General features: G+C 40.3%; 2 protein-coding genes, 1 long non-coding RNA gene and 1 other non-coding gene across 7 annotated transcripts; 1 reads left to right on the top strand and 3 right to left on the bottom strand.

The window, feature by feature from the left end:
* Positions 1-2,863: 2,863 nt before the first annotated feature.
* LOC119657960 lies at positions 2,864-3,357 on the bottom strand. Its single transcript, XR_005250185.1, has 2 exons — positions 3,089-3,357; positions 2,864-3,030 (listed from the first exon to the last, which is right to left on the bottom strand). It is a non-coding gene; the product is annotated as an uncharacterized LOC119657960 (long non-coding RNA).
* Positions 3,358-36,936: 33,579 nt separating this feature from the next.
* LOC119657848 (FHA domain-containing protein DDL) lies at positions 36,937-38,682 on the top strand. Of its 2 annotated transcripts, none has more exons than XM_038064970.1 (2): positions 36,937-37,066; positions 37,124-38,682. In XM_038064970.1, exon 2 carries the CDS (start codon positions 37,146-37,148, stop codon positions 38,544-38,546), a length of 1,401 nt encoding a protein of 466 aa, XP_037920898.1. In that variant the 5' UTR covers positions 36,937-37,066; positions 37,124-37,145; the 3' UTR covers positions 38,547-38,682. The 2 variants fall into 2 exon arrangements, with proteins under 2 accessions (XP_037920898.1, XP_037920900.1); XM_038064972.1 differs by having other exon boundaries at positions 36,948-37,072.
* A 7,066-nt stretch (positions 38,683-45,748) lies between these two features.
* LOC119656784 (protein sevenless) lies at positions 45,749-143,342 on the bottom strand. 3 transcript variants are annotated; one of them, XM_038063370.1, is made up of 16 exons: positions 142,526-143,342; positions 95,927-95,986; positions 79,116-79,175; positions 72,149-72,493; positions 71,818-72,063; positions 65,606-65,943; positions 60,827-60,959; positions 59,625-60,764; positions 56,038-59,509; positions 55,786-55,976; positions 53,504-53,605; positions 53,251-53,445; positions 52,764-53,194; positions 47,252-47,397; positions 47,029-47,085; positions 45,749-46,916 (listed from the first exon to the last, which is right to left on the bottom strand). In XM_038063370.1, exons 1-16 carry the CDS (start codon positions 142,751-142,753, stop codon positions 46,480-46,482), a joined length of 7,581 nt encoding a protein of 2,526 aa, XP_037919298.1. In that variant the 5' UTR covers positions 142,754-143,342; the 3' UTR covers positions 45,749-46,479. The 3 variants fall into 3 exon arrangements, with proteins under 3 accessions (XP_037919298.1, XP_037919300.1, XP_037919299.1); XM_038063372.1 differs by having other exon boundaries at positions 71,953-72,063; XM_038063371.1 differs by lacking the exon at positions 47,029-47,085 and having other exon boundaries at positions 142,526-143,341.
* Trnar-ucg lies at positions 101,943-102,015 on the bottom strand. Its single transcript has one exon. It is a non-coding gene; the product is annotated as a tRNA-Arg (tRNA).
* Positions 143,343-144,179: the final 837 nt, after the last annotated feature.

Below are 144,179 nucleotides of genomic sequence, written 5' to 3'. Positions count from 1 at the left end.
CCCAGTCACTCAAACCAATAACACGAAAGCGAATCTTCTGACCCGCACGGTCTGACAGCCGCCGCTGCACCACAATTCAGAATTGACTGTAGTTGCAACAGCGACATATCAGCACACAGTCGAGATACAATCTCATCCTTGATTTGAGATAGAATTCCCGAAGTTGCTAGAGATGCATAGAGCCTGGGAATACTAATATTACAAAGGATCCATGTCCGAGAATTCTATACACGCTCTTTGGAATTCGTCCCGAACCTCAGCGGAAACCTCAGCTTGACGGTGGAGAAGAGTGCTTCGGCGAGTACTGAAACTGTTACCTGCAGTGCGGCGTGGTTTTGTTGATGCCGCCGCCTCTGCCCCCATCGACTCTCGGTCACCAGTTTCCCCGATGACTTTAAGTCGAACACGCTCCCTGATGGTGGCTGGGATTGTGTCGCTGCGAGTAATAAAGCGGTACTGGTTTGCGACTCGCTGCACAGTCACGTGAGCGAATTGCGGGAAACGCTCGACGAATCTCTGGTGCAACAAGGGGCGGTAAGATGTTGTACCTACCCCCGCCGTTATTTCGTGGTAGGAGCGGATGATGAAGAGGTTCATTTCTTCAGTCCATTTCATCCGCTTCCTACGCGAACCTGCTGAAGTGGTCGCCACAGATTGTGGCGAAACAGCTGCAGCAGGCGGAGCTGTGCTCCTGGTCGTCGTGGCGCCTAGACGTCGAACCGCCCCACGACTGGCGGTTTCGACGCCGCGCTGTCCATTACGGGAGCTCGACCCAGTCACCAAGTCAGACAACTCCCGCCGGTTATCCGTACCGGACCTTAAATTTCTCCTTCTTCTCATTTTTGGTAGTGCATTTTATCCCTAGCTGGCAGGTGCTGAGATAGCTTCCTTAGGGAGTAATCTGCAAGACTGCAACGTTCCTGCACTTTCCTCACCTACCCCCTGAGACGCTGCGGAGGCCTACAGTCATTCAGACTGGAGGTATCCATTCCTCCTCCTCCTTTCACAACCGCGCTTGGGAACGGCTACGGTGAAGTTGTTATTATTATCATTATCAGCCTCCCGCTTTGCCTGTTTCGTCATTAATTGATACCACGATATGACTAATGGCACGGAACAGGGCCCTGAATTCATATTTTTCGGCAAGACAAAATATTTGAGTTTATACTTTATACAGTTAAAAATGATTCCTTCTTCCTTTGTTAAATCCCTTTTACCAGTAACAGTAAAAGAACAGATAAAAGATGTAGCAAATAAGCTACCTTTTTCCATTCGTTTGTGTTTCTATTATACTTTTGAACTCCTGTATAACCGTTAAATAATGCTTAATTCTCGTTATGAAAGTAGCTACTAACGCAGGCTTACTATTCCCCATGCAATACTCCCCAGAATCAACCCGACGTATATATATATAGTATCTTGTATTTTCTATTCCATCCACCAGTGGTTCTTACATAAGAAAACTGCAAAAAAGCGAGGTCAAAAAGCTGACTGAGCACTGAACCTTATTTAGTTCAAAGTGCCTGGAATATTGCACAAGTTATAATGCATAAAGAAGTTAGTGATCTTCATGACACCATACACATGACCAATATTGTTTCTAAATAAATCCTTTTACCAATATAGAGCAATAAATTAAGGACGGACATTGTCTAATCCGTCTCTTCAGAAACTAATAGCATCGGTCACCACATCCATTATCATGTTAAAATCCAGTTGAAATAACTTGTTTGGCACCCCAACACGATGCTGGCTACATACGTAGATTATAAATAAACCGATAATTTAAAGCAGCGGATTAACTGCAAATCAGCGGTACATTTTGCGTAACCTGTGTGATTGCATACATGCTTTTCGCCGTGTAATTTTACATTTAATTTCCTAGCAAATTCCCTCGTGTGGTTTTTAACCTTTGTATTCTCGTATTCAGTTTGCCATTTGGTAATTCCATCGGGGACATTCATGTTACGGACCGGTGGAACTTACATTTCTAACTACCGACAATCCACACTTGATAGGAGAACATGGGCCAAGGAAATCGAATCAAGGTTTCAAAAAGTTGTTCACCGTTCCTGGAGACTGTACGCGGTATATTTAATAACTCCCTTCGCAAATCCCAACTGTTCCAGAGCAAAGAACTGGATAAGCAACGAATATTGCTTCCCCTGAATAATCGATTTTATGCATGTATATTATCGGAAAGTTTTCCCTTTCGTTCTTACTGTTTACGCTTTGTTGAAAGGATAATTAAATAAAATTGAAATCATCTCAACTTCCCGTACATTTGTAGTTCAATGGTAGAATCAGGTCCTCATACTTTAATTTCATCAGCTCAAATTTGTAATGGTACATCACAGAGCCTTGACATCCTCGAATCAAAAGCCAGAGTCAACCGGAAAACCAAACCAATGATTTGGACATTACTTAGCAGGGTCGAATGGAGAAAAGGACATAGCTCGCATTCATGGACGCATCCCAATCGCAACAAAACGGGAGATGCATGCCTTGTTCGAAAATATTTTCAAAATATTTGCTCTATTCTCTCTCTGTTGGCGTCCGATAACAACAAATTCACCAGTTGCAATTCATCCAAGGGCCTTTTCACGTTCCAATAAATTTAATTGAAATTCGGCGTAAACGGGAAATGAAAATTGGTAAAGTTGGAAAATTGAATTTTTATTTCATATAAATATAATGAAGGCTAATGAGAATGGCTTTTTGAACAATTTACCAGTCCCCACATATATATTTTATGTAGGTGAGACCAATCAACAAACCCGCAGCCGAGGGAGTTCCAGGCCGTATCAAGCGCATTCCATTCCCGAATAGCATTGTTGTGAACACCCAGTTTAAAAAATATTCAAACACTTCTTGAACTTTATTGTAAATGAGGTTCCATTGTAGAAGAACAATAGCATTTTTAACTAAAAATATTTGCTTTTACACACACATCCACTAGTGAAATGATAATGGTAAAGTTATGCAATGAATTTGTCCTATAGATCCTTTCTGTATATTCACAGGAAAGTTCTGCTTTGAAAAAATATAACAATTAGAGCTCAGTTTATGTGAAAAATATGCCTCATACCAAGCAATATCAAAACAACCCTTATTGACACCACTTTCTCTAATCTCGTGCGGATTACAGTTGCCATCAATTCCATACGTTTGTAATTTTGTCGCACATTCTGCCACACTACTCTCATTCCTAGTTTTCATGAAAAGTACAAATGCCTAGACACTATCCATTGTAGCCGAAGCAGCATATTATCAATTTATTTAGTTTATTACTAAATAAATTGGTCGTAATTACGATGCAATAAGTTTGACAGACTCCGTTTGTATTTCAAAATTCTTTGGAAATCTATTTTTGTGCAGCATGCTTAGTTTTACTTTCTAAATGAAGTTTTGATTATTAGCCTTTCCAAACTGCCCCCCTTGAACAGAATACGCTATATATTGCAAAGGATACAACCAATTTTTGAAAAATAAAAATTAGAAAAATAATTTTGCAGAATTATTCTTCCCCCTAAGCATAATTGAGAAAGCATTTAAAAAAAAATATCAATCAGCATGGCGCAGCCCGCAACGCAATTGACGCCCCTACTTAAACTGTGACCTATCCCCTGCCGCTTCCGTCTTCCGATCACAGTTTGAACGAGTACCAGACATATGCGTCGACCAAGTTGAGTGTTTGAGGCAGTGTCAGGTGTGCTTACTCCGATCAAACGATGCACACAGGTATTGCTGAAAGTTTGCAACTTTTGAGTAACACTGCAGTTTACTTTCCCTGTGCTACTCCCATATAGTAACCCAGAAGGAAGACTAACACAGGTCAGACTCAACTTGATCTTGGATCTTGAGAAAATTGCATTTCCAGATTTTAGACAGGGCAGCGAAAAATTTTCTTGCCTCTCTACCACCCGATAAAAGAACAAACAAATGTCATCAGCGTAGTCGAGATGTTCGAGGAAAGATGTCCATTGAACTCCTCGACGTCCTCCGTCACCAATTACAAAAAGAAATAATATCGGTAACAGGATGCAACCCTGGCGGGCTCCATTTTTGGACCTCGAAATCCCCCGAGATTTTACCTCGGTGCAGCTCGTGACATTTTACGCCATCATATGTCGCTCTGATACTAACTATAAGTTTCCCCAGAATACCCCTTTTGCGTAGAGTACTCCAAATACACTTCCTCTTCACGCTATCGAAAGCTTTTTCGAAATCGATGAAGATTTAAACACTGCGCACTGTTCCAAAATGATCCGTAGAGTGTTGATGTAGTCAATGCAGGAGAATCCCGAGTGGAAACCGACCTGCTCTCTGTCGATCAAGCTTTCGAAATGTTCTTTAATGCGTTCCAATATCATTTTAGCTATTATACATATTTACAACGCCAGGGAACACGCAGATACCACTCCAATTGTCACACTCAGAACGGGTCTCCTTCTTTGGGATCTTGACGATCATCCCCTCCTTCCATTCTCTGCTAAAGGCCTCGGATTCCCAAGATTTCTGTACGAGGAAAAGTAACTGCAAGTGTAGAGATAAATAGCTCTGCAGAGAGACTGTCAAGCCCAGCAGCTTTATTCCGTTTGAATGCATTGATGACGGAAATGATTTCTCTTCTGCTTGGGGGAACAGTCCGTATCCGCATGTTATGATGAGTAACCATTTCATTCACAAGAGGAGTAATTCCACTGGATGTGATAAGGTTAAGAACTGTGGCGATGGATGCCCCACGTTAGAAAATAACAATATGTTTTTTACGCCGAAAAGTTGAAAAAACCAACTCGGGGCGCTCCTTTATTAATTATAATGGCTTAAAAATTGAATTCTCACAAGGCGGAAAAGAAAACCCGATGATTAGCTGACACTTCCGTGTGATGTCAGGGAGCGAGGAATTTCAATCTTATTTATGTGAAGACGTACGGGTTAGTGTTTGTTTCTTGTTACTTTTGAAGTAATCAATCAATTTTTACCAAGTGGAAAATTATTGCCCGAAAAAACAATCCTTCAATTACCTTACGTTTCGGCGGTAATGGTAACAACCTGTAACAGATTCTGGCAAATGCAACTCATATCTTCCATTTTACAAGTGAGAGAAATGAAATTAATGCAAATCTTCAAATTAAATTAATATGAATATTGTTACATAATTGATTTACATGTGCCAGCGTAAAAGTTATAGAGACAATGCAGAAGAGGGACTGCAGTTAATCTACAAGGATAATGTTTACACAGATTTGGCGAAAATAATGCCCCAACACAGTTGCACAAGAAATTTTAGTTGCATCTTTACCTGGGCAGCGATAAAAGATACAAATTTGCACTGAGCGAGATTATTCTGCGGAATCTCTTGCATATAATTCTTAAGATATCCCTTCAACTGAAACATGAAAAATGAATAATAGTAACACAAAATTCTAGCCCAGTTATATATTATCAATTAAGATTGGAGTTCAAGTTTAAAAAATGTTAACTAATAAAAAAAGTCAAGCGACGACGGCTTTACGGTTTCTTACCAGGGTAGAGGCAAATGGTCAGACGCTGCCTCACCTCTGCCCTGGGAGCAGCGTGACCGTAGCGGCTCGCAGATGTTGAATGCTCCTTTATATAATTCGTAGAACACGACATGCCTACGAATTATATTGAGCGCAAATCCGCCTTATTGACCAGAGCTTGGCCAGAGCTGAAATATTCGTTTTGAGAATGATGGGGTCCTAAGTCCGCATCAACTTAATGCAGGTGGTAAGAAACCGTAAAGCCGTCGTCGCTTGACTTTTTTTAAAAGTTTGGGTGCAAGCCCTAAGCGAGGGGTCCGTGGACCAGGAAAGAGGGAGTAAGTTGCTCCCCATTTGGTCCGGTTCTGCATTAAGTTGATGCGGACTTAGGGCCCCATCATTCTCAAAACGAATGTTAACTAATATTAAAATGATCCTCAAAATTTAAACCCGAATCCAAAGAAACTGAATATAGTCGGATGATGACGCTCCATTTCTTACGAATATTTCATTTTGGGACAGCAAAAAACGGCACGAAACAATATTTTACCGTCCTTCTTGACATTTCATACGCGAAGTTAATTTTCACATTTTGAGGTATTGATGAGCAATTGCCAGATGCCGGTCTACTGAAGTTTCTTGCGGCGACTTATTATCATATATCACACAAAATAACGCGAGCTTTCAGTGCGTTTGAACTTGGTTGAAATTCAAAATGCTAATAATTTAGAAAATACAGTTTTTTTTCAAAAACGGTTTTTGACAGTTTTGTTAGATCGCACCATAAAAATGAGATCCGCCATTAGTAAGAATAAGGCGGGGAGGCTATGTATACTCGGTTTCTGCTCGTAAAGTGGACCTGGCTGCCCATGCATGACGCGGCATCTTCTTTTAATATCGTAATGCATTTGAAAGGGCTTTTCTGTGAATTGCGTACAATGCGTTATTTTCGAACTGCCAGCTTCCAAATTATACGCATCTTAGTGGTTTATTTTACACCTTTTATGATGCAGAGTACAGTAATCATCGAATCCGCTACTTTGTTCTTTCGATTTCATAGAAATTTTGACCTATTTCACAAAGAGACAACAGACATTACCAGTTAAAATTTTTGGTTATCTGGTCATTCAGCTACAGCAGTGGAATGTTCGAATTACCATAAAGAGTTCTAAACACTTTCTTGACAACCGTATTAGCAAAATCGTTCAAATAACCATGAACTAAGTTAGGTTTTTCAACAACTGCGGAGCTACTGACACAATATAGGCTGAATCATTGCCCTTTCTACACTACATTTCTGGATCTAGAGAAGGCATTTGAACGTGCGCCACACGAACTCATCTAGTATGCTTTACGACAACAATTTGTACTAGAAGAATTCGTGCGCTGGGTTAAATTTCTCTAGCACAATCCAAAAAGTAAAGTTCGAAGTGTGGGAGCACGTCAAAACCGCTTCTTGTTTCTGTCGGTGTTCATCATGGGAGCCCCCTCCTGCCATGCCGTTATGTGGACATTTTACCCACTAAAACCACCTCCTTCTCCTTCTACTCTCCCCAAGCTGCTCCCATATGGTATTAGGTCGCGGGGCTGGATCAGAATTTATCCTGCAATCATGCCATTCGTGTTTCTCTTTCGTTCATTTTTCCAGTTGGCTTCTTCCTGCCATCACCCTTTCGACTTCGGTCCATTTTCCCTTTGATTTCAACATATGTTCCAGTACATTTTCGGGTGTAAAGTGCTCCCAGGTTGTAGTTTTCGATACAGTCCTCTGAGTTACAAATTTCGAGCAATGAAATAAAACGTGCCCGATTATTACAGAGGACGCAGACCTCTGCACTAATCGGGCACTTTGGGCAATATGGCGAATCATCATCTCGATGCAGATATGCTCGATAACCTGTTCGCTCAAGAACTGGCTTAGTTCGAAACCTACCTCACCCTGGGATCAATCGAACCATTTCCGTATATCCCATTTGATTTTGTGGGTCCAACGGCCTTTTCCTGACTCATCCCATTTCTCTTGCCATTCCGCGATAGTTTTACTTCGTGTGAACTGCCGCTGACGGGCAGGAGATTCTCCGGCAAGATACACTCAATCGTAAAGTCGTTTATCTTCTGTCGCCAGAATATCAATGGGGATCATTTCTGCTATCACGCAAGCATCTTCATTGGATACTGTTCTGTAAGCGCAACATGTTCGGAGTGCACTTACGTGAAACGCAGCTCCTATCTTTCTGTTATTTGTTGTATTTTTCAGTGAATCTACCCACACTGGGGCTGCATACAATTGGATCGAACTGACCACCCTCGAAAGAAAGAGTCGACCGCTTGGTCTTAGGCAACCTCTATTTGGTAGCATTCTCGCAATCAGTACTCCAATGTTATATGCCTTGGCTGCTGCACACTCCACATGTGATTTGAAGTTTAGCCTCTGATCCACAATTACTACTAAGTACTTGAGCGCAGGCTTGAAATGTTTGATCTGCATGAACGTGCACTCTCTTCGTTTGGTAATAAGTACTACTTCTGCCTTATGATCTGCGGGAAATAGACCAACTTTCTCTAACCAGAACTTAATGACATAAGCTGCTTTATTAGCATAAAGCTCGACTTCTTCGAGGAGACGTCTCCCTATCGATCTCCCCTTTCGAAAACCGAACTGATTCTCAGAGGACCGCCTTGCTTTTCGGCAATTGGAAGTAATCTGTTAGAGATTATTTGTTTACTGTCTATCTGTTTTTTTTTTCGTTGTTGTATAGGTGGAAATCTTCAAAAGACACTGTGGGATGTGGGATTCTTACCCGCTAAATCCACCCCGACTCTCCTCAAGTTCTGCGAAACCACCATAAGGTACTACATCCCGAGGCGGAGTCACCGCATTTTAGCATAGTCATCCTTCGTGTCGACATATGTAACCGCACTTTTCTCGTCTCCTTGGCCATTCGCAGTTTGCTGTGGATAGGTGCGACCATGGAGTTGATCGCATCCTAGTCTTCCGGGCATGCTAATATTCTTCGCATCAGATTTTCCGGTACGAGCAGCTCTCCTAGAGTTTCCTCTAAGTTCTTTCTTTCTTCCGCAAATCTTGGACAGTGGAAGAATACGTGCTCAGGGTCCTCTGGAACTCCATTGCAGTTTGAACAATCGGATGATGTATCTAGTTTTAACTTGTACAGGTACCGGCGATATCCTCCATGCCCCGTGAGAAACCGGATAAGATTATAATTCTGTCTATCACACCTTATTACTCGCATTGAATTCGATAGAATCGTGGGATATGTGAATCCCAATAGTAATAGTATATAACCATATTTATTATAAGTATATTTTTTAAAAGTCGCCTAGGAACCCGCCCCCCCCCCTAAGTTTATTCTAGAACTACCAACTTTTGGAGTAATTTAGGCTACTATGCTACAGAGTATGATACTGCGAAATTTGGGTGGAATCGCTTCTTGTTATGGTCACTGTCACACGGTACATCCAACGTCCAGCGTCCTATGCACTACTCTATGCAGACGATGTTTCCTTAACTTCTCATAACAAACCTAATCTCAAGCAACTTGTAAAAAAATGGAATGACCGCCTAATGCAACTCCCTCTGAGGTTCTTGAATCTGATCAAAAGAGAATTTTGAAATAGGCACTATTACCGCGAGTGCCAAAAACTGAGCTATTTACAAATTTGAGATGAACGCTATCAACCAACGATGATTTGCATTATAAAATTGCATCACACATCACTAAAATTTAGTTCCAATTTTCAATGACGTGATCAAGCATTCCAGTAGTACTTGATCAATGAGACAGAGATGATAGCCACACATCGTTTTAATTGTAAAGGTTTTGTTCAAATCCTCATGAAATTTCAACAGAGTACTTATGTTATACATGTATATACTTTCCAAAAATGCAAGCAAAACAAAACGACTTTTGGAAGTTCTAGGGTGGGAAGACTGCTTAGTATTTTTAACCCAAAAGACAGCAACTCCATTTAGTGTGACGAATAAGCACTTTTCCCCCTAGAGTGTAAAACGAATTTGGCAGCTATTGTCTAATCACGCTGTCAGCTTAGGTGAATATCTGTTAAGCACAGACTCGGAATTATCATTTTTTTGACGAATTCCGAGGCTATTAGGCTACAATTTGTAGACAGATCTAAAATACAGTATAGGACACAGTACCCTACCTTGAGGAATTCTTAACACTATAAGGTGATCTCCACACATTATTATTTCAAATCCACGTTACTCCGCTTATTATACAACAAAGATAGGAAGAAAGGTAAGTATGAGGATGCTGCTGTTTACAGAATATCGCCAAACATGATGCATTTTCGGCAATGCTCTTATTTGCAGCTACTTTTCCTCCATAAATACTTCTATACGCTACTTTTCTAAACCCAGATGAAGCCCTAATGGTATAAATTATGACAAAAAAAAGTTGTTCACTTACTAATGGTTTCAATTACAAGGCCGAGGCAATTTGATCAGGCGGAAGCTGGCGGCCTCAGAACCACTCTATCCTCAAACAAAAAATGGCTAGGCTCAGACCAGCAAAGGCTTCAAACCGACGGTTTCGGTCAACACATTATAATTAATACCACCAAGCCAATAACATACGTAGCCGCTTTCAGTTGCTCTGCTCCGCGGGACATAGGTGGAGCAACATCTGACGAGATTGCCTCTGCCTTGAGATCGAAACCGTCAACTGGCAAAAACATTTTTTTTAAATATTGGGTGTTCGCCCAAGAAGTAGACGACGAGCTCAGGAACAATTTATCCTGAAACAAAGCATACAGTAAATAATGAACAAAGAGCAAAATTGGTTTTTACAAATACTCTATGTAAACTATGCAATACACACGTTCAACAGGCTGCTCTTTGTGAGCCAAACTTTCATGCAGTTCAATTTTATTTTATTTTTTATACAAGACGGGTATGGTCTCCCAGGTTTCGCCAATGTATTCCAGGTGGAAGTACTGGCGATATTAGAAGTCTGTCGATGGCTGGAGCGGGATTCGAGCCCCAGGTGCAACATAGCTATTCTGATCGACAGCCAAGCGGCCATCAAGGGCTTGTACTCAGCGACGACATCTTCCAGGCTAGTGGGGCAGTGCAGAGACGCGCTGAACCGTCTGGGCGGCACGCTCAAGGTCACCCTCCTCTGGGTTCCCGGGCATAGGAACACAGAGGGGAATGAGCGGGGCTGACGGATTGGCGAGGCAAGGCTTTGCTCTTGGCAGTCCTTCGGCCAATACAGTCGGTGTTCCGCTAGCAGCTGTCGGGGGCCGAGTCTAAACGCAGTGCCTAGCAGCCGCTTACAAGGCTTACAAGCTGTGCAAAGTCAAGGAGAATTTGACCCGCTTATAACGTAAGCCGATCACGAGAGCTTCTGTGCTAGACGCGTGCAAATGCACTCAAGATTACGGCGGTCTGCACGGGCCACTGGCCCATAGGGAACCATGCCGCTAGGTTCGGCATACCCTTCAACTCGCATTGCCGAAGTTGCGGAGAAGGAAGGGAAACCTTCATGCACTTTCTCTGCGATTGCCCAACTCTAGCTATAGTCAGGCTACGAACACTGGATAAACCATTCTTTGGGGACCTCAGAGAGATTTCTAGCTGCAGGGTAGGAGAGCTGCTTTGAAGATCCAAGCCGACTGGACTCTGCCTCCCTGCTCCCATAACAACAGTCACGGTCTTAGGTGTTTGTGGCATCAAAACGGCGCACCAAAGCACTAATTGGGCTCCTCGAAGCGGCCACTGATACCTACCTACCTACTCCATCCAACACGGGTTCCCTTCTTCGGAAGCTTAACAATCATCGGCTTCTTCCACTTCTTTTTATATTTATTATTTTAAAATAAGTAGGTACAAGTTCTACAGGGGCTGGTGTATGCAAAAAGCCACTCCCCAGAAAACCATCAAGCCGGCAACTTTACGTGGCTTCAGAACTTGTTTGGTCAAAATAATGTCCTCGCTATTTAGACGAAAACAATATCCACGTATTACGGTGACTAACCACGCATTCGCCATTCCTTTACTCATTCCTCCATCATGCATGAGAAATCTGTCGTCAACATTCTCTGCTGAAGTTTGGAAAATTTACGATCGACCAAAATTTTGTGACGTTTACAATGCCAAAATTATTCTTATTTATGATAACTTCTGCTTCTGCTCCTGAATTGCTGCTGCTTACACTATATTATATTTAATTGATCTGGTTAGATGGTCATTGCGGAACACTGGAGATCCAACTGGCCTTATGGCAGACTTTGTGCAAAGATATACAAATCTCTAGAGCATTAAATTTCTACCAAAATTCCTCCTCCTAATCTGCATCAAACTACATGACGCTTCTAAGGCTGGACCAAAATCTCAACCGAAACCTTGGCTGAAACTATGATAGTTCCTAGAATAACATACGAGGCCGGCGGAAGCTGTTAGCATCACACACATAATTTTAATTTAGCACCGTATGACTCACCAGCCTACAAAGCATTGTGACACAGGAAACTCTTACTTTACTTAATGCCAGAACCGATATCGAAGAAATACTCGTTCGAGTTGGAAAAAGTGAGCATGCTGGTGACCCTCAGTACCATTGTCGGATGAATGACAATCACTAAGAAGATTGCACACATTATGGAAACCAATTCCACTTCGGGTACTATGGGTGAAAGACAAGTGAAATGAAAAGGAATCATTTTGAGATACCCACCCTTGCCTGAAATATCTGGGTGTGTCTCTTATCTATTCGTTTGTCAAAGGAGGTGAAGGTGTCTGTAGCCGAGATCAATTGATCTGGATATATCGAAGCATATGCGTACAGACCAAGCGCTGTGTAAATCATCCTAAGGCTGCTAATCAATAATAATCAATCCAGTTCTCTTCGAAGATGTTGACACATTATATTTATCCTAAAATAACAGAATGATCCATAGTTGACACAAAGGGTGTTTTAAATTGTGGCACTTTTTTCGCAGTAAGTAGAACACATTCCACTGAGAGAAAATATACTTCTACCTTATAATGCCCCCAACTGGTGGTCTCCAAGTCAAAGTGAGAATTTGATTTGTTGACTGAAGTGATTGAATCAAACCCAAATACTCACATACGTACCTTTCCTGCTCATGTAATCTACCCTTTTCCAAGTCAAGCAAATGGTAACCTTTCGGCACCTTGCGTGAACTTGACATTTTAAAAATCTTGCCTGAATACAAAATTATTCCACGAAGTGAACTGGGAGTCCGTCTTGGTGAATTCAATAAAATGTTCGAAACCTTTAAACTATCCTCACACTTAAAAACGAGAGAAAACGGCTACCTACACGTCTGCTCGTTTGTCAGTCCCCTGTCAGCCCAAATTCAGAAGCGACTAAACTCTTTCAAAAGCCGCACATACCAATTGCACCTTCACACCCTCTACGGATTTCCCATCGGAACATCCTTCTTGCAAGCAGCCCGCATATTCGGAGTGCTTACATATTCGCCGAACATGTCCGTAACCATAATCCTAAACGTTTGTTACCCGGACCTGGGAAATCCTGACCGCACGTAGGGCCGCTTAGTCATGGATATTCAATTGGTCGACTTCTACAGCGGATGATATTGCTCCACACTTTCCACGACTGCTCCAACTCGCCTACAACTCGATTTAATTTAACGATGTCTGAGTGGGAAATAAAAGCCTAACAAGATAAATTGCCAAGATAAATCAATGACCTAGAACTGTACTGAAACCCATGACCTTTCGCCCATTTATTGTGTTTTTTCTCGGACGTCCTGTCTTCCTCGCCGGGTTGCTCCCTTTAATCTTTCCCTTCGCAGTATTTGCATGGCGTTCGGCCGTTCCACTTGAAAGCCGACGCCTAATGATCTTAAGTTTATTAGTGAAAAAAGCTCCATTTAATCTGCGAGGGTACGAGGGTGAAGTGTAAAACTGGCGGCAAAGAAGATTACTTAATACAGCAAGGAGCTGTGGAAATAGCGGGCTTGATAGATGTTGCTGCTTGCCGGGACTCAATCGTGCAAAGTTATCGATAATAATATCCTGCGAAACGCTGTATACGTGAAGGGAAGCGAGTTTATCGGTCGTTACTGAAATGCTGCGAGATTTTATTAAATGCACAATATTTTATACGATGGCATATTAAATTTTAATCAGCAATAACTACCCTCAATCCAATTGTGTCCAATGGGTGGAAATGATAGGCCCAAGCGATTTCATTAAATCAGAAGATAGGAATGTTCTTATATTCGCACCGCCATTCCTTATTGATAGCGGTTTCAATTCTGATTTTTGTTGTTGAAATAGATTCCAAATTTTATTGAACTTCTAATCGCCCACATTCTACGTTAGAACCTGGAAATCCACTTCCGAATCATGAATCATTCAGCAGAACCCAAAGGCTCCAATTCGATTGTCGCCCTGGACCGGTCACTAGCATGAAGATTATGAATTCGTGAGATAAAAAGCAGATGATATCCAAAACAATTGTCACCATCTACTGAAATTTTCCACATCCTCTAGTGGAATTAATTGCAAACAAATGATTTGCCTCTACTCACCAACTCGCGTTTAACCCAAGAAAGGAAATAAGTTACTTCTTAAGTAGTCCGGTCCATTATCAAGTCGATGCGAACTCAGGACTTCCGCAATCCTCAAACAAAAAATCGACTTCGACCTAGTTTGGAACTGAACACGTCAATAAAATTCCCATTCATGTCGTGTTGGCAATTATACATAAATGGAGGGATTAATGGCGTTCCCACCTTACGGGTCGTCAACGATCCTTAATGGGTCGTTTACGATACGGCGAGTGACACCTTAGCTGCCATAATACCTACATCCTAGGTGGTAGCCTCGAGAAAGTTTCTCGGTGAAGAGCGAATTGCGAATGATCGACACATGCTGGAGCACACTGGAAGTCCCCGGAACCGTGGAAAACTCATTGTCGACGCCGGTGGAGTGATGTGAACCAAGCTCTGCCCCTCCGGGACCCTGATCAGGTAGTTTGCATTGAACCGGTGTTAGTAGACCGTGTTACCCTGAGCGAGCACTGATCCGTCCATGGGTTCCGGGATCAACTAAGCATAGGTCGGGCCTCAGGGCCCGTTCCTGGCTATTGCAACTCGCTCCCTTGCACACGATGTGCTAATAAAAACTTAAATGGCGAATAAAGAAAATATAAATGAGGAGATAGTTAGAATGGAGATTGAGTTGCCTGCATTTGTACGCAGCACAAAAGTGCGACGCTGACCCAGCGAAGGATACAGCAAGGGCGACGGGTCATCGGGAGGCGCAAACAGAGAAAAAGAAATGCGCGGCATTTCTGAAACGCATTCCTCCAAAAAAACGTCAGCAAAGGGGTGAAAAATGGGTTGACGGAGTTAGATTAGCTCGTATTTCGTATTACAGGCGGATATGGAGTGAAACAGAAGATGCGTGAAAAGCAGAAACACCGTAAGCGCCAAACGGGTCGCAAACGTTGCAGAACGAACTAGCAAAAAAAACGAAAGAAGAACAGGCATATGGAGGAGACTTCACTTAGGTACTCTCCAGGGCTCAAAAAACAAGGTGAAGAGGGACAAGAGACAGAAAAACCTCAGCCTAAAATTAAAGCGAGCACGAAAGGTGAAGCACCAAAAGAAAAGGCGAAGAGGCGAAGGAAGACTAGACCGCCAGCTCTGCTTATTAAGACGACGGAAGGCAAGACCTTTGCGGAAGTCCTCAGCGAAATCGTCGAATTACGTACATTCTGTGAAGTGATCAAAGGGTTACTGGGAGAGGTTTCTAGCCTAGAACCCACGTGCTCTCTAGAAATCTGAGACCTTGACTGCTTGACGGAAAAAATAAGGTAGAAGAAGCCAACAAACGCGAATGTCTGGAGGTAACCAATGTCCGAATTGGTATCACCTCTGCGAACTCTCGAGGTCAAAAACTGGCTCTTGTGGAAGTTGCGGAGCAATACGCAAAGAAGCTTCTTAACAGCAGGAAAATCAGACATGGTTGGGTGATATGTAGGATACGAATCCGGGCAGCCCGAACCAAATGTTACAGATGTTTGGATTATGGGCACACAGCGCAGATGCGGTTAGGCATAAGGCGAATATCCGCAACGAAGGAAGATGAATATTCTTTCTAGGCGGTATCCCGAATTACTGATACCAAGGGATAACATGACAACGAGGTTTCACTTCCATAAGAAGTTTGAAACACGTTGGAGTAACAAGGCAAACTGGGAGAGCGTGGTTACGACATACGGCTTAACCAGCAACTGATTACTTGGTACACTGACGGATCCCTCCCCGCAGAGGGAGCGGGTGCCGGTGTCATTGGTGCAAGGAAAATGTGCTTTGAGCCAATGGGCAGGTACACTAGCATATTCCAGGCGGAAATATACGCCATAGACAGATATGCCTCCTTTAACCTGCAAAGGAACTACAGGCGGCAAAACGTAACTATTCTCACCGATAGCCAAGCAGCGATCAAGCCAAGAAGGGAACAGGGACACCTTTACACGGGCCAGAAACCTTCTGTGGAATCGGAAACGGTTTCATGGCTATGAATCTAAGAAATGAAGAGGAACGGTTGAGGGAACTGTACTGGGCGGGCCTACGAGGGATGGAGCAGTCCAGGGTGCTTATTGGGGGATACGAACCCATGCACACAAAGGATTGCTTAAACCTCACCAAAAAGAATCTCCGAATCATAGTGGGAATTCTCAGTGGTCATTGTCGGCTGAACTATCACCTAGGGAAGCTAAGGATATCTACGGGCACTGCCTGAAGGTTTTGTGAGGAGGAGAACGAAACCTCTATACACGTCCTGGGACAGTGTCCGCACTTGTGCCAAGTAGGTCGAGGCATCTGGAAGAACACTTAATACCAGATGCGAAGCTGAAAGATCTGGAAGTAGGGAACATACTAAAGTTCCTAGCGGTTATAGGCGGAATTATACATGAGATACTATGATCAATAGGTACACTATAACCAGTAAAAGAGGCACAATAGTTCTTCAAGGACGCGGTGCGACTTTCCCTTAACAGAAATAATAATAATAATAATGCAGGGATTGTGGCGAGAGCCTTGCGGACTCGGGGCTTTATCTAGTCTTCATAGTAGAACTGGAAAGAGCTAGGACGCAATCAACATGATCCGCATCCTGCAGATAAATATGCATCGCAGTGCAACTGTTCACGAATGACTAGCGCAGTTCGCTACGGAAACCAAAGCTGATCTAGTACTCATCAGTATCATGGCACCCTGACATATCAGGTACCGCTGCCTGGGTTCGGGACGGCACCCGCCTTAAGGTCCTTGCCCAGAGTAAGGGGGATGGTTTTATCTATGTTACGTGTTTGGGGGTAACGTTTTTCAGTGTCTATCTAACGCAGAACGACGCATACTTGATGCTCTGGTCGACACAATCTTGGCCGCAGAGGGGCGGCATGCCTCACCCAGACTCCAGAGGAAAATAAATTCTCGAATTGGTAACGAGGACAGGACTTGTCTTAAACACCAGATCCACCCCAACGTTGCAGCGCTCAAACTACGAGCGAAACATTTCAGACGTAACCTTCGCGTCGGAATCACTGATGTAGCTGGTAGACGGGTGACGATTTCTGGGCGACTTTTCGGTAAGCGACCATCAATATTTTGCCTTTGAAGTCATTGATACAAATTCTCGGTGTACGCCAACCCAGCGCTCTTTCTGTGGAACGTCGCGCAGGTGAACACCGGAAGGTTTTCCAAGCTCTTGGAACAGGTAGGGCCGCACTAGAGGGCACTCCTGGGAATGTAGTCACTGCAGCTGACACTGTCCTAAATTCAGGAGGGCATTGAGGCGTGGCAAGCCTTCTATATATTGGTGGACGGCGAAAACTGCAGAGCTCCGGAAGTAGTGTCACAAACTCCGCCGCTTGACGCAACATCCAAACGTCCCGATCTCGGAGACATATACCATAATTACAAAGTGGAGCAAAGTTCGCTGCCGGCAGGGGTTGGTCGACGAGGTGAATGGGTATCCGTGGGGGCTCGCTTAGAAACTAGTAACTCGAAAAATCGGGGCCTTGTGAAAACCCTGTCCATTTAAGGCCGAACCGCATTGTACGGGCACTATTCACTACGCACCCCATTCAGGATCATGACAGCAGGGTGGAAAGTGCTGAGGATTGTTCACTTTTCTCTCTATGGAGGAGGTAGTCCTCTCTATCAAAAACAAGAAGGCGCCAGAACCCGATGCATCCCAGCAGTATACAAACTGGTGCTGCAATATCGACCAGATCTGCTGCTCGACGCATTCAACGCTCGCCTGAAAGATGGTATTTTCTCTTCCCGTTGGAAGGTAGCGAGGATTGCGCTGATCAGCAAAAGGAAAGGCGATCATGAGTTGCCGTCTTCATACCGACCACTTTATAAACTTGAAGCTGCTGGAAAATTCCTCGAAAAGCTCATCAGAAGTAGACTCGCTGAAACGATACGTGCTGCCGGAGACTTATCTCCATGACAATTCGGTTTTATAGCGCGGAGATGCACAGTCCTGGTCAGTTATGCAGATAACGTCGCGAGGTTTGTTGTTGACGGACTCTCGAACAGGCGCAGAGCCATATTGATGCGACGGGTAAGCGGATGGAGGACTGCTCATGGTTTCAACCTTGCACTAGACAAAACGGAAGTAATTATCCCGACTAAAAATGGAATTCCGACCCTGCGTCCCATATCGATCGGCGAGTCGATAATCGAGTCAAAACCACTGATGAGCTTTTTCGAGCAAGTCAAAACAGCAGCGGGCAAGGCTGCAGCTGGAATTTCGGTCTTAAGTCGGCTAATGACAAATATTGGGGGCCCTACGTCTAGCACGTCCCCTGGTGAGTTCATCGCAAGTCTGTTCTACGGCGCAGAGATATAAGCTGACGCTCTTGGCAAGGACGTATATCGTAACAGTCTTGCACAAGTACAGAGACGGGGAGCTTTGCGGGTGGCATCTGTGTACCATAATGTCTATGAACCGCCCGTGATGGTGACCGCGGGAGTGATCCCCGTTGCCTTTCTTGCAAGCGCATATGGAAAAATGAGGCTAGAGAGATTAGCAGCTTAAAAGTGTGGCTGAATTGGAAACATGGTGAGACTATTTCCTTACCCAGCTCCTAAGTGGGCATAGAGGATTTCAGTCTTACCTGCATAAGATTAGAAAGGCACGATCTCCTGATTGTGTGTTTTGCCATGGGTTGTAGACGTCGCCCATCACACCTTTTTTCTGGGGGAAGGTGATATGGGATTCGTCAGCAGCTCTATTTGAACATAGGGGATCTCCCTCCGCGCTGACAGGTGGAGTCGTGCTTCGCATTACGCTTGGGTTATTCTGTTTGCAAAGACAATAGAGCTCGACCAATGGAGGCACCAGATGGCAGGGGGTTCCTTGATCTAACATTTTGGTTCCTCCTCTCCGTTCCCGTAGGTGAAAGGAATTCCTTGATTTGATGGTTCTGCAAGGCGGGAGAGCTCGGGAACTAGCCGCAAATAATGTGACAAACAATTCTTCTATGCCTCCTTATCACTCAAAACGTGGATCTATATACGCGGTTATGAAGAGCTTTTAGAAACAAGGAGGAAGGCAAAAGCAAACTACTCATGATCGGAGGAAATTAAATAATTAACTCCCTCATCAATTACAGATTTGTTAGCATACCTGTGCGCATACACGTGTGAGGGAGAAACCAACGAAAGATACTTAGGAGCACAGATCGGGTGATAAGTCTACCGAGGTCCTCGAACGAATCGCGAAAGTCATAGAGGCTGAAAAGGCAGAACCGAGCAGGGAAGTGGACATGCTGCCCACAGAAGAGAAGAAACTGGACAACCTTGATTTAGGCCTTCTTGCCTTCATGTCGGAGAAGGAAGTAATGCTCCGACATTGACGAAGAGCTCCAAACACTGACGGAACCGATGTCCAGCACTAAAATAGCCCAGGTAAATCTCCAGCATGCAAAAGCTGCATCTGCAGTAATTGCAATGCCAAATTCCAGGGATTCAGGGATTCCAGGATGTAGTAGTGCTGGCTCAAGAACCCTGGGTGTACCGCGGACAGATTACGTGGTCTGCAAAGAAGAAGCATGCAGGTAATTTAGGATTCCTCTTGTGAAAAACAAAGAGCTTGCATCATTCTCAAAAGAAATTAAAGATACATATCTTTTTCAGAGTTTGTAACTGGAGACCCCGAGACCTCGAAAGGCATTCGTGGTATGAGGATACTTCTTAGGAGACCATAGGAATTAGTCGTAAGGCTGGCGAAGTTCTGCGAGAGGAAAGCGCTACCACTTCTTCTCGGCCACGATGCCAACGCCTACCGTGAGGTCTAGACAAACAGCGACATTAATCGAAGTATCTTCTAAAATTCATTCTCAGTTAAAAATTAGAAATACATAATGGAGGGAACCCACCAATATTTCTGACTAGCACCAGACAAGAGGTACTAGACACAACCTTAGGGAACACTCTGATTTGCGGTTTAGCCAAGAATTGAAAGACGTCGGATTAGCGTTTTATATCGGATCACAGAGACTCCTACACAAGACACCTGAGTGACAACATGACTCATCTACAGATGAACGGTGACATCAAAAGCAAAATATAGCTGGAAACAATAGTGGAACTCCTTAACGGAGTCGTCATTGATACATATGGGGTTAGGTGGCCGGCTAAGGCAGTCAAGTCAACAAGGGACGTACCCTGATGAAGCCAGAACTTTGCCAGAATTAGAAAGGAGATGCGAAAACCCTTCAACCCGGCAAAACAAACCGGGGACTGGCGGAGGTACAAAAAGACACGAACGACGTATAGCAACGCAATCGGGGAAGCAAAACGAAAAAGCTTCAAGGAATTCTGTGAAGGATTAGAACAAGCAACAGAAGCTTCCAGGCATATTTTGCCTGTCGAAAGAAAGAAAATGGGGCATTTACCGAGAATGTGGAGAGGATCCATCTGCTTCTCACAAATCGTTTCCCGGGGTCCTACCCCACGACGGAAGGTACTAGCATTCTGCCTGACACCACAAAACCACACGAATGATGAACAACGGTGAATTAGAAACTAGCAAAAGGTCGAGTAAGAAAAGCAATGTGAACCTTTAAATTATTATATTAAAATCATTAAATGGCATTTTCCAAAAACTACTCCAGAGAGGCCTAGAAATCATCGATCTCTCCTAAGAGTGGTAAGGGGCAGCATTGCCTTGCGATATATACCAAGCGTATGGTCTTTATTCCGAATGCAGGTAAGAAGGAGGAAGAGAAGGTCCTAGACAACTATATTTGAACTAAAATCCCCTGCATCCTTGTCACCACGCTTACCGGACGATCAAACGAAACTGCTCTGTATCAGCTGACGGATGTATTACGGGATGTCATAGAAACGAAGGAAATAGTACTGTGTGCATTTTTGGATATCGAAGGAGCGTTCGTTAAAACATCGCACACAGAAATACGAGATGCTCTAATCCACAAGGGAGTGGGAACCGCCCTGGCCTTCTGGATGCCCAGAATGTTAGAAGGTAAGCAAATAGAAGTACCTACAGGTACAAGTTCTATTGTCATGAATTCTACTCAATGTTGTCCATAAGGTGAGGTATTATCACAATTAATGTGGTGCATGTTAGTTGATGAACGCCTAGAATAGCTAACAAACACTGGTCCAGGGTTACGCTGACAAACACTGGTCCAGGGTTACGCTGACGATTTGCTTTAACCAGTAGATGCAAATATGAGGATACCTACTAGTATATGACAGAATTCAAACCGGACCTCGATTCACTAGCAACTGGCTGCTCAACGACATCCCTAGAGATTGTTCTTGGATTGACTCTTCTCCATCTGCACGTCGAAATGCAGGGAAGGAGGGCGATCTCCAAAATATGTGGAAGTACCAACGAGGCGGTGAGCTGCCTAAATCGAAGAAAAATTGATATTCTTCCTAGTTAATTTCCTTTTTTCTTCTCTCCTCGTTGAGCGATGTTGTCACAATCCTGTGGATCATCAAGTTATATGCCGTCATCGTGTAGTGAAAATCATGGTTTGAGATGTTTGTGATGGTTCGTTGTGTGTGTATCAGTTTCCTGTAAATGTCGAATTCAAAGTCCCCTCTTTCCCAGAGTATTTTTAAATCCAGTAACCTGCCTTTTCGATCTCCATGGTGAATTCGATGTTTCTGTGCAGTACCGGTTGACTTTCTCGAGGATAGTTCCTGTTTTTTCCCTTTTGATGATTGCTAGTACATCGTCCACATATCTGACCCAGAATCTCGGGAGTGTCCCAGCCTGCACGAGTTCGTTCCCCAGATTCTCCATAAATACCATGCACAGCAGCGGTAAGACGAGGTTGCCCATTGCTGCCCCGGAGTTTGATTTATAAAACTCATTTCTGAATGTGAAATAGGACTCACTCATGCAGGTGTTCCTCCCATAATGTCAATATCATTAGCGTAAGCCAGTAGTTGGGTGGACTTGAAAAGGATTGTGCCTCTCTCATTTACATCTGCATCGCGAACTACTTTCTGCAGGGCCAGATTAAAGATAATGGTCTTAGACCGTTGTTGATGTTCAATGATCTCGAGAGTGGCTGTGTACATAAGTGGCTTTAAATTCGATGAAAAGATGGTGCAACTGATGGCCATATTCTAGCAGTTTTTCTACCGCTTGCCGCAGAGAGATAATCTGATCTGTTGCTGATTTGCCTGGAGTGAAGCATATGGGGCTATCCGCCCTAGCAAGGTAGCAGAAAATATCATATAGATGGTATGTGTGTATATGGTGGGGGAGAAGCTACCGCTTCTGAGGACTAAGGCGGTGTTGGCCCATTGTACGCGCCACGCCCATCTAACAGAATATTTCGGATTCGTTAACGTATCGCAGGATTTCCGTTAGTGGATGTGATGCTACCCGTCGCAACTGGAAAACGTCGGCGCCAAAGATTTTATGTCTGATGCGTTCACCCCCGGGGCATTCACATCGGAAATGCTCCATGGATTCCGCTTCCTCATTACAGGAGGGACACTATCATTTTGAATAATTCCTATCCTGAACATAGCCCAGCTAGTGAATTATGGCCTGTCAGAATGCTCACAATACTCCTGCAAGTCCTCCTGCTTTTCGATAGAATATACTTTGCGGTACGCATGTTCGGTTCGGTTATTGATGGTACTCATATTGCTGCACTGCGTGATATCCCTCTTTTTATGTATGGAACAGATAACGCCTCGTTGCCAGTCGTCAGGCATTGATTCGCTGTCCCATACTTCGAGCATCAGTGGATGAACCGCTTGGTATAATTGATCATCAGGTTTTTAAGCCGGTGGATTGCACGGACTGTTTCTTCCATGCTTAGTGGTGGCAGCATTTGTCCGTCGTGTTCAGCTGGCGGGACCTAATTCGCCTGAGGGTGGGAATATCAGACGTCACGTCAGGTAGGCCTCAGTGGCGCAGATGCTAGATGCTACACTATCTAAAGGAAGGTCTGGTTCTAAGAAGTCCCTAAGAAGGTTCAGAATAGGTCCAGGCTTTCAATAACGGAACCATGAAGAGAGGAGCAGCGGGCATTAGCCAGCAAGAGAGGAGTGTTCCCAAGAATCCCAAATCCGAACCCAAACAAGTCGGAATACCGGAAGCTCGCGCTTCGGGTATAAAGGTTTTGTGTTCATCTTATGTGAGAAACTTCAACGCACATTTTTCTGTCCGTATATAGTTACAAATCCAACATAATCCTTCATATTTTTCCAAACTACGAGACATACGTACATATTACAGCCATAGATATCACTCCCACCCTAAACAAACAAACTGCCTATTTCCGAATACTGTACACATATATGCACGTATATAAATTGATCGTACCCATATTTCCGATTTACTTCTTATATCTATTTGAATTAGGCACTACCCGCAAAGTTCATTAGCACGCATCTATTATATACCTACATACACACATGTCTGGTTGACAAATAACTAAAAAACTAAAACAAAATAATTCTCTGCGACCCAATTCATAAGAACTCATTTCGTTGTGGTATTGATGAATTGATATGTGATGATGACGTCATGCAGGTTGTAGAGTGCACGAAATTCACAAAAAATTGTAAAGTTTCACCCCCTATAACTTTGTTAATAATAGTTGGATTTTTTTCAAACTTGACCGAGTTGTGCACCATGTTCTTCGTTATACGCATGACAAATTTTGTACTTCTGGGATGAACATAAGGGGGGGTGCCGGGTAAATTTCTAAAATGTGGAAATATACTATTATTAACTTTATTTGTGCAGATATCGGAACCGGATATATTTTGAGGCCTAGATTTCGTAGAGATGCACCACTGTGATTTTTTTCAGATTTTTCGGTTGGATAGGTTCTGAGAACGAGACCTGTTACACTTTTTGTGGGTCATATTTTGAATCTTCACTCCCCTATGTTTCATCTAATATCAAATATTGAACCAGATTCGAAAAGTACTAATTGAGGCCTTTCATTTGATACCCTACATGGCTACATTCTGTGAAAAAAAATTTGCACCCTCCATTCACATGTATGGGGAGCCCCCCTTAAACTTAACACAAGATGGCGCCACTTACTGCATGTAAAGGGATCACCAGATTACATACTCTCACCAATTTTCGTGACAATCGGTCCAGTCGTTTCCGAATAAATCGGGTGTGACAGACAGACAGACAGACAGACAGACAGACAGACGGACAGACGGACAGACAGACACCGTCTCGATTCTAATAAGGTTTTGTTTCACACAAAACCTTAAAAAGAAGAAATCCGGAGTAAATCAAGGGTGAAAGTAGGACCCAACAGACTCGCCGTTAGCTATGTTAGGGCATTCAAGGCCATGACTTATCATACTGCTCAAAATATTTCCGCAGCAAATACTCACTCGTAAGGAGGAAGAAATTATCGAAGACCCTTTTTGTCAAGCAGATGTCCAAGCGATAGTGTGGAGTTCGTGTTCGCCGACAAACGCTTCCGATCAAGATTTACGTGTTCAATCAAGCATTAAATGAAATTAAATCATTTAATGTTCCCACTGTCTTTATTCACTCGATCGGAGGGGATCCGATCTTCAAACCATTTAGTTTAAATTAAGTTAAACATTTATTAAAGTAAAAATACTTCGTTTTATTCACAATATTTTGACTTAGGCTTTTCAATTATTATATCATCATTTAAGGGTTATTTCTATGCGAGACGCGAGTCGACAATTAAGTCGGCTAACAGTCTCCTTAGGCAGATGCAAGGCGAGTTTTTAGTCGGCTGATAAGGTTCTCCTTAGGCGGATGCGAGGCGAGTTTCTAATTAGTGTTGCATCCGCTTTTGTCTCTGGGGCATTGGTCGGATCGTATGAATGAATGAGATCAAATTTACAGAAACGGATGGGAAAGTTTCCGTTACCAATACTAGAAGATAAAATCTCGTAAGCGAAAAACTGTGTAAGTTCTACTGGGGAGTAGCATGATGGAGTTTGAAACCTGCCTTTAGCGGAATTCTTGCAATTGCGAAAAGTGTGTAATCATTTATTGATTTATTGAAAATTTCATAGAGTTGTAATTTCAGTATGGTAGCCTGTTGTAGGTTAATATCTACGGACTCTAATTGACAATCTATAGCTAATAGGTAGACTGCAACCAGGAAATGGATACAATAGTTCCCCCAGGACGCCGTAAAACTTCCATGAATAGTATTATATTTGGTATGAACTCTCGCCATTAGTTGCCGCCTTCGCGACGCGTAGGGACACATGAAGAGTTGCACATAGCGAATAATGGAGAACTTTTTGAACAGCACAATTCCTATTGGTTTGCCTGGTTCATGAATTCCATAGTTAGTCAAAATTCCAATCTACGCGTTTGAACCATCACCCAATTCCCTAATCAACCCGCGTTTAAGCCGTAATTCATATACGCCATCATCTGGGGTTGAAATGATTCCTCTTCCTTCGTTAACTCTCCGTCCAAATCTCACATCTCGGTGTCCATTCTAATTGCGGTGCTGGTCGATCAGCTACGATTTCGATTACTTCCGCGCTCTCGATTACAAACCTCTCTGTTTTTCCCTGAAGCCTCATCCCTTCGAATACAAAAAGCTCAAAGTTTCCTTGCCCAACGATGTACTCTTCTGAATTTCGTTCAATAATAAACTAAACTGAAATGAAACCCTTCCGTACGCATCACCCATAACCCTAGCCGTTACGTTAAAAACTACTAAACAAGGCCACGCGCCAAAAATCAAGACAAACCTTCCAGTCGTTCCAGGTGTTTCCAGTGTCAGTATTTCATATGCATTTGCTGACCGCATAGGCGCAATAATAAGGTCATTGTAGTAACGAGCGAAAGATGGCGCTAATTTATTAAGTTATTCCCAGCTGTCCGTACTTCTTGGTTGCGCTATTTTAGCTATACAGGAATCCCTCGGAAACACGGTGCTTGAAGGACTCGAATTCCGAAGTACACAGAGTACTCATCCTGCAAACTGCAAAACGCCATTGCTGTAACGATTTGATGATTGAAAGCAGAGTTCTTTGAAACAGTCTCCTTGCTTCGTTGTACACCAAGCTTGAAAAAAGTCAAGCGATGACGGCTTTACGGTTTCTTACCAGGGCAAGTTTGGGTGCAAGTCCTAAGCGAGGGGTCCGTGGACCAGGAAAGAAGGAGTAAGTTGCTCCCCATTTGGTCCGGTCCAGCATTAGGTTGATGCGGACTGATGACCCCATCATTCTCAAAACGAATACCAAGCTTGAAGTTTCTTCGATTTTACTTATAGATAACAATATATGATTGCAACGTCAGCACCGAAAACGAATCAACCAACAACATCAAACCGCACTGCTCAAACAGGAAGAATAAGGACACGAGAATACAACTTTGAGACTAGGGTCGAAAATCACAACCGATAACAGCTTCGATGATGAAATCCGCACACGGTTGTTGTCAGCCAACAGAGCCTATTTCAGCTTACAAAACTGTTCCGCTCGAAACGTCTCACCATAGGGTCAAAGCTCTTACTGAACAAGACAATAATCTTGCCAGTCCTCATGTATTCCTCGGAAACTTGGGTTCTTAACAAGAAGAATTGCGAACTCTTGGCCGCGTTCGAGAGAAGAATCCTACGAAGAATTTTTGGCCCCCTACATGACGATGGACGATTTCGTAGCCTACATAACGACGAAATCTATGAGCGAAACCATGACCGTCCGGTTGTGGATAAAATCCGGCTCAATAGGTTACGGTGGGCGGGTCACTTAATCCGTATGGATGAGGATGATCCCACCCGGAAAGTCTATAAGGGCAATATCTATGGTAGAAAAAGAAGACGAGGCAAACCGTGCCTAAGATGGAGCGATGGCGTAGGTCAGGACGCCAAACAGCTTTTAGGGATATCGAATTGGTGGACCTCGGTGCAAAACCGGGATGTCTGGAGTTCCTTATTAAGGCAAGCCTAGACCGGATACCGGTTGTTGCGCCGTTGATGATGATGATGATAAATGTTTGCTCCTTAAGTGCCTTTCCAGACAAACCTGACGTTCTTCTCATTCTTGGATGCACAGATGCCCAACCGCTTCGTTTGCCAAAGACGGTTGCATGGTGATCAATGAGGGTGTAGTATTCACTGATGATCCAATACTTCTACCCCTCAGACAGAATTTTGTTAGTTAATAATGGACATTATAAATTTTTAGAGGAGTAGTAAGCAAGTAACCAGTTCTGTATGTATATAAGGTTGGTAATCCGTGCAGTGGAAGGGTGGAAATTCCTTTGGTCAATGAACTTTTTGTACCAAAAATTCTGTACCCGATCCAGAACAGGACCCTTCAAATTTTTCGAAATGTTTATGGCACCTCAAACCTCCTGTAACTTCCGCAAAATTAATGATACTGGATGTCTTCAGCGGAAATCCAATCATCATGCTCAGTGTGGTGTACGAATAACCCCCAAAGCCCAACCCAATATTCCTATGTTTCTGTTGACAAAGATGTATCTGGACTGTCTTGATCTAAAAAAACTCGTCTGGTTCCTCGTATACTTTGCATTCGGGGTAAATCTGGAGTGACTTTCGGTATATCGTCACATACGACAGAGAGCTTCTGCTTGAGTGTGTCCAAAATTTCAACTACGGGTGTTTTGGTAAACCCTTTGCACTTTATGTTTCACCCGCCTGCTAGCATTACCAGTGCTGATTTGAGTCAGCCTTGCCATGTCCCTCAATGAGTTGCGCCGATAGTCCAGACAAATTTTCCATGGTGGATCTCTTCGGTCACTCAAGCCAATAATACGAAAGCGAATTTTCTGCCCCTGCAACCTGACAGCCGCAAATGCGCCACGATACACAAGTGATTGTAGTTGTAGGAGCGCCATATCAGAACGCAGTCGAGATGCATTCTCATCATCGAATTCAGATAAAATTTTCGGATTCTCTCTGTTGGAGATGCATAGAGTCTAGGAATACTTAGTCTGTGCAAAGGACCCATTTCCGAAAATTCTATACACGCTGTTTAGAATTTGTTCCGTACCTCAGCAAAGACTTCAGCCCAACGGTGAAGAAGAGTAACCACTCTGAGCACTGAAACTGTTGCGCACATTGTAACATGGTATTGTTGATGTCGCTACCTCTGTCCTAATTGACGCTTGGTAACCAGTTTCCGATGACCTTAAATCGAACAAGTATTGAAAGAAACGCTCACTCGCTTAATCCGGCACGTGGCGGTAACATGTACCTACCCCCGCCGTTAATACTTCTTAGTAATAATAATGAACGGGACAAAGGCTGAAGAAAAAGAAGAAGAATAATAATAATAATCATTGGCGCAACAATCCATGTTGAACCAGGGCCTTGAAGTGTGTTAGAGCACTTCATTCAAGACCGTAACCGTAACTAGGAGGCAATGTGGTCAGCATTGCGCTCGCCCGAGATTATTACCCTGATTTGACTCAGGTACTCATTCACAGCTGAGTCGAGTGGTATCCTACGTTAAATCACGATACAAATTCCACTGCCACCAGTGAGATTTGAACCACGACCTTCCGTACGATAGCCTTGTGCTCTAACCACTCAGCTATCCGGACAAACTTTTACTTACCATATACCCAACTGCCAAATATGGCGATAGCTTCCTCAGTGAGTAATCTTCAAAACCACAAATTCTTGCTCTTTCCTCACCTACACCCTGTGACGCTGCGGTAGCCTACAGCCTTTCCTTGTACAATTTCATTATTTTCATTCATTTATTTTTTTTTTAATTTTTTTGTTTTTTTATTTTTCCTGTCTCTTAGTTCCTTCCTTCTCATTTTTTTCGGTGGGGTAGATGAATTATAAATAATAACAATAACCGTTGTCGCAACAATCCATATTGGATCAAGGCAATGTGGTCAGCCTTGCGCTCGCCCGAGATTATTACCCTGATTTGACTCAGCTAAGTCGGCTGGTATCCGACGTCAAATCACGAAACAAATTCCACTGCCATCAGTGAGATTTGAACCGCGACCTTCCGTACGACCTTCTGCTCTAACTACTCAGCTATCCCGAGATGAAAAAAATAAAATAAATTTTAAGCTATTGTACGAAATTAAGATGAAGTCGAGCTAAATTTTTCATTTTAGGACTCCGCCTTCCTCTTCTCGTCCCTAACTACCGCGAACTCACACTAATAGTCCATATTTAAGACTTTTTAGTTAACACTTCAATCCTCAGTTTACAATTTTGTTCCTGTTTTTCTTTCGGTCTGAATCGATTTAATTCTCATTATAACACCACAGTAAACAAGTGAAATTATGTGCGCGTTTATCAAATAAACAAGCCGATACAAAGTATATGTACGTTAATTCTAATTTGTTTATTGTCTGTTTTACAATAGGCACAGAAAATATATTTTGCGCGTTTAAAGTACACGAATTGATTCTAGTTTCGGATTGGCGACTCACGACTGTTACCCACAACGGTTGGAGACAGAAGAGACCGGCTTATTTCCATGCGGTCTTTTCTGTCCCAACCAACGGCACTTTCTCACCGCTAATCCTCCACTCCCGTTGCGAGTTCTAAAAAGAGTGAGTGGAGAATTCCGCGCCATCTACCCGTCCGCATCGGCAACATTCGAAATAAATTTCGAATGCTGCAGATCCTGCCGCGCCACATCACTCCGCCCCCAGACGAAACCTAGGGGGTTTCGGCGACCGATCCCGGAACTCCGTTCTCCGTTAATCCACAAAGCGGACACGACGCTGCTTCGGGGCGCACACGGGTTTCAGTCTGGACAAAGAGACCGCCTTTTTGTGTCCACCGATCTCGAGCTGGAAGAAATGTTTTCCCGTCTCGAGAACGCGGTACGGGCCCTCATATGGAGGCTGCAGCGGCTTCCGGACGGCATCCGTCCTGACCAGAACGTGCGTGCATGTGTCCAGTTCCTTGGGCGAACAGGCAGGTGTGGGCGAGTGTCGAGTGGGTGGTGGCGCTTTGATACGTCGGAGATTGTCCCTCAGCAGGCGCACCAACCCCGACTCCGTGAGACCCGATCTCTTGTCGAAGACCGGATCGCTTGGGAGTCTTGGGTTCTCCCCGTATACCAGCTCCGCGGGGCTGGTAGCAAATTCCTCTCGGCGGGTTGTACGTAGGCCGAGTAGGACGAGTGGCAAGACTTGGAACCAGGACGGATGGTCGCGTGCCATAATGGCGGCTTTCAGCGTCCGGTGCCAACGTTCTAGCATCCCATTGGATTGCGGGTGGTATGCAGTAGTCCGCTGGCGTTTAAAACCCAGTAGTTTGCCTAACTCCGAGAAAAGGGTGGATTCAAATTGCATTCCCTGGTCAGTGATGACCACTGCAGGGATGCCAAAGCGAGGTATCCACTCTCGGCAGAGGGCTTCGGCACAAGATTGCGCCGTAATATCTTTCAGAGGTATTGCCTCAGGCGACCGCGTGAACCTGTCGAAGATTGTGAGGCAATACTTGTAACAGTGCGAGTCTCGCAAAGGCCCTATTATGTCGAGGTGTATCATGTAGAAACGCTTGGTAGTGCGGGGGAATGAGCCCACTTCTTTCCTTACATGCCTGGAGACTTTACACTTCTGGCATGCGATGCACTCTCTGGCCCAGGAATTGATATCCTTGTTCATGGAGGGCCAAAAGTATTTTCCGGTGACTAACCGGTTTGTTGTCCTGATGCCGGGATGCGCCAAGTCGTAAACTGCGTGGAACACTTCCTTGCGAAATGTGGCCGGAATGTATGGTCGAGGTCCCTTTTCCGAGTCTTCGAACAGAGCGAGAGGTTTGAGCCGAAGATGGGCAACTCCCGAAATTTGTATTTGGGGTTGGATTTGAGGCTCTGAAGTGCTGCGTCATCCTCCTGCGCCTTGGCAATAGCCGAGAAATCGAGTGAGGCGGGAATGTTAACCTCGGTGACACGAGACAAAGCGTCAGCAACTATGTTGTCCTTGCCGGACACGTGCTGGATGTCTGACGTAAACTGGCTTATGAAGCTCAGGTGTCGAAGCTGACGAGGGGACGCTTTGTCGGGCTTTTGTTTCAAAGCATATGTGAGAGGCTTATGGTCCGTGAACGGCCTGCCTTCTAGGAAGAAACGGAAGTATTTGATGCTCAGGTACGCGACGAGTAGTTCGCGATCGTAGGTACTGTAGTTCCGTTGAGCGGGATTCAACTAAACAACTAAACTTGATCCACATTTTGGTGAAGGGCAGCACCTACTGCGATGTCAGAGGCATCAATAAAAACGGCTAGGGGTGTATCTTGCAGAGGAAATGCCAAAAGTGTAGCATCAGCCAGTTGCTGTCGGGATTTATCGAACGCGCACACAGCCTCTTCAGACCACACAATCTCTCGTGTGTCTTTTGTTTTGGGGCCAGACAAGTACGCGTTCAAAACGGACTGGTGATGGGCGGCCTTGGGCAGGAAACGACGGTAGAAGTTTAGCATGCCCAAGAACCTCCTCAACTCCCTCACTGTTTTTGGACGCGGGAAGCTTGTAATTGCTTGCACCTTATCTGGGTCGGGCTGTATTCCTTCAGGGGAAATGAAATGGCCGAGGAATCTCACCTGTGTTTGGAGAAATTTGCATTTCTCAACGTTTAGGACTAAACCGGCCTCAAGGAGACGTTGAAAAATGCACTCGAGGTGGGCTAAGTGCTCAGACTCAGTAGAAGAAGCGACCAAAACATCATCCAAAAATACGAAACAGAAATCGAGGTTTCGCAGGACTGAGTGAATGAACCTTTGAAAGGTTTGCGCCGCATTGCACAATCCGAAAGTCATTCGGGTGAACTCGAAGAGTCCAAAGGGTGTGCATATTGCCGTCTTTGGAATGTCTTCAGGAACTACTGGGATTTGGTGGTAAGCCTTGGATAAGTCCAAGGTCGAAAAGATGCGGCAATTCGCGAGGTAATGCGCAAAGTCGTGGATGAGTGGAGTTGGATATCGGTCAGGAGCAGTCTCTGCATTTCGCCTTCTGTAATCCCCACAGGGGCACCATTCGCCATTAGGCTTAGGGACCATATGTAATGAGGAAGACCAACAGCTGTTTGAGGGCCTGCAGATACCCTGTTGAACAAGTTGTTCAAATTCTTTCCGCGCAATAGCCAGCTTCTGGGGTGGTAGAGGACGCACCTTCGAGAAGATCGGGGAACCAGTAGTGTTAATGTGGTGCTGCACATTCTGCTTCACTGGTTTTAAGAGACTACACTCGGTAGTAATCTGGCTGAACTTTTGGAGGAGTGTCCGAACACGAGAGTCGGTGATGTCCTCCAAAAGAACAGAAAGGTTATTGTCAGCGTGAGATACCATTTGGCCCGACGAATTAAAGTTGGTCGTGGGGTCTATAAGGGACTTATTTTGCAAGTCCACCAGCAACCCATATTGACACAAGAAGTCTGCGCCTAATATGGGGAAGCCACGAAAATGTCCTACGTAAGCCAAGACTCACGTCCACTTGCCTGTACCCGTATGTATTGATGCGGGAGGAATTTGCTGCCGCCAGTTTGAGGGGTTGTGGATAAAGTTTATGATGCCGGGGTACGGGAAGAACCGAAACCTCCGCACCCGTGTCGACGAGGTAGTTGCGCCTGCTGAGGGGGTTGAAAATAGTTAGGCAACGTGGCGCTGCGCTCTGGGTGGCCGTCGCCAAGGCCCCCCGCGGACCTAGTTTTTTGCGGTAGGCGCGAATTTACAAGGTAGCGTACATCTTGTCGCTTTATCTCCGAATCTCAGATGGTACCAGCAAATACCTTTGTCCGCAGGCTGTCCTGACGACCTGCTACCCGAACGCCCTTTTCGAGTGGCAGACCGTGAGCGAGCCCGCGATCTGGCACCCGAACGCTGAGCGTCCAACGTCGCCCGCATCTCGGCCACGCTGGCTGTTAAAGCGGCTATCTCGCGCCTTAAGTCGCTAACCTCATCCGACGGTGGTTGAACGGCCGCTATGGTTGGGCGAACGTACACCTCCTGCACCTGGTCGGCCGTAGCTACCAGTTCCTCCAAGGAACCGGAGACGCAAGCTAGGATCGCCTGGGTGCCCTCCGGGAGCCATCGCAGCCAGAGCGACTTGATCAGGTCATCGCCAATCTTGCTCCCACCCAATTGCCTCATTTCGCGAAGCAATTGGCTGGGAGTTCGATCACCCAACGTTAAACCCGCCAGCAAGTGGTCTAATTTTGCCGACATAAATTTCGAATGCTGCAGATCCTGCCGCGCCACAACTTTTTGATGCGAAAGAGGCATTGGAACGTCAAAAGCCAAGCCTCATGCAGATATGAAGCAGGAGAAGCTTCAATTGTGACTCGTCGTAGATCTTCCCTGCCGATCGCAACACTTGGGTCCCGAGTTTTACTCCATGCGTGCGGTCGATCCAGTTTTTTTTTTATTTTTTAGTATAACGTGTGCTTTCCGATAGGTCTGCTTTTCTGGATCTGGTGCGGTCCCACGCATTGGTGAAGGGACACGTGGTTTTTTTCTAAAATTACACGAGAGGGATTGAAGTGTTCAAAAATCTGATGTCTGATGTGTTTGTTTGGTTCTAACAGGAAACATTTGATATGTCTAGCTTGTTCTCAGTTTTTATAGCTGAATTAGCAGACGCTACTGATATTCAAACTGATGGTTCCAATCCCGGCAAGGGAGAAAATGAACCCTATTTTAAGCATCACACAAGGGATTTCATTTCTCTCTAACAACAATGACCGCATACCTAGATTAGCTCTACCATATTGAATCTAGAAATAGAGTTCAACCCATTTCTACATTCCTGAACGAATTTTGGGGTGATCAAAGGACCACTCAATGTCCTCAGAGCAGCTACATATTGCGATGCACTTATCCTTCAATCGCTCGTCCACCACCCAGATTACTGTTCCTAACTCACGCCCAGCATTTACTCATAGACTTAAACGAATTAATCTATGAACTGGTCTCTGAATATATATAGTATATCCAGGAGCTGCATATTAAATAGCACATCCACAGCTCGGCCGGATGCTAGTCCCTATATATGCAAAAGAGGGGTGGAACATTTTTTTCCAATATGGTCATGTGCGGTATTAAATGAAAGGTATCGGTTAGTACTTTACGAAGTCGGCCTTAATTTTGACATTTGTTGGAAAGGAAGGGAATGCGGAGAAATCGCACTATTACTAACAAAGTTGTCGCTTCTTTGCAAATTCAAGACTTTGAATGTCAACATCACTTGAAAGTGAATATTTTCACATAATATATGCATATATTACGTGCTAGGTTCTAATAAATAAATAGGAAAATGTCCACTCAAATATTTTTATATAAGAGATACACAAAACCTTTCATACCTGAAACGTCCAGCTTCCGGTTTCACGATTTGTTTTTAAATTTACAAGGCTTCCATAGTCAAATACTTCTTGGTGTTGCCAACTCTAACTCCGAGTTCATATGCTTCGATTATGGAACAAATGACCGCGTATCCGATGGCGGTGTTTTTGAAAATTCATATTTAGAAAGGAAAGTAAACAAGTCGGGAAACCGGAAGCTGGGCGCTTCAGGTATGAAAGGTTTTGTTTGCTTCCTCTGTAAGTATATTTGAGTGTAGAATTATCCCATTTGTACGTAGCCCGTTATGTATATGCATTTAGCATGTCAGAATTAGTATTTCGGGTTGTAAATTTACACAGTAAAGACAACTTTGAGCTACTGTAACTTTATTACTAATGGTATGATTTTGATCAAACTTGGAAATAATATGCTTCATATTATATTTTATACTACTACCAACTTTTATAACTCTGGGGTAAACTTAAGGGGAGTTTTACCCAATTCCCCCAAAAATATGGTAATATACTATTATTAACTTAATTTGAATAGATATCGATATAGAGAGTATTTTGAGCCCTGGGCACCATATAGAGGCAGCTTCATGATTTTTGTTCAGATTTTTCGGGTGAGTAGATTCTGAGAATAGGTCCGTTAAAGAAATCATCACTTACCACCCCTGCTACTCCCCGCCTTTTTAACAAATCTCAAAACTAAGACCAGCTTCGAAAAGTACTAATCGGGACCTTTCATTTGATATCCCATATGACTACATTTGGTGAAAAAAAATGTTACACCCCCCTTTTGCATGTATGGGGACCCCCCGTAAATCTCAACGTAGAAAGATATCACTCACTGCATGTCTGGGGGTCTACAGTTCCCACCTTCTCACCGAATTTCGTGTCACTCGGTATAGCCGTTTCTGAGAAAAGTGCTTGTGACAGACAAACAGTCTTTTTCTCAAAAGCAACTGAGAAAAGAGGGAAGAATTTTTAATTATAGATTATAGCGCACAAGAAGGATCATTGAGAACGTGTTTAGGATTTTAGTTCTCAGATATGGTTAAGTCGGTAGTATTTACTTGCTGTGCATTATATAATTTTTTAAGGAAATTATCTCCCCAGTCGTACCGCACCTTCGACTGTTTACCTTGAGAGAATCGCGAAACTGGGAGAGTGATTGAAGGATTCCAAATTCCTCACAAGTCAATTTTTAACGTCCTCGATGGTGTGGTCACCTAATAACGTAATTACGTAACGAAAATTCACTTACCAAAATTGGTCTGAACATCAACGTCGACGGTAAGGGATCAAAAGGCCGGCCGAAACAATGGTGGCTTAATACGCTGGATGAGGCTTCGATACCCTCGTGATTGTATCCAGATCAGACATTTGATAAAATTAAATGGCGAAAACGATCACGAGGAGACGACCCTGCTTGTAAACGGGACAAAGAGTGAAGAAAAAAAAAGAATCTTGGGACGCATCAAAGAACATTTCGAAAGCTTGATCGACAGAAAACAAACTTGGTTCCGCTCCGAATCCTCCTACATCGACCATATCAACACCCTACGGATCATTTTGGAAAAGTGCGCCGAATTTAGATCTTCACTGAACCCGCTCTTCGTCGATTTCGAGAAAGCATTTAAATTTCTCTATTCAACTGCATAAATCTTTAGAATCACACAGTTCAAAGCGGACTGAACAGTGCATGGCCGGATGCCAAATGCTGGCTTAGGTCTTTCCGTTGCGGATCTAGAACCTTGGTAAGTCAGTCTGTCAAGTTTCTCATTAACAGCGACATTTAAGTGCCTTGACACCGACATCAGTAACGGGACGCTACAGCAGTAACTCCACACTAACTAGCTTGATATGTTGTCGCTGTTTACTGCTGATAACGTCGCGCGTTTGTAGGAACAGATTCAAATGGTGCGACCCCGCCATTTTATCACAAACAGTATTTCTTCTAAAATGGCATATATCCTTGCCTGGAATAAGGTTATCACTCTTCGGACGCATATTACTCATTGTTCCAGTAATGGCCAGGTAACCGGTCCTTTGAATCTGCGGTAGCAGACCGAGGGCATGCATTCCCTCTATTATTAAAACAGGAGTAATGTTATCCGAGTCCCCAGCCTTGTATCTATGAGACAAGTTAAGTAACTACTTTACTCGCTCAAGTAATATTATTTTGCATACCAAAGTCCAGTCTCCCGGTTGAAGGCTGTATGCGGTTGTCAATTCTGAGCTGAGCTTTTAGATGCTGCCTGGAAATTGCACTTCAAGCGGATGGTTTACCTGAGATAATAAAAACTTTGTTTTTCCTATTCATCATCATCATCATCAACGGCGCAACAACCGGTATCCGGTCTAGTCTTTCTTGTTCTATAGCAGCAAAAGTTTCGCATATAAACAGAAATTACTAATTTCTGCAAGGCAAAAATAAGACACGGAAAAAATATTGATACATTCGTACTGTGCACCCAAAGAAGTGAAATTATAAATTATAAATGTTCCATCTGCGCCATCTTCTGCCCGTTATCACATTGGCGCTCTGGCTGCGCCATCTTGTACTCGCTAGATCAAAAGCACTGACATTTCAATAAGGTCAAGAATTACATGTGACAGTCTTCATACTGGAAGCGCCTGGAAATTGTGGAAAGATTGTTTTGACTTTTGACGTGTGGCTTCGTTTTATTTCTCAAAATCAGAGATTGGATTTCCCGTGATAAGGATTGCGGTGAGGGTAAAACGCAAAGACAAGTTTCATTTCATGTACAAACGTCTGTTTTTGTAGGAAGGCACAGGCGGCTTGAATAATGACGAAATCAAAGAAGTCGCGGCGGGAGGAGACCTCCAGTTCCGAAGAAGATGAAGAATCTTCCAGCTCTTCGAGTTCTGACACCTCGAGCTCCTCATCTTCTGATGAAAGTGCGAAGCGTTCTAAAAAGTCGAAGAAGAAATCCGCCAAACAGAAAAAGGCCAAACGCAGCACCAAGAAAAGTTCGTCGTCTTCGGCATCGCAAAGCTCCGATAGCGACGACAGTAAGGGAAGCCACTCACCTAGGAAACGTAAGCTCGGCACGTCACACGGTGAATCAAAAAGGCCCAAATATGATCACAAGTCAAAACGTCCCAGTGAGGAAGACGAGAAACTGCCCGCAGAACAGGACTTGACCAATCGCTCAAAGTGGGACAGTCCCACGCGCGAGCACCCATCGGATGGCAGAAGCAGCTTCAGAAACCGTGACCGCAGAACGGAGCAACCAAACCGGCATCGAGATGGAGATCATAGGGGCAGGCGCGACGACGACCGTAGGCATGAGCGTCCCCGCGACGCCCGTCCGCACGACCGAGACTATGAGAACCAAAGGGATCGCGATCGAGACCGTGAAAATGACCGGAATCGCAACAGAGATCGCCGCAGATACGAAGACGATCACGACCAGAACCGCAATTGGAACAGAGACCGCGATGTGGATCGCAAGTACCAAGACAGATGGAGGGATAACGAGGATAGGGGCCGCAGAGGTCACGACGCTGACAGGCGGGATCGGCGTGAGAACAATTTCAAGCCCAGAGGTAGCAGGAATTTCCAAGGCAAGAAAGAAGATGATGACGGCTCGTACGAATGGGGCAGACGTGTTAAGGAAGAAAAAGACGACGAGCCGCCTGCGGAGAAACAGAAACCTGACTTCGGACTGAGCGGCAAATTGACTGAAGACTCAAACAAGGTGAACGGAATCGTGATCAAGTATGCAGAGCCCTTGGAGGCGAGGAAGCCGAAACGTCGGTGGCGCCTGTATCCCTTCAAGGGGGAGAAAGCCCTGCCCACGCTCTACATTCACAGACAAAGCTGCTACTTAATTGGGCGGGACCGCAAAGTCTGCGACCTGCCCGTCGACCACCCGTCGTGTTCAAAACAACATGCTGCACTACAGTACCGCCTGGTTCCCTTCGACCGGGAAGACGGCACCGTCGGCAAAAGAGTTCGCCCCTACATCATTGACTTGGAGTCGGCGAACGGAACTTTCCTGAACAATAAGCCAATCGAGCCCAGGAAGTACATCGAGTTGATGGAGAAGGACGTGCTGAAGTTCGGCTTCAGTTCGCGGGAGTACGTGCTGCTGCATGAAAACAGCAAAGAAGATCAATTGGACGATGACGTTGCCGCTGAAGAGGTTCCGGATGTCCAGATAAAGGAGGAAGCCGTGGGGTAGAATCATAGCCGAACTCTTTAGCAATGTGAGACGTTTCTTTACTTTTTTACTTTAAAATCAAATAGAAAAACTAGAAAGGGTATAATTGTTAATACGAAATTTATTTTAATGATAGAATAAAGTTTTATCGTATGAATATGTTGCCTTTTAGTCCTCAGAAGCGAGTGGTGCATTCGTCTAATAAGAAAATTGGCGCACCTAACTGGGATCAACGGACTTATCTTTCACTTGAACAAGGCAAATATAAAGATAGTTTTATCTTTCTCATTTTATATTGAAGGTACGCAATTAGCCACAATAATCACTTAGCTAAAGTTAGATAGGTGGGTAGACAACTTGTGCACAGTCGGGTTTTGTGCTGCAGCACTGTATGACCTACCGTCGACTAGGTGTATCTGGTGCTATTCCTTAGCTAATATATCCTTAGCGTACAAGTGCAGGGCAGTCTAGTAAGATATGAGAGGCCAACTTATCGTCCTCATTGAATAATAATTACAAGATCTTGTCACTGCATAGTTTGCTTTATTTCCAAACGTACGATCGCTATCAATTCTTAACGATAATGCTCAGGTTTTCTACTTTTCTGTTAGCTTATATCCTATTCCTAAAATACACTTGTCTTGTTCGTATCTACATTCAATGGTCAAATGATAGTAAGGGTCATAGGGCGGCATCGTGATTTGGTATACCGCCAGTGCAAATCCTGTGAAACCTCTCCCGTATTTTAACATCGACGGCTCTGAAGTCGAATCACGCAGAGACCACCGAGTATTTTGCCATCAAAACAGCAGACGAGGGAGAGTGAAGGCGAACCGAAATGGAAAAAAACTATCCATACCGGCCCTGCTAGTAGGGGGTTGAGTGAAGCGTTGACAACGCCTTTCGGAAAATATCGACGCGTCCAAGAACCCAGGATAGAGCCTCAGATTGGATGGATCAAACGGCAACGTAAAATGCGCTGTTCTTTTGGGTCTTGCCTCGGGAACGAAGTGAATGATTGCGGACCTTACAGAATTACCAGCGGCAAAAAGCGAGGAAGCAGAGAATTCAGTGTCGCCTTTGTCATAAACAATACATTTAGACCGCTGGCAATTGATTTCAAATCGATTAATGAACCAATCTGCTTAATCCGCTTTAAGATAAAGTTTCTCAATGTGTGGTACATCAACTGACATGCAAAAGCGGAGGACAAAGATGATGTCATTAAAGGCGAATTCTACACCCAACTGGGCAGAATTTTTGACGGGTTGCTCCGTAATGATATCAAAGTATTATTGGGAGACTGCAACGCTAAAATTGGCAATGCACTGTTGCCTGGAGGCATAACAAGGGAGCAAATATTCCCTAATGAAACAAAAACGATAATGGCCAAGGATTCATCGACTTCGCTAGTAGCAAAAATTGAGTCATAAGTTTCACCTGCTTCCCCCATAAGAACATACATAAAACGACCTGTGCATCACGAGACGGGCAGACATTCAATCAATTCAGTCACGTCCTCGTCGAAAAACGAACTGTATCAAAAATATAGGATATGATTCGGCCATATCCTGGAGAGTAGAGGAAAAACTAGACTCCTAAAATCAATGTGCAAAAGTTGAAAGATGACACGGTCAAAGTGGCTTAGCGATTAACAAGCACAACCAAGCTTACTGACTACTAATCGAAAGACGAACCCGAGCCAGAGAAGACAAGTATCACGAGCTAAGGCGTTACGCTAAGACGATTTGCAGACGAGAACAACTTCTTCTTTTTCTCTAGCCTTTGTCCCGTTCACAAGCGGGGTCAGCTCGTCGTGGTCGGTTGCACCATTTTATTATCCTTTACAGTCGATCAACACTCAAAACCATAAAGGACGACAAGACGGACGACATGGATAATTTTTAGATTTGAAACGTTCGTTGATACTTCGATCACAAAGAACGCCAGGTGTCGAACGCCACTTCATTCTGCGCTAATGGATGAAGAAATTTTATAACGCAATTCTCCTTTGGCTGATTAAACCGAGATATTTAAATCACTCAGTTCTAGACAGACTACTATTATTGACAGTGATTGTGCCTGCTTCATGGGAATCGGTCGTCAAAAATTCAGATTTAATTTGAGCTCTTGTATCATGAGGCGGTCAATCCATTTTTAACAAGTTGCTGGAGATCATGCTACGGGATACCCGGAAAACATTATCTGCATAAAGCAGTGTATAAGACGTTGAATGTCCCGTGTGATTGTGGTGAGAGGGTGCTTCCTCTATGACAGAGACACGAAGCGGTTTTCGTATGTCCGCGACACTTCGAACTTTACTCTTCGGATCATGATACAGCAATTTAAACCAGCGCACGAGCTCCTTTGGTACTAGGTGTTGTCGTAGAGCATACCAGTTGAGTTTGTGTGGCACACAGCCAATGGCTTTCTTCAGATCCAGAAATGCAATGTAAAGAGGGCGATGTTTCTTAAAGTGTTTCTCCATGAGTAACTACGCGGGGTGTATTGCGATAGTAGTTCCGCACGATAACCCCGGCATGATTCGCAGTTATTCGAACGATTTCGCGGGCACGGTTGTCAAGAATGCGTTCAAAAATCTTCATAGTGTGGGACAGCAACCGGATCGGAAACTAAGTCACTGGACTACTTTTCTTTTTCCATATTGGAACTGTGGTACTTTCTTACCAGTCAGTTGGTGTCTACCTTCCTAAATAACCCGATTAAAGAATTCACTGAGCCACAGTGTTGGATCCCAACTCTTCGCTTTCCAGAACTCAAACGTGATATCGTTAGGTCCTACTGCCTTCCCGAATTTCATTCGTTTTATTGCTTCCTCGAATTGCGCTGGCAGGTGGTATTGCTCTAATTGTCGACAATGCTTGTGGAAATGGAGGTTGAATGAATTCTTCGCGGTTCGGCGGTCGGTAAACAAAGTACCGTTCTTGTCATCAACGTAACAGAAGGGTTCGATACCGTTCCTTTTGGCGTTTGGCTAGTCGATACAGATCTCTCGCCATCCCCAATATCCAGTTTATCGTAAAGATCTTCGTAATAGACCGTTCGGGTGGCAACGACCCTTTTCCTTGTTTCCCAGTTGGTATTCTTATAAATTTGCCAATTGGCGAGCGTTTTATCGTTGAGAAACTTGTGGTAGAGACGTTTTTCTTAACGGATCTTCATTTCAATATCGTCATTCCAAAACTAAGTATTTCGGCTAATGAACCGCTTACCTGACTTGGTGACCCCAAGGATTGCATATGCCGCTTTGTGGACCGTTTCTTTAATTTGATTCCACGATTCTTCCGCATTTGTAATGGTTGGTAATCACATAAGTGAGATTTTTTCTTCTTTCTTCTCCGCGGTGAGCCAGTGAAATCCTCACGCTGTTTTATCGATGGTTTGATTCGCAAGACGGCAACCAACGGTCGATGTTGAGGTGTGATGGTATCATACTGACCAACTTTGCAGTGAGTCGGCGTCTTATGAGAATATAATCGATTTACTATTCCCATTGTAAAATGTAGGAAGATGAGACAGTCTTTTGATGAACCATATATTCGTAATTACAAGGTCATGGGTGTCCACAATATCGATTATATGCTCGCCACCCTCATTGCGCGCTTCAAATCTTTTTCCATATGGCGTCAGGGGTCAGGTAACAGATTTTTGCATCGAGAAGTTGTCAGAAGGCATCCTTTTCGGCATTAGGTCGACCTGTCTGTGATGCGTACGCGGTGAAGAAGTGAATAGTGCGATCAGCTGATATAATGGCGAGCTTCATCAATCGGTAATCAAATCATTCGACTTCTTTAATGGCGTCACGGAACCCTCTGAGATGACAATGCCAACATCATATTGAGTGTGTGGGCTAACAAAATTTATTTACCTCCTTTCCTGATCTCAGCAATTTATTTTTGTTTTACTGAGGGTAGTACAAAGTACATTGCCTCAAACCTTTCCCCTTTAATTCGGCTTGGGACCAACATGCTATGTAAATAACATGACGGAGTTACCTAGCAAACTTACTAAATGTCTTTTTATCGTTTCAACAATAAATTACTCTTATTCATTTTTACATAAAATACTTTTAAAAATGCACATATAATATATTACATGGAATGAGGCTGCGTCTGGGTGCCCGACTGATTTTCTAATCGTCGAGAAGTGTGAAACTTAAATCATTGCTCAGCTCTGGTCAGTGGGGATTTCTCGCTATATCTACTCAACGCCAGCAAATGTTACCAGATTAAATACAGACGAATTTAGATTAATGGGTCTATGACGACTGAAATTTTTTCATCGCATTCACGGTTTTAAGTAATTTTCTTTGAGGCTTTGAGGTGCTCGGCCCTTTGCACCGCGAGGCCTCGGGGGGTGGCATACATCGTTTGTAGCTGGTTGCTTAATTACATGGATTCTACCACAAAGAAACACGACACACAATACATTGACTGAAACCGGATAATATATCTTTTCTCCTGCTTTTTAAGATTTTGTGTAAAACAATACCTTATTAAAATCGATTCAATGTCTGTCTGTCAGTCACGCGCATTTTTCTCCAAAACGGCTAAACCGATCCGAACGAAATTTGGTGGACAGATGGGAACTATGAAATCCCACGCATACAGCGAGTGGCATAAATTTAAGTGGAGCTTAAAGGGGGGCCTCCCATACATGCAAAGGGGGAATTCATAAATTTTTTTCACCGGATATAGTCGTGTAGGGTATCAAAGGTCTCGATTTGTACTTTTCGAAACTGACATTAGTTTTGGTATAAATTGCAAAGTGCGTGAGTAAGGAATCAAAATGTACGCACTTAAAGTGAGACAGGACTAATTTTCGGAAACTATCCAACCTAAAAATCCGAAAAAAATCAAAATATATCCCATTCCGATATCTGCTCAAATAAACTTGCTAATAGTATATTACTAACTTTTAGAAATTTACTGAAAAACCCCCTTAAATTCATCGTAGGACTTCCGAATTGTACCAGTATAAAGGACAATATTTCGTACATACTTCCTAAATTTCATGAAAATCTGGCCATTAACGGCAAAGTTATAGCAGTTCAAACTTAGCAAATTCGCGCAAATTAACTGCTTCCAAAGCCATGGAAATAAGATGCTGACGTCGTAATTAATGGGAATAATTGACATTCGCGTGAAATATTAAAGTCGCATTTATGGAGAATGTACTTATGTGCAGCCCTTTTTAAGATTTTGTGTAAAACCTTTATGTGAAATCTAAGCCTCGAGAGATGTCCCATTCCGATATCTGCTCAAATAAATTTACTAATAGTATATTACCAACTTTTAGAAATTGACTAAAAACCCCCCTTAAGTTTATCCTAGGAATACTAAATTTTGCATCGACAGGGCAGTATCGTGCATACGTCATAATTAACGAGAATAATTGACATTCGAGTGAAATATTAAAATTCCATTCATGAAGAATCTATTTCTCCCCAGCCCTTTTTTATATCTGGTGTCGGTTAAATTCTTCGCATTTGCTAATAATACAATATTAAACTCAGAGTATGAAGCGTATGAGGTTGACTATTATCAATACATGGCTTTCCATCAAAAGATTTATTTAAATAGCTATTTAAAAAATAGAGCTGTCATGCGCTCGTCACTCCTCACATCTTCTTCGTTTTCTTCAGCCGTTGTGCCTTTCACAAACGGGGTCGGCTCGTCGAGATCGGTTTCGCCATTTTATTTTATCAAATGCCTGATCTGGATGTAATCGCGAGACTTTTACATCCAGCGTTATCAAGCCACCGTTGTTTCGGCCGACCTTTTGGTTGCTTACCATTGACTTCGATGTTCAGACCAATATTGGTGAGTGAATTCTCGTTAGCGGGAATTGATTGCGTTAATGCATGAAGCAGTTACATTACGCAGTTCTCCATTGGCTGATAGCATTAACCCGAGATATTTAAATCGCTTAGTTCTGGGCAGGTCACCGCTGCTGATAGAATTGAGCGATTTTGAATATCTCGAGTTAATGCTATCGGCCAATGGAGAACTGCGTTATGCTCCTCACATAAGGAAACACAAAACCTTTTATACTTGAAGCATCAAGCTTCCGGTTTCCCGACTTGTTTTGACTAGTTTTACCTCCTGTGTATAGTTTCCTTGCCAGGTTGTGCAGGAGATTTTTACAAGTTGGTTGATCGAAGAGGGGGGGACATAGGAATTTTTCAGAAATTCAAAATGCATTACCAGAAACATAGTTAAAAGAAGGTTATTCAACTTTTGGAAAATCAAAAAGACTTTAGTCCGCACTCAGGATGTCTCGCCTACCATAATTACAAACTGTTTCAACGAGAAGGAAAAAATCGTTAGTCTTCCAGAAACTAGATCAACAATATGTTGATTGTTCTCAGCTACTGGACTATATCCAGATTGACGATGATGGCGGCATAGCTGATATTCTTGATGAAAGTCGAATTCTGGAAAACATTCGCTCTTCAATTAAGGTCAAGCAAATGAACTGCTGAACACGCTTCCAACTGCTATATCCACACCAATGACTATATTTCACTCTATATATTAATCATTTCAAACGAAGTCATTTTGCATGATCACTTCGAAAATTTGCCTGAGCTAAAGAATCTGCTAAAAATGCTGCTTATAATCGAACTGCACATGCAACGTATTTATTCTGAAATTTGAGTTTTCCTCATGAGAATTTTAATGAACAATTGAGATTCATTTTCAATTGAATTTCATATGTCTCCGCTTTATTTCTAAAAAGTAGTGAAGGGATTGAAAATTTTAATAATTTCCATTAGGGTAATTTCGTATAAGTTCGGTTCGCACTTTCTGAAAAAATAATTTTCAGAACAGCTCAATATGCCCAACAATACCCCAAGCTTTGAGCTTTGAGCATTGATGAAAATTAGAATATTTAAGATTTAAAGGAGACAAGACAACCGCAATTGCCGATGAAAGTGGCTGCATTCGATTATTATATTTTAATTTTTTTTTAATTCTTTCACCATTGAATGTTCAACCCACCAGCATTCATATTAAATTGGGATTACTTCAATGTCTCGAAGGAGGGGGGGGGGGGGGGGGGAAAGGGCATGGCGTAAAAGCATCGAAGGGTACTGGGAAGTTACGGAAAGTCTTCAGAAAACAACGAGAACGTAAAGTTAACATCCGGCAACGTTGGCATATTAGTACAAACTGATGACTTTCCGGACAATAGCAATATAGGTTTTCTTAAAACGTTTATTACATAAAACATTAAACAGTTCGTCTTTATCGAATATAGCTGCTAAGTAGTACCTATTCACACCTTTAATATAAGGGCGTTTTTCGTACGTTATAAGTTAACACGACTAATCTAACCTTCTATCAGGCTATACATTTGTTTGCTATTATAATGAATGTAAAGGTACAATTATCTTTACTTGCTTTACAATTCTACAACTCTACGAACAATATCAATCAAGGTTTCCTTTCATTCTTATTTACAAGTAACACATTCTTTAGTCTTTTCCCAAAGGCATTATAGTCTTTAATTGCCCATTGGATAAAATCCAGTGGAACAGAACAAAAATCGAGTTTTGCAACTCGATCCGAGTGTCTTTTACAATCTTTTTTTTAAAAATTTGTTTCCATTCGGTTAAAACTTAAACAGATACTTTATTCGTTTTAATGAGTAAAAGACTTAATCTTTGGCAAGGCTCAGTCGGATTCAACTTAGTATGAGACAATGATAAAATTATACAAGTCGCTTAAGCAACTCTAATCTAAAAACTATCAAGTATAAACTTTACAATAATTTAAAAGAGGCAACTCCTTCTTCTCATAACTAAATGAAGCTTGAGAAGTAAACATGTTCTTATCAGGAACATGAGGGCTAACACCCTTTTCTCGTAAACATTGACAAGTAAATCACTTTCGATCAAACTTAATAATCCCAGCAAAAATGACATATTTTACATAGCTGTTCGTGATAGCTCATTTTTCCTTGAATCTAGTTGAGTATTTGAATAAAATGGTTTTGCGTCATTGGCTATCAAATTTCTACTCTCTTTCCCTAAAGTACTAGATTTATTAATAGGTCGATCTTCTCCGTCTGGCGGTAGAGCTACTGACAAAATAGCATTCATTGAATTAAACTTTCCTAAACTACTGACTAAATTCGGCGAGCTGGATCGACTCACAGTGGAAGAATTCGAGAAGGTGCGTTCCTTTTCAAGACCGGAAATAGGTACTTCGTACCCATCACCGATTATATTGATGGATCGTTGGTCATCATTTTCCTCGTAGAGGAGTTCCAGATACTTCGGGATCACAGTACTGGTGGTGGATGAAGCAGGCGTTATTATCGTTGGAGGCTCATTGACTTCTCGATTGATGAATTTCAATGTTCCTGCAATGGAAGAATGATTTCAATGGCACCACAAAAATGGATTCTAATTTTAACAAATTTTCAACCACCCGATATTAGTAACAATTCTGTATATTTGCACTGGAAACCATACCTGTAGAATGATTGTGATTAAAATCTGATCCCATGTACGATGGATTAAAAATGCCGCCTGAAAATTACAGAGAAAAGAAAGGGAAACGAGCCAATTGAAATGTGTGGATTTGGTTAGATGCATGAAAAATAACATGAGTAAAGATTAAGTTTTAAACAACTAGAATCAGACACCATGCCTATGTTAACCCTGTGTAACCATAAGCAATGAAAATGATACTAACCGCTCGCTATTCGATTTGAATTCGCCATCATTATTTGAATATTATCGCTGGTGTGATCCTGCAAACATTGCAATACTTCCAAGCAATAACTGAACGCTGGTCGCTTATCCGGAGAGTAACTCCAACACTCCAACATTAATTGATACCTGAAATATAACAAAAATAATCCTGTACAAATGTAAGCTACTAATCGACAATGGTAGTCATAAAGTGTAAAAGGTAGCACCAGCGCTGTAAAGGGAAAATTCGAGCCCGGGGGAGAAAATTATATATGTAGTTCGGTACCCTATTATCTCTGTTTCATTGAAATTTATATTCCGGGCCTGGACAAAAACCCGGGGCTTCAGAGGAATCCACCCTTTTCCAGGTACCTCTCGTCAGGTCTAAGTACCACGGCTCCGGCTCTTTTTTCAAACAAGGACAGTCAGTTGCTACTGTAAGTTGCTGGTCTGTGCGCAAGAGTTTGTCAAGAAGGCTTCGAACTTACTTTTTATGCGACGAAAAATTTTTTCATGGAATTAGTTATTTATGGAAATCTGCGAGATTACTGACGCAACACACGCTGCGCAGTTACTCATAGAGTGGGTTAAATTACTCTACCACGATTTCAAAAGTCAAGTTGGAAGTGTAGCAGATATATCAAAACACCCTCGTGTCTCTGTTGGTTTTTAGTAAGCAAGTTCCCTGTTGCCATTCCTCTTTCTTTTTGTCGTGGACACTGTTACGCGGGATGACGTCCACCGCCCGACACGTTGCTCCATGCAGATGATGTCTGCTTAGTGTTTCCAAGACAAAATTGATTTCCAGGAACTTGTCGACAAAAGGAATATCGTCGCATGCAACGCCGTCTCAGACTGAATTTGAACAAAGCAGTTTTTTTGAATGAAATAGCCAATATCACTATCAGTGGAAGGGTCCTGCCAAGAACTCAGGAATTTAGGTATTTCGGACCAATGGTATCAGCCAACGGACGATGTAGCGTTCCACAACTGACATCCACTCGCTTCAACGAATGACTCAAATCCAAAATTTATCAGAGTGTCATCCATCCCCCAACTACTAAAGATAATGAACAGGGCCTCACCGTAATAGATAAGCGTTGCACCGATCGAGGAAACATTACAAGAGAGGAATCTTCGATGGCATGGCCATTTACCTCTCGCTGACAAGAACTCGCTAGCTAAAACTGGCCTGACCATCGAAGTCAGTGAAACATGATCATCTAGCATATCAAACAACGATGGTTTTTCCTTTTACTACATTTTAAGCCATGCAAATAAAGTTGTGACGTGATAATTAACGAGAATAATTGACATTCGAGTGAAATATTCAAGTCCCAAATATGAAGAAACTACTTCCCCTCAGCCCTTTTGCCTTTGACGCTATTAGGTGAACCCTTTTAAGGTTTTGGGGGAAAAAACTTTATTAAAATCGAGTCAATATCTGCCTGTCTGCCGCGCCCGATTTACTCGGAAACGGCTGAATAAATTGTGAAGAAATTTGGGGAGAAAGTTTGGTTTGTGAATCCCTTTTCATATAGCATTTTGTGTTGAGTTTGAGGGGGCTCCCCATACATGTGAAAGGGGGGCATAATATTTTTTCACAGAATATTGCCACGCGAGGTATCAAATGAAAGGGCTCGATTAGTACTTTTCGAAACTGATCTTATAGAGATATAGAGGAATACGGACTCAAAGTGTGTGTTCCAAAAAGTGAAACAGGTCTCGTTCTCAAAACCTATCCAATCGAAAAAGTTGAAAAAAAAAACATGGTGCATCTATATGAAATGAAAGCCTCAAAATACATGCCATTCGATATTTGCTGAAATAAAGTCAATAATGGCATATTACTGTATTTCAACCTACAAGTACAAGGAATTCGTAGAAGGGATAATATAAGACATCATTTCGAAAAGCTTGAATGAAATTCAACTACTATTAACAAAATTATAGAAGGTCAAAATTTTGAATTTCACGTAAATTTATTGCACCCTAAGACGTGTATGACTTCATGACCATATAAAATGAACTTATATGAGCGGCGGGTCCGTGGGGGTATTTTAGTTTCTTTTTAGATTTTTATATATCAGTATGAATTACTTAAGGCAGACATATGTATAATATGTATATGCATGTATTATGATATGAACAGTCCATGCTGAAGACACTTTTGATACGTAGCAGTAGTACAATCCCGAAGTGAGCCAGCATACAGAGAGAATGAATCTCTGAGTCGAGTCGAGGATAGGAAAAGGGCCAGTCTTTACTTCCTACACTGGACAGGTAGGTCATTAGTTGGCTCCAAGCCGATTCTGACCCCCTTAAGGGAAACTCTGCTGGCTTCATGCCGGAGACTCTATATTAGGAAGGCGTAGCAACTTCAGTTAGCCCTGAGCCGAGGGTAGTTGCTGCGCTTTTGTCCGTGGGATCTCGTATGTTATCAGCCGCGGGTTCTAGGACACCAATAGTTAGTTAGTCCCGCAATCCCAAAGGGCATTTATTCCCCAAAATTGTAGTTGCAATAATACTGCGTGCTATTCCAGAGGAAATTAACTTCTGAATCAACTTCCAAGTATTTCATTGATAAATAAAGACTTTGTAGTGCTATCTAGAAAATTTTGTAAAAGATTTATCGAATAGCAGTCGGTATGAGCACCACCAGGTTTCCCAGCAGAGAAACCTTTTCTCAGGTAGCTATCTAGGGTGGTACCCAAATAGGAGTCGGGCATTGTAACTAACTAACTAACTCGTTCTGGGGTTACAGAAGCAGCTGACGATATATCCGGTCCAGGTATACATATCTGGACAGTTGCCAGCCCCTCTAGACTCCATCAACCAGCGGCCGGACCTCATCCAAGGTCAGCCATTAATTTAACCCAGTACCGGTACCCGGCATTCTACAGGCATACAAAATAAGTAAGTAAATAAGAAGAAAGAGCGACGACCCAGGGGAGGCCGAAAGGTACGGCAGCAGCTGGAGAGGCGCGTGCTGCATCTACTCAGGAAGAATACGACGAGCTCGGAAATCAAACAGCAGATTGGGCGGAACCTTCAACCTGACGGGGCATCAAAGGCCGACTGATGCCGAAAGTGCAGAGGAGTTGTACGTGATGCCTACACGAAACAGAAGAAAAAGGATGCTACATACACTCTTCTTTTACTTTGGTCTAGGAGCAGTGACAATACGGGGTAAAACTCAGATGAGACTGGGGGCTACCCTTATGAGTATACAAGCTAGAGAAGCTAGCAAGAAACCATAGAAATACTGCTGCACTTTGGAAAAGAGGTCCCAAGGGGCATGGTGGCAATACATCAACACAAATGTCCGGAGGAATTGCGATTGTCATGTAACATTGCCTATAACGGAATTTTTGTGTAGCGAAAATCCATAACAGAAATAACTCGCATTGTATTACGGATCATATATGCGATCTGTGACTGTATTTCGGGCCCTGAAAATTATGGTAAGAAAAGGCCAAAAGGACGGCTAAGAATTATAAGCCATCCGAACGGAGAAGTAGCCGAGATTAACATTTAACTGTATACTAACTGCACGACAAATAGCGAATAAGTCGGGTATCAATACTAATATTGACAACGCACGAGCAAGCGTCTTACATATAATATTGTGTAATTTTTATGGAAGAAAAAAAAATGGTTTCGAAAGAAGCACAAGTTTCAAGCAAGAGACAGAATGACGGCGGAAGTCGGTTTGGGTTGCTGTGTTCGGCATTTAGCTTGGGAATAAACAGCTCCTAATATGTGGCAGTGCTGCATGGGTAGTTTAAGGGTCATTTGGCAGACATTTCTGGACCTGTCGTTTATTTTCAATTCAAGTTCTCAATTTTCTAGCAAGGTCTCCAAAACCAAATATTATTGAACAATGTTGGGGTCATCTAGCCGGAATCGTTTAGCAAATATGCCATGCAATAAAGCTTCCATGTGGTCGAGAAGCTGAAGGATGCTAAGATTAAGCAACATTTAATTCTAGTTTCGTTTGATGTAAAAGCACTTTTCCGAGTGTACCTGTCAAAAAGGCTCTACACAATCTCGAAACGTAGCTTAATAAACACCGTACTTCAACCAAGGAAAGGAGGGAGAACCGCCAATATTCAAAACTCATCACTATGTATGAGTGAAAACTACTTCGCCCTCCAAGATGAATATTATAAAAAAAAAACGCAGCCACGGCAATGAGCAACTCACTTTCCCCTCTTTTAAGCGAAATGTCTGTACCTGAAGGAACTAATGGTTCAGCGTAATAGATTTAAGGCAATGCGTTTAAAATAGAGGCAGTCTGAACAAACAGACATATGCAATTTAAAACTCGGCTCAGGAGCGTAAAGGACCCAAAATCTAAGGAGGAACAGAGCGGAATCTACAAGATCATATGGCCGGAATGAACCAGTATATATAGGCCAGACAAAGCGGTTGGTAAAACTACGAACTTGATATAGAGCGGAGCTAGCCGCAAAAAAATCATTACGGCATATCGAGTTGACAGTCGCAGAATACATAGTAGAAGGCGGCCATAACATTATACAAATACATAAAGATCACAAACTAGATTCCCCAGAAAGCAGACTAATGCCAGGCTGTTGAACACCGACATGGACAGCTGTTCATTTAGCTTGTTCCAGGTAATTAATTAAGGAGCCATTATAATTTCAGATAATTAAGTATTAGTTATTAATTAAATTGATTAAGATATAAATGGCTATAGAGTTATGTCAAACAAATTAGTAGCAGCATTGAAGAAGGAAACATGTCTTTTCCGACACACGTATTTGCAATTTTCCAAAAAATTATATCTACAGTAAAATTGGAAATTTTTTCTTTTAATAGTTTTATTTAAAGAAACTATTGAAAATAAAGGAACTGCCTTTATAAAACCTACTAAAATATGGTAAGGAGCTGGGTTTGATTGCTTAAATTCCATTATACAATGGCAAATATTCTTACCCACTTGAAAATCAACTTTTTTAATTACTTGATGTGTTACATCGAAAAACGTCAGACTTAGGAAAGCGCAATGAGATGGTATCACCTCAAATACATACACAGCTTCTGGAGATCGTTTTATGTTTTTACAATCTCTTGAAAAACACGGGCAGTGTATGTTTACTTTTCAAAGCGAGAAATTTATTGTGAAATCAAACCATTTTTTTCAATTGATTATTTTGTCTCGAAAGTTCTTTCATTTATCGATTTGAGCAATATTTAAATCTGTCGAACTCAGGTCTGTTGGGAGGACGAAAGACGATCATTCACCCCAGGTCCGGAATTCTCTTCACAGTAGGGGCAAATGAAATTGAATGAAACTGACAATTTCGGCAATAACACGCACCATTCTCACTGGGGCCCTGATTTTCTCTCTACCACCATAGTTGGACCTATTATATTTGATATGATGGATAAAATACTTCTCTAATATCATTCCCCATCGCTTGCACTTTAGGTTACCTTTAAATTCAAGCACAACACTAACATCATTCATATATAAGAGTACTCACAGTTCATCTGGGCAATCAGCAGGTCTATCAAGCCTTCCACCATCGCGTACGTACTGCAAAACTTCAATATTATTTCGCGCCGGGTACGGACGTTGACCGAGTGTCATAATTTCCCAACAAAGAACTCCGAACGCCCAGATATCCGATTGGGATGTAAACACGCCGTCAACAAGGCTCTCAGGCGACATCCAACGAACAGGTAGTAAACCTTCTCCCTCTTTTCTGTAATAGTCATTTTTGTATATGTCCCGAGCCAAACCGAAGTCTCCGATTTTAACCACTCTATATTGGGGATCAACTGATGAAACGAGGCAGTTTCGGCACGCCAAATCACGATGGACGAAATGCATTTCCTCTAAATATTTGCAACCAGACGCAACGTCTACACACATAGATATCAAATCAAGAAGAGTCAAAGACGATGGTATTTCCTGAAAGGATAAATTAATTAAAACCACATCATTGAGTTTAGTACTAAATCACTTACCAATGTGGGTCTTGACTGCCTTAAATAACTTAACAAATCTCCTCCTTGCATTAATTCCATGATTATATAAAGCGAGTCAGCATCAAAACAGACTCCGATTAATCGAAGGATGTGTTCGTGTTTGAAATTGCTCATCAATTGAGCTTCCTGTAAAAACTCCCCTTTTTCCTGCTCTGAAGCGCCTTTACGAAGGGTCTGTAAACAGGGAAGCCTAAAATAAGCGCAACTGGGCCAGCAAGCTGTAAACCCTTACCTTAATAGCAACTTTCGTTTCGACCACATTGTTCACATTCTTCACACATCCTTCATAAACTTCGCCAAATGCACCGCTCCCCAATAAGTTAGACATTGTAATCTACAAAAAAACAGTTGATTTCATATAACAAATTTTTCTGAGTGTTTTTAGTGGTATTGTATTTTATTTTGTAGTATTTTTTTAATTATAGCAACGAGATAAGCTTAAAGCCATTCGCAAATACCGATGGACGAAGCAATCGTCTAGTTAGTGAAGGAACCCGTTTTTTTGTGACACTTTCATTGTATGAATTTAAAAGCGAAATTTCCAACTTTTCTGACTTTTCTTCAAGTTATTGGACAGAAAATTTGAAAATGGTGCAAGGTCAACAAAGAGACGGAAGGGTAGCTTCTGTGTGACGGTGGCATAAGATTGAACCGAAGTAGGTATATTTAGGATGACCCCGCTAAATCTCTGTTCCATTTCTATATAAATTGGAGGCAACTGGTAGTGCACTGACAGATATCTAATTGGGGCAATGATGGATACATGGGAAATTCCATATGGTATAGGTATAGTAACAACAATTACGAAAAATTGCACCTTTCCCCTCCGCTACTTCTAAACAAATTCCGAAAAAAGCGTTATCTCTTCCATTTAAAAAAAGTATAATATTCCTCATGTCCAATCAATATCGGTAGGATCCATCTGCCAATTATATCAAATGTATTGAGAAGATGGGCTACGCAAATTCTAGGGAATACATTATAGAGAAAATGAAACAAGCATTGTAAATTATCTATTTTAACGAACTGAGTGAGATAATTTTTCAGAGGAATGGCGGCAATATAGATTCGGAAGACTATCTCGTTGGCATAGTAATCCGACCTCGAATAACAATGCCATCTTGAATCCCCTCTGACAATCAGGTGAGAGTGAACACTAGCGCCATCCATAATAGAGTCCTGCATTACACCTATAAGAGAGGAAGCAGAATGAAACCTTATACATCTCGATGCTCATCATGCCGAGACAAAGAGGGAAATCTGATTTCCGACAGAATGGGCATATTGGAGCGATGAGTAAAGTACTTTGATGAATTGCTTAACAACCAACGCACAAATGCTGCCACCATCAAGCATTGAAGAAACAGTCCGTGCAACCCATCGGCTTAAAAATCATAAGTTGCCAGCAACCGACAATGCCTGACGGCTGGCAAAGAGACATTTACCTTTCCATTGAATAAAAAAGAGTACATCACGCAATGCAGCAATTATAGAAGTATCACGTTGGATAATACTATCTATAAGATATTCTCCACTCGGCATACCATCGGACCATACCAAAGTGTTTTTACTCCAGGCAAATCAGTAATAGATCAGATTTTCTGTATTATTTTCAAACCCAGATCGAACAGAGGGCAATCGGCGCGAGATCTTGGGCCGCACATTAATAAAGGCAAGACCAAAGTAGATGGTGGCAATGTTAACACCAAAGAATAAACAAACAGCTTTGAGACGCCGATAACAACTACGACGACACGGTTATCGGCTGCCAACGTAGGCTATTCCGACTTACAAAAACTGTACCGCTTGAAACGTCTCACCATAGGGTCAAAGCTCTTATTGTATAAGACAATTATCTTACCAGTCCTTATATATTCCTCGGAGACCTAGATTCTTGGCAAGAAAAATTGGAAACTTTTGGCCGCGTTCGAGAGAAGAAGCCTCAGACGAAATTTTGGTACACGTAACGGGCTGAAGGATTCCATGGCCGACATAACGACGAAATTTATGAGCTGATGGTACCACCACCGCCTGATTGTGGATAAAATTCGGCTCAACAGGTTGCGGTGGTCGGGTCACCTAATCCGTATGAGTGAGGTTGAACCAGCTCAGCGCCCCCGGAAAAAGATGTGGCAGACCCTGTCCCACATAGAGCGATGGCGTAGGGCAGGAGCCCCAGAGCTTCTAGGGATATCGAATTGGGGGACCCCAGCGCAAAGCCGGGATGTCTCGAGTTTCTTACTAAGGCTGGTCTATACCGGATTGCGCCGGTTGTTGCACTGCTGATGATGAGTATGATGAAGTGATAAAGATCACAGCAACAAGTAAACACAATACTAACATAAACATCTATGATGACTGAAATTCTAACCCAAACCAACGCGATTGAGAGGCTCTGCCCCCTCAACCATCGCGCCGTCAATTGAATTCAGAAAGTAAAGAGGTTTTCCAGCCATTCATTGCTCTTATAATCTTGTATTTTATAAATGAAATTAGAGTAATTGAATATATTACCTGATCTCTTCGAATTTGCGGGAGAAGAGCAACATCTGCATCTGTTAGTGGTCCGGGCATATATAATATGTTTGTAGTGTGAATGAAGTTTCCACCTCTTGGAAGTTCTCTCAGGTTTGCCAGTTCGACGTCAGACAAAGCAGAAGTAGTTCCATTGGCAATTTTCTTATTAGCCGATCGATGTTTGAAAACTGTTAGTTAAAAGAATCAAGTAGATGTTGATCTACCACCATTTTCAAAACTTATACTTACAAAATATCACACATGATAACAACACTATACACGAGCCGACAATTACAACTGGAGCAAATATAGCTGCAAGCAGAGAATCTCTTCGTTTGGGTGATACATATTCACTAACTTGCTCACTAATAGCACTGTATGGCCCCCAACCATACGAGTTCTTCGATTTTACGCGGAAAATATAGAAATTGATTGGTTGCAAGTCTTTCACGATCCAGTAAGTATCGGTTCCGTTATAGTAAACCACCCACTTTTCCTCAAAAGCTTCAGGTTCATCCACTGAGGGTATATCGCTCTGAAGGACGGTTGGTGAGAAATTTGCAAAAGCTGATGGTTCAAGTAAAGGTACTGCCGGTTTTTCGTAGTCTTCATATTCCTTAGCTGATCGGACTACTCGATTCGAAATCCGCGTTATTAAGGCCTCCAGGCTGTACAATTCGATTGGAGCACCATTCTCCTTGGAAGGATCCCAGGTAACTTTATAGACATCTCCACTAACGTGGTGAATCTTCGGTTTTCCTGGTGCACTCGGAACGTGCCCTTGTGTTTCGAAAGTGAATCTATTATCTGTAGGCCAGAAGTAAGCAATATCTCGCTTAGCATAATACAGTCGAAAGAAGAATTTGTAGCTTGTCTTTGGTTCCAGGTTCTGAACGATGAATATTTCTCTCTCAAATTCAGGGCGTTCATCAAAGTTCGAATCTACTATGATTTGGTAATCGGTGTTTGCTAATGTCGTGCATTCCATTACGTATCTAGTTATATTTCGGTTGCCCTTCCATCTCAATTTCAAACTGTACGGTCCCGATTCTTCGACAGTTATGTTGCCGGGTTCAGAAAACGTGTCGATTTGAACGACGGGACTGCTACTGAACGTTTCCGGAGTAGAGTAGGCCTGTATCCAAATGCTGTATGTTTGACTGGGCAATAATTTAGTCAAGTTTATTGAAATTAGATCAGTAGAATTGTTTGCAGTGTTTTCTTCACTAGTCACAAGTCGTTGCTGTCTATTGTGAACTCGGGTGATTGGATTTTCTGTCCGCCAATGAACTTCATAAGACACCGAATCTGAATTAAATTGTAGCGGAGGAAGCCACTGAACTATCGCCTCTGTTGGGCTGATTGGCTCTGCAGTAATATTTCTCGGGGGAGAAGGCGAACCAGGTGCTGTAGAGAAGATAGCTACTTGGCCCTCTTTCGCTGCAAGTTTCTTCTGCTCTGCATAGTAATTGTTCACTCTCACCTTAACTTGATATTTGGTATAAGGCTTCAAATGTTCAATTCGGGTAAGCGAGTCATACGAAATCATTACTTTGCACAGCGAAGGATCACAGTCATTTAAATTCACATTTCCTAATTCTGAATACGTGACCACATATCTCACACCAGGGAGCTTCACGCTTACGCATTGAGATTCCAATTCAGGAAGTTTCAACAAAAAGGACTGGTTTGACTTCTGTACCAATTCCGGAATGTAATCGATGGTTGAGGCTTCGTCAGCTGGGATCAGGCATTCCACTTTGGGGTAGCTTTGATGATAATAAGCTAACATCTGATATACTTTTGGGACATATATCGACAGCTGCAGCACTTGTTTATAATTGTACATTGAAATAGATTGATTTCTCAGCAGGTAAATATGGCCGCTATCTTTGACAATAAGCTCAGTAGTATTGTCGTAACGAACTTTCAACAAAACGCAAGATTCTGAAATCAATCCATACTGGAAAAGTTTCCCATTGTTATTCACCAGGATCAGCTTATCTTCAGAAAAACTGGCTGTATCTAAAATTATTCTCTGAAATGTTGAATTAAGACAGTCCGATTTTATCAAATCAAAATCTTCTTCAGACTTTGTATTCGAATTATATTTTACTATCTCTCCCATGTTTGAGTCTACATTGGGTAATTCTAGCCAGAAGAGCGTATGATTCATTGGTAGCACTATCAGATCTTTTATGATTGCTTTGCGACTCAAAACTTTCACGGGTGTATGTAGTTCTTCATTTCTATTGAGGTCTAGTTGATAAATTGAACTGCTGCCATCCTGTTCTAACTCACTCCAATAGATGATTCGCTGAATCCAATCAATGGCTAGTGCCAGAACTTCACCCGACATTGTTACGAGCTTAGATCTTACTTTCTTAAGACCATTATAAGACATCAGTTCAAGGTTTTCATTTACCCAGAAAATCAATTCTTCGTGTTGAATATGTGCGAGAAATTTGGCGGGACTCCCCGTTCGAATTTTAATTGAACTCACATTCAGGTCCATATCGTACTCCAATATGCTTTCAGAAGTTGCGACTAAGATTAAGGGCAACGGATTTTCTTGAGTGGTTTTAATGTAAAATGGATGCGTCTTAGCACTACTTCCAACTTCTGTGGTTGCCCGGACTTGAAACAAATAGTTTTCGTTCTTGCTTAAATTCGCTATCACTGCTTGAAGTTCTTTCGATGAATCCGTTCCACTTTCCTTACAGTTCTGGTCATCATAACGTTCCCCAGATGATGAACAGTAAAAGTAGAAATATCGGTCCAATGGCCCATTCGGATTCAATGGAGGATTCCATCTGACTGTCGCTGTAATGTTTAAACCATTTTGCAATGGCCAATAAAGGTGGTTAACGAAAACTCTCGTCTTAGTCGGCATAGACGGAGCGGCAGCCGGACTGAAAAGTTTCACAATCGTATTCTTGCAAGATCCCCAATAAGTGAACGCTCGAATCGTAATTTCCAATGGTGAGTATGGCGCTAAATTATGCTTTGTGTAATGGTACAGCGACGTGTTTAGTTCCTTTTTCGTATCCACTTCTCCCAATTGGTCACTATGAATTTTCAACTCATAGAATACATCACCGTATGTAACTGTTTCAACTGGATCCCACACTATATCGAATGCAGTCCAGTTTCCAATGATTCTTATTGATTCATTCTTTATTTGCTCTGGAATAACGTTTAACTCCTTGCTCACATTTGGATACACATGATGAGTTGGGTCGATTACAGACACAGACCGTAGACCATTCAGTCGCGTATTTTTAATTCTAGCTAAATTTTTTCCACTTGTATCTCCCACTATAACAGTATGATCATCTTGAAGCCACAGAAGTCTACCACTGAAATGTGTTAGAGGGCCGTTCAAAGATCTTTCCTCGAGGGTGGTTTCAATAACATCTAAGTCCGATATAAAGTTGTTTGCCATGGGGGCACTAAATAAACTTGATCTTTCGAAACTCCGAACGATCCAAAAGATTCGTTCATTGTCTAGATCCAGCGTTAGACCCATCACTTGTTTCCCCGTAAAAGGCCTGATCTTGAAATAAACGCGTCTGCCTTTTCCATGCAGTTGACAAACTTCCACCATGTTTCCCGATGAGTAGTAAATATGTCCATGAAGAGAATCTATTTTCAGTTCGCGTGCTACCGCTATCGTCGGCAATGTTTCTTGGTCTCTGCCATTCAATGTAGCTCGGGCAATCTAGAATTATACAAAGTAAATTGAAGTCTGACTTTTTCCCGAATGTTTTGTTTGTTAGCTTATAGAGGAATTCATCAAAACTAGTTTTTTTCCTTAGAATATTGAATAAACTCACCGATTGCAATGTAGGATTAGACCAATAAATTCTTTTCCCAATCCAGTCAATGCCAATGCTCTCAACAGACTCTAGTTCTAAAAATCGAGCTAGAAGTCCGCTTGTACGATTATAATATCTCAACGTAGAATTGCTCACGAAATATAGGACATCGTCGTACCAAGCCATATCCGTAATTTCATGGTCGCCCAGCTTCGATCTGGGAATCAACGGATGGATATGTTCGCCAAGCACATCACTCTGTAATAGTCCATCTTTTGAAGACCAAATCAAATAACGATCATGCGAGGATTTCAAGGTTTTCGCGTAAAATTCTGTACTCCATGGGCCTCTTCCTGCCGAAGTATAAGCTGCTGCTCGAAAGGTATAATTCGTGTTTGGTTTTAATTTATCCACGGTGAAGAATGTTCCTTTTATCTCGTTAGTTCTGCTCACCAGCAAACTGTTATTTTCTAGAATCTCTAGTGCGTAGCTCCATTCTTGCCACGCTCCCTTCCCTTGGATTCCAAGTAGATGCGGACTTCTCCAAGAAATTTTCGCTTTATCGGCACTAAGAAGCGCTTGAAGGTGCCGTGGTGGGTTAACAGGAACTGGCACGGGCTGAACCGAAGGTAAGTTCACACAAACTGCTACGAAGGTCCCATTCGAAAGGCCTGGATAGGCATTATGATAATAGTAGTTCTCTTCGGCATGGTGGTCTTCCATGAATAGATCACTCCCGTTCGTCCAATAGAATATCCCATTGGCCATAGCCAATGATTTCACAACGTTTAACTTTGGACTTTGTGTGTTGTTTCGAATATCTTCTTTGTCATAACCGTCCAGGTTAACAGCGATAACAGTGTTATTATCCTGTAGAGGAACTAACACTCGAAATTTTGCATAATCGACCACGAATGCTCCCAAATTGTTGCCCTCAATCAGTTTATCAGGTGTAACGTTATGCTTAACACCGTTGGAGATATCACGAAGATCCAGACGGAACAAGCCAGTATCCGAATGATAGCCACTAATAATCCAAAAAAGATACCCATTGTAGGGATCCACTTGAATATGATTAGGCTTTTTTTGTAGACCAGCAATTGCAGTTGTCAGACCTCTACCATCTAAATCACAACGTGATATTTGATACGAGATTTCCTGAAAGCGAAAATAATGTGAAAATCGAAACAGAACTTTTCACGTTCAACTCAAAATCCTACCCTGTGATTCACTTCACCAAGTATGTAAACATGATCGTTGAGCCAATCTAGAGACAAGCCGACGGGTTTGAAGTTTTGATCCGACTGCGGAGACAAAATTGCTTCTTTACTTCCAACTCCATCTATTACAGCCCTGCAAAGAACAAGATTGAATATATAGGTTAGTCAAATCTTCAAAATTATTTTAATATTTATAGCTGACCTTACACCAGCAGTATTTCATCAGTCCCTCATACGCCAATTCGCAAAATTGGTCTGATATAAAACTGATGGACTGACGTGTTTAGTATAAGTAAGACGACAAAAACCATTTTTGTTGCATACATTTAAAGATTGGAACCATTCTGAAGTCATGTTTCGATTAACGACTGGTCCAACCACAGTTAAAAGAGGAGTGCTTGACATAAAGTACTCAGTACTATCCTCATTATATAAACGAAATTAATTATGCTACGATGAATCAGAAGTTGGGCGTGTCAGGTAAGTGTTTTTGTTATGTGAGGAATTTTCAATGTACACTTCCTTAGCTAAAAATTCAAAATATTCCCTCATATATTCATATAAGTATGTACGTATTAAAGGCATAATTATGTGTGGAGTTACCAAATCTCCCATCAGGCGCATCCCTTCGTATGGATAAGAAAAGGCTCAGTGGATACCTTATAGGCATGTACATGTGCGCATCAGGAAATCTGCGTGCATGAGCATGTTTATGCGCAGGCCGGGTAGGTGGGAAGCAAACACCCACCCGTGGCAATTGGAAGGATACCCGGAAATCAAACCAAATATGGAAGACGAGAAAGAAAGTTTATCTATGATGCAGGGCTTTGGAAACCCAGCACCGGCGGTTTTCGGGAGTGCGCAAGCTTGGCAGGTCACCACTAAGGGCAACATTGCCCCTAGGTAGTCGAGATTCGTCGAGGGATTCGGAGAAGAGCTTGGATAGAAACACTGTCATTATTGGGAACTGGCTTTGTAAACCCAAAAGTCAACTGCGTTAATATCTACAGCTGTTACGCTCCTCCTAGTACAACGTTAGGACAATGTGAGGGGATGCTAGATGGCTTGGTTTTGGACGCCAAAGATTACAGACCCAAAATCATTGCCCGCGATTCAACGTGTGGGCTTTAGACTGGAGAACTCGAGTGACGAACACCAGAGGCCAAATCCGGCTTGAAATTTTCGCGGAACTGGACACCATACTAGCCAAAATTGGATGGATGCCCACTTTCCAAGGCAAGGGGCTAGACTCATTCGTCGATCTGACTTACTTCAGCACATTATTGACGAGAGGTATGGTCTGGCGGGTGAGTGAACACTGCAGGCACAGTGACTACTAGACCATCTTTATCGATATCAGAAACGGAGCAGGCGACACTCAAATGAGCAACAAAAGTAAAAATACCAGGATAGTTGGCTGGTCCACTGGAGCTTTCGAGGAGGAGACATTCGTGGCGGCTTCAGAAGGAAGCCCCGACCCGAAGGGAACGACATTAGAAAAAGTAGATCAGTTATCTTAGTGGATAACTGAGGTATATGACTTCCACCCCAAGTGACGTAATCGCAAAATTTCCCCACAACAGGAAGAAAGTGGACGTCAGTCAATGGTTCAACAAGATGTCTTCTCAATCACCGAGGTACCGAGGAGGAACTATGAGAGATCTATGGACGAATTGGGGACAATAAGGCTCCGGAATTAGATGAGATTCCGAACAAACCCCCGTAGTTGGCGGATAAAATCAGGCCCGCATGATTCATAAGCACATTTGAATCGTGCATGGTGGAAAGAGTGTTTCCCACTCAGTGATCACCTGGCGCATCTTCTTCATATCGTTTTATCTGTCTTTTAGACATTATGGGGAAGGTGTTGGAGAGGGCGATATACAACAGCCTGCTCTCGTTTGTCGAGCTAGCAGGTAGTCTATTGAAGGGGCAGTATGGGCTTGGCAGAGTGCGGTCCACAGTCGATGCAATAGCAACGGCCGTGGACCTCGTTCGGGAGGCATCGGCTGCTGGTAAGTGCTGCGCCGTGGTAACTCTGGATGTCAGGAATGTTTTAACTAGGCCAACTGAAGTTGGATTAAGGGCACCCTGGGTATGCTGGGTGTCCCTGGTTACATAGCCCGGATAATCGAGAGTTACCTTTCGGAGACACTCCATTGGTACGAGACGGAGGACAAGCCAAAGGAATATGTTGTGACAGCAGATGTTCCTCAAGGCTCCGTATTGGGGCCCCTACTGTAAAACATAATGTATGCTCGGGCTTCACGTGGCGAAGAAAGCAACGGTGGTTGCTTTTGCAGACGAGCTAACGATGGCAGTAATTGTGTAACACCCCCAGGACGTGGAACTGTATACAAGCGAAACCATTTATGCCATCAAAGCATGGCTTCAAATGGTAAAACTGGACCTGGCGGAAGATAAGATGACGGCGGTCCGTATTAATAATTGCAGGAAAAACAATACTGGCAAAATCCGGGTTGTTAATCATGATGTCGTTTCAAAATCGATCATATCTGGGGGTAATGATCGATGGCCGCTGCTGATGAAATCCATCCTGCTATACGTGGCTCCTATCTGGGCGTGTGAGCTGGATAACACAGTGAACCAAGGAAAGGTAAGTTCAACACACCGGCCGCTGAGGGTGTGCAGTGCATATAGGACAGTATCTGGTGAGACATTATGTGTGTGCGGGAATAATTCCTTTGGATCATCTAGCGAATAAGGCACACTGTCTCTACCGAAGAAAAAGGGCGAATCCGGCCGAAGTGACTGCGGGCTTCGGAAAATCCACTAGGAAGGAGCTATACAGGAGATGAGCAACGGTGGGATGATTCCTAAAAAGGCCGCTAGACCTATACTTTGATCATGTATATTGAAAGATGCGAAAACACAGAGAATTAAATTACCATCTAATACAGTTCTCACAGGGCCCTCAACACAGTTATCGGACCCCACAATCTTATGGAGGAGAGTGATGAGGTGGTGGATTTGGAAGCGAATTGGAGTGCGATAAACGCAACAGTAATTGCCATACAAGAAAAGCTGCAGGAACTGGGTCAAGCCCGGGAAGCGAAACGGAGGCTTTCACTGCGAAGTAATACTTAACGAGGCGTTGAAATGCGGTTAATTTTAGTGAGCGAGAATCCCCCCGCGCACTGTGGCACTACACGCAAACTTTCTATGCATATATATTGTACATGTTTCGCCTCGAAAAACAGAGACTGATGCTACAAATAATTGAAACAAGTCAAGAAACCGGAAGCTGGGCGCTTCAGGTATGAAAGGTCTTGTTTGCTTCTTCTGTGAGTGAAGGACTATCCTATTTGTACGTAGCCCGTTATGTATATGCATTTAGCATGTCTGACTACCCACTTCAGTGTGATAACGATATTCAGTTGCAGTAAATTTACACGGTAAAGTCAACTTTGAGCTACTGTAACTTTGTTACTAATAGTATGATTATTTATATTTATATTTTATACTACTACAAACTTTTATAACTCTGGGATAAACTTAAGGAGGATTTTACTCAATTTCCCCCCAAAATATGGTAATATACTATTATTAACTTAATTTGAGCAGATACCGATATGGAGAGTATTTCGAGGCCTGGGCACCATATAGAGCTTCATGTATTTTTTTCAGATTTTCGGTTTGATAGTTTCTGAGAATGAGTCCGTTAAAGAAATCGTCACTTTTCACCCCTCTCACTCCCTGTCTTTCTAACAAATATCAAAACTAAGACCGGCTTCTAAAGTACTAATCGAGACCTTTCATTTGATACTCCACATGACTATATTCGGTGAAAAAAATTATTACATCCCCCTTTTACATGGGGACCCCCCCCCCCCCTCCCTCCTAAATCTCAACGTAGAAGGATATCACTCACTGCATGTCTGGGCGTTCACAGTTCCCACCTTCCCACCAAATTTCGTGTCAATCGGTATAGCCTTTTCTGAGAAAAGTGCGTATGTTTTGCAAACAAAACCTTAAAAAATTAGAAAATACAAAATAAGATGTTCCTATAGGACGTGTACATATATGGGTTTTTTGTATCTGAGCTCGTTAAATTTATTGTGAAATTGATGTATAGCGCTATGCCGGCAAGTTGGAAAAGAGCTAAGTTTGGTAATAATTATAGAGGGTTTCCTGGAAACTTCCCATAATTAGATTTTTAGATTGGATATGTTCTGAGAACGAGACCTGGTACACTTTATGGTATGAATATTTTGGATCCTTGGCTACTAGTTGATATGAAAAGTTGGGCTGGTTTTAAAAAGTACGAATTGAACCATTTTATTTGATGCCCTACATGACCACACTCGGATAAAAAAAAACTTACACTCCCCTTTCACATGCATGTCCCTCTAAACCCAATATAAAAATCATCCTGTTGTATAGTATGCAGATCATACGTTCTCTAGCCAATGCTACTGAGACTCCAATTCCAGTTCCGGACTCAGCATAGTGGAAATTGAATCCCCTTTTGCTAAGGCATTCGGAATTCCATTTCGCTTTATATATTACAGTAACCAGGTACCCAGAGTAGTTCCACCGTATTGAATCCAGGAGTAGCATTTAATCGGTTTCTACATTCCTGACCGGGAGGGGGGCTCTTTCGATAATCGTACCTTTTATTTTAGGTCAATCATCCAGGAATTTAAGTAAAGCAAAATCTTCATATCTCCTTATAGGCTGTTAGAACTACTATCGACATTGAAGTTGACATTTTATTTGTTATCATTCCAATTACGTGAAACAGGAAAAAACACTTACCTGAAGACATAACCATTCTCCTCTGCAACAAAGACTAATTGCTTGGCAACGTGAATAGCGACTCCTACAATCCGATGCTCGCTCCGATAAAATACCTTTTGGGGTTCCGACAAAATATCTGCGCCTTGTGATAAAATGGAATATTCAGATCCTAGAATTAGCGTAGGTTCTGGTTCATTATCTTTCACGGTCGGTTCATTCGGTGTGCTCAAAGTAGTTTCCGCCGCAGGGCCTTCTCCTTCCGCATTCAACATTGACACATAAATCGAATAATTTCGAAACGGCAGCAACTTAGAAAACATGTAGGAATTCACGGTATTCTCCGTGACAGGTATATCCTGTTTTATTTGTAAATGAAACAAAGCTTTATGAATCTTTTTTATGAATCAAAATTTGATTTACAATCAGAAGAAAATGAAGTCATAGAATAAATGAAGACAATAGATGGCGGCAAGCAGACAGCACAGAGTGAATGAATGAAGCTATCAATTTGGCATGCTTCTAAATTTTAACAAATTCGCTGCGGATGTTAATTAGCCCGATTAAAATTTTAGCGGAAATGCCTTCAGTGGAGCATGTTCCATTCAATTGTAAGAATTGGTTAGAATTTAGTGTTAATATCAATTAATTTACACTTCTTCCCGGAATTCTAGTTACACATGCATAAAACCAAAACAAAGAACTAGACTGGAATCTGTGGTAACTAATTTATTGTGAAACCCCGATTTGATCATCATCTGGTGCTGCAATTTAGAAAAATTAATTGACCAGACAACTTTGAGAAAAGTGATATCCGTTTTTTATAAGTATATAACTTTATCCATCTAGCTGCGATCCATATGAATAATAGACAAATTATATGTATTTCAAGAATAATTGGCGAAGTCGAACTTCTACTCAGGAGACAAGCACCGCGTTTGTATTTGGAAATATATATATTATATATAAAAAGTTAATCGATTAGTTTGGATTTGGTAGCCGAAGAATACAGTTAGGAAGAGCACCGAGCCGACTAAAATAAAAATCTGTTAATAGGAAAACAACAAAAATATTATACTCGTATTTAAATGATGACTATGAGCACTTTCAGGCAAATGCCAATGTACATCCTGTTAAATAAATATATGTGCAAAAGCTATTTCTGACTCCTTTCCTTTTTGTTTATATACAGAGGGTGGCTAAATTATTAGAGCCACTCACATTTTTCAACTAATTTTAAGAACATGAATAATTTTTCATAATAAGTAGCTATTATTTAGTTGCTATTATAATTGTTTTTGCAAAATATATGTTTCTACTACACTTTGTTATATTTTTGAACGTAGTTTATAATGAACACTACTTCTTCTTCTCCTTCTTCAGTCTTGCTCCCGTTTATAAGCGGGGTCGGCTAGTCGTGATCGGTGGCACCATTTGATTATATCAAAAGACTCACCTGGATGCCATCAGGAGGCTTTCAAATCCCCATCCAGCGTATCAAGTCATTGTTTCGGCCGACCTTTTAGCCGCTTACTTCGATGTTCAGGCCAATCTTGGCAAGTGTATTCTCGTTAGCGGAAATTAGGTGACCATAACATCGAATACGCCTCCCTCGCAGTTTTTCCACGATCGATGCAACCCCATATCGGTTGCGGATATCCTCATTTCGGAAGTAATCAAAACGTGTCCGCCACTTGTCCAATGCAATATCTTCGTCTCCATTACCGCAAGACACCGTTCATTGTCTTTAATTGTTGGCTAACACTCACTATATTCCACCATTCTTTATTTTCGCCACGAAACGTAAAAAATCCCTGCTCATAAAAGATGGACTACAAGTAGCGAAATCGGAGTTAGTGATAAGGGTTACATGAACACTCCAACATTTCTTAAATGGTTGGACCAGTTCAAAAAGTTTATAAACCCTTGATAACCACACATCCTATATCCGCCTTGAAGCTTTTTCATTTGGTAAGGATAACAACATTCATAGTTTGAGTCTCCACGACACAACCATAAAACACAACCCCCAGGCCATTAAAGGCATTTTATGATTCTGTTGCGGATGACTGGAGCGTTTGACACGCTTGTCTAACCCAAAGCATTTATGATGTAACCGGTGTTTTCAAAGCTGCCTTTTTGAAAGCACTGTAAACACTGTAAACGGTTTCAACGGTTTTATTCCTCTAGATCGCAACAAGTTCACTGAGGTTGACTTTCTGCTTTCAGAAATTACTAATCAGAGCGGAGATGAAGAAAGAAACGAAGAGGAGTTAGAGTCAGGCGAACGTCAATTCATAGCTTTTAACGTGGATGAAATGGCTGGTGTGCACAAGAAGAGAATGCTAACCACCACAGACAACAGGATCATGCTGGAACCAGAATCAAAGATGATGCCAGTCAGTCTAATGAAACAGTTTTAGTTTCTGCCATTGTTGATTCAATTACTCCCCCTGCAACCGATAAACCAAAGTAGTCTATTGCACCAGGGACCAGGGATCAGTCCTCTTTCTAAGATACAAATTCGACGAAAAAGATCAAGAAGAGGTTTAGAATCAATTCTCCTCACTTCCACACCACATCGAGCACGATCGAGTGATGAGAAAGGAAATCCTGACACCAAAAATAAAAAGGGAGAAGCAACAATGAGATCCAGTAGCTATAAAAAGAGAATTTTGCTGTGATCAAAGCACAGGGAAAACAAAGTTTTCTTTTTGGCTTTTCGTCGTCAGAGTTGTTACTGTTTACAATGAGCGATTCGAAGGACTGTTCTTTAAGAGGATTCCTAACAGCCTACGATTCGGAAACCGCCAAGCACATTTTTTTCTTTATTGGTGATGTTAAAATCAAGTTGACCCAACCTTTGATTCAGAAGGACACTTTATCTTTTCATGAAGACCTCCCTGGAGTCGATTAGAATTTATTGATTTGACTATTGATTGGACCTGGGATAATTCTACCAAAAGGTCTCAATTTTTGTATTACTTTTTCGTATTTATATTTTTTACGTTTCCTTCTGGTCATTAGAGATAGGTTTCAGGGGAAAGAAACCATAATTTTGTTTGAAAGAGTTAACGTTTATTTTAAGATTATTTCAGGAATTGTTTGTTTCTAAGAATTCATAAATAATCTATGACATCCACAGAAAACCCGCTGTTTTCCTTTCAGTTTTCTTACTTTCTGGGCAATGGGGTAAACACTCACACCCAATTTCAGTGTTATTTTTCCCCCACTCAGTGAGGCGAAAACTTTTACAATTTAAGGTGTTCGTAAATGTTCATCCAACAACAGTTGCTCGTCTCGTAAATACACCTGACATCCCCATCTAATCGATTTAAACTTGAATGCGCCGCTATTTCTCCAGTGGGCCCGATAAATTGATAAAATCAAAAGTTTATACCCCCCTACCCTTTTTTTGCTATGTAGTTTCGAATTTTATGTTTTTTTTTTCTTTAAATTTATACCTTTAGAATGAATTTTATTTTTCAGTTTATTTCCACCAACGTAATTCCACAAAAAAAAAAAATTAAATTAAAATTCTTCTCAAAGATTTGCATATATAATTATTTAACAGAATGTTAGTATATATAAGTATATATAAATCAAATAGTCCATGCTGCCATCTCATCTATAGACAACAGTCCGCAAATTTCTACTTTTTGCTTATTGGCACCTAATCTGTCATTACCGTTTTTAATCCAAATATTAAATTAAGAAATATTCAGGTGGTCTCGACCGCCGGAAGTTTAATAAAAAAGTTCATTCAATAAAGACTAATTCATTTTGAGTAACCTTGCATCCATCAACACCTCACTTTGAACCACTACCGTCAAATTACAAGCAATTAAAATATTTTGTATTGTTGCAAGTTGGCATAGTGGAACATCTCGAAGATGTTTGCGCTTACCAAGTCCAGGTCTCATATGACAGTCTATGAAAGAAAACTCAGTGAAGATGAAACGAAGTATATAACAATAAATCCACATTAAAAATATGTTTTTTAATGAGCAGACACCGTGTACTTTGCTCTCCTCACATATCCAATTTTTTAATTTCAAACTCAGGCAAATCAAAAGTTCAAGTAAAAAAGAAGATATGGGAAGCAACACAAAAGGAGGTTAAACATCGGGATTTTTTTCTGAAAGCAAAGCATAATGGGTGTTTTCTAACACATACTACGAGTAACAAACCCACGGCATGTTATCAACTCGGATGACTGCCAATTATGAAAGCAATCATCGCGTGCCCAAAGTACAATTAAACCAATTACCGTTTACGTAACCATTGAAGAAAGAGAGCGGCGATTAAAAATGAAACCCCAACCAACTAAAAAATCAAGAAATATAATTAAAATATTTATTTTAAGCAACATTTTTACAGATTCGTTCTTTGATGCGCATGCAATCAGTTCAAGTCATCTCCTAATTAGAATAACAGACCAGCACATGCGATTTCTCCAATCTACGATTATTATTGCTTCAGTGTGAGCCTTAATTAAAGTAAGCTCCTATGCTTTCGCGTAGGTGGCGATACCACGGTACCATTGCACTATTGTCGGCACCGACAATACACAACAGACGCTATTCAAGTCAAGGTAAGCATCGAAGCGACATGCAATTAAAAAACCATTCACGTAATATTGCATCGGTTAGTTGAGGAACAATCATCAGGGATTCAATAGATGTGGGAGAATAGGTGATGTTGGGGATAGTCCGTACTGGGGTACTAGCGTCAGATGTGAAGGTTACTAGATTCGAAACATTTCAGGAAGCTCAGAGTTGTTGCTAGATAGTTCAACCGCTTGATATCGAACCTTTCGGGGTCAAAAACAAGTTATTGATATGCTACATGTGAAGTGCGCCTCCTGTATTCTCCAATCATATTTCGTATTCTTATTTTTGCCTAAATAATATTTTTTGTGCATCAGATTCATTATATCACACTCAATGCTGCGCAAGTGATAAACCTATACAAACATCGACGACGCAATAAGGATTCGTACCTGGGGCACAAGATCGAGAGGCTGGAAATCAACCAACTTGGCCATTGCACCATCGTATGTAGGCATAAGTTATTTACAGATTAAAATGCCAAAATGTGCTTATGGACGCATATTTCGCTACCGGCAAATAAATTACACTACAAACTTATTATTCAATAACAACATATTATGTATATTACAACGGTTATTTAGGAAAGTAAGCGTGTTTCTTCATTTTAGAGGGAAACCACATTAGAAGGCCTTTCTTCACTAACTTTTTTGTAATTTTTTTAGTGGCAAGAATTATTTGGAATTCAGTCAAATATGGACATTATATTAGCTAAATTCCGAACATCTTCTCAGATTTTTTTTTGAAAAATTTATAATAATAAATAAAAGAGTTACGCGACCATATTCCGCTGAAGGTAGTAAATAGAGTTCTCCAACTGCGGGACGTGTAGCGACTCCAAATTTTATCTAAAACCAAAAAGCTTCCAATTTTACATCATCAACTTATTTTCTCAGAACATGAACCTTAATGCAAAATAGTCAAAATCAACAATTTTGCAGGTGTTAAAAAAAATTCACCACTTTTTCACTAATTATTCAAACCAAGGCACCCTTAAAAATGTGATATCATCCCAATTGTTGGTTCATATTCTTGGCAATTTTGTAAAGAACTATACCATTCCCGTAAATGTGAAATTGTTTAAAAAATCCCCTTTTGGATGTGAAGACACTTTTCATTCTTAATTGTGGACAAACTACAATTACGACAAACGTGGTGGTGGACCCCGACCTTGTACCCCATAAACGCTTTGAAATTTCTATAATCTATATAACAAAAAAATATCGACTCCGAAAATCTCCTAATGTGGTTTCCCCCCTTAAATTATTTAAACATAGTGCTACATGTATACGTATGTGCATTTGCAAAATGATTTTCATCAACTTTTAATGTAGCAAATTAGAAATTGTATTATTTACAAAACAGAAGAAAGAAAAGCCACATTAGCTCTACAGTAATTCTTGTCAAAATTGAGTAAGCATTTCGACGAAGCGACAAAAGCCAATTTATTTAGGGCAAGTCAAATTTTACCTACCCAACTATAAAATCACATGTCATTAGCAGATCATTCTGTATTGACGCTATGCTGCTATAGAAGAAATTTTTCGGTAAAAAGTAGAACAGGTAGCAGAAGGAAAAAAAGGAGGATAGATATGTAATAGGTAAATGAATGTTAATAAAAACCTTGAAAACACCATCTTCCCCGGTAAGTGATAAATCTTTGATCCTCAGCGAATATGACAAAATTGGACCATTGGGAAATGGTCCGGGTTCCCATGAAACTGATATCGTGGTATGATCAACGGCAACAGCTCTTACAATTAAAGGTTTTGACTTTGGTGGACCCTGTGGTAAAGTGGTGATGATTACACTCTGCTCCGATATAAGAACTTCATCCTCTTTTCGGGATAACGGCAATGCTACTCGAAACTACACAATTTAAAAAAGCATTATCAATTTCTAATCGTTTTACCAATAAGTTTTTGCTACTGGTAGCCAAAGTTTGCATACGTACTCGATATCTCGTATATGGCTGCAAATTATCCACTCGAACTGTCGAATTCCGTCCCATACTTTGATTTCTGCAAAATTTCCAATCTCCATCCACTTCCTCGTAACGCCATTGGACTAGGTAACTTTTGGGAACGAACGACCTACCTAGTGTCAGGTCTATAAGTTTCGGTGGGATCTCCCACTCCAATGTCAATGAAGTAGCATTCAACGTGTCTGGAACCAACGCTGGGGCACGTGGAATACCAACTTCAGTTCGAAGCCATCTGAAATATCGACTTTGAGCATCATTACACCCCATAACGCAGTACATTTCCTTCGGTTCCATATTCTCATCGCTGCTTCTATTCTGTATGGTAAAAATAAAGACAAATTCAACTGTCATATACTGTCAACTCATTTTCTTAAAGTAGTATAAAAAAAATATGGTTGTTCAAGTTAAAATCCATCGTGGGTAAAATTTTATTAAAATTATATGCAGGATATTCTTGGGTTGGCGGGTCTGTGCGGAAAACGGTAATCGGAAATTCAAAAACCTTAGTCAAATTGATTTACTGTCTGTTTGCTTGTTTCACTTGTAATGATGCGGTGGCCAAAAAACCATCCTAAGCGGCCAGAGCAAAGAGGGGAGAACTATTCCAAATACCAAAAAAGATAAAAAATTGACCTTGAAGGTTCGCCTGCAAATATTGAAACTCCATCGAAGTGCTCCGTCGACACGTGATTGCACGCTTCTGTGCCAGCCAGGCTCGGGAAAATGCGAGGGGTCCTTCGAATAATTCCCTCACGTGTCATTTTACAAAAATTCGCCTACGTGAGTTCGCACCGGATCCTGAAAAAAAAACAAAAAGGGGGTTCGCACGAGCCTAAAAATCCACGACGGATAACAACCTCGATCCGTACTGATTTGACATCCTCAGGCGTTCAAATCTTTGCACAGCTGGTCATCAAAAGCAACTTCGGCTTTAAAACGTTAATGCAATCCCCTTAAACAGGAAACAGTGGAACAACCGTTCAAAATACACCGCAAACCTTGATTCTTTCCACTTTCCTACTGCAATACCACAAAACGAAATTGTCCTCGTCGACTCTTCAACTCCGCTTACCACGCTCCTCTGCATCCCCAGTCCAGCTAATTAGCTGTCCATACATCGGCCGGCTCTCCTCAATGCAAAAATACATTTTCAGTCGCCTCAACCAGAAGCAAAACCTTAGGCCTGCATCCAATAATATGTGACCTGAACAAGTTTATGTGCAAGATCAACGTTCACTTTCGACCGGGAAAGCTAAGAGGTGTTAAAATGGAATATTACATATTATTACATGCATTCCCTTTTAAGATTGTCTCTGGAAGAGGAGAATAAAGTACTGCACATGTAGCAAAACCGCGGGCACTACAAGCTGTACTTATTGATATGAAATTGCATGAGATGTTGGAAATATAAACCTCTGTGCATGCAGTAAATGGGAGTATGCCGAATTTAACGGAAGGACCCCTTATATGTAAAGGAGGAGTTCTTTACGTAGTTTTGTAATTGGTTATAAAAGGGTGAAGTAGGGGTGGTAAAAAGCAGTTATAAATCAAAGTCCCATTTTCGGGAACTATGAAATCGGAGAATCTGAAAACAACAAAAAAACACCACTTTGGATGTGGACATTGTTGTGGAAGGATATTCGACATAATGCGTTTGAAAGAGCGCAAGAAGATTGTGAATTTATGGGATACGGAAACAAACTTGCCATCCGGACTCTCGAATGGCCAATTTAGTAACGTTTGCTGTGTTAAATAGAACATTGTCGTGATGCAATATGTATCACTTGATTTCGTTTTTCTAGTAGTATTGCGGCATGAAACCGATAAAGTAGTCTGTAATAAAGTTCAGCTTTAATTGCTACAGTTCTAGAAAGCAATTCATAACAAACGATACCGTTTTGATTCCACTATATGTAGAGCATACTCTTTTATGAATGAAGACCTTGTTTTTCTCGTGGAATTGATGTAGAGACTATATTTTTCATCTCCTGTGCCTATAAGTGACAAAAGTGATTGGTGATGTCAACGATTTACACATTTACACGATACCGAGCCATAAGAAGAGCGCTATCACCCAATTTCCAAACAAACTTCAGTTATATAGTCACATTTCAACGTTTTACTTAATTCACCTGTCGTTTGGGGAGGGATTTAATGAAGCACAACATTTAAATGTTCCTCATCAAAATTCGACGATCGAACGAATCAATTCGATCAGAATAATATGTCGAAAATGAGCACTTTCTTTCAGTCTAATGCCGGCTCCACACGTTGGCACTTGACACAAACTCCAAACTTCTATAAACGTTAGGCGGACAAAACGTCACCATCCACACGCTTGCAAGTGTGCTATTGTTTTCTTAACAGCCAAGCTTCATAAAATTTTACTATTATATAATTATGAATATAAACAGTCTAATACATTAAATGGATACACATTATGCAGGCCTAACAAGAGGGGTTGGAGAGAGGGATTCCCCCCAGGCTCGGAGTTTCCTTGGGGACCAGAATATAAATTTCAATGAAAAATGGATAATATAGGGGGCACATAATTATCCTTCTAGGCCATGTTGCCATGTTATGAAACCTTAACGAAAGTTGGCATAAGGTCAAGCCATTAGAGCTGATCATAACAGAGACCCTAAAACTGAACTAAACACCGAAGTAGACAAAAAAGAAACTAAAGGCCGACCGAAACGGCAATAGTGCGCCAAGACAGTAATTATTTTAAAACCTTACTATTACAGTTTACAATCCGAAACTGATTCAAGGAGCCAACTTCGCTATCTAAGGGGGGTTGTTAGTTCCGAAAGAGTTATTATACTAATTTTTTCATTTCTTACAAATCCTTTTTGCTCTCGAGCACTTCCTTTATATTTAACGACCCTTCTTTTAAATGTTGTTAATCGGTTTAAACTAACGAAATCCACTGTTGAATACCACCTGGTATCTATTGTCCGCCCGCATTGCTTACTCTCTTTACAAGGGCATACGGGAGGCACTCATTGGCTTCGGTACGCTTCTCTGTCCCGTTGAGGATAAGCGAACATTTGAAATTGGAAAATGATGAAGATGGCACTGATTTCTCCCTGAGCCAACTCAATTTGGTAAACCCAATACAATAGTGTTATAAACTATTGAACTCCTTATTCCATTTGCTTTTTCTATACCCTCTGTCGTCTATACTTATCATTGCTGATAATATCCAAATATGTACCCTAGCTCCGTTCGTTTGACAATACCCGGATGGCGTAATGGTTAGAGCTCTAATTTTTCACATTAAGAAAATCCTGATTGTAAAAGAATTTCTACCATAAGCTGAATGTCGGGTATCAATCGACACAGTGAGTGCCTGAGTTAAATTGAAGTATGCCATAATCCCCCGGGCAAGCGCAATATAGATCACATTGCCTCCAAGGCTACAGTTATGTTCTCGAAATGAAGTGCTCTAACACCCTCCAAGACAATAGGTAATTAAATTTCCACATTTGATTTAAAGACCTAGATAACTGCACAAATTTCAGTTTGTAGGATAACTGCTTAAAAGACTTACCGAGCGTCTATAATTGGTTTAGGCAAACTAATGACCCTTTCGGTAATAGGCGTATTCCTCACAAGACCATGGGCTCCGAAAAGCTAAGCCAAGTCTTCCTCTAATGCGATTAACGGTTGCACTTTGGCAAACATATTTTACAGCTTTCAGCTCCTCGTCACAGTGAAATTATATGTTTTCTGTTTAGCCCTTCATGAAAAGTAGACAGACCTGATGAGAGGGGAGGGGAAGGGTTGATTCTCCTTGGGCTCGGAGATTTCTCAAAGGTCGAGAAAAAACAGATTAAGTTTGTTAAACAACATATTCGGCGTATTCGGCCCTGAAGTCCCGATTTTCTCTACACAGTCTTTATTATGAGTGAATACCTCATGAACACATATAAAAGTGTACTAGTCGGTTTCATCGAAAATGAAGGCATGGCGATATATAGGCCACATTGTCAACGAATGCGGCAGGACCTCATATTCATGTACAATGGTATGGATGTTTTACATAATAGCCAATTGCTGAAAGCACCATATGCCTGGAATTAAGATAGATATCAACTGGAATGGATAAATAAAGTTAAAGTCGCCCAGACAGTTTCCGAAGTCAACTTGTTAGACATCCTCTTAATAATATATGGATCGGATATTACGGACGGATTAGACTGAGATGCATTCTCTCATTCGTTTTCTCGACAACGACCTAAAGATTTTAGTACGACACTGATGATTGACTCAACGAGCATTACTTCTACAGGTATTTCGCTATTATGCAACGTCAGGTACAATGACGTACTTAACCTTCAACAAATGGATATCGTGAAAGGTAACATTGCTTGTGATGACAAAACATCTTAACGATGTTGAGTTGTACTCAAGTGAAAATAGAAATTTGCGGCGAAAAAAGCTACAAAAATGCTCACAAAGCACCATAAAAGAACTTAGATTTTCGTTAGAATTGAGAATTACATCATCACACCTAGGCCGGCTTGTATGCGGTGCCGTTAATCAACGAGCTCTTGCAATATAGAGGCTACCAAACATCCAGCAATAGTAAGGCCGAGACGAAGGTGATAACGAACACAGGAGATGTGCAGTATAACAGCAAGTAGGTTACCCAGGCCTAATCAAAGGGGGAGGAAAGCATAATCACCTGCTTTCCTCTCGGACCCGGAATAGTGACATAATAGAGAGGCCCGACCTAAATACAAAAAAAACAGTAGCGCATTTAAATATTTTTAAATAATAAATATTCAAAACCCTTCATACCGAAAGCATCAAACTGAAGCTCAACGGTCTAGGTACGCAAGGTTTCTTGTGTTTCTTATATAAGAGTATTTGAGTGGACATTTGTCCCATTTGCTGTTGTATTATGCCAGACAGTTCACTTTAGTGCGACACTGACATTCAAAGTTTTAGATTGCAGTAAATTTGCGCAGAAGAGAACACTTTAAGTATTATAACTTTGTTAGTAATAGTATGATTTCCACCACACTTAGTAGTAGTATCATGCCTCATATTATAGGCTATATTATGGTCAATTTTATGATTCTTAAGCAAATAGTAATATACTATTCTTAACTTTATTTGAATATATAAGAAGGATATTTTTGGTCCTAGGCACCGTATAGTGCCATTCTTGATTTTTTTCAGGTTTTTAGGTTTCGTAGTTTCTGAGAAGGGGCGCGTGAAAGAAATGATCACTTTCTAGCCTCCATTTTGCAATACCACAAATGTCATAACTGAGGCTAGCTTTGGAAAATACCAATGCTCGCCCCCTTTGCATGCATATGGAGCCTCCTTTAAAATCAACGTAAAACAATGTCACTCACTGCATGCATGGGGGTTCACAGTTCGTACCTTTCCACAAAATTTCGTATACATACGAGTAACCATTTCTAAAAAAACTGCATGTAACATAGATGGACAGTAAATTAATTTTAATAAAGTTTTGTGTTACAAAAAATCCCAAAAAATGAAAATGATGCAGCATTTCTACGGGTATATTGCCCCAGTTAGATTACCTCCACATTTTGAGTTAAAATTGAACCACTTCTAAAGGTCGAGGTGGTCGTTTCATAGTTTATAACAAATTCACTGCCGCTTCGCTTTGTAATCAATACATCAACGGAGATCCAATCCATACGATGTGTGTGTAGCCGGAGTAGCCTGATGATAGACACTACACAGGCACGTGCACCTTGGAGCTTTCGATTAACATTGGCAATCACTACCCATGAAGGAACAGTAAGGACATTGGTGTGCTGGCCTTAAAAAAGCTGTATTTTCTTCTCTAAATCCAGAGCCAATGTAAGGAAATGAAGATTATTACATATATATTTATTGTATTCGCTGTCGACTTCCTTTCAAGGCTTTCGGAAAGGGTACATTTACCCTGCTCTGTTCTTCACCATCAGTTTCTAGGGCGACCTACCAGTTGGCCATCCTGGTGTAATGACAAATAGCAAATTCACATCTTACGTTGTTAATGTGTTGAGTAGCATCAAGTTCGATGCCACCATCAATAGAAACAAAGTTACCAAATTGATCGGCGCCTTTCACGCGTTTGAGAAAAGTATAATGGTTGAAGCGTGAAGAATGTTGCCTATAACGAGAAGAAATCGCATCAACGACAGCTGCAGCTGATGAACTTGGCTTGGACTTCATATTCCGCCAGGATGGAAAGTCGATGTATAATGTAATATTTTCTGTCGTCAAATATCATTCTGCTAATATCTATTAATTTCTCCAGAATGTACCTGTTACATGGAGCACTCCAAATGCACTCTCCTTCCTCTTGAAGTCAGTGAAAAGCAGGTGAAGATGAATTTGCACTCGCTCAATCAAGCTTTCAACGTTATCTTAGATACATTACAGGTAACTTTTATCTTTCCAATAGCACAGAACAAAGGCTCGGGGCCAAACTTCTTCTTCTTCTTGTGTAATCTGGCATTCATCATACCTAGCTATTTTTTCTGACGAAGTTTCAACAAAATGAATTGCATTACATATTGGTGATCCGACTAGATGAAGATAAAAACCTTTTCCCATAGACACGACGACTTGAGTCAACTTTGATGATTTTTTCATTTTATTTTACCCCTAAACTTTTGATTAATACTAATAATTTTGTCCAAATTGGAGTTTCGTAGGCGAATTCTCTACTCCGATTTCGTGTATGAAAGCCAGACACAAAGTAAATCAATTTGAATAAGGGGCAAAATGAGTCTAAGTTCTTAATTAAATATAATCTGTTCCAGTTGATTTTTCACTTTTTGGAAAGATATTCCATTAAAGTATCCAACAACTCTGATAGTTTGTACTTATTTCTTATGTAAAGGACTTGATGAACTGATGGTCTTCTGACCTTGAACAAAAATATAATACAAACAATACTTACGCAAACAATTTGACAAGACGTCTCCAATGCTTGTTCCCACAGTTTACATCCCCAATTGCACTGAAACGAAGAAAAAACAGTAAGAAATAAGGCGTTATTTAAAAGCAGCATGACATTAATAAAAAAAATAAATAAACATGGGTCGGTTGAAAAGATATGCGTTAGTGCATTTGCACACATGTTATGTATTGTTAAATTACATTGGAAGCTGTCTCCTAATCAAACTGACGATCATTAAAACAGCAATGATATGAGCCCGCATCCAATTCCTTCCGATTTTCGGACACAAACCATATCAGAACAGTGACATTTCCTTAAGGACTAATTGGCTCCCAGACAATGCTCGTGCACAATCCTACAAATCCATTAACGAGCCAGATCCCATGGCACATCATTTGAATGGCTACAATATATGTAAAATTGTATGTCCATATACATATGTTTAGTGGATAACGAAAAACATTAATTAGGTTCGGGGTTATTCGAAATGAAGACATGTATGTTTGGATGTCGTAGGACGTTCTCAGAATGAACAACTGCCTAATATTTTTAGAGGGAAATGATTACCAATTTAGAATTTTAGATTCGATAATCCCTCAAGAAATTAGGGGTGTACTTTCACTTAAAAGCAAATTTACGGGCAATGAATATTACTTGATGTAGAAGTTTTTCTTAAATTCTTAGCTGATTTGCCCACTCAATTAAATTATTTACCAAGTTGCGCGTCATGTTTTTGATCGAAAGAATATTTATTCTAAGCAGCAGTCTTTTATCCTGAATGGACAAATGGTTGTATTGAGAACTAATTATGATTTAGATATGAGAAAAATAAACTTGAATTACTAATATTATTAAATTGCATTCCAATATCATAATATTAGCCCTTTTGTAAGCAAATTTAAGAGAAAAGTAACAACCTTATGCTTCCTTCGGGACAGTATCTCCCAATCTCCTTTTTTGAGAGTTTGTAGACAAGAAAACTTTATGCGAAACGAATGAAATCCACTATCATATTATTAAACAAGTCGAGAAATCGGAAGCTAGACGCTTCAGGTATGAAGGATTTTGTTTGTTTCTGATATAAGTATATTTGAATGCAAAACTTTCCGATTTGTATGTAGTCCGTAATTTTTATGTACATTTAGCATATCAAACTACTCACTTTAATGTGATATTGATATATGATGATATTTTGGGTTGCAGTATATTTACACGGAAAAGACACTTTGAGCTACTCTAACTTTATTACTAATGGCACGATTTTGATCAAAATTTTGGATAGCATGTTTCATACTATAGTCTATATTATTGCATCTTGCAATTTTTGTTACTCTAGCATAAACTTACGAGAGATTTCTAGTCAATTTTCCCCCAAAGCATAGTAACATACTAATATTAACGGAATTTGAGTAAATACGATATAGACAGTATTTTGAGACCTGGACACCGTATAGCTGAATGATTTTTTTTTCAAATTTGGATTGTGGTTGGATAGTTTTTGAGAATGGATCCGTTAAAAAAATCATAATTTTGAACCCTCTACAATGCCCGTCTTTTCAACAAATATCATATGTCGTGAAGCGTTCCACATTTTTACGATTTTGTGGAAAACAAAACCCTATTTTTGTGGAAAACAAAACCTAAGTTTATTTGAGCACATCTCGGAATGGGACATATTTTGAAGGGTAGATTTCATTCATGAATTTTTTTAGATTTTTGGGTTGGTTTTTCATAACTCGCACATATCAACCAAATTTCGTTTGAAGCGGTGTAGTCGCTTCGGAGAAAAGTGCATGTGACAGACAGATAGACTGACAGTAAATCGATTTTAAAAAGGTTTTGTTTTACCCAAAACCTCGAAAATGGAGAGAAACTTAAAAAAAGTCATAGATATCAGGTTTACTCAGTTGAAACGTTGTGTTTAGTTTTCGAACGAAGCTACATACAAACGATTAACTTGTTTGTGATTAACGTGTTGAAATATCAAAACATACATTTCTTGCAGCCAAATAATGTTTTGGAAATGAATAAAGAAGTTTACAGTTTACACATGATTTCATGTTGTATTCGATCCTGTCTGCAACCTGCACAATACCATACAAAATTTTTTACTTTGAAGCTCAAGCTTTTGTTAAAATTGAGACCTACTTTAAAATCAATTCCTAACATTTTAAAATATTATTAATTTTCTATATACAACTCACAAATTTGTTTACTGTGAAGTATAAAATATCACCAAGCTCACATTTGTGCTGATCTTGCACTCACATATCATTCCTAAACTCTCCATTTCATTTTATTATATTTGTTTGTTCTTTGTTTCATAAGTTGCATGACATTTTGTTCAATTTATGTATGACCGCATTCATTCTCGAACCAAAGCCATGCAAGTATACGCGTAAACATGTATTAGCGGATAAGTGCCTCTTGGCACGATCTCTTAATTCCGGAAAGCGAAGGCGGTACATAAAATTAACTTATAAAAGTATGTGAGCATCACATATTAATATCAGAGTGCCTTAAACCGCTCTTGATGTAGCGGTTATGTTCCATCTGAATTACAAACGTAATCAAAACTTTGCGTCTTCAAATATACAGTCGAGGTATGAAGGCTGTGCAGCATTTATACAAAACTTATGGTTTACACTTGCAATGCAAATGCAATTAGAGCAGATTTATGTGAACGTCGTTATGATGCACGCGCAATTAAACATAATTCTGTTGCTTCTAGGAAGCCATAGAACACACCGAAACGATAAGCTCAAGTGTAAACTAAGTGCCTACTTGAACCGATAAGGGATTCAATAAAAGACCACACATCTCTCCGTTGGTTTCGTTGTTGGCACAGTATGATCGACTGCAATGGAGTTTACGTTGACAGGTTTGAACTGATACTAACCAGGTAAGTAAACAAATGATGAGTTAATTCGTCTTTCGGGCTCTAATGTACAGCATCTTCAGACATGGGCAAATGAAATCCCGTTTATAGTGATAATGACATAATCATCGATGGATGTAGAATTGAATCTTTTGAGCATATACACTTCATCAAAGGGTTTAAATCTAATGTTAACAGAAGTAGGGTTTAAGACTAAAAAGATCCTTCCACATAAATCATCACACAGTCTTTTATCATATACATAAGCGAGCCAACAAGCAAACTGAAATTGAGTTAAAACAAGACAGTGTGTCTTTACACCTCCTAGCCATTTTTTTAGATTTTGTGTAAACACAAAACCTTATTAAATTCGGTTTACTGTCTGTCTTTTTTTTTAAGGAATTGGAAATCTTCAAAAGACTCTGGCCTGGGCACGCGAGTGTGGGATTTTTACCCACTAAAACCGAATCTGGGGCAATGAAAAAAGACGTGTTCTGCGTCCTCTGCAATATTTGGGCACTTTGGGCAATATGGCGAATCATCACGCCCAAATCGATACAGATATGCCCGATAGCCTCCGTGTCCGCTCAAGAATTCAGTTAGATCGAAATCTACTTCACCGTGGGGTCGCTCGATCCATTTCCGGATATCCCATTTGATTTTGTGAGTCCAGCGGCCTTTTTCTGACTCGTCCCACTTCTCTTGCCATTCCGCGACGGTTTCAGTTCGCGCGAACTGTCGCCGACGGGCAGGAGATTCTCCTGTGAGGTACGTTCGATTGTAAAGTCGTTGTATTTCTTTCGCCAGGATTTCAGCCGGGACTATTCCTGGTATCACGCAAGCTGCTTCATTGGATATTGTTCTGTAAGCGAAACATGTTCCGAGTGCACTTATGCGATACGCAGCTCCAATCTTTCTCTTATTTGGTATATTTTTCAGTGCATCTGCCCATACTGGGGCTGCATACAGTGAAGTCCTCGGTGTTTAACGTAGGTACCTGTCTTGAGACTTAATCCTATGGCCCTCTTCAGGCACGGATTGATTTTGTGACCACAATCAGAGCCCCGCTGAGACAAGCGCAACGGTATCAGTCTATACCAAGTGCATGACTTAGCATTCATACTGGTGGATGAAAGAATTACCTAAATCTCTACCGAACTATGGAGTACGGCACCCGTGTTGATACGCAACACCACGTCGAGGCCCGAAGGTCTATACTCGCTCGACCACAACCACAGCCCCCATGAAACTTCCACAAGGGCGCCAACCGCAACCAATCGAGCTGTACTCAGATACGACAGGAATTCTTCTGAAGTATAAGAGTCCAGGGGCTACCCCGGTTCCCATGGTACCAGTATACACCTGGTAAGGTTTCGTGACCGAAGCCACTTCAGATGAGTCCCCGTGCAGACTCGGGTCTGATCGCCCTTGCTAGTCCTTGGAGCATTCGCCTACTGCATCACGGCCGGCAAGCCAATGTGATACAGCGGTTCCCGGTGCCACCACGTGGAGGTTCTCCTCGGCCACTTGGTTTTGGTTTATCCAACAGGGTTGCCGCCCCGTCTTCCTCCCCGCCACCTCAGACCACCTGGGGCTGCATACAGTAGGATCGAACTGACCACCTTCGAAATAAGGAGTCGACGACTCGGCCTTGGGCCACCTATATTTGGTAGCATTCTCGCAACCAGCGCTCCGATGTTATATGCCTTGGTTGCTGCACCCTTGCGTTCCAACTTTGATCTTCATGGAAGTGCACTTTCTCCGCTTGGTAATAAGCACTACTTCCGTCTTATGCTCTCGAGCTGCAGACCAGCATTCTCTAACGAGGATTTAATCTTACAGACTGCTTCATTTGCATAAAGTTCGACATCTTCGAGAAGGCGTGCAACAACCGTCACACGAATATCGTCTGCGAAATCAATGGAGGCCACACCAGTAGGAAGGTCTAGCGCCAGTACTCCGTTATACATAATAATCCACAAGAGTGGCCCTAGGACAGACCCCTGCGGAACTCTGCATGTCGTTTGGAATGTTTTCATTTCTTCATCTGATTCGCAGCACAGAATCCTATCGATTAGGAAGTCGGCAACGATACGCACCAGGTACTTCGCCACGCCTAAATTGATTAGGGACTCGAGTATCTGCACATTTGCCCTCGTCAAGTGCGATCTTAGCTGTGTTAGGTACTAGGGCAAGTGCATCCGTTGTAGACCTCATCATTCTGTCTGTCTCTCTGTCCGTCACACGCATTTTTCTCGGAGACGATTATAGCGATTGACACAAATTTGGTAGAAAGGTGGAAATTGTGAACGCTCACACATTCAGTAAGTTACATCCTGTTATGTTGAATTGAATTGAATTTTTGAAACCGGTCTTCATTTTGACATTTATTGGAAAGGTGGGGCGTGCGGGAGGTTGAAAGTGATCATTCCTTTAAGGGGGCCTTCTCAGAAACTACCTAACCGAAAAATCTGAAAAAAAATTAGGAGGCTGCCATTATATGGTGCCTGGGCTCCAAAATACCTTCCATGCCGATATCTGCTCAAATAAAGTTAATAATAGTATACTACTATATATTTTTTATAATTGACTGGAAACCCCCTTCAAGTTCATCCTGGCACCACGAAATTTTGCAATAATGTAGGCTATAGCATACAGCATGATCCTACCAAATTTGGTTAAAATCCCATTATTACTAACAAAGTTATACTACGTCAAAATTGTTGCTTCTTTGAAAATTGAACACTATGAATGTCAATATCATCCGAAAGTGGATACTCTCACATAATATTGTATTACGTGCTACGTACTAAAAAATACACAAAACCTTTCGTACCTGAAGCGTCCAGCTTCCGGTTCCCCGGCTTATTTATAATTCATAAAAGAGCTCACGATGACTGGAAAATCCTGTATGAAAGTACTATCATATTCTCGATATTCGAATAAATTATTCAAGGGCTGATTGTCCTAATTGCTGTTTTACCGTATTTTCTTTTTATGTCTAGGAGTTGATGAGACATTTTCGCCAGATACAGTTTAGCATCAACTAGGTAAATGCCTCTATCTGCCTTAACTCGAATCGTCACTTTTTTTGGCGGGATCTACTCGTATACACTTCGACCTCCCCTTATCACTTAGCGTAATGGCATCTAATCTATGCGCCGTTTTGAACGTTTGATGAATTTTATATGAGGATGTACTTCATAGACACAATTTTCGCAGTCAACTATTATATTTCAAGCAATGTAATTAGATCATTTTTTCCCACTAAGCTTGGTAGAAGCGCGATTTGCCCAACAATTCCAGACCAGTCTATCACCTGAATTGTCTGAAAAGAAACTTTCATTCATTTTCAGAAAAATTCCATATTTTTTTATCCCAAAATTTTGAGGTTAAGAATAGCCTTTGAAGAAGATAAAAAATATATTTGAAGATATTCAAAATTTTGAAAGATGCTCGTCCCCAAATCAAATAATCATTACCTGAAGCACATATTTCCAAAAACTTATTTACTTATATGATTTCATATATAATATATAATTTTAATTTAACAGCATATGAAATTGTTTAAAATGTTTCAAAATGGTAAAATTTTGATTTTCTAAAATATGTTTGAAAAGCGTAAAAATTTCCTCAAGGGGAGAAACATCCAATTACGATTTATTGGCCATTAACTTTCATGACGTACTATATGAATTCGATCGTCAATAGATCAATTTAAGTTGAACTTGGCGCTGATAATAAAAGATTGCCGAGCGATTCAATTAATTTAACAATTGAAAGTTGAAGAGAAACGAAGGCTATGACTAAATCTGAAGTTTTAGGATTTGGCTGCAAAATCAGTTAACCACAAGAAGCAAAGATTCAATTTTGCAACAAAACCTCTTCGCCCATTGATAATGGATATGCCCATTACTTTTTAAATATAAATATAGTACGATAAAACCCGATTCAACGTTTCAGCACACATCACATACTATAACACAAAACTTGATACTTTCCGAAAGGAAAACATTGTAAGTACATTATTCAAATATTCTCCTTGTAACAAATACATCATACCCACAATCTATTCCTCGAGTTCAAGCATTATCAGTTAGGAGGTTGAATCAGAACGGATTGACTGACTATTAGCTGAACCCTGGAGAATATTTGTATGTGTCTATTGTGGTAAAACTGAACAGAATTGTAAACTTAGAATTTTGAGAGCAGAAAAAATATCCGCAGCTATTGCAGTCATGCTTAGATATACCTAGTTATTACTTCTTAAAGAAAAAAATAAAATTTCATTGCCTTCGGAACAACTACTCTCTTTTTCTTCATAATAGATTCACATCCCATTCTTGACGAAAACTGAATTTGACGATCGAACCCCAAATATCCATAACGGGCTCGCATGTCAATCTAATTCAGCCGCAGTGAACAAGCATTACGTACACATAACGAATACTGTTTACGATAATTCTGATTTATGATGACCCTTTTAAGTACACATGATGATGCGTGGGTCCAAAAATGACCCTAAACATTTTAAAGAACCATCTCTGAAGCCGTTCAGTAGACGTTTAAGCATGATTATCAGTCAACTAACTATTAGCTTGATTAAATCTAACAAATAATGAGACGAATCTAAATAAACGACTGATGAGATTTAATCAACATGGGTTCATGCGAGTTGTTCGTGATAATAATATTTTTAAAACCACGTTTGATTCGTAAACGAAAAATAACTTCTTTAGACATAATTTTAAAACACAGGCGCCATTTCGCTGAATAAGGTATAGCAAATCGGGGTGAGATTGTTAACTTAAATATACAAACAAATGGAGTCCCGTATATCAAATTATAAAATGCTGAGATCAGAGAAAGAGAGAGATGAATAGAGTATAGTTGGGGCGTTGCAATGTTTCGGTATATGCTATGAAGATGCTAGAAGTATCGTATATTGTGTTGACAATCACGATCTTCTACCTTTATCCTTGTAAGACGCCACCATTTTCTCACCGTCACTGACAGTAAACCATTCTCTATGATTCTCTCAATATCGACCTTGAGCCACTCTTGAAACATCGTGAGGAGTGCGCTAGTCCACTATGAATTAAATAATGGTGACTTTTGTGAAGAAAAAAGTAGACTCACTCCACTATCGACTATTACAACCGCCGAAGCAATAAGAAGGAACCAAACCAAAAACACGGTCTGCAAAGCGACCTATACAACCCTTAGGGGGGTTACCAAGTCTGGTAAGCGATTCATCAACCGGAATTTGTGGTCAATACGTCAACTACTGTTTCAAATCCAAAATCAATTGATTTGAGACTCTCTCCCACTTCATCCGAACAAAGCCTATTCATGAGAAAAGTGGCGAATTCGTCCTAGATGAACCGTCCCTGCTACCGAGCAGGACAAACACCAAAGAACAATATGTATTCATCAAACATAATAAATTCTTTTAGGTATGATAAAATAAATGTTAATAAGTTGCCAACGTTCATTACAATTAGATGTTAGAAATGGTGTCAGTCATGGAAATTAATTGCCATTTGCTTAGAAATACAATTTCAATTTGTTCACAATACTCATTCCATGCCTATGCAATATTCAGAAAAATTCTTCTCGTCGCCACATATCTGTTTCAATCATGTGGAACAGTAAATCAAATATTTCAAATTTTAATTAGCTTTTGTACGGTAACTCAGTCACGTAGCGAACACTACTTAACTTACCTCCGTAATTTCATATCTCACACGGATTAAACCAAAATAACAATTACTATTTAGAATATTTTTACTTTTATTGCCAATTCTGTAATACGAGAAAATGAATTCGAATGACTTTATCAGGTGCAAAGAAACCTAACGTAAAATTAAATTTAGTTTAGAGAAAAATAAAATACAGTTAGAGAAAAACAATATAAGGGGATGATAAGGCGAAACAGTTTTATTCATCGGTGACAGCTGAGTGATGAAGAAAAGTCATCAATACGGAACGAAAGCAATAGGAGTCTCCAGGGTTTGACGATTTACCCAATTTGTACAAAACTGTTGACCCTTCTCTTTAATTCTTCTTTCTCTTCAGCCTTTGCCTCGTTCACAAGCGGAGTCGGTTCATCTTGCCCGGTTGCGCTATTAAGGATCGGAAATATGGATGGAATGGTCAAATACAAAATACATGATACTTGGCAATCCTTATAAGACAATATCTTTATGAAAATGAATGGATACTAGAGAAATTCGTTTGCAATATTCAGCCGGTATCACAGCAATGTTGAGACGAACAGAGATCTCAGTCGATTAATAACGAAACATTCGTGTAAAATGCAAAAATATGGGATCCAAATTTAGCTGCTCTGTAAATTCTGCGAATTCGATTAGCAAAAAGAATGTTTATGCAACGAATAATAACGATGTATCAAATTTCTTCAGAATCACAAAACTCTCAGAAAAGGAAGGGTTCAGCAGATTATTATCGCAATTACTGATTGGATCATGTTGAAAGTTTCGTTCTTCCCTAAATTTCATCAGCTATCACTTGGAAGGGTTCATTCCAACAGAAAAGCAACCTAATATGTATTTTAAAAAATGGAATTCGCAATATTTTCATATTGTCAATATAATGACCGTGTAAATCACTTTCGATTCAACTTTTGTTGATAATTGAAACGATAAGCTCGTGCAATGACGTACGTTATAAAAACAAAAATATTTTTGTATTCCTAGACAGCAATAAGAAATGCACCATGAAAAAAACGATTTGGGCTTCAGTTCCACTGCAACTGGGGAAAATCTGCTACAAAAACTCTTGGAATTCACATTCAAACATTTTTTTATTCATATGTCACTCAAATCACTTCTAATTAATTCTACATTTTTCAAAACGATCCATATTTAAATTAACTTCACAGTCAGAAAGCGAGTGCACACGTCGTATTTGCACATTTATAATACAATTTCTTGTCAAGCACTTGATTGCCTGGCATTTTTATCAAGTGTGAAAATTATATTGACCCAAACAATAAGTTCATGATAAAGTTAAAAATTTTTTTTTGAAAATGTTCAAATGGTTCCACAATTGCTTTTTTATGAGGAAACATTTTTGATTTAAAAATATGCATTGGTTTTTTTCCTGCGCAAAATAATGCTATATTAATAAGTCGTAATGCTGGTGGTTCCAACTGTAGAAAACGTTATCATTTCGATGTAGAAATTGAAAAGCTTTATGTGAATATTGCTCGAGGATTCACTAAAGTAATTATATTTAAGAGCAAATAGCAATTACCAAGATCAATAACCTAAAATAATTTTGAACCGTTATTTTTCTAAATCCATGATCTTCGAAGCGCATGTGTAAAACTGGACTGCACCTATGGATTCGCTCACCACAAAGATTCCGTAACAGGTTAATTTTACTTGCTATGAACATTACTTAAAAGCTTTGCTCAGTTCAGTTTATTTATATGCGTAGCATTGCAGTAGTGTACGGGTGGGCTGAAAAAACGGATGGCGCTATCAGCATTAAATCCATATGACTGACATTTAACCTTAACCTTCAAAAAACACGTGTACAAATTTGACAGCTCTCAAACTCACTTTATGAGATAGAGCATTTTGAGCCGAGCAATTTTTGTTAGTTTGAAGAAAATGGATAAACAGAAATTTCCTGTGTTAATACAGCAATGCTTTTTGGGAAAAAAATGCTGAAGCCAAGGCTTAGCTTGATAAAAATTACTCGGACTTTGCACCAGGAAAATCGACCACTGTGAAGTGGTTTGCTAAGTTTAAACAAAGCAAAATGAACACCGTGGACGATCCCCGCAGTGGACACCCCAAAGGGGTTGTTACCAACGAAAACGTTGAAAAAGTCCACAAAATATTATAATTTTGGATGACCGCAAAGTGAAGGTGATCGAGATAGCTGATTATCTACAGATATCAAAGGAGCTTGCTGGACATATCGTGCATACATTTTTGGGTATGCGAAAGCTCTGTTCAAAGTGGGTGGCGCGCGAGCTCACAATCGACCAAAAATAACAACGAATTGACGATTCTTAACAGTCGTTGAAGCTCTTCGTCCATAAAAACCCCGAATTTATGCGTCGATATGTGGCAATGGAAGAAATATGGCACTATTATTTCACACCAGAATCAAACGAGTCATCTGATTGGCCTGCATGCGGTGAACCGACTCCAAAGAGTACAAAGACGCAACAGTCGGCTCGAAAAGCTATGGCATCAGTATGTTGAGAAAGGAAAAACCAAGAGCAACCACTATTACATAGCGTTATTGGAACGTTTCAGGGATGAAATCGCGGCAAAATGGCCTCATTTACAAAAAGGAAGTGCTGTTTCATCAAGACAATGCACCGTATCTCAAATCAGTGAAAATGATGACAAAATTCCATGAATTCAGATTCGAATTGTTTCTACCTGGCCCCCAGCAAGTTTTTTTTATCTCAGACCTCAAGAGAACGCTGACTGGAAAAACATGATGAAAAGGTAATCGCCGAAACTTAGGCCTACTTTGAGCCTAAATATAAATTATACTATGAAAATGGTATCGAAAAATAACCGCTATAATTGTTGTATCGCCTTGGAAGACAACTATATTGAATAATAAATTCAAATTTTATCAAAAAAAAGAATTTTCTAAGTAGCTTTTTAGCCCACCAGGTAAGTAACAAACTACTCTCATCATATGTTAGCGAGGCTGTTGTTTTATGTCCAAAATAAGTCGGCAAGTCGAAAAATGGACGCTACAGGTATGAAAGGCTGTATTTCTTATATATTTGAGTGGGCCCATATTGCCCCATATTGCTCGTAATGTTTATCCATTTACTTTGTCAGACTTATCCCTTTGGTGTAATTCTGACATCCAAAATCTTAGATTGTTTGCGCAAAAGTCATAAATTTGACCTATTATAACTTGGCACGGATAACTCAGCCGTTAGAGCGCTGGGGATTGGTGGCTGAAAGGTTTCTCATCGTGACTGGATGTCGAATACAAGTCAACTCAGCTGTGAATGAATAATAATAATAATAATCGTTTGCCGAACAATCCACATTGGTGTGTTAGAGCACTTTATTCAAGACCGTATCGGTACACTAGAGTACACTGTAGGAGGCAATGTGGTCACCATTGCGCTCGCCCGAGATTATTACCCTGACTTGACTCAGGTACTCATTCACAGTTGAGTCGACTGGTATCCGGCATCCAGTGACGATAACAAATCCCTCTGCGACCAGTGAGATATGAACCGCGACCTTCCGTTACGACGGCCCAGCGCTCTTGAGCCATCCGGAGCTGTGAACGAATACCTGAATCAAATCAGGATGATAATGTCGAGCGAGCACATTGTTGACCAGATTGTCTCCTACAGTATAGTGCAATGTGCCGTTACCGTTTTGATTGAAGTGCTTTAACACGCTTCAAGGCCCTAAATATATAACTTTGTTACTAAAAGCGCGATTTTATTTTATAATTCTTGAATGAACTTAAGGGGGGTTTCTACTCATTTAAGTAAATATCGTCACGGAGACTAACGTCCTCATTAAATAAGTGATCATTTTCCACCCTCTGCACTCCCCTTCAACAACTAACCCCAAAACTAGTAGCGGCCTTGGAAAGTACTAATCGAGAACTTTCATTTGATATCCTACATGACTATATCCGATGAAAAAAGAGAGAAAGTGCCCCCCCCCCTTAACCCCTTAAAATCAACATAGAATGAAATTGTATACTGCATACAAGGGGATTGGGAGTTCTCACTTTTCCACAAAATTTCTTATCAATAGATGTAACTATTTCTGATAAAATGGGTGCGACAGACAAACAGGCAGGCACACGAACGCACAGACTGACAAACAGATAGAGAACAAACCGATTTTAATATAGTTTTGGTTTACATAACATTTCAAAAAGTTATAGATTAATACTTTAGGAAAATAAGTTTACACCAGGGTCAAGAGGAAGAAAAGGTCCCAAATGTACAGGCCATCAAGTATAATGTAGGTTTTATCGTCAGAAAATGTTAAAAGGAAAAGTATGGAAAATCCAACAATTTGCTCCTATATAAAATTTCAAGCTTTTCCAACATCTTACCGAATAAAACTACAATATTTAAAAAAAAAGTTATTAAAAAACTTAAGGTGTCGTAGGGAAACAGATATGAAGTTTTGCACCAATAACAAGCATACTTAAAGCTTGAACGACAGAGAGTAGGCAGGTTTCGCTCTGGACCCCATTGCACTGGCTATGTTGACACTCTGCAGTCCATTGTAGAGAACCATCGACTACGAAATATGTTTCGATAGCATCAACAGGGAATGTATTTGACTCTCTCTATGCAGGAAATTGGGGAAATTAGTAATTGCTGTCAACATGCGATGGCACAAAGTGCCACGTGTTGCGTCGAGGTAAGGCCTCTAAGTAATTTAAAATTTAAAGCAAAATCCGATAGGATTCTAATTGTCAGTGATGCTCTTCAAATGTCAATGGACCGTGGCATCTTTTTTTAAACATCGTGACTATCTTTCTTCAAACAGCGTGACCGCGATGATAATATTGTTTACTTTCTCAGACTCAGGTTGAATATGAATACTAAACAAACCAAAATTATAGTTTGACATACCACTGGACTCATCCTAATTGTATGAATGACCAAAGAATAGAAGTCGTCGTTTGTAACTCTGAGCGATGCTTTTACTACCGACTAAACGTCGCTCATTGAGCGACGTCAACAATCCTAGATACGCCTTCGCTGTTTCTTCTATTATAAAATCTACAAATTCTCCTATTCTAACGGCAATATCAAATTTAGGTTGTACCGCTATATGGGAGCAGCAGATGAAAAACGACCATTACTGTTATTCGAAAGTTCCAATCCTTACTTATAGAATACTATGGTATTCTGGTCAAACACAATGGTGGAGATCCCCGCAGACGTGTTGATGAGAAGGCCTAAGTGGCAGTAAAAAAGGCACGTATTGAGAAAGAGCAACAGTCATTCCTATTTTTTTCTGTTCGCACAGAGGCCAGTGACCAACAAGATTATTGACCAGAGTAGACAGAGAAAAACTAATGATGGCAGGATAATGATTGCGATTTTCTGAAGCCCGGCCGATTTTCTTGTTCTTGATTCGTTTAGTGGATTCTACGGAACTTTTGAGCCTGACGAAGTAAATTGAATGAAGCTAGTGAATCCGGGCCGGAGCAGAGGGTGTTAGATTGAATACCTTTTTTGGAATATAATGGATGGAAGCAATTAGCAAGGATCCTTTTCTTATTTGGAGAGGTGTTGACAACTTTCCTGAAGTGCAAGGAATTTCTTTGTACATTCTTCCGAATGCGAACTGCCGCCATTTTTTCAACCTTTTATATAATTATGTGAATGTATGGTTTCTTTGCGTTCTCAGTAACTAGGCACGTCATTACAAAGAGATATTATAGAAGCAATTTAATTTCTAATATTAGTAGGGAACAATTCGGAACACGAGAAGCTGGGTGCTTAATCATATATGGGACGTAAATATTATGATCATCCCAAACAAACCAACATTGCCTATTACCGCATACTGATGGATGGTTCCAATTTACTTAGCGCGCAAATCATAGCGTACATATATATGTGCACTCTCCGGAAACTTCATTAGCATATATGTTTGCACATAGGCCTGTCTCCAGTAATTGATACTGTTATAGAAATAAGTAAAAAACCTAAAAAGGAAAAATATGTTCTCATGCGCCCTCGTTTACATCAACTCACTTTACTGTGGTACTGATATACAATATTAATATATAATGATGAAGTCACACACGTCTTAGACTGCAAAAAAAATCACATGAAATAGAAAACTTTCACTTCCATACCTTTGTTGATAGTAGTTCTTTCCTTTCTTTTCATTATTATGCGTTATAGTATCACTTATGCTGACGCCAAGTTTTATACTTCTAGGATGAACTTAGGGGCGGAATTCTGACGGCATTTATAAAGTATGGTAATATGCCATTTTTAACTTTATTTGAAAAATATCGGAGCAGGATGTATTTTGAGACCTAGTTTCGTAATTGTAATTTTTATTTTTAGATTTTTCGGATACGAACGAGACCTGTTTTACTTTCTGGAGTGCACATTTTGGGCCATCGTTTCTCTACTTTTCAATCGATATCTACATTTTTAGTACTAATGGAGCCCTTTCATTTAATACCCCACATGCCCATGTTATGTTTTTTCTCCCATTTTGCAGATATGAGCAGCTCCTTCTTACACCAAATGCAAAATAGTATCACTGATTGCATGTGAAGGGTTTAACAGACAACATATTCTCACCAAATTTCATTGTCATAGCTTCCGCCGTTTCTGAGTAAATCGCGTTGATAGACAGACAGACTCTAATTGATTTTAAAAAGATTTTGTTACAGAAAAAGCGCTCATCACCCGACTCAGTCATACCACTCTAACCACATATCCAGATTCACACACTGCTATGTGCTGACTACACTGATAGAACATTAGCGACCCGATTTCATTGTTTAGGTTCATATCCTGGTGTTCTGGCTAGGTTTCCGTTATTTGTAGTAAAAAGAATGCAAACCAAAAATATATTATGTCTATATTGTGTTCTATATCGTTTCTTTATAAGTAATTAAATCTAAGCAATTAATTTAAGTTTAGCAAAAACAGCCTCCTATTTTATTAAGAAAACATGATTATTTTCTTCCGTTTCCGTACGCTACGCAAAATATTTTCAATGTGAGGAAACGTCCTTCATTTGGAATGATTAAATCATGGAAGCATGTGAATGCAAGGTTTATAAATTTCACAGATTCCCAAAATCCAATATTGGAATGGAATGGATTTTCTTCAATCCATCATTTTTGACACCATCTTGTCTACATACAGCTAATTCACTTCACTGCTACTTAACAACAATCCGCTCTGATTTATGCTTTGACTTTTTGATGGATTATGTGATTTCCCGAAAGGAACTTCCATTGAAACTATTTCAAGTCAACCATTAAACCAAGTGAACTAATTGTGCGGTGCCCTTTCAAACGCGAGCCCCATGTCAATCAAGCTTCATGATTTCAAATGAACTAGCCTGGGAAGAACAGAAAACTCTTCATTGAGCTGGTAAATTCACTCCCTTTCTTGAGTTTCATTTTTTTGTCTTTTGCTGATCATTGCTAATGCGACATTTATGTTATATTATTTAACATTATCATGTATCAATTCGATACTTTTCAATAGCATTATGGGAAAGGATGCGACGTACGCCAGCCTTTTAACAACCATCCCTCAGCTATAATCGACTTAAACTCTAATTTTCTTCTATAGGCAATCACTACATATGAAATTACGTACATATATATTCGTTTGCGATCTATCTAAAGAAGGGTGCTTAATCAACTTTACTCAAGGAATTTAGGTGTTTTTCATTTTTCTGGCGCATATTGACTGAAAAAAATACATGCCAAAAGAACGATCAATGAATATTCAAAAGACACTATTTGCACCGTCACCATTCATGTGTACCTAAATCCACAACTTTTATCACCATCAGATTTCAATGCACCATTCATATTTCCAGTTACTGAAAGTAACCCAGATGACGGCACACTACCTCTTGTTTGGCTGCTTTTTTCTGGCCAATCTTCCGGTCAGGAAACACGCTCCGGTGGTCACTTCCAAACTATTCAAAGTAGCAGCCACATACCAACCAGTTTTTTGTTGTTTTGTGTAGTACGTAGTGTCATTTACGTTCTTAGTCAATTGTACCCAATGGCTGCTGCCGATAGCCATGTAACAAAATTACGCACGGTCAAAGGGATAAAAATCGTAGAATTCAATGAAATGATATTTGATCCAATGACATCGGTTAGGAGCGCAACCTGACACCGAAATGCTATGTTGTAGGCAATGGTGAGAAAAAGTTACCTGTTTCACATAACAATCCTTTCCACAGCCAACATTCAGATGCTCCGAGTTGGTGCGATTCTGAAAAAAATAAAGACGTTTAATTAGCGGATATTGATATCTGTTTCCAATGATAAGGAATTTATTAGATATTTTGTTACAGATACAGATACACTTCATCAAATTGATTGCAAAAGTTCATTGTATATAGTTTGTGAAGTGATGAAAAAAGTAGATGTGTATTTAGAAAAAAGCTTGACCCCTTAAAAATGTACATGGTCGTTTGTGATTGCCCCATTTTCGTCAATTATCAAGAAAACTTAATAGGGATTGTCTTTCTGTTTTTCTGCCTTAGTTAAGTATAACAAAATAGCACACTCGCGCTAGAGGCTAAAAGGAGCAGGGGGCAGATCCTCTTCCCTCCCCCCCCCCCCCTACCAAATCGTGCCGATGATTGTCTTACTACTACGCTTATTAATAATATTAATATAATGAAAGTAGCCACAATTGGAGAGGTAATAACTTTTAAACTAGTCGGGAAACCGGAAGCTAGGCGCTTCAGGTATGAAAGGTTTTGTGTATTTCTTTTATAAAGAGATTTGAATGTGCATTTGTCCCATTAGCATGTAGCACGTGAAATATGCATATATTATCTGAAAATAGCCACTTTCAAGTGATATTGACATTCATAGTCTTGAATTTGCAGAGGAGCGACAGTTTTGACCTAGTATAACTTTGTTAGTAATAATGCGATTTTCACCAAATTTGGCAGGGTCATGCCCTATACCGTAGCCTACATAGCTGCAAAATTTTGTGATTCTAGGGTGAACTTAAGGGGGGTTTTCCTGTCAATTACTAAAAATTATAGTAATGTACTATTATTAACTTTATTTGAATAGATATCGGCATGGAGGGTATTTCGGAGCCTAGGCATCATACAGTGGCAGCCTTCTGATTTTTTTTCAGGTTTTTCGGTTGGGTAGTTTCTGAGAATGGGTTCGTTAAAAAAATGACCACTTTCAACCCCCTGCACTCCCCACCTTTTCAACAAAAATCAAAACTAAGACGGCTTCAAAAAGTACTAACCGAGACCTTTAATTTGATATCCCACATGACTATATTTGATGAAAAAAAATTTACACCATGCTTTTGCATGTATGGGGACTCCCCTTAAATTCGCCGTAAAAGGATGTAACTCATTACATGCGTGAGCGTTCACAATTCCCACCTTTCTACCACATTTGGTGTCAATCGCTATAACCGTCTCCGATAAAAATGCGTGTGACGGACAGACAGACAGACAGTAAGCCGATTTTAATAAGGTTTAAAAAAAAAAGTGACTACCGCGAGTTTCCCGCGGAGTTAGAAGAGACCTTCCTCTGGCTCCTATATATCCTGCCAAATCTCCCGTCCTACCGAGTAAAATTAGATCAAATTTTTCCATGACCATATTAACCCTTGGGTGGGCAAACTCAAATATTTACGGAATAGGGCAGCCGGCTTCATTCGACCCTGCAGAATTTAAATTTTTATCTGAACTAAAAACGACGCAGATGTTTGTGTGATTGGTTCCTCTTCATTTACATAATGAATTTTGAAGTACACCTAATTCTCTTTTTACATGAATTATTTTTACACGAATTGTTTTGCTTTAACACGATTTGAAATATTCTAAGAACCTTTTTATAATTTTTTTTATATTTTATAAATTTCTTTTATTCTACCACTACTCACAAATTATATAATTTATTATCGGATTTTATTTTTTTTCCATTTACCTAAAATCTTTTTCTAGATAAATTTTTGTTTACACGATTTCATTGGGAACGTATTTATCATGTAAACAGAGAGTTGGGCGTATTACAATTGTGGGGTGTCAAGTCAAAGGTCTTGATTAGTGGTGGGGAGGGCGGGAGTCGAAAGTGATCATTTCTTTAACAGACCCATTCTCAGAAACCACAAAACCGAAAAATTTAAAAACAATCAGGAGACTACCACTATATGGTGCCAAGGCTTCCAAGTACCTCTCATACCGATATCCTTTCAAATAAAGTTAATAATAGTATATTACTATAATTTTTAGTAATTTTCTGCAACCTCCACCCTTAAGTTCATCCTAGCACCACGAAATTTTGCAGTAACATAAAGCATGATGTATAGCTCTATAACATAGAGCATGATCCTAACAAAGTTATAATCGATCAAAATTATCACTTCTTTAAAAATTCAAGACTAGAAATGTCAATATCACCCGAAAGTGAATGCTCTCACATAATATATTACGTGCTACGTACTAATGGGGCAAATACACACTCATGTCTTTATATAGGAAACACACCAAACCTTTCATACCTGAAGCGTCCAGCTCCCGGTTTCCCGACTTGGTTGTTCTTTTCGCTGGTGATGCCGACGATGTTCCTTGAGGTGACCCTTGCAATAACGTTGAAGGTTCACCAAGAACCAACTCAATATTTAGTCGATGTTCAGTGTGTAGACCCATCTTGCTTCTCGCTTTTATTTGTTGATACACCAGCTAATTGCTCAAATTCAGCAAGATCCTGTTTGTATGCTTACCGGACAGTTGCTCACTAGTTTTAAATACATTTTGATGAATAATATGAGCCACGATTCCAGCAACATTGATAAAATTATAGAACATGGCTTGGGGCTAGCGATTCCTTGGGCGTTGTATGATGTAGGTGTGACAAAGCTGATCGAAAATATCGACTCCTCCTTTCGTTTTTAAGGTTTTGTGTAAACACAAAACCTTATTAAAATCGGTTTACCGTCTGTCTGTCTGTCTGTCTGTCTGTCTGTCTGTCTGTCCGTCTGTCTGTCTGTCTGTCTGTCTGTCTGTCTGTCTGTCTGTCTGTCCGTCACACGCATTTTTCTCGGAAACGGTTATAGCGATTGACACCAAATTTGGTAGAAAGATGGGAACTGTGAACGCTCACGCATACAGTGAGTTACATCCTTGTACGTCGAATTTAAGGGGGGGTCCCCATACATGCAAAAGGAGGGTGTAAATTTTTTTTGCATCAAATATACTCATGTGGGATATCAAATTAAAGGTCTCGGTTAGTACTTTTCGAAGCCGGTCTTAGTTTTGACATTTGTTGGAAAGGTGGGGAGTGCGGGGGGTTGAAAGTGACCATTCCTTTAAGGGGGCCATTCTCAGAAACTACCAAACCGAAAAATCTGAAAAAAATCAGGAGGCTGCCACTATATGGTGCCTGGGCTCCGAAATACCTTCTATACTGATATCTGTACAAATAAAGTTAATAATAGTATATTACCATAATTTTTAGTAATTGGCTGCAAAACCCCCCTTAAGTTTACGTTAGCACCATGAAATTTCGCAATAATATAGGCTATAACATAGAGCATGATCTCACCAAGTTTGGTTGAAATAACACTATTACTAACAAAGTTATAATACGTCAAAGTTGTCGCTTCCTTGCAAATTCAAGACTATGAATGTCAATATCATCCGAAAATGAATATTCTCACATAATATATGCATTTATTACGTGCTACGTACTAAGAAATACACAAAACCTTTCGTACCTGAAGCGCCCAGCTTCCGGTTTCCCGACTTGTTTTATAAAATATATTTATGATGGATTTACCATTTTCGTCCACTTCGTCGCTGAAATGTAGATTTGACAAAATCACCACAAATTTGTTTGGTTTCGGAACGTAAGGTAAGGTTGCTTCCTCTATCAGGACAATAACTTGGATGAAATTCTTGTGGAATATTTTTTTTATTTTTTTACATTGTTTCTTCGCAAGTTAATCCATGCTAATTCCAGAGAAGTGAAAAAATTGTCCATTGTTGCATTTCTTCCTATTCTGTTATATGGCTCACACAATTCGGAAACGATAGTAAGCGCGATGTTGACTTGTTTATCCGCGCCACTTCGTTCTTTCTCAAACACACTTTTACCTTGAAAGGATACGTTATTTTGAAGTTGCAAACCCAGGAAGTTTTCATTTCGTATTTGTCTTAGGGGGTATATACTGCTTGGAAAAACAGCGACCGCGACAAGGAACAAGTTAGTCATCAACAGCTAAAGTTTCACTAGGATTTTTTCAAATTTTTGACAGCCCGATCAAATATTCGTAGCTTTCTTATGCAGAAAACTGTATGCATCCTTATCATCGAATTGTAAATGACGAAAAATCGATTTGAATCTATCCTTGAACCTTGAATATCCGCGTAAATGACCAAAAAACTCTTCTATTTGATTGGCCGGTCAACGCCTGAAGCAATCAACAAATCAATGAAGCCTTTCAGTTCAAGCGAGTCAAGATCTTTCGAGTTGTTCTCATATTTCTTTGTTTCAATATTTGTGCATCGCACAATGGTATTGATTACAGCGTTGTCAAAAATGAATTCAAAGTAATCTAAAGCGCTTTCCAAATATTCACCGTGTGATAGCAATATCATACTTTGCCTAATTGCGGACGTGAATATTTAGAAATATTCAAAGGATTGCGTCTACCGCCGAACGGAACTGATTTCCATTCAGCATATGTAGCGACCAATATATGGTAAATCGGCTGTTCTACCACTGCCAAACCTAATATTTCTTCATCTTCTTCATGGTCTGCATCTGATTCGCTTTCGGATGCCAAATCTCCTGCAACTTCTTCCTAGCTTTGAAGTCGGCTTCATTTGTTTCTTCCAAGTCTGAATTAGATGGATTTACTCGTATAGCATTCGGAAATTTACACTCTGAGAGCCGCTTCATTGTGCATCCAAAATAAAACACAATACACTTACTTATCAAAACCACGGTAAAAACATAAACCATTATAGGTACTTTTGTTCCTAAGTAGCCGAAAAACTACCAAACTAAAAGTCCCGGACTTGCGAATGCATTGAACAAGCCTATTTGAACATATCATGGCATAATCGTCGTCAAATCCCATTGATAAGAGACAGATGAAAACAATCTGTTAGCAATGGTTGACTGAATTGCCCATCCATAAATCCCAAAACCACTTTTAAAAGGCCTGCACGTGTTGACTAACACGTTGGCAGCAGTCGATCAATTTCATCAATATATTCGAAAGTCCTGATTGGATGTCAGGCAAAACTACTTGGATTTTTCTGTTTGTCGCGTTCATGCTCAAAGACCTACGGTCTTGAAATCGTGCTCGCTCGCTTTGTTTTTCATTGTGATACAGGGTAGAGTGTAGGTGTGATAACTTTACCCCACTAAATCCTATCTTTTATGTTTATAACAAATTCCACTGGACCCAGCTTGCCCTTTCGTATCAGTAAAAGTTGATATGCTCATGGGGCGCCATTTACAATTCGAATGTGCAACTGTAAAAATATTTGAATGTATTTTTGGTCCATTTAGAAGAATTTATAGACTCAAGCCATTTCTACATAAAGATTCGGAGAAATAAAAAAAATTCGTACACTGAACCCAACAAAAAATATCTTTCAACTTAATCCTTTTGTTGCATTAATTAATGAACTAATGCCATTCTCACATACTCGTATATAGTCATTCGGAAATTTGCGGAAATTTATGTGAATCAAACAGATCTTTCTCTGAATGTAGCGTTAAATATTTTTAGCTGTCACAGCATCATCGTAGAAACTCTTGAGGCTTTAGGGCAATTTCGACTGGCCTACATTCCTCCCTTTAATACTGACAAATTCGGGAGAAGCTCGTTGTGATGCTGCAGGCAATGTTTGAATTTTTATGTTTTATACATAATATATCAATAACGCTGCTTCACTTAAATTATAATATGAATATTATCTATTCATACTAACAATCAATCAATATATTGATGAAAATCAAGAATACTTTTCCTCTTTGATTTTCTTTGATGGCTTTGTCCACTAAAAACACAAATCTGTGTAAACTGAAACATATAATTTTTCCAAATAAAAATTCTTCTGATGGAATCATTTTTCATAAATCACTTGATAAAGATTACACAAGCATGAAATATACATATTCCCAGCATAAAAAGCAAAAGATGCTTTTCCTGCGAATAAACAAAATATTCTCGACCGTGACAGGACTCGAACCTGCAATCTTCGGATTCGAAGTCCGACGCCTTATCCATTAGGCCACACGGTCCTTGCAGCATCCCTAGCAAAGCACGGGCACGAATTCCACAATGTGCTCGGAAAAAATCAATAATGCTCCAGCTCGTGGATGTTCAATCCACACTGTAATGAGAAGTCATTTCTGATCCTAGCGTTTTAGAACATTTAGTTGAGTGTTCGCAGTGTAGAACAAGTAAGTAAGCATAACTAGTTTGGTGCCATGCCAATTAACAATGTTTTAATTAGTACTTCCGCAAGTCGTAGAAAGTACCCTTCAATGTACATAATTCTTGCTGGTCCAGTGGCTATTCGCCTATAATTGAGCATCTCTTTACAACTGAAATCATGGCTAAAGTCAGGGCTTATTATCTTCTGTTTCAGTATCGACGTTCTGCTGGCACAGTCGGGATAACGTGAAAACTTAAAAAAGTAGATCAACACCAGTTATAGTAGCTTCACTGGAAAAAAGAAACTGCAACTATTCACAAATATACAAATGATTCTACTTTCTGAAAACAAATGGGAGCTGGATAAATAGATACCATTTACCATAATTTGAATTGATCCTTTACATATGGCTGCAACGCCCCTCCAATACGATACCTATTCTTCAACACACTCTGAAATGTTTAATTGTAACAGTTCTTACGCCTCAAAGTGCCACAAACCTGTTAATAAGTAGTCAGTTCTACGATTTTATGTAAGAACCTAATTGCAACAGGTTAATGCACTTAATCATTTCTATCTCCCGACATGGCTACTCCTCACTTAAAATCCCTCGTTATTTGTAACCAGCAGTGCGAAACACGCTTTGCCGCCAACGGTCATAAAACATCGTTTATGGACGCTGGACGAAAAAATTAAAATGGTGGCAGACCGGAAGATTTACTTTAAGATCAATTAACTCTAAAGGGTGAGCCTTTGAATATTCACTTCATTCAAACACGCCAGTATGATTGTGCCTGACGAGAAGAAAAATAATATTTGGATCGATTGGAATGAAACAGTGCCACTGTATGATCTCAGACATAATACCACCCGCGGTAAGCAACTATGAGGCTTTGCTTGATATGATTTGTTGTTTTGTAACCTTCGCAGATGTCATTTTGCTTCTGATTAATTACTTGAAGCACAGGAGGAATGAGGAGGAGGAAACGAAAAGGACATTGAAGGCAAGTCAAATAATGCTGGCCTAAGCTGCTAGAGAAAATTAATGAGAACTTCTTAACGAATTCAATGAGGAATTTACATAATCGGGCATAGATACATATGGATGTGTAAGAGTTTGTACATTGGACGAAATACGATGGTATACACGGCGGATAAACATGGATGTTAGAAGACCTGTAAAACCGTGAAAGCAATTACTCTTCTCCCTATGCATAATAATATAGACAATACCGAATACCATATATAGCAGTGTTCTCCCAGGACATATTCTTAATTTTTATGATTTTTTAGAGTTAACAAGTACAATAAGAAGTTAACATTCTTCTGCGATAAACTGTACTTAGCGCTGCGTATCCTTAAATGAGATTTAACTTATTTGTTTGGACAAAATAGATCCATAGACCTCTGCGAGTCTTTTAGACTGGTTAACAACCTTCTCACTATCGTTATCATATGGCGGACAATGATTACCTCAATATTCTCCATTACATTTTTGTCTGGCCGAAAAATGGAATATGACAAAACATCGAATCGATAGAGCCAAATGGCGAAACCGATCACGAGGAGACGACCCCCCTTGTGAACGGGACAAAGCCTGAAGAAAAAGAAGATCGGATCGTTGATCAGCAAGCCAGTAACTAGTTTTCCAAATTTCTTGAACCCCAACATTACCTTTTTGGAATGTGAATGGAATTCATATATAAAATAACTTTTCATATGAGTCAATTTTTGTTTAGCAAATGAGTGGCATTGAGCTTACCATCAACTTGATGCTAGACCGCATTTTTAGGATCTACTTACTCCTTCCTGAGATGGAGTGATGACAGACAGCTTTTAGGGGCTTTTATCGACGCAAAACCGGGATATCTGGAGTTCCTTATTAAGGCCGGTATAGATCGGATTTACTCATTCCGTTTAATGTCATTTCCTAAACAAAAATAAAGTTGCTGTCTAGGCTTATACCAGCCAAGGTTTCAAACCAACGGGGTCGGTCCTTAAAATTCATACCCATATAGGGTTTTTGAATTTCGGAACCAACAACAACTGTAGTCGTTTTCTATCACTTTACTCCGCAAAATGGAAGTGAGGCAGCGTCTTATAAGTTTGTCTCTATCCTGACGAACGAAACTGTCAGCGAACACTTTTTCTCCTACAAGGTTATACGCTACCGCCTATAGTGAAAGCACTTATGGTGTACTAAAAGTTCGGAGAGCAAATCATGGCTCGCAAATAAACATTTTGGACTTTTAAAGAATCATATCGCCTACGGGTGACAGGCCTGTACGTCGACCATACGACGTAGGCAAGTAATCACGAAGGTTTGGAGCAGTTAGATGTTGCCAACAACCTGCGTAGCATCCCCATTTTTGATGATGGCCTAATTATAATCCATTTTCTCAGACGGGTTACTCAGCACATCTCCCACTGCCGAATAACACGCAAGCGATCATCAGATAGTATTCCCTTCTAAGGCCAATGTCAACGCTTCTCTTAATACGTTCAGGAGATAAATTGTAAAACCCAAAATATTCCTTTATACTTTTTTCAAATTACAAGATATACGTACATATTACAGACGTAGATATTATGCTCACCGTAAGCAAACAAACTTTGCCTATTACCACATACTGTATTCTATATGCGTGTATACATGTAGTGATCAAAGAGTAATATAGGTCCCAGGGCGGAACGTGGATTGGTACCCGCGATAGAGCATAAAACCTGGGAAACGCCTACTGAACTAAAACCAACAGCTCTACTACCAAACCTTATCCACACCTCCACGTGGTGACCGATAAGAGCTCTTTCTTAACGAAAAGCTGCAGACGTAGAAGGATGAAGGCGAATCTCCCGCGCCTCAAAACGGGACAAATTGTACCAACTGGCCCTCCAGGTTCAGGGTTGGGTAGGGCTGACAACCCTATACGGAAAACAACTTGTTACGAAGCCACAACAGCAGCCTCGGACTGAACGGATTACACAACGACGAACTCGGCAACGACAAGGGAATAACGATTTGCGCATTTTCTCATGGAACGTGCGCTCCCTGTACAGAGATGAAACTGATAAGCAGCTAGCCGATACCCTGTCCCAATATAATATAACAGCGTTACAGGAGATGAGTTGGACAGGAACCGGTTTCCTGGAGAAGAGTTGCTACACCATATATTATAGAAGCCATCCAGTAAACCATGTACTCGGAGTAGGCTTCTTAGTCAGCCAAAAAATGAAACCTGCTGTTATCGGCTTTGAAAACATAAGCGAACAAAATATAAGCCTCATTAACGTCCACGCCCCTCCAGAGGAGACTGCAGAGACGGAGAAGGATACCTTCTACGAGGCAGTAGAACGAACCCTCGAAGCCTGTCCCAGATATGATATCAAAATCATACTTCGGGATTTTAACAGCCAAGTAGGGAAGGAGCCCGTATTCAGGCGATACGTTGGCTCCCATAACTTTCACCAAAATACAAATGATAACGGACTGCGGATTAATCAATTAGCAGTGTCACACGAAATGGTTGTTGGAAGTACCTGGTTTGCGCGGAAAGCGATCCACAAACATACATAGGCCTCTCCAGACGGAACCACTTTCAACCAAATTGACCACGTGTTGATCGAACGCCGCCGCCTCTCAGCCTTGATGAATGTCAGAACATATAAGGGAGCCAACCAGAATCCCCTCTGACAATCAGGTGAGAGTTAACACTGAAGCCATCCACAACACAGCCCTCCGCGACACCTATAAGAGGGAAATGGACGCCGCAACAGCCGCACTCAACAGAGGACCTGAAGATGAAGCATCAACAAATGATCTTCACAACCACCTGGGGAACGTTATCATTGATACGACCACAAACATACTTGGCCCCAGCCGCGTGAAAAGTTGGAATGACTGGTTTGACGATGAATGTAAGCTAGCTACGGAACGGAAGAATGCCGCATACCGAGTAATGTTGCATTCTCAAAGAACGCGGGCACGCGCAGAGACTTATCACGACCTCCGTCGAGCGGAGAAGCGACTTCACAGACGGAAAAAGGAAGCCTGGGAGAACCAACAGGTCTTTGAAGACGAAGTACAGGGAGCAACCGCACCAGGCGCGGAAGTTTTACCAACAAGTCAGAACATCGGCGAGTTGGAGGTCCCGCCAACTGAAGACGACGGACAAATACTGCCACCACCAAATTTAGAAGAAACAGTTTGTACAATTCACCGGCTAAAAAATCATTATTCGCCAGGAGCCGATGGAATTGCAGCCGAATTGGTTAAATATGGGGGCGACCAGTTACACCAAGTGGTTCATCAACTTGTGCTCAAGGTATGGGACAGCGAATCAATGCCTGACGATTGGCAACGAGGCATTATCTGTCTCATACATAAAAAGAGAGATATCATGTAGTGCAGCAATTATAGAGGTATCACGTTGCTGAGTACCATCTATAAGATATTCTCCACTAGCTTGCTAGGCCGGATAGCCCCATACGCCCAGAACATCATTGGCCCATACCAAAGAGGATTCACTCCAGGCAAATCAACAACAGATCAGATTTTCTCTGTGCGGCCAACAATGGAAAAACTGTTTTCATCGACTTTAAAGCCACCAATGATAGCATAGCAGGGTAAAACTGTACACGGCCATGAGAGAATTCGGTATCCCGACGAAATTAATAAGACTGACTAGGCTGACCCTGACCAATGTGCGAGGCCAGATAAAAGCAGCAGTATCACTCTCAAGACCATTCGACATCAACAACGGTCTACGACAAGGGGATACCCTATCATGCGTCCTCTTTAACCTGGCCCTCGAGAAAGTGATCCGTGATGCTGAGGTAAATGCAAGAGCTACGATCCTCTTCAAGTCCACCCAACTACTGGCCTATGCTGACGATATCGACATCATGGGAAGAACCACCCGAGACGTACAAACTTTGGTTTGGTGCATTAACAGTAGTAGATCTTTTGTCAAAAATTTGGAAATGCTGCCGATGTTTCGGCCGGCCTTTTGGTCGTTTTCCATCGACTTCGATGTTCAGACCAATCTTGGCAAGTGAATTCTCGCTAACGTGAATTACGTTTCCATACCATCGAAGATGTCTCTCTGGCAATTTTTCCACGATCGGTGCAACTCTATATCTTCCGCGGATAACCTCAATTGGTATGTGATCAATTTTACGCCACTGATCCAAAGTGGCATATTCGTCTCCATTACGCGAAGCGACCTTAATTGTCTTTTATAGCCGGTCAACACCCAGAACCAGAGAAGGCGTTGGAGTAAATTAAAATATGGGATTTCGAAGAGCATTAAAAAAATGCCCCATACCGAATATATTTTTGATCATTGCGTGGTTTATATGCCCAAACTGATCCCATAAGGTACAATAAAATATAAACTACAGTAATATAACTACCCAACCCAAATCTCCGTATGAAGTGTTGATCTATCTCCATACAAATAAAGTTCAGAATACGATATATTATATTATTATATATTATGGTTTTTACTGAAAAACCTTACGGAATGATAGCTTTGCGTCATTGAAGCGAACGTGTTCAGAAGCTCAAAACACGTAAATTTTTGTGGGTTTTCAAGCAGCAACCTATTTCATTTCGTAGGTTACATTAAGACAACAAAAGTGTTCGATATCCTATATGCGCCTGTACAATGTGATCGTAAATAGCCTAATTCGAACTTAAAGCAGCCATTTTGAGCACCCCATAAATTATTAATTACATCTACAGTAGTAAAAAATAAATGTATTCTATTTTTAATCTATAACGGTATACAAATACAAATGAAGCTACAGGTGGTGTCTTGTATAAGATACATTCCAAAAAATAGTACATGAATTTTATGCAATATAAATTAGGGATACAGGAAATTGGTAGAGCGTAGAATAACACCTGTTGCTTTGTTTTTATTGATAATAGCGTGCCTCCTTCAAAATACATAAATCTGTTGAATCTAAAGCTCAAGTATGAACTGTAAAAAAATAGTAATAAATCATTAAAAGTGTTACGTAATGCATTCGTTAAGACCGATGCCTTGGCTACCTTCTAGATAGCATATTAGATTTGTGTAAATTGTTTCTTCGAAAAGATCGTTAGCCCCCTTCTTCGCAGAATGCAATTAGAACATATGTTTCATCCGTAAGTATCCAAAGTATAAATTATTGTGATGCTTCCAATGAAACTATTTTGAATTCTATAGAACTTAGTATTTATAAGAATAAGTGCGGGAAAATTACTCCCATGAGAAAAATTCACCTGCTCTGGATAGGGTGTGAAAATAAAATCCAAATCTTCATAGACCTCTACTTGCAACATGAGTTTTCCACACTGGGGCCGTGATGTCAGGCGTGCTTGAATCTATTCACCACTATAACGAACCATTGAATTGTCCGTCTACGTACTACTCTAATAAACACTGTACAACGGACGATTGTAATCTCTGTGCGCATGATTAAAGCGAAAATTGTCTCCATTTAAAACGATCGCTGGCATCAATGAAGTCAAAATGGCCAGCAATCATAACTCAAAGGGGAAAAGCGCCAGTAACAATACAAGTAGACTGTTCCACATGAAAATTACCGGATACATCCTTCCTGTTTGCTGCTCAACCTCATTTGGCCATTTGCAAGCCGTTCGCCGTTTGCTATTCAATGTACTCACTATCATTTGATATATGATAACAACTGGGCACAATTCGGTCAATAAAATTGACTTCTAAAGTGCCTTAGAACCCTTGACTTGTTCCACTCTAGTGTGGTACCATGAAATTTATTTTAAAATGTGAGCCGAATTGGGAATATTTTCAAATTAATTCCTATCTAATAGATGCATTTCATATTTGGGTATATATATGCATGTATATGGTTCTGGTTGATTTCTATTTACTCTGAAATAGTATTGTGGTATTTATATATGTAGTTTACAATCAGCTTAAGACAAAAAGATGCACACTTGCTCAAAAGGTGTCCTACGAGGTCACCTACTTTCAGAAATGTTCTAATGTCGTGTACTTTACTTAACGCAATATAATAAAACGTGGCTCACTCAAACTAACAATTGTTATCAGATGTTATCAATGGACCATGATATCTTTCCGCAAACACCTTGATTACGCTGATGAAATCTGTTGATTCTCTCATCGAGTCATGGGTCCTGGCCAAATGGCTTTGGATTTAGAGCTGAGAGCAGAGGTATATTGTGGACCAATACCAAAATGTGTGGACCAATATCAATCTCACTGGTCATCACGTTTTTTATTTAATTATTTATTTATTTAATTTAAAAAATCCGGCTTCGTTGTTTTATCCATAATTTGAAAATGCAGCCATCCTGACACTATTAAACGGAGACTCTTGCCAGAGTAGCACATGGATAGCGACTGCCATTATTACTTGAAAGCTTCAAATCTTCGTCAACTCTTGTCTGAGTCAGCCACTGGGATGCTCTAGCCTGCCAAAATTTCGAATGAACAGGTTCGACGGTATACGGGCCAGATCCAGGAGGTATTGATTAGAAAGCGAAAGTGGCAGTGGATAGGGCATTGCTCTTAGCTATGGCATGCAATGAAATCCATCATCCCAGTATGACCGGCGAGCGACTGGTCTTAGAACTACATTACAATAATAGAGGAAGAGTGCAAACTTCTCGGTAAGCCCTCGAAGGAGCTGAGAAAACATTTCAACAAACCGGCAACGATGGTGCGAGGTGTGTTTGAGACACTGTGTCCCAGTTGTTCCCAAATCGACACTTTTTAATGATGCTGTGCCCCTAACGGATTTTAATAAACTAATATATTCTGATTGATTGTTAAACGGACATTAGAACATTCTTATTGTTAGGGCCTGTCAGATAGTTGCTGAACTTGTAACCAACATTTTGTGGTTTCAAATATAAATTCCTGATCACTTTTCAAATAATATTGATGCTGCAAAATATTTTGCTGGAAAGTATATATTATGCTCAATATAATTCGCAATCACGTGGTGTTCTGCGAATTATATAAAGGAGCATTTAACATCTGCGAGCCGGTTCGGTCACGCTGCTGTCAGGGCAGGAGGTGTCTGACGATTTACCTCTGCTGAGATTCCGCTGAAGAAATCTGCAAGTAGCTGCCGAAATACATATATACGGAGAATTAAAAGAACATCATTGAATTAAAAGGAAATTAGAATTTGTTTGTTTTTGCGGACATGAGTTCAGTCAATGCAAACACGCCGAGCGCAACACGCAAGACTATATTTCCAAGGCACTTTCACACAATTACTTAGCTCTGGAAAGTGCTGTATGGATATTAGCCTACTTACTTCAGTATCTGTCTTAAAAGTGCGAGTTAAACTCAAAAATTTTACAATCCGAAATTCGAAGGCGGGTAGCTCAGATATAAATGATTTCGTTTATTCCCTACACAAGAATATTTCTTCATAACTTATATCACTGCAACATTTTGTACTTTTAGCGTAAACTTAAGGGCGATTGTCAATAAATTTGCAAAATAATAATATATGTTTTTAATTGTCATTTTCCTCTAAATTATGCATAAGAATATTAAGTACAAATTGCGCCCATGCAACACTTGTAATCGTAAGATTTAAAGTTAGTTTAACTGGACTCTGAATTTTAAGTTTTTTTAAAAAAGATTGTAATATATTATTGGTAATAAATTATATATCTATCTATCTATAATATATGCTTGTCATAAACCCATACCTCCCCGCCATCGTTGCCAGTTCTTGGCAATATGCGACCGTTTTTAAGGTTTTGTGTGAAACAAAACCTTATTAGAATCGAGACGGTGTCTGTCTGTCCGTCTGTCTGTCTGTCTGTCACACCCGATTTATTCGGAAACGGCTGGACTGATTGTCACGAAAATTTGTGAAAGTATGTAATCTGGTGTTCCCTTTATATGCAGTAAGTAGCGCCATCTTGTGTTAAGTTTAAGGGGGGGCTCCCATACATGTGAATTGGGGGTGCAAATTTTTTTTTCACAGAATGTAGCCATGTCGGATATCAAATGAAAGGTCTCAATTAGTACTTTTCGAAACTGGTTCAATTTTTGATATTGGGTGAAACATAGGGGAGTGAGAGCGCAAAATATGAACCCCAAAAAGTGTAATAGGTCTCGTTCTCAGAACCTATCCAACCGAAAAATCTGAAAAAAATCACAGTGGTGCATCTTTACGAAATCTAGGCCTCAAAATATATCCGGTTCCGATATCTGCACAAATAAAGTTAATAATAGTATATTTCCACATTCTAGAAATTTACCCGGCACCCTCCCTTATATTCATCCCATGAGTACAAAATTTGGCGTGCGTGTAATGAAGAGCATAGTACACAGTTTGGTCAAGTTTGAAGAAAATCCAACTATTACTAACAAAGTTATAGGGGGTAAAACTTTACCATTTTTTGTGAATTTCGTGCACTCTACAACCTGCATGACGTCATCATCACATATCAATTCATCAATACCATAACGAAATGAGTTCTTATGAATTGGGTCGGAGAGAATTATTTTGTTTTATTATAGTTTTCTAGTTATTTGTCAACCAGACATGTGTGTATGTAGGTATAAAATATATGCATGGTAATGAACTTTGCGGGTAGTGCCTAATTCAAATAGATATAAGAAGTAAATCGGAAATATGGGTACGATTAATTTACATACGTGCATATATGTGTACAGTATTCGGAAATAGACAGTTTATTTGTTTAGGATGAGCGCAATATCTATGGCTGTAATATGTACGTATGTCTCGTAGTTTGGAAAAATATGAAGGATTATGCTGAATTTGTAACTAAATACGGATAGAAAAATGTGCGTTGAAATTTCTTACATAAGATGAACACAAAACCTTTATACCCGAAGCGCGAGCTTCCGGTATTCCGACTTGTTTATAACACGTTCCAAGTAGTTGACACTTCTTCTCCATTGTTCTACGCCACGTGTTTCTATGCCGACCCACCCCCAACTATCCGAGATAGTGGATTCCATTGTATGACATAACCCGCAATGGAGTAGATATGCTTTCTCAATGTGTGACCTACCCACTGCCATTTCCGCTATTTCATCATTTCTGCTACGGGAATCTGGGGTGTATCGACTAAGTTCTTCATTTGTTACTTTCTCAGGGCAGAGTACTGAAATTATACGATGTAGACATTCGCTGATGAACGAACGAACCTTACCAAGAATTGTAACCATTTCAACTGTGGACCTTAATCATTTAAGGCAACTATTCACGTCAATGATGTCAGTATAGATAGATTCATACTAAAATAACAAATTTAACCTACTTTAACTTTATAAATAATGGTAGGATTTCTACGAAGCGTTTCAGCTCAGTTTTTTTATTCCTGCGACTAAATCAAGATGCGTTACCCGGTTACTTTCAGAAATTTAGTAATTTATTACTATTAACTTTATTTGGGCAGATATTGAAATGGAATATAATTTGCAGCCTTTATTTAAACACATCATAATTTTTTTTTTAAATCAATTTCAAGTTGTATTTTTCCAGATCTTACTCTTCTATTCTGCTATCGATACCAAAACTAGGACCTTTTTTGAGGGTTCACTAATCGAAAAAAATACTTCTAGTTTTTGCATATACGGAGAGTCCCAGCTGAATGTGCACAGGCTGCTCCTCTATGACAGCGATTAGGCTCTTACAGGTGCATATTTGGTGATCCGTAAAGGCAGAGTACATCAAGGATTGGTACTAGGTCCATTACTTTGGAGTGCACCACCATTATATTGGTTGTGCTACAGGTCGAACCTCTGCAAAAAACTACACTTATTAGCTGTATCCACCATACTGTCAACTGTATTGAAGTAAAAAGCAAACTTCTTAAGGATGTGCTTTGGAAGCCAGGTAATCAAACAGTGGCTAGTATTTCATGGGATAGAGTTGGCAGGGATCAGATATCGAGTAATGAAGGATGCAGGAAAAGTAAAGAACCACTTTAGAGAACTTGTCGCTGAAGAGGAGTTTTGTTTGCATTTTGATAGAAAGAGAATCAAAAATAAAGAATATCAGGGGGTTTGTCTCACAAAGTCTAAAAAAACTCTGCAATTTGGTGTGTTGGTTTATGACAGTGGGTCAGTTAACGACATTTTTATTCCTGTGGAAGGCTTATTGGATAAATACAATGCATGGAGCAGTATTAAAATGATTATTTGTGACATAATTGCAGTTAATACGGGAAGAAAGGATGGAGTATTTGCGAAACTCCAAACACAATTCAGACGAAATAATCTAGGAGCGCATCAGTTTATAGGGTGTCAACATCACATTCTTGACATAGTTGTTCGCCACTTGATGGATGGATGGCATCAACTGCCAATTTATCCAAGATGTTTCGGCAGAATATGAGAATATGCAAAGAAACTATTCTGGCATATAATCTCCATAGTGCCAGGTGGAATTCACGAGCAATATTCGCAATGATTGCTTATTTGCTCTTTCCAAAATGGAGAAATACACTCAGGTTTTCTTATGACTTCATAACAACTGCGTGGGCAAAGGCATGGTTTTCAAATCAGCATTATTGAATTGGTGGATTATTATATCATACAAAATTATTATGTGGACTTTTTTAAGATTTTGTGTGTAACAATACCTTATTAAAATCGGTTCAATGTCTGTCTGTCTGTCTGTCACACCCGATTTACTCGGAAACGGCTAAGCTGGTTGTTACGAAATTTGGTCGAAACATGTGGTCTATGTGTCCCTTTACATGCAACAAGTGGCGCCATGTTGTGTTGAATTTTAAGGGGGTTCCCCATATGTCCCCCAAAATATGGCGGAATATTTTGTATTCTTAGCTATGTACGAATGGAAAATCGTGCATAGAGAGTTTCTTACATAAGATGAACACAAAAACCCCCAGCCCAGCATCCGGTATCCCGACTTGTTGATGTTTTTCTCGGTAACAGCCGCTTTGAAGTGTCTAGTGCGTGAATCGTCCCTGGTGCCCATTTTGCCTCTTTTAAACTTAGCATTCCTCAGCGGCTGATTTTCCTGGTGCAAAGTCCAAATAATGTTTATGAAGCCACGGGTCACGGACAAAAGGATATGATAATACCCCCGAACTTGACTGTGGGGGCTCCGGAATTCGACTGGAGATACTCCAGAGCGAGAGCAATTGATATTAAGCGGGATGAAAAAGAGAAATCCTGGTACTTGTGGCTGCGGAATGCCGGTTAGCGAGTCAGTTCTGCCATTTCTTTGTTTCTTAGTGGGGATTTTTAAATGTGTACATATTAAACGGGTGCCGCTTTTGTCTCCAGTTGTAATTTATTCATACATATGTTATTATTCTTTGTCTGCTTGTTAATATTACAACTATTATATTATTATTACCTTTTCTTCCTATAGATGTTATTGTAAAAAAAAAGAAAAAAAAATATAAAGCGAAAAGTAAATAGTTTTAATTATGACAGTTTGGATTTGAAGCGATTAAACATTTATTATTATTTTTTTCCTTTTTTTTATTATATTTCTTTATTTGCCACTAAGGCCAAGTGCATAATGCCAATTCGCTCCACAATCCTAAAAGCATCAAAAGGTTAACCAATTGTATAAGTATTAGGTTTATACACATATTATTTTATTTTAATAAAAAAGTAAAAAAAATATATGAGAAAATTTGGGCGTGCATGCATATTTGTTAAAAGGTATGGAATTTTGCCTCATACAGCGAATTTCTTGAAACGAATGTTTAGAATAGTTGCTGCCATCATCAACTATCTGTCTCTAGATATATAATAGTCGTATCTTCTGATCCAAATATTTTTCCCATTTCCGCATATCTAAAGTGTGCATGATTTTTTTGCCTTTTAGCAGCGTCCAATTCAAATTCAAACGATCATGTTCGATATCAGAGAGGCAGTGCCCAATTCAAAAGCCATAGAAAAACTATACATACTTTGACTACTAATAACCCATATGGTGCTCATATGTGAGCATATTGTGTTTACACCGAACCATCATCAGTCGTTATAAGCTTTTTTGTTCTAATTAAAAACAAAAATAAAATTTATGTTGCAACGCATGTTTTCAGAATCTGTTCCGAAATTTCTATATTGAAAATATCAGCCCCGCATCTACTAAAAAGTAATCCAAAGCGGTCATAGAAATTTGACGCACATGCCTTCATCCCATTGCATAACATATTCAAAAGCACTTGAATCTCCATTTTACGTTAGCTTTTAAATTCGCTCCCTTCAAGCGTTCATCCCAGTGAATTCCGCTCTGTTGAATGTGAGTTACAATAATGGACATTTTTTAGTTTATACCTACCTAGAAAATTAAATTGACGGTGTCCTTATATTTGCGATTATATTTTCGGCGCCTCGCAGTTTGGAACATATATTTTTAGTTTTATCTATGATTGTCTAGAATAATTATACATACATATTTGTATGCACTTGGCAATAGTAATAAGTAAAAAATAGAATGAGAAAATAATGCAAAGTTCTTATGCAGTATTCCCATCTGAGACGCGTTGCGTTTTATTTGTTCATGACACATTTCCTTCAACACTTTCAAACTCCTATATAGTTTAAATATATATATATATATATTGGATGTTATTTCATATTAGTCAATTAGTACGCGGCCCATTTAGCAATGCTTTGCTGCAACCAAAATTTGTTCTTCAACTTGACACTGCTTCGGAAATATTCACTTCGAAAGTAAGTTTTCAATACTGTTCAATAATATCGAAATGTAGATTCAACAGAAAAGATATGGTTTTGTCAATTTCTTAACGTCGATGAGAATTCCAAGTTCCAAAAAGGTAAGCCTAGCACTTTCTCTGTTCAAATGGCTTAGCGGTTAGAACATGCTTTCATAAAGCAAGATCGCGAATCAAACTTGATTGGTGGCAATGAATGTCGGATATCAGTCGACTCAGAGTCTAATTAGGATAAAAACCCCGGTCGATGACAATAATTGATCACATTGTCTCCTGGTGTACACTACGATCTCGAAATGAACTGCTGTGACACGTTTCAAGGCTAGGTCGTAATTTGATTGTAGTGGCCTCTATTAACATATTATGAATTTTTAGCCGTCTTCGGGAACCAAAAATAGGTTGAAAAAGTAGTCAGAAACCAGAAGCTCTGCGATTCAGGTATGAAAGGTTTTGTATATTCCTTATATAAAATACATGAATATACATTTTACACATTAGCACCTGACACGTAATCCCTACGTATTTAGTATGCCTGACTATTCTCTTTAAGTACTGATAGTCAGTCTTGGATTGCAGAAAATTTGCATAAAAGAGATAACGCAAATGACACAAATGAAGCCAGTTTTGGACGGTACTAATCGAGACCTTCCATTTGATACCCCACATGATTATGTTCGGTGAAAAAAAGAATTTACACCCCTTTTGCATGTATGGAGACATCTCCTCCCTTAAACTCCACTGTGAGTTTTGCAGCAAAAGTACTTCGAAGTATCAAAAGCAGTAGTAGTTAGTAATGGTAAACTATAAATCCCCAATCTGACTATCAGTTTCAACTATTTATTCTGAGGTTCGAATTCCATATTTTTACTTGTATCTGTTGCATAACGTAAAAGAACATTTTTATGTTTTAGTTATTAAATGTACAAATGCACAAAATCCACGATAAAACTGAATTTGATGTCATGAAATGTTATTTACAAATATTCGTGCACGAGTATGCAGGCATCAATTACCATTCGAAGACGTTTCAATTGAATTACATCGAAAAGGTATTTGTAACATGAACTCTGCATAATTCAATTAAGATGGAATTAAAGACCATCGTCAACAGTTCAATTTGTTTTAATGACAACTCCCTGCGAAGCAATTGTGGGCAGCAAGTTGCAAGCAAACCTGTTTAATTTTTTGCATATAATTATCTTATTATTGTTGGAATTACAATCACATGACTGGGATCGATTATATAATTAGTTACACAATGCTTCAATCTGAACTTGGCTCGCAGTTTTTGCAGATAAATAAGCTTTGCATTTACCTGTTCTCGGTATGATTAATTGTCAACAATTATTCCCTAACGCTATCAATTCTGAAGAACTGCATCTATTTTTGGAAGTTCAATAATTCTTTAAGTGGAAAAAAGCGGAAATACCGGCTTTCATAGTATGGTAAACCTTTCAAGTTGGTTTATCCGAATGTTGCAAGTAAATTTATCAAAGATGGTTTAACTCGGTCAGTCAGAAGATACTCTGTTTTTTTTTAGGTTTAGTGTTTCATCAGACAATCATTTCAAGCTTGGATAGGTTTCTTTAGATATTGTGAGCGACGAAGAAAACAAATATAACCAAAATGATAAACATGGTTTGAGTGATTATCAACAAAATTTTATGATTTTTTTGGCGTTAAATCCAAATCTGCGAATGCTCATACATATATATACACACACATACAACTATATGTGCTGCTGAATGGAGTAAACCTGAATTCAGCAATTTTCACTTCCTCCTTTTTAATAGAATAAAACTATGTAGTCCGTTAGAAGTCCACTATGGCTTTAAAAGACCAGTCCCATAAACTTTCAATGCCTCGGTGCACTATATCGAGTGTTATGCCAGTTATAGCTGCTCGAATAGTGGCAACCAGGCTAGCGTGACTTGGCATTAACCTGAGAATGTGTAGTGTCTCAAGAAAATATAGTAGTCCAATGGTGTTAAAATACCTGATCTTAATATCCAATTATGAGGGCCTTTTCGCGAAACCACCAAATTTTCAACGCAAAAAAATCATCACAACGCTGCTGTTTTGAAGGATGATGGCTTCAGTATCAGTTTAATCAATTTAAATAAAAACGGAAACCTCGGTCAACAAACCGCGTCAGCCCTTGACATTGGTAGTAACAGTAGGGCCTTTAAAGATTGCAAAAAGTATGGCTCAATGTTGACAACGTACTGTATAGTACACCAAATAGTTTCCATGGATGAAATTGCGGATGGTGCAATTTAACCAGGAATGGGTCTTATCTGAAAAAATTATTTTTTTTTTCAGAAAATCGGAATCAGTTTTCACCTTCTTTAGAGCCCAATAGGCAAAGTGTCTACGCAAGTAATGGTATCTGGCATCAGTTCTTTCTCGCTTTCTCCCTAAATATAAATGCCCATGATGGCAAAAGTTTCTAATAGAATCCTGTCTTAGCTACGTTAAATATTAATTGAATGTAATATCAGTAAATCGGAAGAAGAAATATTTTCACAGAGTATAAAATCTGAGTGTAATCTCGCGATGTTTCTAACGATAAAATTAGTTGAAATAATTAAGACTTGCCTTTTCTATTCGCTAGCAGCACTGATGAAGAAGACTTGTAGCACTGATAAAAGGAAAAGGTGGTTCCCGAAATATCGGTATTTGCACGATTAATAAATATTACAAGCGAATAGAAAAGGCAAGTCTTAACAGTATAACATGCTAATTCTTTTTTAATTTAAAATGTTTGAAGGTAAAATACGTTAGGTGCAAGTTGTCATAAACCCCTATGTGGAGCATCCAGGAGCACACCCACCAACACTTACGTGCCTGGCCCTGGGCACAGTCGAAATGTTTGAAGCAAGATGACATCGTCCATTGAATTCAGTCTTCCTGCGTGCCAGCACCAACAACAAGAAGAAATTATAATAAATCAATGTTAGAATACAATCTTGTCGGACTCCGGTTTGGACTTCTTTTAAAAGTTTAGCTGATTCTGAAATTAAGACTAGCGTATTTTGAAGCAGTGTGCTCGAGCCTCTGTTATACCTACTGCACATGGAAGATTTCCTCATCAACGAGAGCCTAGAAATAATTAGCTTACGAACGCCGAAGTAGCATAGCAAGACATTCAAAATCCTCTAAAAAGTGTCGAATAATTGTTAGCACGATGAAAAATTAAAGGCAATAAGGTAATATTTTGCCATGTGACTTTCACGCGTAACAAGTGGACATACTCCATGGAACTGGTATAATTATCTCGCAAAGTATCGTAGTATATTGCAATCCACTTGGATAGACGATTCGAGAGAGATTTAGTAGTTACTCACTGAGCCAACCCAACATCTTCATCTCCATTACCGCGAAAAGCCGTGGCAGCGCTAACGACACTACGGCAGATTTTTTATTTGAGATGGTCATTGATAGGCCGATCGTAAATTTGTGGAGCGTCACTTCATCCAAGTCGCGATGATCCAAATATTTAAAACACTTAGTTCACGGCATGTCCGTATTGCTGATAGCGATAGTGCCCTTTTCATTGGGGTCAATACTAAAAGCTCCTTCATCCAGGTTTAGTTGGAGACCGTGCTGCTTGAAGGGATTAAGTTCCTCGAAATCCGCTTTGTTGTGAAACGTTAGGAAAACATCGTCTGCATATAGCAGTGTGTAGGGCGCTGAACGATATTTCATGTATGTAGTTCAACCCAGTAAACAAATTTGTCCGTTGCTAGATGTTGCTGTGTAAATCGGATGAGTTTTATTAAAATCGATTCAATATCTGTCTGTCTGTCCATGTGCTTACTATTTAAATCTGTGTTTATTTGTTTGTCTGTCACAAGTAACGCGAAATTGGCTGAACCAAACAATTTTGAAACCCAGCGAGTGATATCATTCTCTCTTGAGTTTAAGAGGGAACTTCCCATACATGTGAAGGAGAGAAATAATTTTTCCCCAGAGTGATCTCACATAAAATTAATGGGTCCAACTAATATTATTTAAGGCTGGCATATTGTTCAACAGCGGTTCAAAATGCGAGAGTTATAGCTTAAAATGTGTGTACCATCAACCAAAACACCACGTTTTTCAGAACACATACAACGACAAATCCTGAAACAATCTTTCTCTATAAAATCTGGCCCTCAAAATATATCCTATTCCGATATCTGCTTAAACAAAGTTAATAATAGTATGCATTTTGAGAATTTACTAGAAGGAAGAAATATGAAGTGTGAGAATTTTTTCACTTCCCAACAGTCCCCCGCCCTCCTTCTCATGACCATGAACAAAGGAAATTCCTCTATTTATGGTAGATATGAAGAGAAAAGCGCTTTTTCATATGGGAGTTTTATTTGCAAGGTGCCATACGATCCAAAAAACGTTGGTGGTTCACTAGGATGTATGAACCCAGGAACTTGTATAAGTGAATAAGACAGATCTAGTTGGCTAGTTAAAGCTTACAATTTGAATTGACAATGTTATTCCTGAGACGTATCACCAAACTTCAAGTGAGTTTTACAATAATGACAAATTTAAATGCGAGATGGGAGAACCTTTCGATACTTATACCAACTAGCGAGGGTATTAATTTCTTTTGAAATCCTGAAGAGGAAGGACCGATAGCTTTGAAGTACATACAACCTCAGTTCCTTTAAGTAAAATGCAATACTGATAAATTGGGCTAACCTTCGATTCAAATCAACATGACAGGATTCTAAAGTAACTAAAAGCGAATTCAAATTCCAATGAAAAACAAGTTACACTGACGATTACTTAATTTTTGTGCAAAATCACTCCAGATTTTATATGTCAATTTTAAAACTTGTACCATATAATAAATATTCCGTCCTGTTATTTGAATAATCAATCATCTGTATTTGGAGTGATCATCACTTTCTACCACAATTCTTCATACATGTTTGACCATAAATATAACTATGATATTTCAAACAGCTTCCTGGCACATCTAACAACCTCTCTTATTCTTTTGTGATTTGACGAAACTAAATCCAATCACGATCAATGGTCATAAATACATATCATGCTTTTTGCATGCAAATAAGACTGTAATCTCGGCATAAGCCATGTAGGAACCACTTGAATTCCAATGAAATTACCGCTGGATAAAGATACAAAAGCCTACAGAACCTACTTTATAGTAATTGAGAAGCGCATTCTTGTGGCTGGCACCATTCAGTCCCAACCGTCAACGGTAATGAACCCATCACATCGATTTTGCTCGCTTGCTAAGGGAAGCCAAATTTCTCTATTTATTCTGTATATCACGTTGAAGCCTTACTACCATCAAAGTGTAAATACACCAAATTACCTTGGCAAGTATAGAATGCGGCCTTGAAACGTGCTGAATTGGTCCCAGTTAATTATATTTCGTAAAAGATATCTGAACTTTTAAGCAAGTACTGGACACTTAAAGCTCCACAATTTCTTCGATCCTCCAAAGAAAGTTCACCATCCCTGGATTCATGTAAAAGACGATCGCCCAGAACACAGACTGAGATCTAAGATGATCTTTTAATCTTTTAATGTGGAGCATCTTCTTCATTTATTCATTTATTGTATTGGACACTAGACACAAACTGGCCAACAGAGAAGGCCGTCCTGATGAACAGTAAGAAAGTAGAGTGATCGCCCGCCAGCCGCGCTGGCAGTGATAAGAACATGCGAGTCCAATGGTAGCATGAATAACCGAGAAGGGCATCTGCAAACAGTATATTTTATTAGTGGTATGTTGATAATCTCTCGCCTGGCGTATGTATGATTGAGCTATCGACCTAATCCAATGCGCCTTTGTACTTCCCAAACTATACAATGGGATCGAAAAATCGATCTTCAATCGCCTGTAACTTTCATTGCTACGAGTGGGTTAAGCCAGGGGTCAAGACTTTCAAGAATTTACTTCGAGATAGTGAAGCGTTGAACCTAATGCATAGTAAACGCGCTTATTGAAAATAAGCTGTTATTTTTCCCAGAAGTTATTTTGAAAAGTTGTTATTCGATTACTTACTATAGATTTAAAGCATATGGACTGATATCTCAAAGTGTTGTAGGAATCTAAAAAGAAGTTGTTACTCAATATTCGAGGACTATAAGATTGCTAGTGTACAATTGGTTTTAGGTTTACTGCAGCCTGTTGGCGTAATGTATGTCCTAGCAGAGTTCGTTGAAGTGAGTAGAACCGTCCTATTCGTATTGATTCCGTTTATATGATTATATTATCATATTATACTTTGACATTTCTCATCATGGATTTGAATTCAGAGATATGTTGATCTATACAATTTTTCAAAACACCTTTCTCGGATTAAAAAATGAGAATTGCTTAAATTGAGGGTTATGAATCAAAGATTAAGTCGGGGAAGTATTTATTACTTTCTAGAAAATTCCATAATTGACATAATGCAAAGAAATTAAGTAGAAACGCTTATCAGCCACACTTTCAGACAAGCGCGAAAATCGCGTCGCCGTCGCCGCAAAGTTGCAAGAGATATCACAATAAAGCATGAGTCTTGTTATTAAGCCGATTCGAAAAAAATGGAAAATATGAATCCGATAGAAATTCGGATCCCAAAAATAACCAAAAGGTTGTGAAGTTCATGCGACGTTAGTACGCATTTCAAATTCACAAAAAACCAAAGCAATCCGTTACAGAACTTTGTGTCAGTAGATTACAGAGTTCAGATATGATAATGAGACAACTATATTGCCCCTTCCGAATACATGTAGATGGAAGCTGGCGTCGGCATCCACACTCAAAGCAGAGCATGAACTGATCGGAAGAATGACTTTCAAGCGTTTTTGTCAAAAGCAATATCTCCTCATCATTAAGGAATGCTTCCAATTGAAGGAATAAAAGTTAACATTAATCAAGATGGCACGAGTTAAAATTAGTCTTCATTTATAGTTTTTGGCTAAATTCATCATTGGCGGCAATCTTGAAATAATTTGCGATTTATTTTGGTATCAGTGGGACAAAAGCGTGCAAAAATACAGCAAATTGCCTGTACGATGACACAAGTTTTATGTTCTTTAATGTTTAATTGTTTAATGGTTTCATTCCATATCATCTTGTTTAGTTCAGTTCATAATACTTTTAATACGGAAGTAGCACATTTTGCTGGAATATACAATAGTATGTATGATGGACTACGCAGCAGCTCATGATTTTGATGAAGCTCATGCTGATGGTAGTGCCTGACGTTTATTGATACTCGCATGAGCGCTTATATTTGCAGATCCCCGTTTAGAAGCGTGCAAAAACAGAAACTACTGTTATAGATTATTATCACTTCATTTAGTCCATAAAATCACCTCTCTTTTCTAATGATTTCGAGATAGGTATGCAGCCAACGTTAATATTTCAATATTCAACTCCAGACATTCCTTCATCATATCATATTGCCTTTACAGACTTTCCGGGCTGGAGAATGCTCACCCAATGGTATTGGTGGCTCGCACAATATTGAGCCGGATTTTATCCACAAATATGTCCATTCCTTCGTCATATAGGCTACGGAATCGTCCATCCTCTTGTAGGGGTTACAAATTCGTCGGAGGGTTCTTCACTCGAATGCGACTAAGAGTTTACAATGTTTCTTGGTAAGAACCCAAGACTCCGAGGAATGCATGAGGACTGACTAGACCATTGTTCTTGTATTCTACCAACTTTATCATTCTCATTTCACCATCATTTTTTGTTGTTGTCTCTTTCATTTTTGAGGCTTAAATTGCCTGTACTGCTCGGGTTGGTTTTCCCATAATTTCGATATTTTCAGCATAAATCAGCAGTTGGGAGAACCTGAAAAGGATGGTGTCTCACGCATTTACACCAGTATGATAGATCAATTTTTCGAAGGCGTCTCAGATCTTTGTGGAAGTTCGATGGTCTCGAGAGTGGTCCTGTGAGCGTTTTTATCTGGCTTCGTACATTGGTCAGTCTTATCAATGAGGTCGGGATACTGTTGTGGAAGCATGAGGCTATCATGCCTGGCAATATAGCAGAGATATCTTGTAAATGGTACTCAGCAACATGATGCCCCTGAAATTGTTGTACTGGGAAATATCCCTTTTCCTATATTTGGAACACAAACCTATCATCACTTAGAATTCAATATCTCAAGAACTGCTAAACTGAATGACATGAAATGTTGATATGTATCCTCTAAATGATATCCGGATAGCTGAGTGGTTAGAGCACAAAGCTATCGTATGGAAGGTCACGGTTCAAATCTCACTGGTGGCAGTGGAATTTGTATCATGATTTGACGTTGGATACCAGTCGACTCAGCTATGAATGAGTACCTGAGTCAAATCAGGGTAATAATCTCGGGCGAGCGCGATGCTGACCACATTGCCTCCTACAGTATACTGTAATGTACCGTTACGGTCTTGAATGAAGTGCTCTGACACACTTTAAGGCCCTGATCCAATATGGATTGTTGCGCCAACAATTATTTCCGAGTTATCACAATCTCGGCAAATACCGGATCGCCAGCCATCAGGCATTGATTTGGTGAACTCCACTTTGATCATGACAGTGACGTAGTAACAGTTCTAAATCCACCTTCACTGTTTTGTTCAAAATTTGGAATCAAGTTGACATTACTCCGCGTCAACATTATCTCTGTGTATATGAGAGGTGTGTTACTCGGAAGCTCCAAGCTTTTATCAACTACAGTGTGCGAAATAAATATGCCGGACAGTACCAAACTGTATTTGTTTTCTTTTTATTCATTAGAAAGGCAAAACAGATTTCTATGGCACCACCATTTTTGCGCCCAACATTTTGATCTAACAAATGAACTAACAAAATCCCTGCGCAAAGCAGCATTCATAAACATCGGTTTCTCTGAAAGCACACGATTTCGATTAATTTATTTTCAAAATGATGGATTCAGCGATGCGTGCACACGCAGGCGGACAAAATATCGGCTTTCAAAAATAACTGGAGGATCAACTTCTCTCTGCGTTTTATAGTTGTTTGCTTTCGTCCCTCCACCCTCTTTACATCTTTTGGGGTTTTCGCTGACGAAAGCCATTGTCCCGAGCTATCGAGCTTTTTGCATGTTCCCTCTTCTACTCGTCCTTTTCTCGTTTTGTATCCCGCAGTAGCAAAACTATAGAAGCAACTAAAATACTTATCCGCCGTCAGATTTTTCTATTTCATCATCTTTCACCGTTGAGATACGGTAAAAGTACCTGACAGCTTTAAGTTAGGTAGGTGATTTTGCGTTTTATCATTTATATAATAAAATAAATGTAATCTTCTACCAATAGTTCCAATTGTTCTTACCGACTTGAATGTATGAGAATATGCAGAAAGTTGATAATTTTCGGAATTTGTGAGTAGATATATATTAATAACACTCATTTGTTGGCGATTTCAATAGCTTAGATTCCATAACACGCCACCCGGTAAAATACAAGGAATTCAATATAGTCCTCAGACCAAAGCAAAGCAAAAATTAAATTTGTTAATTTTTCTTATATGATAACTAGTTTTGTTATAAGTCGGGTAAACCGTCAGCCCCTTCAATTGTTATCCAATTAAGTTAGCATTTAAGTATAGCTTCAAAATAAGACATAAGACACGATCTAGTCAGCATCGTAAGATTGTTTCGAAAATTAAGTTTTGATGATTCTAGATGAACGAAACAAAAAGACCCAGATTAGCGTTAAAAGCATATGATGCTCACTTTTCACCCATAACTCTAAAAAAATTTCACTTTTTGTTCTATGTGCAAAATTGTCACCTGAAATACCCAGTTAGTTCCACAAAATACCAAATAATTTTGTGCAAGCTACCATGTCGCGGTTTCGTCTTTAAATAATCTAAATCTATATTCATACAATCCAGCAGCGAGCGTGTCCAGCACTGAAAGTGTTAGACACAAAAAGTTTCCTCCGTACATTTACTATCAGAGTATTCATACTATCCAGCGGCCGGCGTTCCGGAGAGAACAGCACAGCACAGGTCCGAATTCTTGCAAAGAATATTTTTCCACGTACTGGAAAGCGTGCTAGTAAAAATAGGAGTTGAAACAATGAAACAATTCCTAAAACTGTTTCATCGGAGGCCAATCTCAATCTGTACCTCTCAAAAATTCAAGCCTAATTTTCGTAATTATAAAGCGGGTTCATGTGATTTGTAATTTCGGAAAAAAGTTATGTTACGACAAATTTGTTCCTTTTTAGCTGTGAATTTATCATCAGCTTAATCTATGAACGGGTAAAAAACGATTCTGAGAAATCGCATTTAAAGTTTCAATTTTCTTTATTTTTATTCCAAAAATTAACTTATTTAAACTCTACGTCGTGTTGTCCATTCGACGGCCAAATGGTATGTATTCCTTCCACAAACTCGAAAACATAAATTTGATGATGCATGCAAACTATTCTATCTTTTCTTGCGCCTGCAATATATTCGATGATCAAGGTTCAAAAATCTATACAGCAGCGCAGTAAGGTGTTATAAATAGCTATAACTTTCGATTTCATGCACCGATCGTTATGAAATTTGGTGAAAGTATTCTTGAGATAATGAACAATATGTATTTTTTCGATTTTCCCGGTCATCACAACTGTAAATAACCGCTTAAAACATGCACCTTTAGATGTCTAAGCCCAAATATGAATAAGTCTTTTCATTTTTCTATAAAAAAATTCGGAAAATTAACCTTCATTTAATTCACTCAAGGTTATTATACTCCTCAAGCAGGCAGCATGAAAAGTTTCATAGGTGAAAAATTCAGTATGTAGCTTATGGCAATATGGAAAATCACTTACTTCAATTATGTGCTTTTTCAGAGTTAATTCACGATGTCATTAAGGTTGTTATTATTCGCAGAGAAAATACAATTTTGGCCCATTATAATTTTGTTAACAATACCAGTTTCGAACTCTTAACAAAATGATATACGAATAAGGCCTAAATGGAACTCAGGGGATGTTAAGGATGTTCCAAGGGAACGAGTAAATCCAGCACAAGCAAATCTTTGGAGTTTTTATAACTTATTGAATGTTGTGCTTAGATTAGTTCAGGCCAGGCAAATTATTGCACTATAGCATGAAGTCAATCAATAGTGCCTTAATAGTTTTTATTTTGTAGAATGGTATAGAGTGATTCTAAAATATTGCAACTTTTTTGAATTAAAATCTACGGCATGCAACCAAATGGCCCTCAAGTGTTTTAATTTCAACCCCACACTGAAAGCCTTACCCTCCAAAGATCTGCAAAATTATGTCAATTCCTATATGCACAGATTACATAACAATAATACTAATCGTTGGCGCAACAATCCATATTAGACCAGGGCCTTGAAGTATGTTAGAACACTTCATTCAAGACCGTAACGGTACACTACAGTACACTGTAGGAGATAATGAGGTCAGCATTGCGCTCGTCCGAGATTATTACCCTGATTTGACTCAGGTACTCATTCACAGCTGAGTTGACCGGTATCCGACGGCAAATCACCATACAAATCCCACTCCCACCAATGAGATTTGCACCACGACCTTCCATATGACAGCCTTGTGCTCTAACCACTCAGCTATCCGGACACATATCTCCACCAAATTTCGTGATAATAATTCTACTTGTCATATAGCAGAGTGACTTTTAGTATGCGTTAACATATTATAATACTATTCAAGGAGAGAATTCATTGGAGTACATAATAAGGAGGATCATAGCATTGAGCAAAATATATTGTATTTTATTTTTCTTCTGACATAGAACAGTAGCGGAAGAATGGAAGCTTCTCGATAGACATTGGGAGAACTGAAGCATATTGCCGGGAACCGACAACAATGGCACGTAGGTTATGCCCTATGTAATGTCTTACGGCAACCGTGTATTGCTAAGTTTTAATACTGGGGACATCAGTGGAACCTTGGGGCCAACATTTCAAATTAATTTAGCCTAGCAAGCAGTGTGGTAGTGTGATATCATAGCCAACATCCAAAATTTTGTACAATTGCTACTACAATCTCCTTCAGTTTGTAATATATGAGAATATATCTAATAGTTCAAAAGTTGCTTGATTTAACTGAAAAAAAGAAATTTACAAACCGCTGAATATTTGAGAAGTTAGTATTAATATATTCGGAATGGTAAAAGCTATTAATAATAATCGTTGGCGCAACAATCCATGTTGGATCAGGGCCTTGAAGTGTGTTAGAGCACTTCATTCAAGACCGTAACGGTACACTAGGAGGCAATGTGGTCAGCATTGCGCTCGCCCGAGATTATTACCCTGATTTGACTCAGGTACTCATTCACAGCTGAGTCGACTGGTATCCGACGTCAAATCACGATACAAATTCCACTGCCACCAGTGAGATTTGAACCGCGACCTTCCGTACGACAGCCTTGCGCTCTAACCACTCAGCTATCCGCTCAGATGTAAGCTATTACATTTTCATTAATCCGGAAATTACCAAAAAAATGTTGCTTTATCAAAATCCATCGCCGTCAGCTATCTGCATTTCCTAGGAAGCAATAAACTGATTTTCAATTAACAAATAGACGACAAGAACGGTTTTATTAAAAGCTGGTTGCATAATGAACCAAAAGAAATTCGTATCGAAGATGAAAGAGTAATAAAATTTGTTTACTCCATAAGCCGTACCGAAATCCCAGTTTCTCTATCCACCGCTATCAGACAAATCCACGCAAACATATAATAACATATATGTATGTACAATATAATTTGACACACTCATGAAAAGATGTGATAATTCTACCATTTTTTCAACCCATACTTGTCAGTTGATTATGAAAAAATAACTTTCCATGCGTATACTAGATTCAATAATCTTTCGTATGTGAATAAATGGCGCCAACTTTAACATATCAGCAAAAAAATCTGCTCTAGAGCATAATATTTATTTTTTATTCAACACAGTATTATTTAGAATAATGTTTTCAAAATGACATGACCTCCCATGTCATAACTAGTGATATTTTTTTGACAACTATCAACATTAAGTTCGCAATCAGTGTTGAAAACATAGCACTAAAATAATATAATTTTGATTCGTTACTCTGTGAAGGTGTGAATTTAAATTGATTTCAAAATGTAAGTGGAAGGGCTTCTTCAAAATGGAACGTTATCAGGCATCTGAAGGATTCAACAAGGAGTTTTATTAATTGATTTCGGGTGCATAATTTTTGATCTCCTTATTCGAGAACCATGACTCGTTCCCCAAGCAATTTAGGAGGAGAATGCCAGTATTTTCGTGTGTCATAAAAAGACTTGTAGTGAAAAATTTAGATCCTTTATCGTATACAAGAAGGGGTGATATTTTTCTCCGCAACTTTATTTATTTTCCAATTCTTAGACTACACCCACAAAGTATTACTTAACGAAAAGTAGACGCCTTAATACCACAACAGCTATCGGCACAGTTTTACAACGGATAATTTAGAATTAGAAATTAAGTTAACTTTTCTAGTATAAACTTTATCTTTTCGAAAACTTCACAATGAATCCCCAAGCCCTCACTGATGTATTAGAAATATCCACTGATAACTGATGATTGGAGAATATATATCAATTTACTTAGATTTATTACTGACAATTAATGCTTTTTTGGAATCAAGTCATGATGACTTGAACTAGTAGACATAAGTCGATTTCTAAAATATGAAAAAAAAATATTATCACTTTTAATTATACCAGTCGATAAGAGGAAGCGGACGCCAGCCTTCTGCGCAAAACAAAATTGATGACTTATCCCTGCGTGCTGTCCCATATATAAGGAAAATTTCGCAATCATAGACTGAAAAAAACACAGCGACAGCACAGAAGTCAATCATCATTCCCTATTCATCTTTTACAAGAGATAAAATTATTGAAATAAATTACATCTGATATGAATATCCATTAAAGTTCCTATAAATCACCAAGCAGTAATAGTCGCAAGACGATAAAAGTGCATGTCTTGATTAAAAACCGATATTCTGCATTGAGAATTTCCTATTCACCTTTACGTTTACAATCAACGGAAACACGACATAAAACAACAAATTATTGACTTCTGAATGCAAAGAGATCATCATTATCAAGCCCAAGATCTACATATCATCCAGAGATGTATCTTCTTACTAACAGGCACCAATATTGAGAAATGCAACACCACATATAAACATAGTACTTACACAGCCGACGATGTAACCCATGGATACAGGCGGAGAAAGCAGAGATGCTTTCCACTTTAATTGAATAAATTGATTTCAAAGGGCAAATGGTTGTTCTTTAGATGCGAAGACATTATTGCTTTGTTATTGGCATTTCTAGCCAGGGGAGGATTATGAATAAAATAATAATTTTTCCGTTAAGGTCAGGCAAAGTTAATTCAAGTTTTAGGGTCAAAGAGATACATGAAGATATTTGAGCATCGACTTACCAGTTCATCATTGTTTATTTGATAACAGAATTTCAATATTTCTCCAGCCATCGATGCAAATAGGATTAATAGGGGATCCACTTTTTTAGGTACGCAAAATTGGAAAAGAGAGTCGTACAAGGAATCTTTTCTGAAACCTTGAGTGTTTAGATCACAGCAAATATATACGAAAGACCTTATGACCAATGAAGAATAAAAGTAGTAGGGTAAACTTAAAATCAGCTAGAATTCATTCTGAAACGTCTTTTCTTAAAGTTTCGCCTATCCACTGCCATTTCCGCCTGCTAATCAGGACGGTTATCTCTCGTAATCCCGCGAGTAAAACGATGACACCACGTAGACACAAGTTGATAAAAGCTTGAAGATTTCTACTAGCAGTCGCGATCACTTTCCATGTACTGCTCTCATATACTAGCACAGAAAGAGCATAGGCGCAGTAGTCTCAACTTGATGTCGAAGTTGAAACAGTTCCATTTCCAGATCCTTCTCCAAATTCAGAGGCTTGAGACCATCGTCTATAATTCGATAAAAAAGTAGATGTTATAAACGCCGTTGAGATGTTTGAAAAAACATAAAATTTTCCATTCAACCACTCCATGTCCTCCAGCCAAATCAACATGAAGCCCCTCACCGAAAATGAGTAGAAAAATATCAGTGACAGAATGTAGTCCTTACAGCTCACTTTGAATTTCAAATCATTTTAAGCGTTTATCTTGAACTAGAACATTCACCATAGATGGAGAGGATATCCAAATTCCCCATATTGTTCCACAGTGTTCCGAAGGGTACAAATGTGGTTGGTGCTATTTGCCAGTTTTCTGTCGATCAGAATTTAGGAAGCAAGCAAGGCCCCCCCTTGCAACAATTGTCGAATTCGAACTGGGGGATCTTCTTTGAAATCTTCAGCTATCAGCTATCCTCTTCTTGCACTCCCTAGAAAAGGAATTTCCAAGATTTACGCATAAGTAGAAATAGCGACTTCGCAGAAACCAAGGTACAGCGCCTTTAACCTTTGTTCTGTTTTGTCTGTCCAGCCATTTTGTTCTATCAAAGGCCTGATCTAGATGCAGCCGCGAGGCCTTTCAAACCCGATCCAGCGTATTAAGCCATCGTTTTTTCGGCCGGCCTTTTGCTCGCTTACCATCGGATGTTATGAAAGCGTGTTAATAGTCCACGCAAAATCTTTGTCTCCATTACCGCGAAAGATCGCTCATTGTCTTTTATAGTCGGAAAACCCCCAGAACCATGGATAACGACAGAGCAGACGACACTGCAGTAAATTTTAGATTTGAGGCGTTCGTTGATACGTCGATCACAAAAAACACAAGTTGCGGAATGCCACTCCATTATTCTAGGATGTTTCAGAATGCGTTCTACTATAAATTTATAGTTAGAATAATAATGTATTATGTTATGACCTTTATTGTTGCTTTTGTAATTGTAGAATCAACCTATGTGAGGTTTTCTTCCAAAATGGAAGTGGTTCAAAGGATGAGATCTGTTACACTCTAAAGTGGGTATATTTTATGTCCTACCTCCCATACTTTTCAACTGATATTGTTGAGCTAATCTCAGAAATTAATAAGCGCTTTGATTTGTTGTCTTATATTATCATGGGGAAGAGGAAATACAACATACGCTCCTCTCCTTAAACTCAATGTAAAGTCATGCCACTCACTACATGGCTATCGTAGGTCAGTGCCTGCGACCAAGTAAGCAAGAATAAGTTATTCGCTTTCGGGTAAATTAAGTGTGACACTAGACTTTAAAAAAAAGAAAAAAAAATTATTGGATCATTAATAATTATGACGCCGAGAAAAGAGGTCAGTCCCGTCGCACAAACGTAACTTGAAAATCCATACCTAAAGCTACATAAATATGTTGCAAAAGTTATTGGGTATCTACCACTTCTCTAATGATATGTCGATAATCCAAGTACCAAAAGTGCTTTCTGCGAAAGATAAGTAACATATTGTTCTTTTAAAACCAAGGAAATATAAGCAGCGTATCATCTCAAATCAAGAAAGCGACCGTAGTCTGAATCAGACAGCAGATTTCTAGAAAGTTACAAGTTCGAAACAGAATGTCTACCACATCTTGTGAAAAGTGATGTTAATCCTTGGAAAAACAGGTAATTGCAAGATAATAAAAATTGATAAAATAGACAACTTCTTATTAAAATGGTTAAAGAGCACTCACAGAGTTTTGGAACATCTTTCATGTTGATCTAAATGTAATTCTAATAATTCTAATAATTACTTGTCTTCTCGTCATCTACAAGGTCCTCACTTCTACATGTTCATGTGGTAGATAAGTAGATAAGAATAGCAGATTTATTCGACACAGTAGCGCTGAACCAGGCAGTTCACTAGAAGCAAAATATCTTACTTGACAGTCTAATTTGATTAAAAATTTATCTTTGACATACCATATTCGTGGCTACTACAAATGCTACGCTTGGATAATATAAATTCTACCCGAATTTGATACTCCTAAGAACAGTGATCAGGAATTGGAACACAAAACTGTATCCTCAAAATCATTTTGTAAAAGAGCAAATACGCGTTCCAAGTCAAATATGGTATGTCGTCAGAATTTACACTCAGCCACGTGTATATTGAGGACATTAATTAAATGCTGTCACCATTCATATTGTGATGCAGTTAACTTGGAAGCAATGTCGCATAAAGGTAATTATTTAGGATAAACACACCGATAACGAAGGATGCATCCATAATGACACCTCTATTGATGATATATGCAGACTTGAATGACCTATACAAATAATTCGAAATATTGCAAAGAACAACACTATTATCCCCAGTAAAATACAAATAAAATGCTTAGATCAGTGAAAGAGATAAATAGAGTATAGTTGAAGATATTCCACTATGTTAAATGCTGCCTGATCTTTCTTGGTGACAGGTCCCGCGAAAGGCCGACAAAGGAAATGCATCCAATGTAGTCAAAAACAAAATGATCGGATTGAGTAATAATGAGCCTCGGAGAAATGCTAGGGCGTTCACTTCAGTTGACACGACAGGACGGATCCGATCCTATTGAAAAATGGGCATAGACGGCGTCAAGGTGCAAGTAAGTTAATCCAAGCAAAAGAAATTGGTGGTCAAAGGGTAGTATAGGTCCCGGGGCGAAACGTGGATTGGTACCCACGATGGAGCATAAAACCTGGGAAATGCCTGCTGAACCAACACCAACAGCTCTACTACCAAACCCTATCTCCACCTCCACGTGGTGACCGCTGGGAGCTCTTTCTTGACGAAAAGCTGCAGACGGAGAAGGATGAAGGCGAGTCTCCCGCGCCTAAAAACGGGACAAATTGTACCAACTGGTCCTCCAGGTTGGGGGTTGGGTAGGGCTGACAACCCTACACGGAAAATAACCGTTACGAAGCCACAACAGGAGCTTCGGATAGGATGGATATTAAAACGACGGACCCGGCAACGACAAAGGAACAACGATTTGCGCATTTTCTCATGGAACGTGCGCTCCCTGTACAGAGATGAAGCTGATAAGGAGCTAGCCGATACCCTGTTCCAATATAGGGCTGATGTAACAGCGTTGCAAGAGATGCGATGGACAGGGACCGGTTTCCTGGAGAAGAGCCACTACACCATATATTATAGCGGCCATCCAGTAAACCATGTGCTCGGAGTAGGTTTCTTAATCAGCCAAAAAATGAAACCTGCTGTTATCGGCTTTGAAAGTATAAGCGAACGGCTATGCACTCTGCGCTTGCGAGGCAAGTTTAGAAATATAAGCCTCATAAACGTTCACGCCTCTACAGAGGAGACTGCAGAGTCGGAGAAGGATACCTTCTACGAGGCAGTAGAAAGAACCCTCGAAGCCTGTCCCAGATATGATATCAAAATCATACTTGGGGATTTTAACAGCCAAGTAGGGAAGGAGCCCGTATTCAGGCGATACGTTGGCTCCCATAGCTTACACGAAAAAACAAATGATAACGGACTGCGGACTATTCAATTAGCAGGGTCACACGAAATGGTTGTTGGAAGTACCTGGTTTGCGCGGAAAGCGGTCCACAAACATACGTGGGCCTCTCCAGACGGGACCACTTTCAACCAAATTGACCACGTGTTGATCGAACGCCGCCACCTCTCAGCCTTGATGAATGTCAGAACATATAGGGGGGCCAATATAGACTCGGATCACTATCTCGTTGGCATGGTGCTCCGAGCTCGAATAACAATACCACCTAGAATCCCCTCTGACAATCAGGTGAGAGTGAACACTGAAGCCATCCACAACACAACCCTCCGCGACACCTATAAGAGGGAAATGGATGCCGCAATAACCGCAGTCAATAGAGGACCTGGAGATGAAGCATCAACTAATGATCTTCACAACCACCTGAAGAACGTTATCATGGATACGGCCACAAATATACTTGGCCCCAGCCGCAAAAGGAGTCGGAACGGCTGGTTTGACGATGAATGTAAGCTAGCAACGGAACGGAAGAATGCCGCATACCGAGTAATGTTGCATTCTCAAAGAACGCGGGCACGCGCAGAGACTTATCACGAACTCCGTCGGGCGGAGAAGCGACTTCACAGACGGAAAAAGGAAGCCTGGGAGAACCAACAAGTCTGTGAACTAGAAAAGTACAGGGAGCAACCGCACCAGGCGCGGAAGTTTTACCAACAAGTCAGCAGGATGAAGCCTTATACACCTCGATGCTCATCCTGCCGAGACAAAGAGGGAAATCTGATTTCCGACAGAATGGGCATATTAGAGCGATGGGTTGAGTACTTTGATGAGCTACTGAATAACCAGAGCATCGGCGAGTTGGAGGTCCCGCCAACTGAAGACGACGGACAAATACTGCCACCACCAAGTTTAGGAGAAACAGTCCGTGCAATTCATCGGCTAAAAAATCATAAGTCGCCAGGAGCCGATGGAATTACAGCCGAATTGGTTAAATATGGAGGCGACCAGTTACACCAAGTGGTTCATCGACTTGTGTTCAAGGTATGGGACAGCGAATCAATGCCTGACGATTGGCAGCGAGGCATAATCTGTCTCATACATAAAAAGGGAGATATCACACAGTGCAGCAATTATAGAGGTATCACGTTGCTGAGTACCATCTAAAAGATATTCTCCACTATCTTGCTAGGCCGGATAGCCCCATACGCCCAGAACATCATTGGCCCATACCAAAGAGGCTTCACTCCAGGCAAATCAGCAACAGATCAGATTTTCTCTCTGCGGCAGGCGATGGAAAAACTGTTGGAATATGGACAACAGTTGCACCATCTGTTCATCGACTTTAAAGCCGCCTATGATAGCATAGCCAGGGTAAAACTGTACACGGCCATGAGGGAATTCGGTATCCCGACGAAATTAATAAGACTGACTAGGCTGACCCTGACCAATGTGCGAGGCCAGATAAAAGCAGCAGGATCACTCTCAAGACCATTTGACATCAACAACGGTCTACGACAAGGGGATGCGTATCATGCGTCCTCTTTAACCTGGCCCTCGAGAAGGTGATCCGTGATGCTGAGGTGAATGCAAGAGGTACGATCCTCTTCAAGTCCACCCAACTACTGGCCTATGCTGACGATATCGACATCATAGGAAGAACCACCCGAGACGTTCAAACTGCCTTCATCCAGATCGAGCAGGCGGCGCGAGATCTTGGGCTGCACATCAATGAAGGCAAGACAAAATACATGGTGGCAACGTCAGCACCGAAGACGAATCAACCAACAACATCAAACCGCACTGGTCAAACACAAGCACGAACAAGAATAAGGATAGGGGAATACAACTTTGAGACCGTTGACAATTTCTCCTATCTAGGGTCGAAAATCACAACCGATAACAACTACGATGATGAAATCCGCGCACGGTTGTTGTCAGCCAACAGAGCCTACTTCAGCTTACAAAGACTGTTCCGCTCGAAACGTCTCACCATAGGGTCAAAGCTCTTACTGTACAAGACTATGATCTTGCCAGTCCTCATGTATTCCTCGGAAACTTGGGTTCTTAGCAAGAAAAATTGCGAACTCTTGGCCGCGTTCGAGAGAAGAATCCTCCGAAGAATTTTTGGCCCCCTACATGAGGATGGACGATTCCGTAGCCTACACAATGACGAAATCTATGAGCGATACCATGACCGTCCGGTTGTGGATAAAATCCGGCTCAATAGGTTACGGTGGGCGGGTCACTTAATCCGTATGGATGAAGATGATCCAACCCGGAAAGTCTATAAGGGCAATATCTATGGTAGGAAAAGAAGACGAGGCAGACCCTGCCTAAGATGGAGCGATGGCGTGGGCCAGGACGCCAGACAGCTTTTAGGGATATCGAATTGGTGGACCTCGGCGCAAAACCGGGATGTCTGGAGTTCCTTATTAAGGCAGGCCTAGACCGGATACCGGTTGTTGCGCCGTTGATGATGATGAAAAGAAATACGTGTCTGCACGCTAAATATTGCCACTCTCACTAGGAAACCGAGAAACTTCCAGGAGCCCTTCGGAAAAAGCGCATTGAAATCTGCGCCCCGGAAAAAACCCAATGGGCTATAAACTTCTCTATTTTAGTAGCCCACACACTCAATACGGGTTTGACCGAAAGTCGAAAGATTTGATTATACCATAATATCAGCTGATCGCACTATTCGCTTCTTCACTGCCTATGCGCCACAGACAGGTCGACCTGATGTCCAGAAAGATGCCTTCTGATAACTTCTCGATGCCAAGACCAGTAACGTGCCTACTGATGACTATATCTCCATAGCAGACCAACTTAACGGTCATGCGGGTGAAAAGGCAGAAGGTAACAGGTGCAATGGGGGAAAGGGGTTTGGAGCGCGCATTAAGGGTGGCGAACGTATAGTCGGTTTTGCGGACACCCATGACCATGTACTTATGAATACATGGTTCATCAAACGATTGTCTCTTCTTCCTATATTTTATAGTGGGAATTGTAACACCCAAATTGACTATATTATCATAAGGCGCTAACATTCCACAATGGTCACTGATTACAAAGCCGTTTCCTATCAGACTATCGCACCTCAACATCGGCCGTTGATTGCCATCTTGCAAATCAAGTACTGGCTCGCCGCGGATTAAATGGTGACAATTTCATGAGAAAAAAGAAGAAATGATCACAAAGCGGCCATTGTAGCCCTCGGGTTCACCATGCCAGGCAAGCGGTTCATTAACCGAGGAACTTAGCTTCGGACCGACTATGTTGAAATAAAGGTCCATGAAGAGAGACTCCTCTTCCACAAATTTCTCAACTATCAAACGCTCACCAATTGGCAAATTCATAAGAATGACAACCATAAAGCAAAGAAAGCGACCGACACAAACGCACACAGGACATCGAACACTTCTCTTGTGTTAATGACAAAAATGGTTCTTTGCTTATCGACCGACAGATAGATAATAATAATAATCGCTGGCGCAACAATCCAATTGGAGCAGGGCCATGAAGTGTGTTAGAGCACTTCGTTCAAGACCGTAAGGGTACACTACAGGATTACAGGACTCTATAGGAGGCAATGTGCTCAGAATTGTGCCCGCTCGAGATTATTACCATGATTTGATTCAGATACTCATTCATAGCTGAGTCGAATGGTATCCGACGACAAATCACAATACAAATTCCACTCGAAATTTGAACCGCTACCTTCCGTATGACAGCCTTGTACTCTAACCAATCAGCGACGGATAGATGGCAAAAATATTCCAAGCAGATTTCAACTGAAGCACATCGATATTTGGAGCAGTTCCACCTGTCAGCACAACTGAAGTCGAAGAAGCAATAAAACAACTGAAATTGGGGAAAGCAACATCACCTCACGACATCACGGCTGAGCTCTGGAAAACGAAGGTAGAAGGTAGGGCACCATCTGACAGGCAAAAAAGTACCACAGTTCCAATACAGAAGAAGAAAGCTAGTCCAGAATGTCCAAATTACTGTCCGATCCGGTTACTTTCCCATATTATCAAGATTTTTGAACGCATTCTTGACAACCGTATTCGTGAAGTCTTTTCGGATCGGGTTTGTCAAGAACTATGGAACTACCGACGCAATACACGCTGCTACACGAACTCATCTGGTGGTATGAACAATACACTATAACTTGAAAAATGAAGTTCGGAAAGGAGCGCCCTCTCACCACTCCTCTTTATTCTTGTTATGGACACCGTCACACGGGACATCCAACGTCCAGCGCCCTATACACTGCTTTATGCAGATGATGTTTTTCTAGCGTCTAATAGCAAAAATCATCTCGAGCAACTTGTCCAAAAATGGGATGATTGCTTCATGCAACACCGTCTCAGAATAAATCTAAATAAAACAGAATTTTTGACGACCGATCCTCATGAAACAGGCACAATCAGCGACCTGCCCAGAAGTGAGCGATTTAAATATCTCCGGTCAATGCTATCAGCCAGGAGAACTGCCCTATAAAATTGATTCGCTTATTAGCGCAACCTTGATGAAGTAGCGTTCTACAGCTAGTGTTCTTTATGGTCGACTTATCAACAAATGTCTTAAATCGAAAACTGGCTGCAGTGTCGTCCGCCCTGTCGCCCTCTATGGTTCTGAGTGTTGGCCGATTATAAAAGACAATGAACTGCGTCTTCCGATGATGGAAACGAAGATGTTGCGTGGATCAGTGGCGTGACACGCTTCGATCACATCCAAAATGAGGATATCCGCGATCGATATGGGGTTGAACACATTATGTAAAAATTGTGAGAGAGGCGTCTTCGATTGTATGGTCATGTTATTCATGCTTACACTAACCAAGATTGAACATCGAAGTCGCTGGTAAGCGACCAAAAGGCTTCCCGAAACAGCGGTGGTTTGATATGCTGAATGGAGATTTGAAAGCGTTGCGATTACATTCAAATCAAGCGACCCCGCTTGTGAACGGGACAAAGGCTAAAGAAAAAGAAGATTGCAAAAAGCAACAAATGCTGTAGCATTTACGAAATCTAGGTTTCTTGAGAAAATTGAGTGCCGTTTGGGCCCTGTCCTGAAAGCTAAGCATTCAGGAAAAATAAAGTCGTGGTAATCAACCCCTTCGTCAATTCAATCATTCTATGTGGAGTGCGGTATAATGAAGTAACACTGATTTATAGTCCGTTAACAGATTATCAATTAAAATAGAGTTGCCTAAAAGTTGGGATAAGGATCCTACGACATCAAGGAGGAAGAAGCCTACTTGGTTTAAAAACTTTCTGATAATTCAACTGATTTCTCTTCGTTAGTTTTTCATTAGAAAAACAATTCTTTGAGCTTGAAGAGCAGAGAATAGGATCCCCCCAGCCGAATGTTACTTCATTTCAGTCAAAATTCATCATGTGAAACGAGAAACCCATTCAGGGAGTTTAAGCGCATAGCTTCTCCTTTACAAGTATATTTTTTATTTGTTCAGTGCCTAGCTACGAAGCTTTGCGTTTAAGTTACACAAAGATTTTACAAACATCGGAAATGATAGCTATTAACATTAAGTGAGTTTTGGTTTGGTTGTTGACATTGAAGACTCGAACTATAACTATGAAACAGTAGAATTTCTTTCAAGAATTGTGTCGACTAGAAACAAGCGGGGGCTTATTCTGCACAAGTTTTCAATCAACATCTCCAGCTGTAGGTTATGAAACTATGAAGAGCAGGGTGCCCGGCGCATAACATCTCCTTGCAGAAGACTTGCAAGAGACTTCGTTTACACGATTCTTCAGTAAAATCGTGCGTTAAAATATAACTCAATGGTAAACTACTTTCAATATAAGTATACTCTGCAGTGAATTCTGGAGAGTTAAATTTCTGTGGGATTATGCCTTTGACCCAACCATAAAATTGATCACAATAGAACCAGCCGGGTTTTTGTTACCCGGTCTCTTCTTTTCTATTTTTATTTTTTTATTCACTTCCCAATGAGATTGCCCTGCAGTTTTCATTTTCGATCAAATTGTTTCAATTTCATTATCAGTGCAGTTGATTGTAAACAAATGGCAAACCAATAGTAGCGGGAGAAACACAAATATAACAACGACAATCATGATTCCAACAGAATTCAGATCCCTAGAATCAAAATTCCAATTCGATCCAAAATTTCGAGGAGCTAACACTCAACCGACTCGGCAATTGCCGTCAAACTTACAAAGGCGAAAGTTGGGTAAGCGTCTTTTCCATGGCTTACAGCCTCTGATATTGTGAATATACATCTAGCCTTTGAGCAGCATATTCTCACAGCTACCTGACATTCAAGTCAGTTATTCAAAGTCAGAGTTATATAGAGAAAATCTGGGTCGCGATTACGAACTATGCACCCCCTGCCTCTAAATTACACAACTAATCTCATTTTGTTAAAATATCTGCATTAAGGTTCCAATTCCCAAGAAACCTGTTTGAAAGACAATGCCACCCGCAATGGGTGGGTGATTGAGACGGTTGAGCGCCAGCCTCTCGATCTCGTTACTCCAGGCTCGAATGATTCGTGGATGTTTTTGTTCGTGGTTGTACCGTCTAGGCTTATCCTTGTATAGCATCAGGGTGTAATGGTAATGAAATTGTAGCACAGTCTGTTTGAAAACTGCCCAGAGAAGTAAATAAGAAAGACCAACCCGCAAAATGTTTCTGCTGAAGTACATTGAGCTGCTTATAAATGGCATCCCCGCCGTCGATAATGAACTCTGGGATTGGTTTATTTTATTATTATTATTCTGTTAAGGGAAAGTCGCATCCTTAAAGAACTATTGTGCCCCTTTTACTGGTTATAGTGTACCTATTGATCATAGTGTCTCAAGCAGGCCTATAACCGTTAGGAACTTTAGTATGTTCCCTACTTCCAGATCTTTCAGCCTTGCATCTGGTAGTAAGTGTTCTCCCAGATGCCTCAACCTACTTTGCACAAGTGCCGGACACTGTCCCAGGGCGTGTATAGAGGTTTCGTCCTCCTCCTCACAAAACCTGCAGGTAGTGTCCGTAGATATCACTAGGTGATAGTTAAGGCGACAATGACCAGTGAGAATTCCCACTATGATTCGGAGGTCCTTTTTGGTGAGGTTTAAGCAATCCTTTGTGCGTATGGGTTCGTATCCTCCAATAAGCACCCTGGACTGCTCCATGCCCGGTAGGCCCGCCCAATTAGTTCCCTCAACCGTTCCTCTTCATTTCTTAGATTCATAGCCATGAAACCGTTTCCGATTCCACAGAAGGGTTCTGGCCCGTGTAAAGGCGTCCCTGCTCCCTTCTTGGCTAGTTCGTCCGCTGCCTCGTTGCCTTCCAGCCCAGCATGGCCTGGAACCCAAAGTATCCAGACCTTGTTGGACGAGCCGAGTGTATTCAGTCTCTCAAAGCATTCCCATGCCAGTTTAGAGTTCACCTGGTTGGACCTAAGTGCCTTGATCGCTGCTTGGCTATCGGTGAGAATATGAATGTTCTGCCCCTTATAGTTCCTTTGCAGATTAAAGGAGGATTGGATTGGATTATAGTCCCTCACAATTATAAGCAACCGAACACTGTTATCATCCATCCTGCTTGACTTCCACTCTTGCACTTAAAACCAATGCAAGCTGGAGTTTACATTGGATCCATTTCCGTTCATCTAAAACCCGCCTGGTTCCATTGAACGATAACCGAAGCTCTAGCATAGAAATTGTCCTGATACTATCCATCGGGCAAAATGAAGATCTTCCTCTAGTTTGCAATACATTTAAGTATCAACTAGAAAAAGTAATAAAAGTAGAAATCATTTGCTGAGATACAAATCCATAGAGATAAGGTGAATGACAAAGTCCATTATTAAACCGAGGTGAGAGGTCTGAATTCTCATACAATTAACTCACTTCGATGGGACCAGTTTAATATGCAGGACGGTCGGAGGAATGGGGTAGTGGGGAAATTAGGGTAAAAAATGTGCATAATTTGTATCGTTGAGAAAACAATTCTCTATCCACTATGAAGAGGTTCTGTTCTGCGAATATGATTTTGGAGCTCCTTAGATTTTGCCTGAATTAATAAAGGCATCCAGAATATGCAACAGCAAAAATTGGAAAATACAAATCTAAATACCGATTCGATAAGCAACATATTTCTTATATATAATATTATCGCGATTCAAAAACATGCGCACTTTCCGGAGATAATGTTACCAAGTCCAAATACCCTAAACACTTTTATAGGAAAGAAAAACTCTGAAATATACCTCATCAGGACAGTTAGCCAAGCATGCCTCTGTTATATGGTCCGTTACAACCGTCTCTGTTGATCGATCCTCGCCACCCTTTTCAGCCGAAGAAACTAATGCACTCTCAAAGCACGAACCGGAACGAAGCAGCAGAGAAATGAGGCACAGAGTAGCCAACAACACTTGTTGATAGTACGTCAAGGGTGAAATGAATTCACCCTTCCGGTGTTTTTCGCGCACACTCATATTGAACACTACACCACGCAGAACGGGGCCGAGTTATAATCCACCTGTTGCCGCAATTAATATCCACTATATGGGCTACAGCCGCATTTTCCGTCGACGTAATTATCACAGCTTGACAGAGGGTTAATTGCAACGCATAGGTCTCAACTTGCACTTCCCATGGGATTCGCGGGCACTTATGATCCTCGCAAGAGCGCACCTTACTCCGGCACCGAGCAAGTAAAATCACTGTTCGATTCGAGCCGGATTAATTAATATCGCGACACTACCGTTGCACGTTTAGCTAGATATTAACCGCCAAAATCAGGACTCTTCCCTTATGCCCAGAAAGTATTACTAGCCAAGACGACGATATCCACCACGGTTCGTGGCCAACCTACCCTCTAAAGTCGCAGTTAGATCTCAACTGACTGCTCTCCTAGCAAGTGGCTCAGACCTCAGCCCGACTGCACGGAATCATTCACTCCGGACCGACTCGTACACCCAGTGCGGCGCTTGATTCACAACTCCGAGTCAAGAACAAACCCTCCCCATACTCTGCGGGCAATTCCAGAGCAATTACACATGCTGGTCCACATATGCCGCATGACGGAAGCGATCGCGCCGGCCACTGCCGACGTTCGAAATGGCCAGTGATCGGAGTAGCCGTTCCCGCCGCGGAGTAAATTCCGTCGCCGGCATGCCCACAAGCGCTCGGCTCAGAGCCCGGGTTGATCTCACCGCCCGCCCGCGCGTGTAAACACGAGCATCGAATGTGATGCTGTTTTGCTGACCCGCGCAAGTCGTGATTCCACACACTCGTGCTGATGTAAACAAAGCTGGGAAGGCGAGGGAGCGGGTACTCGTACAACCGACACCGCGCGGAAAATCAAGAATTGTATAATTTGTAAAGGTTCGTTGATAACAGATCTCACCAGCGGTCACGGTGAGATCTGCAATTAAATGTTTTGTGTACCCGGTCTTACCGCAGTATCTATAGTACACTAATTACATGCGAGCGAATGAGTACAAATGTGACGAATGCTGGGAAATAAAGCTTCGACCAGTACGTCCACGTGCCCATCTTCGTTTAATCACTTTAGATCTTTTTCTCTTGAGGAAGGGTCGACAAGTTTGCTTTCCATTTGATTCCTCGATCAAGCTGCTAAAGATAATGAATCCAAAGTACCAACGTGTATTAAGGTGACGAATGGGCTGAAGTGGAGACTCTCATTGGGGATTGACTTAAACAGTTCATCTATGACCTCCAGTGACAACAAAAATGTCATTTTATATTAAAGATTTTGCCTTTCCAATCAAATTGGATATTACCACGATCCACTGAACAATTCTCCTGGGGCTCACTTCATCTCGAGAGAATAATTAACCTGGAAATATCCTTAAAACTCTTTTGCTTAGTGTACGAGGATACCGCTATTTGGGTTCG

This window comes from Hermetia illucens, chromosome 5, assembly GCF_905115235.1.
Source record: "Hermetia illucens chromosome 5, iHerIll2.2.curated.20191125, whole genome shotgun sequence".
NCBI classification, from domain to species: Eukaryota; Metazoa; Arthropoda; class Insecta; order Diptera; family Stratiomyidae; genus Hermetia; species Hermetia illucens.
This window is presented reverse-complemented; position numbering and strand designations above follow the sequence as displayed.

Bases quoted from the DNA above. Each gene is read 5' to 3' on its own strand.
- LOC119656784 (XM_038063370.1), bottom strand. From the start codon at position 142,753: ATGAGTGTGCGCGAAAAACACCGGAAGGGTGAATTCATTTCACCCTTG. The intron at 95,987-142,525 runs GTATATTTCAGA...TATTTTTTTCAG, and splicing joins TGGCTAACTGTCCTGATGAG to AATCGCACCAACTCGGAGCA. The intron at 79,176-95,926 runs GTAACTTTTTCT...TCTTCGTTTCAG, and splicing joins AGGATTGTTATGTGAAACAG to TGCAATTGGGGATGTAAACT.
- LOC119657848 (XM_038064970.1), top strand. From the start codon at position 37,146: ATGACGAAATCAAAGAAGTCGCGGCGGGAGGAGACCTCCAGTTCCGAA.